Source organism: Ictidomys tridecemlineatus, chromosome 11, assembly GCF_052094955.1.
Source record: "Ictidomys tridecemlineatus isolate mIctTri1 chromosome 11, mIctTri1.hap1, whole genome shotgun sequence".
Taxonomy (NCBI): Eukaryota; Metazoa; Chordata; class Mammalia; order Rodentia; family Sciuridae; genus Ictidomys; species Ictidomys tridecemlineatus.
Window position 1 is genome coordinate 117,670,906 of NC_135487.1, and position 121,896 is coordinate 117,792,801.

The 121,896-nt window shown below is 39.6% G+C and overlaps 2 protein-coding genes, 1 long non-coding RNA gene and 3 pseudogenes across 3 annotated transcripts; 3 read left to right on the top strand and 3 right to left on the bottom strand.

Annotated features, from left to right (window-relative positions):
• Positions 1–53,622: 53,622 nt before the first annotated feature.
• On the bottom strand, positions 53,623–56,482 carry LOC144368685 (autophagy-related protein 16-1-like; annotated as a pseudogene).
• Positions 56,483–56,538: 56 nt separating this feature from the next.
• On the bottom strand, positions 56,539–57,664 carry LOC144367780 (myb/SANT-like DNA-binding domain-containing protein 3 pseudogene; annotated as a pseudogene).
• LOC144368686 (poly [ADP-ribose] polymerase 1-like) lies at positions 57,584–74,787 on the bottom strand (annotated as a pseudogene).
• On the top strand, positions 74,442–87,879 carry LOC144368339 (uncharacterized). The gene is made up of 6 exons (XM_078027162.1): positions 74,442–74,731; positions 80,332–80,518; positions 83,728–83,902; positions 84,984–85,189; positions 86,124–86,208; positions 87,644–87,879. Exons 4-6 carry the CDS (start codon positions 84,992–84,994, stop codon positions 87,844–87,846), a joined length of 486 nt encoding a protein of 161 aa, XP_077883288.1. The 5' UTR covers positions 74,442–74,731; positions 80,332–80,518; positions 83,728–83,902; positions 84,984–84,991; the 3' UTR covers positions 87,847–87,879.
• Positions 87,880–94,980: 7,101 nt separating this feature from the next.
• On the top strand, positions 94,981–106,121 carry LOC144368340 (uncharacterized). The gene is made up of 3 exons (XR_013428130.1): positions 94,981–95,874; positions 102,787–104,792; positions 106,017–106,121. It is a non-coding gene; the product is annotated as an uncharacterized LOC144368340 (long non-coding RNA).
• A 6,305-nt stretch (positions 106,122–112,426) lies between these two features.
• LOC144368341 (myomegalin-like) lies at positions 112,427–118,533 on the top strand. The gene is made up of 4 exons (XM_078027163.1): positions 112,427–113,351; positions 114,310–114,453; positions 115,448–116,004; positions 117,574–118,533. Exons 1-3 carry the CDS (start codon positions 113,082–113,084, stop codon positions 115,598–115,600), a joined length of 567 nt encoding a protein of 188 aa, XP_077883289.1. The 5' UTR covers positions 112,427–113,081; the 3' UTR covers positions 115,601–116,004; positions 117,574–118,533.
• The last annotated feature ends 3,363 nt before the right edge of the window (positions 118,534–121,896 follow it).

Below are 121,896 nucleotides of genomic sequence, written 5' to 3' on the forward strand. Positions count from 1 at the left end.
TGAAGAGCATCTTTCAGACACATGCTACCTTCTCTTAAATTGTATACTTTCTACACTTTTTTGCCTTCCGTACCTGAATTGCTTGACTTCATTACCTCTTTGTGCTGTGAATGAGTCTTTACTAAGTTAGTAGCTCATGGATCTCTGTCTGGGGGTTTTCATAGGGAACAAGTCTAACTCAAACCTGAGTTGTTATCTTTTTTAATATTTGTTTTTTAGTTGTAGTTGGACATAATGCCTCTATTTCACCTATTTATTTTTATGTTGTGCTGAGGATCAAACCCAGGGTCTTGTACATGCGAGGCAATTTCTCTACCATTGAACCACAAACCCAGCCCCCTGGATTGTTAACTTAGACATGCAAATTAAAGTGTCATTTTTATTATGTTTTTTATGACTTCTTTTTAGTTTTTCATGAGAGTAGAGCCCATTTTGAGATCATATAGAAGCATTAAATATATCTTAATCTAATTAGGACCCCAGGCTTTTGATGTACATAAAGGTGACATTCTCTGCATTGTGTTCCTATATGTACATAGCAAAATTATGTCAGGTTCATTCCTTTTCTTACCATTCATTTCCTTTCCTTACCGTACTCTTTTTCCTTCATTTCTCTTTGTCTAATACCTGGAATTTGTATTCTTCCACTCTTCCCTCCTTAGTGTAGATTAGCTTCCAAATGTCAAAGAAAACATTTGATACATTTGATATTTGTATTTGGGGAGACTGACTTAATTCACTTAGCATGGTAGTCTCCAGATTCATCCATATAATGGCAACTATTATAAAGTTATTCATCTTTATGGCTGAGTAATACATGTATGTGTGTGTGTGTGTGTGTGTTGACTCCATAGCTTAGCTATTGTGAATTGTGCTGCTAAAAACATTGATGTGATTATATCACTATAGTGTGCTGAGGATAGCCTCTTCAACAAATGGGGCTGGAAAAACTGGAAATCCATATGTAGCCAAATGAAATTTAGCCCCTCTCTCTTAAAACTGAACTGAAAGCATATCAAAGACCTGAGAAGTAGACCAGAAACCCTGCATCTACCAGAAGAACATGTAGGCCTAACACCCTAACATTGAGGCTCAGGAACTGAATTCCTTAAGTACACTCCTAAAGTTCAAGAAATAAAATGAAACATCCACAAATGGGATGGCATCAATCTGAAAAGTGTTAAAATTGATGAGCAATCATCCTGGATAAAAAGCTGTATTGCAAGACCAGAAGATGGTGAGATAGTGGAAAGCTGCATTACCTTGTATCATGAGCACAGCAGCAGGAATATAGACACCTACTGAGGTTGATGAAAAAGGAATTTCACAAAATATAATAGTGTACATTCAGTTGGACTAGGGAATCAGAAATTTGAGTACAACAACAAAATGTAAGAATATATAAATGCCAACTCACCTGCCACATGGGTACTGAAAGCAGCAAAGAGACCCCACAAAGGGAGGGGAGAACACAGAGAAACACAGATTGAGTACAGAAAAACCTGAAATCAGAGAAGCTGCCTGAACTTGTTTGATTTAGAGGTTGCAGTATTTAAAATCTTAGCAATTAGAGAAATGTAAATCAAAACTACACTGAGAATTCACTAACCCCACTCAGAATGGTAAATATTAAAAATAAAAGCAACAGTAAATGATGCAAGGATGTGGGGAAAGAGATTCACTTAATACATTGCTGGTGGAATTGGAAATTGGTGCAACCATTCTGGAAAGCAGTGTGGAGATTTTTTACAAAACTTGGAATGGAACCGCTATTTGACCCCATTATCCCACTCACTTTGTACCCAAACAACTTAAAATCAGCATACCGCAGTGACATAGACACTTCAATATTTAATATCAGCTCAATTCACAATAGTTAAGCTATAGAACCAACTTAGGTGCCCTACATCAGATGAGTAGATAAAGAATTTGGTATACATACAAAATGGAATACTACTCAGCCATAACGAAGAATGAAATTATATCATTCACCAGTAAATGGATGGAAGTGGAGACTATCATGCTTTGTGAAATAAGGCAGTCCCAAACCCAAAGGCAGAATGTGGATGCTAACTTACAACTAGAGAGTGAAAGATTAGAGGTTCATTGGACTAGACAAAGGAGAATTAAGAGAAGGGGGGAACATGTAATAGGAAAGACAGGAGAATGAATAAGACACATCTTTCCTATCTTCATGTATGAATATACAAACAATGAAGTTCTTCGTCATGTACAACCACAATAATGGGGGATCCTATTTTCAACAAGTTATACTTATTCTATGTATGTATAATATGCCAAAATATGCTATTATGTAAAAATAATAATATTTTTAAAAAGAATTTTCAATAAAAATACTGTATTCCTAGATTTGGTATTGTAGCTCAGTGGCGGAGAACTTGCCTAGCATGTGTGAGGCACTGATTGGATCCTCAGCACTAGGTAAAAATAAATAAAGTAAAAGTATTAAACAAAAATAGCTCTGCCAGAAGAAAAATACTGTATTCCTAAATATATATTGTAATTCCCACCACTTCAAGTTGGGATGTTAATATATTAGCCTACATAGTTGTCTCCTACTATCTAATTTTTGAAGTAGTTTTCTATTTCAGTTTGTTTTTTATTATTGGTACCACTGTTAAATACAAAACTCCAGACAATAAGTAAAGCTGCAGAGCTCTAGTAACAAAACAGCATGATATTGTCACAAAAATAGACCCAAAGACCAATAGGACAGAATAGAAGACAGAGACAAATCCAATCCTTAGAGCCCTCTGATACTTAACAAAGGTGCAAAAATATACATTGGAGGAAAGAGGATTTTTAATAAATGGTTCTGGGACAACTAGATAACTATCTAGAAAAATAACACTAAAACCCTATTTCTCACCCTGCACAAAACTCAAATGATAATGGATCAAACACTTTGGAATTAGACCAGAAACCTTGCAACTGTTAGAAAAGAATGTAGGGCCAACATTCTACATATAATTGCTGGCACAAGCTTCCTCAAAAGTACATGAACTGAAACTATGAATAAATAAGTGGGACACCATCAAATTACAAAACTTCTTCCCAGCAAAAGAAAGAAAGAAGAGTGTGAAGAGAGAGCCTACAGAATGGTAAAAGTATCTTGGCCAGCTACTCATCTGATAAGGGATTAATACTCTTAAATATATAAATAACTCAAAGCACTTCATACAAAAATATCCCAAATAACCCAATCAATAAATGGGCAATAGAAAAAATGAAATTGAAACTTCTTAAGAAAAAAATTACAAATAGCCAAATGAGAAAAGGTTCAATATCACTAGCAATTAGGGAAAGCAAATGAAAGAAATATTAAAATTTTATCTGACTCCAGAATTGCAATGTTCAAGAATATACATAAAAATGCAGGCAAGGTTGTGGGGAAAATATACACTTGTATATTGTTAATGGGACTGCAGACTAGTACAAGTCCAGAAACCACTGTAGAGATTCATCAAAAAACTAGAGATGTAAGCACCCTGTGAGGATCTGCCCACTCCTTGGTATTTTGCCAAAACTTCTAAAATCAGCATACTTCAGTGACAGCCACCTCAATGTTTATAGAAGCACATTTCACTAAATGGTGGAATCACCTTAATAGATAAATAAATTTTATGATTCTGACACATATATATGATATGTATGTAAACACACATGCGCGCGCGCGCACACACACACACACACACACACACACACACTAGGGTTCTTCAAAGGCATAAAAGAAAATGAAATAATGGCATTTACAGGTAAATGGATAGCAATGAGAATATCATGCTATGTGAAATAAGCCAAACACAAAAACTCAAAACTTGAATGTTTACTCTCATGCAGAAACTAGAGTAGAACAAAGGAAATGGGGAGGGCAGGATAGGATATCATACAGATAAAGGAAAGAGCAGTAATGGAGAAGATTGAGAGGCAGAGTGCAGAGATGGGTAAGGGGAGGCAATGCAGATGATTGTTTTTTGTTGTTGTTATAAATGAACACAATATATTTATATATATTTTTAACCTGGTGCTTAGGATTGATCAAAGGGACTCAGGCATTTGAGGCAAGTGTTCTCGACTAAGCCACAACCCCAGCCCCAGAATGAATTCTTAAAAAGTTGTTAGGTGGACATATAAATATACCACAAGGACTCCACCTTTATGCATAGGTAGAAAGAAGCAATCAAATATAAATTAATAGATGAGCAAAAAAGAAGTCTAATAGAGTAGATGAAAGAGATTTGGGAAATGTTAGGGGGAATGGGAGAAAAAAGAGAGAGGGAAGGGGGCAATCATGAACTGAAGTCAAATTGCATGTGTGTATTTTTTTGACCGAATGAACCCACTACTATATATAACTACACAGTTCTAATTTTAAAAAAGAAATATAGGTAAGAAAATCATTATGAAACCTAAAAAGGCAAAAACAAATTTCTATGGAAGTTTGGCTATAGGTGGGAGACACATACTGGCCTGGAGCCTGTGTTTCCCAATGTCATTTATTGTAGGACAGGTTTTACTACATTTTTATATTTTACATGATCCAACTGACAAAGGGGAAACTGAGACATTAATAGACAAGCTGGGTTTACAGGGCTTAGAGACCTAATCAGGTGCTTGGCTTTTTAGTTGGTCTTCCTTCCACCTCACTAGGCTCCGTCTCAGCATCACAGACCTTCCACACTCTCTAGAAGGGCTTCCTTTTCTTCACCTAGGGGGACCTCAGTTTGTGGCACAATGCTCGTGTCCCTAAGGAAATCAGGGCTGTGGAAAAGTGCTGGGTGGAAGGCACACTTATTTCACGTGGTTGACATTCAGTCCTGCCCCAGTCTCTTGCCTGCCTGTTCAGATAAGCATGTTCACCAGATTTCTCTGGCTCTCTTCCATATCCAGCCTGTATCTTGCCTCCCTAGTTTTAATTTGAGTGTTAACAGAGGCCCCACTCCCCAGCCTCTTGACACAACATTCCACTCTGTTTCTTCTGTTTTGTCTTTTGGGGGGCACCAATTAATTCACCCTCTCCAGTAACCTGCATGGCCATATCCTCAATCACTTCTGCTCAGATTCTTCTAAGTCTGAGCCTTGACATTCTCATGCCAGATATTCTTGGGTCATATTAATCCTTATTTTCTCTGGTTGCGCTGAATACTCATTTTTCAGTTAATGTCCTCAAATGTCAGATGAAAGTGGACTATTTCATGGACTTTTTATTGTGGCCTGTAAGTAAGATATATCTGTAAACAGCTAAGCACAGTACCCAGCTGGCAGGAAGTGCTCAGCATACATTAGGTGGCTGCCTTGCCCTTTTGGAGCTGCCATGGTGGGTGTGGTGTTGAGTTTCCTCTTCACTTCCTCCTGACAGGGCTTCCCTGTCACTGTGTTCCCATGTTCCAGCTGAGATGCAGCAGCATGGCTCAGTCCCTGCTCTTCCTCTTGTTCCCAGCTTCCAGAGGCCTGAACTGGAACCTGGCTATGACTCACTCTCCTCTTACCAGGAACTCCTTTTGTTGATAGTTTACATTTTGATCTACTTTTGTAATACAGAGAATTTGAACCCAAGTTCTTCTGTGTGTGCTAGACCTGCCACACTATATAGAGTGGTTTTTTTTCTTCATTCTACCACTGAACTCTGCACCCCAGCCCTTGATAAATATTTTAACATATACATATTTCATATATATTCATACGTATGTGTATTTTATATATGTATGTGATTTTGTGCATATTTAAGTTTCAATACAAGGCATTGTACTAGAAAGCACATAGAAAATTATACTCAAAGTTGGTTTATGAAATTGTACCTAACAAGTTTTTACTGGAAGTTACATTCATGTGGAATATCCATCCATCAAACATTTTTTTTCTAAATAATAGAAACATATCAATCTGTTGACTTTTGCTTTTCTATGTGACATATATAGGCTAATGATATGAGAGGGAAGTCCTGGCACCTTAGATCTTGTGTGGTAAAGGCTAGACTGTGCATGATTTGGGGTGCAGGCTGTTTGTGATGTCCTTGACACTGGTTGTTTTTACTCCCTAGATTCAGGTATTTCCTCGGTGTTTGGGGTGTTGGCATAGATTTTCTAACTCTGGTCCTCCACAGCTCTTCTTTCTCTTCTCCTGGCTCAGATACTGTCATTGTCACCAGGACAAATGGTATAAATATGACAACTAAAGGGCTTGGACACAATGAAGGAAAATTATTAATGCAAATATGTCCTGGTCCTCTGTAAGTGTGTCATGTGAATTTAGAAAATTTTCTGTGTGCGACATCCTTTTTCCTCACAGAGAAAGCATCTTCCATGTTCCTTGAGACTTCTGTGGCTGCCTTTCTTCTCATTCTTCTTCTTGCCACAGTTGTCCTATTGCTGTCTTTTGGTCATTGCCCTGTACACATTCTTATTCAGTTGTCTGTGCCTTTTCTATACAGAAAGATTTCATGTTTATAATATTGTCCTGAATAGCCCACTTGTCAATGAAAACAAAATTTTTCTTCTGGAACGTTTATCATTATGTAATGTTGTAAGAAAGATTATAAAAATAAAGAAAACAAAAGGTGTCTATAGGCTTGAGCCACCCTGCATTTCTGAAGGCTGCCTTTCTTGACCCTGAGCTCTTTCACTGTCTCTGCACTGTGAGAACTGAGGATATTTTCATGAATAACAGCAGATCTTTATTATTGTGGCTTTCTTTTTCAGAGCTGGATTCAAATGATCCTTCAGGAATGAAGAACTCTCTGAAGCTAGAGGGTGATTCTATGGATGGCTCCTTCGCCAACAAGCATGGCCGCCACATCATAGGCCACATTGATGACTATACTGCTCTCAGAGAGCAGATTGGGGAGGGGAAACAGCTGGTTGAACAGATCCAGTCTCTCCTGACACCCACATGCAACTTCCTGGGCCTTGAAGCTCAGGGCTCAGAGGTAGTCACACCTGCAGCTCCTGCCTTCACTCTTTCTTTGTGCCCTTTGTCCTTAATTCTAGTTTCTTCTCCCCTTTTTATTTTTGTGGCCTGCATCTCCCAATGACAGAGGAAGCATCTTCCAATTATTCTAGCCAAGCCCTTGCTTCCCTATCTCCTTATTCATTCTATGTTCTACTCTGTGGTATAGGAAACCAACTAGATATTCTGCCTCAGAGCCACAGAGATGTCTGTGCAGTGTTGCCACCATCCTCAGTAAAGTATTTGTTAAGAGTTGATGCCCATATGATGTTGAAATCAGCACAGCCTCATGGCTCATTATCTGTTACACTCATGCTGACCCATGTGGATTAAAATCTGTCAGGTGGACAGGTACTAAGGGATTCACATCCATAAAGGCCTTGTGTGTGGAAAGAGTAAGAATCTGGCAGTGGGAGGGAGGCAATCTGCAAATGCTTCTCAGAGTGCATCTGTGTTCAGAGACAACAAGGGCCAATGGCTGTGCTGTCTGAGCTACCAGAGACCCATGGATGTATAGACAGAGCCTTGCATCCAGGTAACCCCCACTTGAGGGCAAGATACATACCCCTATTCATAAACCAACTAATGGGCCACAAGCCCAATGTGAGAAGTCACCTCTTGTACCTCAAGTTCACTGGTGCAGAGGGGTCTTTTATTGTATGCAAGGAAGTTAAAAGGTCTGTAGAGGACATGACATGGGAATGAGCTGTGACAGCCTTATATAGGGTGTCCAGGTGAGGAGTCATTCCAGGTAAAAGGAGCCACTATTCAGTCCTGGGACCTCAAAGGGATGAGCTAGGGTTTTGCAGGTTCAAGCAGCCCATGCTTTGTGCCTCATCAACAAAGAAAGCTTGAGTCTTGTGCAGGGCTGCAATGTCGTGAGCCCTGTGATGTCTCAACTTCAGTGATGTCCATGGCTCCCTCCCACCTTTCCACAGGCACCAGGCAGCAAATGTTTCCATGAGCTAAGAAGCAGTGCTCATGCCCTGCAGCGCACCCTAGATGAGTCAGCCTCGCTCCTGACCATGTTCTGGAGAGCAGCTTTACCAAGTATCCATGGCCCTGGGCTGCCTGGCAAAGTGGTAAGAGGCCAGTGTTGTCTTCTGGTATAAGCTTTGTTTTTCTGCCCCATGAGATTCTGTATTCTCAGTTCCAGGGCTTTCTGAGGGTCAGGAGCTACACAGGTTGTTAGAATGTGCTGGATCTTAATGTAGCATCCTGGAGGGAGACCCCTGGTGGATGTTTTCATTGAAGCTCTGATTACCTTACTTTGTCCTCACACCCCAAACCCCAAGATAATAATTCAAAGAGAAGAAAAGGAAATGGAGAAGCACAGACATTGATGCCATGGTAATCTATAAATATCTGCTTCCAATAAATCTGAAGTTTGAACTAAAATTCAGGGGCCTTTGAAGCTTCTCCATTCCTCAGGGCTTCTTGGTCAAAAGATCAAAGGAAGTCACTGTGATCCTGCAGCTTCTTTCAGTCATGCTCCTAGAATCCCAACACACCTTTTATCTCTGTTCCAGTCTGGGGAAAAGGTAGAGCCCCTAAAGAATTGTCCTGCCTTGGTTGGACTAGAATCTGGATCCGCTCACTAGTTTTTATTTCCATATTAATGTAACTGGTATGTTTGGGGAAAAAACTATGCTAATTACAAGGAAGCACTTTACCATCTTCAGATTCGTACAGACATTTTGAAATGTGAACACTGTCATCAGGTAGCCCTGTGTCCCAGACATAGTATCTCTGAAATTCCAAGTCCAGCATGGATGGGAGAAGGGTGAGACAAAATTACTTCAAGGACTGATTTGGAGGTCTTGTTCACAGTTGGGAGTTGCTGTGGGTCTGGAGTCAGGGTCTCCTTGATCCTTGATTGGGGGCTTTCAGGTTCTCAACATTCCTACCTGTGGTCTTTTTCTCAACTGTTCTGAACTGAGGGATTGAGAAGCTATAATGAAGGGAACTCAGTCTGCTGAGAAGATTGGAGTTCTGCTTCTGATTGGTAGGAACCACAAAGAACTGGATACATTCGGTCTCCAAACTGTTGTCTGAGAGCTTGTCCTTCTTCCCCAGGATGAATCAATGGAAAGGGAGCTCCTGGATCTGCGAGCCCAAGTATCGAAACAGGAGAAGCTCCTTGAGAGCACAGCTGAGCGTCTGAAGACTGCTAACCAGCAGAAGGAGAACATGGAGCAGTTCATTGTCAGCCAGCGTAGGTGCCCCTGAGCTGTGGAGCAGCAGAGGAAAGGGCTTGTCTTGCAGATGTCCCACTTGTGCTGCAGATAAACAGTGACCACAGAGGCACTGGGAATGTTGGGAAGGGAGAGTCTGATGCACTGGGCCCAACCCTCCTGTGACATGAGCAGTTGTGGTTGCAGAAGGAGGGGGAGAAAAAGGGGTCAGCAAGAGGCCATGATTGAGGGGTGAGAAGAAAATGCTCTAGAAAATGCATGCCCAGCAAGTAGGGCCCAGCTGGAAATTCCTTCTCTCTGGGGCTCTTTTCTTCTTTCAGTGACCAGGACACATGATATTTTGAAGAAGGCAAGGACTAACTTGGAGCGAAAGCAACGATTCCATCTTACACAGTCACAGAGCCTGCTTCAAATACATCACCATCTGACATCAGCTCTGTAAGTGACCCTGACCTCCTTTACCTTCTAGGAGATATCAGGTTCACCACACAGGTCTTAGCTCCTGGATAGCCTCCTCTTAAGATTCCATCCCTTCACCCTCCTGCCCGCTCCGCTTTCTACCCTGTTATTATTCTCCTCTCCTCACCATCTCTCCCCTTTAGCCCAATTTTCTCTCCTTAATGTCAGTCAAGCTAGGAGCCAGAGAAATGCAGTTCAGTTGGTCCCTGAGGGAAGAAACTTTCAAAGTCTCTGTGTGAATTAGTTGTCTACCAAGAGATCTTGAGGCCATAAGTGCATTCTGGACTTTCCTGAACTACTTTATGAAAAACCAAATAAGGCATAACCTTATAAATTGACTTTAGTGCACAAAATTAGGTTAAGAACAGCATTTTATTTTAACATCTCATTTTCTTTAAAAAACATGAAGGAAGATCCATTTGGTCTCCTGGATATAAAAGAAAAAACTGATAATGAAAAAAAGATGTATGAAAGATGATATGTCATGAGCTTTGTAATGTTTTGAACAACCAATAAAAAAAAGAAAAGAAAAGAAAAAAATACACTTTAAGGGAAAAGTTTTAAAATATATATATATAGCAGATATTCTCTACTTTCACTTAAATGCTGTGCTAATAATTCCCTAGAAATCCTATTAAGAGAAAATTCATGTGTAACTGATTGTTTTAAATATGAGAAATTAAACCTTTAAACTTATATGGTAAACATCAGAGCAGTTGAGCATTCTAGGAATGTTCCTAAGTTGTACCCTGAGAGCCTTGACACCCATAGTGTGATCAAGCATGGGATGTATATTAACTAGCTCTTGTTTTCTAATTCCCTTTGGTTCTTCTCCGAGGATTGCTTTCTTTCCTGAGCCTCTTAACACAACACTTGGAGGATTGGCTCTGTACAGCCTCTTCCTATCCCTGCCAAGTTAACCCACAGCCTCCAGTTCCTGCTGGCTCCCTCCAGTGTGCAGGCCACCCTCTTTTGTTCCAAATTTCTGGTCTCTAACTCCAGGCTAAATGTTAACTGGTTGTATGCCATTGGCTGGCCCCTTTGCCTCTGTGAGCTACTACCCTTCATCTGTTAAAGGTGGACCATCTCTGAGGTCCCTGCCAATTTGACTTCTCCTTATGAAAAATGAGACACACACTTAACAGGGGAACTTGCCCCAATATGTCCTCTTCAGTACAGGCTGTTTCTACATGTGCGTGTTTCATGCTTCCTCCTTCTTTTCCTGGAATATGACAAGGCCTTTATTTTTCTTCAGACCACATAACATGTAGTATGAACTGGGTAATAAAAGGACAGTAGTAGGATCTGACCATATGACATGCAGTAGGGCTATGGCTGGGGCACCAGGGATTTGGGTGCACAGGGAAGCTTATCCTCTAAGCTGGAACCTGGAATCTCCTCCAGATCCAGTGCATCCCCTTGACTCATTCTTTTTACTACCTCCCACCATGTTTATGCCTTCCTGCATGCTTTGCCCTAATTCCAGTGTCTGGGCATCATAAGTGGGGTCTAACAGTTCCATCTGAACAGAATTCTTTTGTTTACTTGCAGGTGAAATCGTTAAGGGTTCTTCTGTGTGCTCCAGCATTGAGACCCTTGCCTTCCAGGAGCCACAAAAGAAGCAAAGCCACCACAGGTCCCTGCATTGACAGGTCACATGATTAGTGTACGCTCATCTTATGAAATGTGGCCTGTGTCACAGAGAGTGGGAGTGGACCTAGAAGAAAAATGCTCCAAAGACCAAACCACACATCAGAGAAAAAAAAAAAAAGTTCTATGGTTGTGGTCAATGTGCCCAGGATCCAGCAGCACAAACAACTAAGAAATAGTCCTTTCCCTTCCTTTCTCTTCCACCCCATCCAGAGACAACAAAGTCAAGATCTTCAGCTGACCTGCACACATCTTCAGGACACCATTCTGCACCTGGCCACTTGCTCATCTGCCTGCTATGGTGCTGCACTCTTTGTGATCCCACGTTAGTATATGCTACATTCATTGGCCCTGGACTCCATGCACATATCTACTCTAAGCAAATTCTTAATTATTATTAGAAATAAATTATTATTAGTGCTTCTCAAGTTGCATGATCAGAGTCAACACTGATTTTATCCTGTGTCTTTTTCTAATGTAAGCAGGTGGAATTATGAACTGCTTCATCAGCCTCCTATTGCTTTGATTTGTTGAATCTTTGTTATCTGTCATCTCAAAAGCATTTCCAATTTTCCTTGTAATGTTTTTCTTTACCCCATATGTATTTTTTATATAAAGTCTTTGCTTTATTTGAAACTTCTGTTGATCTTTCACTTATTTTTTATTGTTGACTCATAATTGAATTCTATGTTCAAATCATCTATTCTCAATAAATCCTTGAGGAAATTTTGAGTCTTGCTTTATGACTGCATTTGTTATCTTGCCTTCACTGCTTCGAAATATCTGAGATAAACTTTTTTTCCCTTGTACTTTTTCTATTTTCTATTATTGTATATTAAACTTATATGTTTCCAACTGTATATATGGCAGTGGATTTCCTTTAGTTATTGTCAACATTTCGCCATATAATGTTCTTTTTTACTAGGTCTATGTTCATTTTTCAAATATATTTTATATGTATTTTCACATGCATATTTTTAAATATTCATGTTATATATATATATATATATATATATATATATATATATATAAATACCCTAACTTTAACCTTTACCCTACACAATATTTATTATTAATCCTAAATTTACCCCATTCCTAATCGAACATTAATATAAAAGCATATATAGCAATATGAATATTCTTGCATACATATTCAAATATCCAATTGATAATTGTATACATAAGTATTTATATATGTTCACATATAATTTATCTGTACATTTGGAAATTAATAAATGTGTATTTATACATATCACACCTTATCCTATCCCAAAACACATATATTTCTATGTATTTTAATGCACATTTTTACATGTACATTCTTATAATTACTCGTTTTTCAATATACTTATTCATTGCCTAATGTTTATGTGTAATTTGACTTGCCTTCATATATCATTGGTATATTTGCATATATACATTTTTATATACATATATATACATATATCTGCTTTCAAAAATTAAAAATGTGTCTTCCTAAATCTCATATTGAACCCTTCAGAATTTCAAAACATCAAAATTGCACATGTACATTCTTAAAATATTCATATTTTTCAATATACTTATTCATTCCCTAACCCTAACTATATACAAAATTTAGTACTAATCATAGTTTTACCCCTATAACTACCCTACCTTCAGATAAAAGCATATATACTTATATGAATACTCATATGTATTTATATTTACATACACATTTATCACTTATATTTGCAGAAGTGTTATTATATATACATATATAAAATTTATCTTTGCATTTGCATATTAAAAATTTGTATTTATATTTCATATTAACCCTTCCCTATTTCAAAACATATTTATGTTAATTTTTATGCAAATGTTACCATGCACATTCTTAGGTGTATTCATTTTTCCAACTAGTATATTTATTCCCTAAAGATAAACATAAATGTAAACCAAAATTTGAAAGTGATAATAACCCTATATTTACTTGTATACTTAAACCTACCTTTAAATAAAAGCATATATAATAATTTTAATATTCATTTGTAAATAACTATGTATACAGGTATCAATGTTATATTAGAATATGTATAAGTATGTACTCATATATATAATAAATCTGTGCAGTCCTATTTTTAAAAATCTGTATTCATATGTGTTATGTTAAAACTTTTCTTAGTTCAGGGCTGGGGCTGGGGCTGGGGCTCAGTGGTAGTGCAATTTACTGGCATGTGTGAGTAACTGGGTTTTTATACTCATCACTGCATATAAATAAATAAAATAAAAGTCAACAACTAAATTTTTTGAAATAATAAATAAAAAATAAAGTCTTCCCTAGTTCAAAACATATGTATTTATTTATATTTTCATACTTATATTCATGAGTTATTCTAATGACTATTCTTGGTTTTTCATATGCATTTTTTTTTACTAACCCTAACCATCACCCTACACAAAATTTAACACTAAACCTAAATATAATCTTATACCTAAATCTACATTAATATAGACGCATACATAAAATTGTGAATATACATGTGTAATGAGACACATATATTTAATTATCAAAAATATATTTGCATATATATTATATATGTATATTTATTTGTGTATTCACAAATTTAAAGATGTGTATGTATATGTCTCACATTAAACTCTTTTCTATTTCAAAAAAATATATTTTTATATATTTTCACATGTACATTCTTAGAAATATTCATGTTTTTTGATATACATATTCATTCCATAGCTATATTGCTAACTCTTGCCATAATTTAATACTAATCCTATGCATACCCCTTTAAGTAAATCTAATTTTACATAAAAGCTTATGTACTTACATAAATGTTTTTTGTGTATTTTGATACATATATTCAATTATCAATGGCATATTTGCATATTTTTGTATGAATATATATTTTTTATTTCTGCATTTGCAAAATAAGAAATATATATTCATACAACTCACATTAAACCTTTCACTGTTTTAAAGCATATGTGTTTATATATATTTTCATAGATATTTTCACAAGTATATGTTCATTAATATTCATGTTTTCTGAAAAATTTATTCATTCCCAAACATCAACCCTAACCCAAGCCATAATTTAATACTAACTCTCACAACACCCTTATACCTAAACCCATTTACATAAGTATATGTGCAGTAATATGAATGTGTATGTGTATTTCAACTTAGATATTCAATTACAAATGGTATATTTACATATATAATTGTATATGCATATATAAAATTTATCTCTACAATTACAATTTTAAAATGTGTATTTATAAGACTCACTTCCCTATTTCAAACATATACCAAGGGCATAGTGACACAAACCTGTAATCCCAGTGGCTCTGGAGTCTCAGGATGATCTGGAGTTCAAAACCAGCCTCAGCAAAACAAAGCAATAAGCAACACAGTAAGACTCTCTAAATAAAAACTGACATAGTGCTAGGGATGTGGCTTGGTGGACAAGGGTGCCCCTGAGTTCAATCCCTGGAAACACCTCCCAAAAAAACAAACCCATATATAGGGATATATATTGCCATACAAATATACTCATGTACATTCTTATGAATATTCATGATTTTCAATATATATATGTTAATTCCTAACCCTACACTAAAAACAATAGTAATCCTAAATGTAATATTATACCTAAAAATATTAATATAGCATCATATATAATAATAAGAATATTTTTGTTAATTAGACACGTCCATTTCATAAGTATTACTACATATTAATATACATTTATCTGAGTTTATAATTTTAAAAAAATGTGTATTTATGTCTCCTATTAAACCCTTCTCCATTTGAAAAATGTACACTTACATATATTTTCATGTGTAATTATATTTTTCTTTTTGATTTACATATTCATTCTCTAACTTTAACCCAAGCTATAATTTAATATTAACTCTCAAAATATCTCTATACTTAATTTTACATGAATGTGTATGTAGTAATATGTTTATGTATATTTTGACTTATATATTCAATTTTCAATGGTATATTTGCATATATATCAATATGTTTTACATAATTTATCACTGCATTTGCAAATTAAAGATGTGTATTATGATTCAAATTAAACCCTTGCCTTTTTCACAACATATATATTTTCATACACATTTTCACGTGTACATTCTTATGAATATTCATGCTTTTGAGATATATATATATATATATATATATATATATATTCATTTCCTAGCCCTATGTCTAACACTACACTATTCCTAAATTTAGTTCTATACATAAAACCACATTAATATAAAGCATATTTAATAATATGAATACTCATGTGTAATTAGACATAAATTTAATATTAATGGAGAAAGAGTGTGGCATAGGGAGGCAACTTACACGATGATCAGAAAGCAGAGAAAGAGAGAAACTCTTTTCTCCAGATTCAAAATGTATACCTCATAGACATGCCTCCAATGAACAACTTCCTCCAGCCACACCCCACCTGCCTTGAGTTTACCACTCAACTAATTCACTGATTAGACCAAGACAAGCATTCAGTCATTTCTCCTCTGAACCTTCTTGCACTGTCTCACATATGAGACAGTGTGAGACAGTGATTTTCTTTGCCTTCAACTTCATTGATTGGCATGAGACAGACAACCTTTTGCAAGGCCTCACTGACAAAATGTAGTTCAACTTCATCTATTTGTGCTTATCTTCCTATGTTAGCTCTCAAAATATTTTGTGAGTGCTACTCAAGAAAATATGAAATGGTGATCAGTTCTGCTAACACTGAGTATTTGTTTCACTAATATCAAATTTCTACCCTGCTGCTCTGTTTCCATGCTTTTCTGCATATATGATAAACTTGAGTCATAGGGTAATATTTTTGAAGCCATTTTACAATGCCAATCAAACCTGGCATTTTTTATATTAATGGTATGCAGGTCAGTCAAGAGGATACCACTAAAAAGCTATAATTCACATGTGCACAATCTGGGATAATTCTGTGACTATCACTGGTTGGTGGTAATGAGATGCATCCCAATTTCAGACAAGCTAAAATGTGAAGAAAAGAATACTCTGGCAGACACCCATAGAATCGCTTCTGATGATTCCTTCTATCTTTCTGAAAGTGACGAGAAATGCAGTGTGGTGAGCATGGACAGCACCCTGGACAATGTCCTGGAGGAGGCCACCTTCCTGTGCACTGGCTGTGCCAAGGATTGAGGGCTCCTCCTTCAAGCACTGGTGCAGTGGGGTCCTCGAAATGAGAAGGTGCAGGGGACCAACTGCAGTGCTTGATGGGCCTTTTTTGTTGTGTGCTTTGTGACACTGTGATAACCTTAGCAGACTGCCCCATAAGCATCAACTGGCAAGGCAACGAGGAGAACATGGCCCTAATCACAGCTGTGCCTGCAGGACACCCCACCATCACCAACTACCTGTTGAACTATTTCTCTGGCCTTGATCTTGAAAGAAGGGAACATGTTCAGCTTCACTGCCATGATGAAGTCACCATGTAGGGCTAAATGGAGTGTGCCAGAGTCCTGATGCAGGGGCAGATATACATGGAAGGAACACCCGCCATGAAATATCCCCTCAGAAGCGAGCCGCTTACATAGGCCGCGCGGAGGCCGCGCCCAACCCTCTCCCGAAGAGTTTGGGGAAAAGTACAGGCTAGAGCTGTTCTGCCTCTGAGGAAGTTCTGAAGCCTACAACCTCCAAAAATGCTTGCAGAGACTCACTGAGTTTGTGTGGTCCATGCTGACCTAGCACTCCAACTGGGGTCTGGAGGATGGGAGCATCCTAGACCATATGATCAGGATGAGCATAAGCTTTTACAGTCCAATTGTGGCCATCATCTGCCAAACTGTGAGCCCTGAGGACCTTTCCTGTGTGGGAAAAAGGCAGAAGGCAGTAAGTAAATCCAAGCAGCTAGCAGGGAACCAGGACACCCTTGCCCAAGAGAGGGCTGAGGAGGAAGGCACTGAACAACAATAGCAGACTTCTGAGGCCCAGAGGGCCTCCAGAGAGGAGGTTCCAAGAGTCAGCACCCCATCTTTTACCTGCCAGGGGCCCAGGGGTCAGCCTCTGCCAGGTGGAAGGCCAGCCTCCTGCCCCACAAACTCCTGCATCAGAGAAGTGAGTGGCCAGGTGTGGTGGTCCTCAGCATCCACATGAGCAAGGTGCAAGCACCCACCTTCCAGAGGGACCAGAAGGGCAACACCAAGATAGCACCCACCTGCAGATCCCCAAGTGGCAGGACAAGAGTCCAAGAAAGAAAAGAGGAAGGCAGAAGGGGCAGAGAGGAAGCACCAGGCAGAAGCACAGAAGGAAAGGCGGGCACCACACTGGAGGAAAAGGACATGAGGGGGTCTGTTGAGCAGAGGACCTGTGTCAGGCTAGCAGCTGTGGACTTGGTGCAGAGCCCCAGGTAGGAGGTGGGTGGGGTCATGCAAGAAGTTGAGACATGCAGGGGAGGGGAGAAACACAGGGAGGGGGACCCCAGGATGGATGCACAGAAGGATGCACAGGGCTCCTACAGTGTGCTCTGCCAGTGCTGCACAGCCTCTAACAGACTTCTTCCCAGAATCTAGGAGGTGATGAACTGTTTCTAACTGGGAACAACACAAACTGATTTGTCTAACACCCATTCTCCTAGCAATCAATACACCTAAAGGACAATTTACCTAAATGTCACCATTTATAGAACATCAATTAAGAAATTAAAAAAAAACCAATTTATCAAAAGGTAGTATTTTTGCATTGTTTTGTATTTTATTCATTATTCACCATTCTGCACCATTTTACAGGTGATGTGGCTCTTTGTATTTAAAGAAGTTTAAGTACATGTGCCCGAATACCCTTGGATTAAAATATTTGTGGTGGCTGTATGAATACACACAGAACTCATGGGTTCTCCATCTTTTTACCATTGGTTTTGGCTTTTACCTTTTCCATCTAATTGTGGGTGCAAATTGGAACTATATTTTCCTATTAATTTGATTAATTGATGCTGTATATTTGTTTTTATTTGATGGAATCTTTGACTTTTACAGCAAAATGATCAAGTGAACTCTTGGCCATACAGTAATAAAAAAAATCATTGTCAAAATTTATGAAATAATGCATAAATAAACTTGCATTTATTGCTAGATTCATTTTAAACAGAGACTTTGGATTGGATACACCACTTAGTAAATCTTTAACTAGTTATAAGAAAAAAATTGAGTTTTAATAAGAGGGGTAAGTTTAAAAAGTGATTAGTAGAAATAGAAAATTAAGTCATATGCCCTTAGATAAGTCAAATCTGTATATCCTTAAAAGGTACAAACTATGCAAAAAGGATGAGAAAACCAGAGTGATGAAGTTGCTGAAGTGGGCAGGAGGTGATTTTTAGAAACAGGTGGTTAGAGTTGAGTATTAAGTTAGATGTTTTAGCAAATTTCAAAGAGTATTCAGCACTTTCAGGACAGCCGTCTCTTCCAGGCTCAAGTGGAGTTTACTTTTATTTTTCCTTTGGTAATTGTCCCTGATGTTCATCCTCATGCCAGCTTTATAAAATTTCCAGGATGTGAGGTCTTTGGCAGAACACATGTGTGATTTGCCTGGGTGCTGAGCTCTCAGTGGAGCTTTCTCTCTATGCTTTTATGTCCAAAGCACTGAGAAGTTTTTAGTGGATTTTAAAGTATCTGTCACATATGCACTTTACTTAAATGTTAATTTAAATACTGGCGACATGAACTGAAACTATTGTACACAGTTTGAAAGCTCTTTACAATAACCCTGGATTCATGCTGACATGTACTTCTCTGTCTCATGATGCAGGCAGGGGCTGGCACTCAGTTCTCCTTGCTGCTTCCTATTGGCACTTCTGGGTGTGGAGCTTATCAAAGATTTCACACTATTCCTTCCCAACTTAACAGATCATAAGGCTGCACCCAGGCTGTTGGAGAGACTGCTGAGATAAATATACCATGTAGCAAAGTCAGATTTTAACACACTTCTCCTAAATCCCAGAAAGGCACCAGGATGAATGCCTCAGAATCCTGGACCCACCTTTAGAACTACCGATGTTTACTGGATTTGGAACACCCCTATGGCTTAGAAGTTGAGGTTGGTCACATCACCTTGGAGAACAGGGCTGCAAATGACCTCATTTATCTTTGGAGTTGTACTGTGTCCCTGGCATTGTGGCATCTTCATACCATGTCTATGGAATCCATAGCTTTACCAGTCTTACCACAAGCCCCTCCCTCATCAGCTGAGGGCCCAGCCAGGCAGGGTCAAATGGCCTCTGTTTTGTACTTCTCAATACTGGATGCCCTGCGGACCACCTGGAAGCTTTGCAACATTTCCCACCCTTACTCCTAATGCAGAGACTGTTGCTGTGTTGCTCTGGGGGAACTGAACATCAGTGTTTGAGTTCCCAGGAGACTACACTGCAGCCTGTGTTGACAACTGCAGATTCTATTCTCACTGATTTAGAGACTGTTCTTCCTGGACACCCATCCTGAGTTCCTACAAGAAGCTCCAACTTTGAAGAATGCCTAATTGTCATTGGAACAGCCAGTGTTAGGCAGATTCTTCTCTGGCTAATTTGGCATCTGGCTGCCAGAAGATTGTCTAATAATCCTGCCTGTTAAGCACCATGGTATATGGGCACTGGGAATGGCATGGAGCCCCACCCTGACAAGCTGTGGCACTTTGTTGCTACCTGGCCAGAAATGCACATTCCTGGTCCCATCCAGCCCTCTACTCCACCACAAGCCATTGTCAGAGTCTCCAGTGATGGGAGGACTGTCAATGGTATGGCAGGTGATTTCTTCAGTTTCTGAGTTATTGTGAGGTGTGTGACCTGGGACTTCTTTTTCATGTTTGTTCTAATTTTGTTCAGATGCACAGAATATGCCTGACCAGCCTGAGGCATAGCCAATAATACTGCTGGTGTCCACAGAATAGCTCAGAAGATACATGCGTTTAGAAAATCCACTAAATCAGCAAACTGATGTCAGCACAACAGTTTTTTTGGCAGACTTGAAGTTGAGCCTGCCATTTTTCCGGTTAGGTGGAAGCAGTCATTATCTGATGAGTATCGTGAAGTGAGGAGAATGATACATGCTTGGGAGAGCTCTGACAGTTCTTAGCTGTGATGTAGATTAGGGGCAGAAGAATGTGACTGTGAATCCCAAAAGAGCCAAGTGCAGGAAGAGTTGGTGCAGAGCCTGGTGCAAACTCTCTCTCCAGTTCTTCTCTCCAGAATCAAGTCACTTCCAGGCTACCTGGGAAGTCCTTCTCTTTGATATCCACAGGTGGGGTCCAAGGGGCTTCTGGATCAGGTGCCCAGCACTTCTCAGTCTGGCTGTGTGGTAGCATATTTGGTAGTAAAGTTGTTACACTTCAAGGACAATGTCTCTTCCCTTTTCTTCTCACTAAGGAGGAGGAGATTCCCCTTATTCTTTAGTCTCTTTGGAAAGGGCTACAGTACAGCAGGTGAACACTCTGCCTAGGCTTGGGGGGTGGGGGGGCAGTGCAAGATGTCAAGAAGCAAAGTTTGGATGTTTTTCAGCAGTTGATCTTTGGACTCATACCTCTCTCAAGTTAGGGATCTGTGGGAGCACAAGGGCAGATATTCTGAAGTGGAATCCTCCTGCCCATGCTTGACAGACTGGTAGTGTCCCTATGATAAAGGTGAGAGAGGCAAGTGGGGGGTCAACTGGGCTTGTGATCAGCCCCTAGGTCACCCTGAGGAGTGTTGGGGCTCAGGTGGGCCAGTCAGTTCTTAGGCGACATTGTTAAGTTGACCTCTTTCTGGGTATGGGATTCACAGAGATGTGATTTTATGATCCCTGAGATGGAGAAAAATAGCCCCTGGTCTCCCTGACAGTCCAGCTGACATTATTTGCTGTGTTTTTATTTCTTTGAACAGCTGCATCTAGTCCCAGGCTGTCTGCCCTCCATTCATCATCTTTCCAGGGGACAGGTGCTGATGAGTGGTGACCAACCACAGTTTCCCTCCAGCTTCCAAGTTCCTTCCCTAAAATCCTCCTCACTTTCTCTTTTCTTCCCCTGTTCCTTTTCTTTCTTGGTCCATTTTCTTCATCCAATTTGGTTAAACTCCTTGCTCATTTGTGGCACCAGCTGTCCTGAGGTCTAAAAAAAGCAGAAAAATAGGGTTCCTAAGAAGCATTATGGTGGCCCTGATACCCCATTAGGTCAAGACCTCTGAGTCTCCAAGTATGAATGAACATCATGCACCTCATGCTCCTGTGCTGGGATTCTGCATCTCAGCACCTCACCATACCCTGCTTTTAGAAAGAGTGGTCTGGTCTACAACTCTCCTGACATGTGACAGCACAGATGGCACAGGCTTGGGGTTTCTGCTTCCATGCAGAAAGTTTATTAACTCTAAAAGCAAATTTCAAGTAGATAAGTATCTTCTCATGGATTTATATATAAAAACAATTAGAGAAAATTTGAAGTACATTTTAATACTTTTCAGAGCATGAGTAAATTATGATCAAATTGGACAGAAGAAATAGTTCTAAAACATGGTTAATGCTACTGATTTTAAAGCGAGATTCCTGAATCTTGCTTGTGTATGAGCAGAGGTTGCTCTTTGACAACACAGATGGGCCCTTTATTGCTTTAAACTCCATAGCTGGTTACTCCAGTTCTAATGCTGAAGGCTACACCATGACACTGATGTAGTTTTTCTACTTGCTATGTGCTTAAAGTGTCCCACAGTCAGCTCAGCATGAATCCAACAAGAAGAGCAGGGAGAGCATGGAGCTGCTCCTTCCTCTGCTTCCTATAGAGAAATGCTCATGAAATATCACTGACATCATGGTAATCATGGTGTAGCTTCTCAGGTTACTCAAGCAGACTCTTGGCAGCACTAAGATACCTCAGATTGTGAAGAATTGCAATGCCATTACCACCTCCACTTTGGGCACTCCTGAGACACCAGGCTCATTCCGTGGTTCAGGAGGGATTGTGACAAAATAGGATTTGTGATGCCTGTGCCTATTCCTTCCCAGCTGTCAGCAGATAACAGGTCTCTGGGGTAGAGGCTGCTGTGGATGAGACAGAGGCCCAGGAGGGGGCCAGATCTCAGGCAAGAAATGATGAAAAACCTGCTGTTCCAGACATTTGGGGAGTATCAAGACTTCCAAGTTCTATGAAGAAATGCCTCATAGAGGCTGGGGAATGAGCCCAAAGCAAGGAGAAGGTAGCCCCTGCATGCTCCCCCTTATAGATGAAAGACCTTTTTGTACAATTTGCCTTCACCTAAGTTTGCTTGAGTTACACCCTGATGCAAGTCTCCTGGGCCTTTCCCCAAGTGCACCTGCAGGGTCATACTGGCTCCTCTGTTAGCACTACAGTTATTTCCCACATGGCTCAGAGTGATTGGGCACTGCTGTAAAATCCAGCCCAGTTGGTTGTTACATGATAAAATGCTTTTAATTTACAGTATTGGAGAGGACTCACACTGTCAGAACCGCTCTCCAACAAAGTTTTGGGGAATGCACGAGACTAGCTGGTGCTTCCCTTATCTGAGCAAGAGGGTGAGTGTCAACCCGTCCCACCACCCAGCCTGGCCAAGAATTACAGGAAGTCCGGAGTTGAGTCAACCATAGAGGTGCAGCAATCTCAACTTTATTGTGTCAGGGACAAGGTTATACAGTGATAGAAAGAGGGAGTAAGAAGAGACAGTATGGAGAACCAATAAGGAGCAGTTACGTCACTATCACTAAGGGCCTAGGCAGATTTCAGGTTAAACCATTAGGCAGGACTAAGGTCAAAAACCTATGAGGCCACCATAGCCAACACCCAATAATGGCCACGGTCCCAAGGGAGGTAAAAGATTCCAACATCACACATCCTGCACTGGTTGGCTTAGGGTCCTAGTCCTCCAAAGAGGGTAGTTGTTTGGATTCTGAACCTGTGCCCAGTTCTTGGTTTCCTGCCAACTAGGTACACATGAGTCTTGCTTTGAGTCAGGCAACCCCCTGGAGGGCCTCAGTGTTCTAAGGAAATAAAGGGTGGAACATTGGTCATGCAATATTCTTATAAAACAGAAAACATCAATCATGATAGATCCTTATATTACAACTAAGTCATGGTCATTGAGACACCAGGAAACTTTGCAGTGGGATGCCATTATCCACAAAGAACTTACAACAAACACAGTTATTTCTAAAATGAGAATTGTCTAATTTGCCACTTCTTCATGCATTTAGAACTTGTTTTATGCATCTGTATAATAACTCTTGAGTCAGCTAGTCATTTCTGTGCCCATGAGTTCACTTGTCTTCATTAAGATTTTAAACAAGTGGCTTAAAAATTGCTTCTGCAATTTTTTTTTTTAATTTAAAGAAATGGGAGACGACAAAAAGACCAAAATCACTCTCTGCACTGATTTGACTTGATTTTCAAGGGACATTGAACGCCAGTGCTACACCACTAAATTCCCTCACTCTGACACGGTTTGCAATAAGACTGTGCAAAGTACAGCCCCTTTTGTGCTTCAATGAGCACAGTGTGTCACTGGGTGATTGTGTGCAGAAGCAACCAGGTTCATACACATGCATGAACACTATGTGCGCACAGATGACCTCAAGGGAGACCAAACTGCCTGCCTGACCATGGCTTCCTAAGGGAGTGTCTCTTGTGACCCACTTAGTCAGAAGAATCACAAGCCTAAGAATTCTCTGGGAGTCCAGGTGACACATGTTGTGGTACATGAAAGAAAAGTGACCACAACACTGGGAGCAACTAAAAGATCTTTATTGCAGCAGTGCAACAAAGAGAAAAGAAAGAAAGAAAGAGAGAGAGAGAGAGAGAGAGAGAGAGAGAGAGAGAGAGAGAGAGAGAGAGAAAGAGATGAAGAGGGAGAGAGCAAGAGAGAGAGAGCGCACGCAAGAAAGATAAAGAGAGCAAGAGAGAGAGAGAGAGCAAGAGAGGGGGGCCTGGCAGGAGGGAGTTTTTATAGCCCAAATCTAATGGAGCCTCTGGGTCTGCAAGCTGCCTTGTTGGCTCAATGGGGGGTTAATTGTTCAGCCTTGAGTGGGGTTGAATGTTCAGACTTGATGCAAACAGGTGATAAAGAACCAGATAGAGGGAGGTTTGAGTGCGTGGACTATCTTGTAGCCAACATCTGTTCAGCTTTCCCTGCAGACAACACAGTTCAGCCTGCTCTGCACCCAACATTTCTCCCTTTTGGTTTTTCTAAGTGACATGGGAAACTGTGTAAAGTCCTCTGGCTACTTCTTGCTTAATGTGGGAGGCATTTGACCTATAAGGGGAAGTGGAGGAATGTTTGGGGGACAGGTCTGAGAACACCAGGGCAGCCAGAAATAACACTCAGTGGCTACAGACAACTACTGTGGTAGGGGTAAAGTCCACAAAAGTTCCTTGAAGCCACAAGTCCTTGATGGCATCAAACCAGTCCTGTATGGAGGAGATTCTGGTATCAGCCACTCTTCCTGTAGCAGGGACTCTAGGAAGTATTGGAGGTGGCTTTGTTGAATCCAGTAATGTTAAGGGTGACAGAACGATTGCAGCCAGTGGAAGGGCAATTGCCTTGACCCATAAATTGAGAGTGGATGGTGTCATCCTGGTGTCATGTCACTTGGATGTAGAAGTGGTATCTGTGGTTTGAGATAAAAACTTGAGAGAGAAAAATGATTAGTAAAAGAAGAAGAGGGTTCGTGAGAAATTTTGAGTTTGGTGGGTGTGGTGGAAGTCCAGGACTGGACATTTGGAACAAGTGCCTTTTTAAGGTGCGAGACATGGTACCGGGGGAGTGGCCCAAAAGCTTGGCCACCATGGGGGTAATAACTATGACTGTATGGGGTCCCATCCATTGAGCTTCCAATGATTGAGAATGCAGTTCCTGAAGTAAGACTGAGTCACCCAGTTGAAGAGGGTCCAATTCAGTTGGTGGTTGTTCGGGGATTGAGGCAATGAATGGAACAGGAAGGCACCGGTCTGCATGTTCCCTTAGGAGTTTGCATAGAAGTGTGAGATTAGGCAGGTAGGACACAAGGGGAGGAGGAGTGATTGAAAAGCTTTGGTTGATTAAGAAAGGGCACCCAGAGAGTAGCTCAAATGGGCTAAGGCCTGAGGGAGCTCTTGGGGCTACCTGAATTCAGGTGAGGGCCAATGGCAGGAGATTGGGCCAGAAGAGCCTGAGTTCAATAGCATGTTTAGTGAGATGATCCTTGAGAATGCCGTTAGGCCTCTCAACCTTACCCAAGGATTGGGGTTGATAGGGGATGTGGAGCCTCCAAGTGATGTTGAGACCTTTGGAGATTAGTTGAACAACCTGAGAAGTGAAGGCCAGACTGTTGTCTGACTGGATGGAGGCAGGAAGTCTGAACCTGGGAATGACCTGCTGGATGAGGATTGAGGTGAGAGTGTCAGCAATTTCCCTGGATGTAGGGAAAGCTTCTATCCAACCTGAAAAAGTATCAACCAATGTAAGTAGGCTTTTTGTGCCTAGGCACATGAGTGAAGTTGATCTACCAGTCTTTGCCTGGCTAGTGGCTCCTCATATGAGGTTTGGGGAGTTTAGGTTTGATGCTTCCTTGTAGGGATACTGTAGAACAGACAGAATAAGCAGAGTGGACCTGCTGGAGAGTAGTTCTCATTCCTAGGAAGTTAAAGAGGGGTTGTGAAAACTGGATTAGGAGAAACCTAGAGAGGACTAATAGGAGTCCTGTGAGGGGGAGGAGCCAAGGCCATACTTGACTGAACATTCCCCATGGAGCCTGTTGGCTTATTTGCTGTCTCCTCTTTTCTAGCTGTTCTTGTCTTTTATTACTCCCAGGAAAGACTGTGTTTTGGCTTAACTGGTTTTGGTAGGTGTTTAAGATCAAGTTGGTCAAAATTGACTTTGTTTCTATCTATTGTTAAGAGTCAGCTGAGTTCCCATAGGGGTCACTCGTGGGGGAACTTGAGAGCAGCTTCTTAGTTCTGCTAATGCCATTTGTGCTAGGATGGGTCCAGGTCTTGCTTGATCATGTGGCTTCCCTTGGAAGCATCAGGGATGTCTCCTGTCTCCAATGACCCTCCTATTCACAGCAAGTGCACTGATTGGCTTTTTATTCTCCAGTGGTCTCAGTAATCTCCCTGACCAGGAGGTTATGTGGCCCAGAGTTGCAAAGCTCTTTATAGAAGTTCCCTGTTCCCTGGATTCAGACTGACTCAGAGGGCCAGAACCAAATATTGGTTTTCTTGGCCATTTTAATTTAACTTTAAGTCTTGATTATAACATCCAGCAAAGTCATTTTCACCCTAAATTAAGAGTATTGGGCTTTAGCTAAATTCTGGCCTACTTTGGAATCATTCTGACATGTAGTAAGATGGGAAGCATAGCCTTATCTCAGGTAAGGCTAAGATTTATAAATCTTAGGTAAAGTGTTCTACTATCAAACTGATCTTTGTTTTTAAATATTATTTTATAAAGTTTATATATGTTGTTGCTTGATGTCACATTAATTCTGGGTAAAACAGTATATTACATTTAAATTGTACCCAGTGTATAGAATTTTATATTAATCTTATTGATAACAGGTTCAGTTTTAGAAGACTAAATGATATAAATAAATCACCAATATGTTATTTTTATAAGCCTAAAATAACCATGCAACCTTCTGTAGAACACTAGCTTGATAAAATTTTTTAAAGCTTCCATCTTAATGACATATACCTGGAAAATATGAACGCATTTAATATACAAAGAAGAGTAATAGTACCACAATTATTATTGATGTTTTTATATTAATCAAGTTTAGCTTTTAAAGAAATAACATATTACAATATTGCAAAATAACAGTTGTTGTTTAACCATAGTTGTATACACAGACCTTCTTTAGCACTTACTTAAACCTATGTAGCCAGCATACACAGACTTTCTTTATCACTTGCTTCAATCCTCTTATTTACTTAATAGACTCTCTTATCCAGAAACACATTTTTCTTCTATTAAATCCATACTTAGAACCTTCTAATTTCTCTCTCCTGTTAACTACTTCTTTATTCACACTTTGAAACAATCCTTGTAAATTTCTGAATTTAGGCAAATTATTCCATTTTAATAAGAGATATTTTGTTGTTTGCAGCACACATTTAATCACATCTGTTGACCATTTCATGAAAACAAAAACAATGTTTAAGTATATAGAATTATACTGTAGTAGGGACAGACAAGGCAAGGCACCTAAGATAGCACTGAAGATAGGGAAATAGTTTTATTTGGTTGCAGCCAGATTCAGAAGGTACAGCTTCTGTTGTAATCAATTAATCCCCTGAACCCCAAGATTAGATTGTTTCAGAATTTTGTACCCAACATGTAAGGGAAGGGGCTCAGAAGTTCACAGTCTGCAGAAGCTCACAAAAAGCAGTTTTTGTGTATTTGTGTGTGTGTGTGTGTGTGTGTGTGTGTGTGTGTGTGTGTGTGTTCTGGGCAAGTTAACCCTTCCAAGGACACACCTGGGAAGGGGAGAGCTTTTTCTTCCTTTTCTCTCCTCCTCACCCCCACCCATCCCCCCCCCCCACAGCTGTTATCATGGAGCCCAGTTTGAAACTTCCTTATCTTAGAAATGTAGCCTTCTCTGTGAAACCCCAGCTCAAGGCCAGAGGCCTTGTTTACATATTTTGGGAAAACTAGTAAGGAGGTGTCCAGGGTCTGGAGTGCTGATTTTTTCCAGACAGTGGCCAAGTAAAACAGGGCAACAGGAAAATAGGAAGTTTATCTACATTAATATTTTTGGAGAGATTCTTTTGCTGAAAGTCCTAAAATCAGCCATGGTGAAGATTTGTGGAGAAGGTCAGTTAAGACTTTTCTGTGGGCCTGGGTAAGGAGGGGAAGATGGGAAGGCAGGGCTGAGAGTAGCTGTGGATCTGAGAATGAGGAAGGAGTGATGTAAAAGAATAGGATTTTCTCTAGCAAGGAAAACTTGAGCAGTAGAACAGGTAGAGCAGAGGGGAGGATGGGAGTGGATATCCCAAAAAGCCTGTAAGGGACAATTCTTAGTAACCTGTTTTCAGTGATGACAAAGAAATTTTAAAGGCCATTTTCACCAGATCTCTGATAGGGTCCAAGGGCTCTCCTCAGCTAGTTTGAGCTTTGGGTTAGCTGGTAAGAGGACCTGGTGGGACCTGGTGTGGTTGCTGACAGAAGAATAGAGGAGTGAGTGGGTGAAGGGATTCCTTCAGTACCTGCTACCTCAGAAAAGAGGCAGTGGTTTGAGGAAGGGTGGTTGTTTAAGTTTTTGATCTAGAGAGTGGAGAGGAGAAGTCAGGTTGTTCAGGTGGGGGAGTCAGTGGAGGGTCTGGGGCAGAAGGTTGAGGGTGAGGACCTATTTGAGCCAGGCGATAGGGTGGAAATTCATCAGTAGGGTCAAAAGTAGTGGATGAGTCCGGAGGAGGAGGAGATTGGGGATCAGTGGTTGCGGGTGTTGGTTTGCAAGCTAGAAAAATTTTCAGAGATCTGCAAGAGATGCAGAGAGCACAAGAAAGAAGAAAGCTTTGATATAGCAGCCTTTTACCCATTTTTTTCGAATGCTCACAGTAATTGTAGAGATCCCTTAGAATGGGGGTATCCAGGGACCCAAAAGTGGAGCCATCTGCTTTGGCTGTCTAAGGGATAAGTGGTCCAGACCTGGATGCTATATTTGATCAATTTTGGGGGTTTGATGTCTGGTGTCAAGGAGAGGGTTTTGAGGTTATCCAAGAGGCATCATAGGGGAGAGTTGACCAGCAGAGAGGACACATTACCCATGTCACAAACATAGTATAAGGAGGAGGGAAGAGGATGCAAGCATAGTATAGGGGAGAAGGAAGGAGATTCAAATATAGTATGAGGAAGAGGTAAAGAAACGCAAAGATAGTATAAGAGAGAAGGAGGAAACTGATTTATTGGCAAAAGGGGCATCCCCACTAGAGCCAAAAATCAGGAGTGCCTTAGTGGCAGGTTCGAGCTGCAGAGATTGGTTGTCACCGAATCCTGACAGTCGAAGCTCTCATCCTAGACAGAGCTGGAGCTGTGGGAGACCTTGGCCAAGGCTTTTCAGGACCCCTCCTGGAGAGGCCGGATACTCCCAGGGCCGGAAAGAGGGGAAAGAGAGAGACAGGGGAAGAGAGAGGAAGGGGAGGGTAAGGTTCTCTCTGGCGGCTGAGTCTTGAAGGTGTGAGGACTAGGATTTTAGGAGAGCCACCAAGATGGTGAAGGTCTGGGTGAGGTGTGATGTTCAGTTCTCTGTTATGTGTCCCTGGAAGTTCCAGAGTCCTTCGAGAAAGACCTACAAAGCCTATGCTGGTAAACTACCAGCTGGGAAGGGAAGGGAATAATTTTGAACCCAGGAGTCTATTCTGCCCTAGGAAGGAGTCCCTGAGGGCCACCGTGGCCTTAAAGGCTTTGGTTGGGTGCTTTCCTCCCTGCAGGGAGGTGAAGAGGTTTGCCGGACAATCAACAGTCAAATCCTCCTGACACCACTGTTGAGTTTAGGACTCCAGGAAGGGGAAACTCACCAATCGAAGGTCGGTGGTGGATGGAGTTCTGGCAATCGAGAAAATGGGTTCAGGCCATCCAGTGAGTGGCACTTCCGAAGGAAGAGGGACCCAAAAGTGGGTTTTAACCCTCTCCTGGGTTTCGGCAGCAATGAAAGAAAAGCGAACACAACACTCAGAGCAACCAAAAGATCTTTATTGCAGCAGTGCAACAAAGAGAACAGAAAGAAGGAAATAATGAGAGACAGAAAAAAAAGAGAGAAAGAGAGAAAAGAGAAGAGGAGAGATGAAGAGGGAGAGAGCAAGAGCAAGAGAGAGACAGAGAGCGTGCACAAGAAAGACAAAGAGAGCAAGAGAGAGAGCAAGAGAGAGGGGGGCCTGGCAGGAGGGAGTTTTTATAGCCCAAATCTAATGGAGCTCTGAGTCTGAAAGCTGCCTTGTTGGCCCAAGGGGGCGTTAAGTGTTCAGCCTTGAGTGGGGTTGAATGGTCAGACTTGACGCAAACAGGTGATAAAGGACTAGACAGAGGGGAGTTTGAGTGCGTGGGCTATCTTGTAGCCAACATCTGTTCAGCCTGCCCTGCAGGCAACACAGTTCAGCCTGCTCTGCACCCAAAAGTATAGGCCTTATTAAAAGATGACCCAGGCAGCTTGAATAGAACTGCATTGGCTGGGTCTGCAATCTCTTCCTTAATCAAGGCACCTTAACACCAGTTTGAAGTTCTGAAAGCTGGTTTAGAGCACACACCTATGGCTATGCTTGGTGGAAACCAAGTGTGTGATACCATACTCACAGAAATGATAGCAGCAAATTCATGAGCCCTTAGTATATTTAGACTCTTAGTTTGAATCAGATGCTTCATTCAAATGAAGGGTTAAAGCTAATCTTTATGAAACTTTCTTAGTTCAGATGATAGATGGCATTTACTGTATGTCCCAGGATCTGTGTTTTTATCAGTGGTGGTCAGCTATGTACTGCTATGCCCTACTTGGTGGTATAAGCCATTATCATCTAGAAAAGGCATCTGAGACACAATTTGGAGAAGCAATCCCCCATAATACATGAGAAAACTTACATATACACAGTGAATAGATTAAAGGAGAATTCAAAATAATACAGTAAGAACAGTCAAGCTGAGAGCCCTTGTTGTCATTGTTTTCAATTTGCCTAAACAAATAAGTACAGTGCTGTCAATACAATATTCTTTGTAAGAAAATTAACTTAAGATTGCCAAAACATAAGATCAAGAGTTAGCGAGAATTCCTGCCACACTCTAGCCCTAAATTGTTGGAAAAAGCATTGAGTGTAAAGGTGAGTACCTCAATTCTTATTTCTGCCATTTGCTAGCTAATATGACATTGACATAACCTTTCTGCATCTGTGACATAAAAAATTTTCCATCTCTAAAAGGCAATAAAATATAACAAGACTAGATTAGTTCATGACACGCCTTAGTTCATCCTAAAGGGAAAATATTAAAATTCTTGAGAATCTGGTCTTTTTCTAGACCCCCTCTTTCCTGTGGTCATGAAGATGTACATGCTGGATACGAGGCTGGTGAACATTAACCAACTATGATTTTCTGATACCCAACTCTCGTTTCTGGGAAAGAATATCACAAGTTCCCTTTGAGTTTAAATCGAATCCTACACGTTAACAAGAACCAATGTCTGCTGAGTCTTTACTATGTGTCAATTCAACACAAGGTACCAGCAGGCAATTATAAAAGAAATGCTCAATGTTGACTCATCCTGTGGATCCAAACAATATAGCTGGACTGCTGAGGTGACGCACACTAATCAACCCGGTAGCAGATTAAGGGGGGCTTGCCAAGTCCTGGAGTGAGATACTAAATGCTGTAGGAATTCAGGAAAGAAAGGATACTGGTGGAGGAGTGGGGTCGAATGAGATGGAACGGGGTGGGGTGTAGAGTTGCAGAGAAAGTAGACCCTGAATTAGAGACTTGTATAAGGAAAACTTGAATCAGTCTCAAGAAATCTCTAAGTTTCTCATTATTCATGTTTTAACCAGTTACTAGCTCAGAGCACTACATGTGAACAATTACCTACCTGGAATGCAGGAATGCCAGCAGCTTATCCAGCTGGTGAAATTTCCCACTTAGCCTCAATCAGGTGGTCTCCAACTACAAAAGGCTTTGGCTCTACACCTGGAAAAAGAGAGCCATTCCTAATCATGTACCCTGAGTCAGGGAAAACTTCTTGAATAGAAAAGCCATTCACTAGGCAATGTGAGAGAGAGAGAGAGAGAGAGAGAGAGAGAGAGAGAGAGTCTGCAAGAGTATTGCAAGTTTTTGGGAACCTTGGGTAACTTAGTGAGAATTTGTGAATGAAACAGGTAGGAGATGTATCTCATTTGTAGACCACCTTAAGGTTCACTTCCGTACACCAAAACTACTACAACAACACCTGAACAACAGAAATCCAACAAATAACATGAAAGAGAACTTCATGAACAAGAGAATACCTTCATTTTCTAAAAAATAGAAGTGTTGGACACCATGTGAAAAATGGGAGGCCTCATGCACTTCTGTTAAATATATAAAATGGTATAGTAGGTATGGAAATAAATTTGATGATTGCTAAAATTTTAAACATAGAATTACCACATGACCTACCAATTTCATTCCTAGCTATATTTCCAAATTCACTGAAAACAGATATTCAAACACTTGAACATGAATATCAATGGCATCGCCATTTCCACCAGGAAATATATGAAAATTCAAATTTCCTTCCAAAATGATAAAAAATGTGTCTATGTATTTATATGTATCCATGTCTAAGTAAGCACATGTACATATAGATATATTCATATAAACAAATATATATCTCTATATAGCATCTATATATATGTATGAATATTATTACTCTTCCATAAAAATAAAGTACTGAAACAGGCAATCATGTAAACAAAATCTCAAAAATATTAAGAAAAGTAAACAAAATCAGACACGAAATTTTACCTGTGCTATAACTACATTTATATTATATATCCCAAACTGGAAATCATAGAGTTAAAAAGGTCTCTCCTTTTTAAAGAGTTGGCCAGGGGCTTTGAAGGCATGTAAGTGAGTGGTTGATTAACAGATTACATAATTTATTTTTTTTCCTTTAATTTTTATTGTTGGTTGTTCAAAACATTACATAGTTCTTGACATATCATATTTCACATTTTGATTCAAGTGGGTTATGAACTCCCATTTTTACCCCGTGTATAGATTGCAGCATCACATCCACTGTTTTACATATTGCTATACTAATGTCTGTTGTATTCTCCTGCCTTTTCTATCCTCTACTATCCCCCATCCCCTCCCCTCCCATCTTCTCTGTCTACCCCATCTACTGTAATTCATTTCTCCCACTTGTTTTTTTCCCCCTTTCCCCTCACTTCCTCTTGTATGTAATTATGTATAACCATGAGTGTCTCCTTCCATTTCCATGCAATTTCCTTTTTCTTTCCTTTTCCCTCCCACCTCTCACCCCTGTTTAATATTAATCTTCTTCTCATGCTCTTCCCCCCAACTCTGTTCTTAGTTACTCTCCTTATATCAAAGAAAACATTTGGCATTTGTTTTTAGGGATTGGCTAGCTTCACTTAGCATAATATGTTCTACTGCCATCCACTTCCCTGCAAATTCTATGATTTTGTCATTTTTTAATGCAGAGTAGTACTCCATTGTGTATAAATGCCACATTTTTTTTTATCCATTTGTCTATTGAAGGGCATCTAGGTTGGTTCCACAGTCTTGCTATTGTGAATTGTGCTGCTATGAACATTGATGTAGCAGTGTCCCTGTAGCATGCTCTCTTTAGGTCTTTAGGGAATAGACCGAGAAGGGAAATAGCTGGGTCAAAAGGTGGTTCCATTTCCAGCTTTCCAAGAAATCTCCATACTGCTTTCCAAATTGGCTGCACCAATCTGCAGTCCCACCAGCAATGTACAAGTGTGCCCTTTTCCCCTCATCCTCGCCAGCACTTGTTGTTGTTTGACTTCATAATGGCTGCCAATCTTACTGGAGTGAGATGGTATCTTAGGGTGGTTTTGATTTGCATTTCTCTGACTGCTAGAGATGGTGAGCATTTTTTCATGTACTTATTGATGTTGGTCGCGTAGAATGAATTTGGAAGTTCTCCCTCTTTTTCTATTTCCTGGAATAGCTTGAAAAGTATTGGTATTAGTTCCTCTTTAAAGGTTTTTTAAAACTCTGCTATATACCCATCCGGTCCTGGGCTTTTCTTAGTTGGTAGTCTTTTGATGGTTTCTTCTATTTCCTCAATTGGCTTTGGTCTGTTTAGGTTGTCTATATCCTCCTGACTCAATCTGGGCAGATCATATGACTTAAGAAATTTATCGATGCCTTCACTATCTTCTATTTTTTTGGAGTATAAGGATTCAAAATAATTTCTGGTTATCTTCTGTGTTTCTGAAATGTCTGTGGTGATATTGCCTTTTTCATCCCATTTGCTAGTAATTTGAGTTCTCTCTCTTCTTCTCTTCGTTAGCATGGCTAAGGGTCTGTCGATTTTATTTATTTTTTCAAAGAACCAACTTTTAGTTTTGTCAATTTTTTCAATTGTTTCTTTTGTTTTGATTTCATTAATTTCAGCTCTGATTTTAATTATTTCTTGTCTTCTACTTCTTCTGCTCTTGTTTTGCTCTTCTTTTTCTAGGATTTTGAGATGAAGTATGAGATCATTTATTTGTTGGTTTTTTCTTTTTTTAAGGAATGAACTCCAAGCAATGAATTTTTCTCTTAGAACTGCTTTCAATGTGTCCCATAGATTCCGATATGTTGTGTCTGTGTTTTCATTTAGCTCTAAGAATTTTTTAATTTCCTCCTTGATGTCTTCTATAACCCATTGATCATTCAGTAACCTATTGTTCATTCTCCAAGTGATGCATGATTTTTCCTTCCTTCTTTTATCCTTGATTTTCAGTTTCATTCCATTATGATTAGATAAGTTGCATGATATTATCTCTACTCCTTTATATTGTCTAAGAGTTGCCCTGTGACATAATATATGATCTATTTTTGAGAAGAATCCATGTGCTGCTGAGAAAAAAGTGAAACTGCTTGAGGTTGGGTGGTATATTCTACAAATGTCAATTAAGTCTAGGTTATTAATTGTGTTATTGAGTTCTATAGTTTCCTTAATCAACTTTTGTTTGGAAGATCTGTCCAGTGGTGAGAGAGGTGTGTTGAAGTCTCCCATGATTATTGTATGGTGGTCTATTAGACTCTTGAACTTGAGAAGAGTTTGTTTGATGAACATAGCTGCACCATTGTTTGAGGCATATATATTTATGATTGTTATGTCTTGTTGGTGTATGGTTCCCTTGAACAGTATGTAGTGTCCCTCTTTATCCCTTTTGATTAACTTTGGCTTGAAATCTATTTTATTTGATATGAGCATAAACACTCCTGCCTGTTTCCGAAGTCCATATGAGTGATATGATTTTTCCCAACCTTTCATCTTCAGTCTATGTATGTCTTTTCCTATCAAATGCATCTCCTGTAGGCAGCATATTGTTGGATCTTGTTTTGTGATCCATTCTACTAGCCTGTGTCTCTTAATTGGTGAGTTTAAGCCATTAACATTTAGGGTTATTATTGAGATTGATGTTACTAAACATGATTTGTTTTCCTCTTTGATTATTTTCCCCCCTTTACTGTACTACCTCCCACTATTGGTTTTCATTGTTATTTTCCATTTCCTTTTCCTGTAATGTTTTGCCAAGGATGTTTTGGAGAGATGGTTTTCTAGCTGCAAATTCTTTTAAGTTTTGTTTATCGTGGAAGGTTTTAATTTCATCTTCCATCCTGAAGCTTAATTTTGCTGGATACACAATTCTTGGTTGGAACCCATTTTCTTTCAGTGTTTGAAATATGTTATTCCAGGATCTTCTAGCTTTCAGAGTCTGTTTTGAAAGATCAGCTGTTATCCTGATTGGTTTACCCCTAAATGTAACTGCTTCCTTTCTCTTGTAGCTTTTAAAATTCTCTCCTTAATCTGTATGTTGAGCAACTTCATTATAATGTGTCTAGGTGTGGATCTCTTATGATTTTGCACATTCGGCATCCTGTAGGCTTCTAGGATTTGGGATTCTGTCTCGTTCTTCAAGTCTGGGAAGTTTTCTCGTATTATTTCATTGAATAGATTGCTCATTCCTTTGGGTTGTGCCTCTATACCTTCCTGTATCCCAATGACTCTTAAGTTTGGTCTCTTTAGGTTAGCCCATATTACTTGGATGTTCTGCTCATGGTTTCTTAACAGTCTTGCTGAGCTGTCTATGTTCTTTTCAAGTTGAAATACTTTGTCTTCATTGTCTGATGTTCTATCTTCTAAGTGTTCTACTCTGCTGGTAGTATTCTCAATTGAGTTTTTAAGTTGGTTTATTGCTTCCTGCATTTCTAGGATTTCTGTTTGTTTGTTTTTTATAACCTCTATCTCCCTGTATAGTTGATCTTTTGCTTCTTGGATTTGTTTATGTAATTCATTGTCAAAGTGATTTTTCATTGTCTGATTTTGCTGTCTAATGTCTTCCTCGAGACTCCAGATCATCTGAAGTATGTATATCCTGAATTCTTTATCTGACATTCCATCTGCTGCAGATATTACCTCTTCTAATATTGAGTTGACCTAAATGGCTTGTGGTCCTTTCTTTTCTTGTCTTTTCATACTGTTCGCGTTTCTTTCTGCTTGGTGAAACTGTTGGTTTATTGAATTTTCCCCCTATATATTTATATTGCTCTTGTATAGTTGCAAAGTCTCCCTCCCAGGTGTGGGCGGCGGCTCTGCCCCTCCTCCAATTGGGGCAATGTTCTGCTGGTTGGTAACAGGTCTGCCTACCTTGCAGGCGTGGGTGGTGGCTCTGCCCCTCCGCAGGCCGCTGGGCCTGTTCTGTGGGTGGTCGCATTTCCGCCTACCTTTGCAGATGGGGGAGGGGTGGCTCTGTCCATTCGCAGGCCGCTGGGCCTGTTCTGCCAGTGGGTCGCCTCTCTGCCTACCTTGCAGGCGCGGGGGGGCGGCTCTGCCCCTCTGCGGGTTTCTGGACCTGTTCTGCTGGTGGGTGGCAGGTCTGCCTACCTTGCAGGCACACAGTGGTTCTGCCCCTCCCCCAATGGGGGCGGTATGTCTACCACACTGGCGGGCCGCTGGTCCTGTTCTGCCGGTGGGTCACAGGTCCACCTACCTTGCAGGTGCGTGGGGTGGCTCTTCATAATTTATTTTCAGTAATTAAAATGTTTAAAAGAAGGTAATTTTGGTAATTAAACCACAACATTATAAATATCACTATTTAATTTATTTTTTGATGGACACTCTTATGAGAATTCCACCTCAATAACACCAATAAGAAAAAAGTCTTGAAAACACTGAAGTCTATACAATTATAGCTAGAGGTGACAGAAGTCAACTATGGAATTGGACATAACTTCCTTATCTTTGTATTTGAACACACAACCAGAGTAACTGCATTATGTAGGACCACAAAAATTGAATCCTAAATACAATGTCATACTCCATGTATGTGTAATATGCTAAGATATATTCTGTCATCATGCATATCTAAAAAGGACAAATAAAATAAAATAAAGAAACTATGAAGTTATAGTCTCCCACATGTACTCTGCATCACCAAACTAAAGCATGAATGGTTGCACTGGAAACCAGAATTCAAGAGCTTTCTCTGTATCAGGCAGTATTGTTGTTTCATTGTTTACTTTGTCCTTATCTTTACAGTATCTTGAGCCCTGATTGGAAGACTTCTGGTCTTACAGATGAGTACACTTAGTTATAGGAATGACTGATTGTTCCAAGGTCACCATCTATGCAGACTAAGGCTCTGACAGTCAATTTGTGTGATTTACAATCTACTGTATCAAATGAGAAAGAGAACAATCCCATTTTTAACAACAAAATCTATGAAACAGATCTTGGCTTCAATTCATTTTTGAAAACAAATTATATAATATTAAATAAAATATAATACTTGTGTATTTATGGGTGTATATATGCTGATTGACTGATTGACAGAGGAAAGATACCATATATTTACTTTTAATATAATAGGAAATTTCCAACAATTTACTATATTTTCCCTGATTCTATAAAGTTTACCAAGTCTTTTTTATGGCTATATCCCATGTTATTCTCTTCAACTTTAAGGTAACACAAATACTAAATTCACTTATTTATTTGACAAGGGTTTCTTTTTGGGAACTGTCCTTTGCTGGGCCTCATGAGGGTAGAAATAATAAACTTTGTTAAAGTTTTTAAACTCAGAATCCATACACTCTTGTATGGAGAAACTCAGGATGAGATGTATATCTGGTTGATGCATGGTTGGCTGTAGCATAATAGCAGGGATTTCATTCCAAGGAACCAGAAAAAAAATATGTATTCACAATATGTAGAGAAATAATCCTAGAATGCCAAACATCTCTTGAATTCTGCAGTGTCTCAAGAGCATTGACTTCCAATGTATGTAAAAATTGATGCAATTTATAGAAAAGTTGGAGGCACTGATGTGTTCTCTGTGTGTGCTGTAGGCCATGCTTATATCAAACAGGGAATGTTGAGAATCCATCATCCTCAGTGTTAGAGTCTGTAAACAAGTCTGAATGGCGCCTGGCAAAATGACAGAGGGAGTGGTTTGTGAAGTAACACCAGCGAGCCATTAAGTGTGGAGATTCCTTGTTGGTTGACTGATGTATTTAGTTTATGTTAATTAGATAAGCTGTGTGGAATGTGTAAATACTGTTCCTGTCTTACAATAAACGGCTTCCAATCCTGCTGTATCAATCTACACAAGTTGTTCATCACCCCCCCCACCCTAGGTTATTTTGCTGCAGCCAGACTGCGGCACCTCAGCACATTTTCAGTCAGCACATCTTCTTTTATGTCCTGCCATGAAAGCAGCAGCACTCTGCCATTATCCTAGGTGAACAAATTTCTTTCTCTTAGAAGGTAGTCCCCCTGACCTACTGTGACCACTCCCTTAGACTTCTTTCAGGACCACCTGGAACTCTTGCATCCAATATTTCTTGGTTTAATCATACACTTCATCACACAAGGCTGAACAAAGGGGGACAGGAGGAAAAGGAAGAAGTAGAAAAAGCCCTGAAGATGAGGGCCATAAGACATCCTCCACTTACTATGAACTGCCTGAAATCCACCAACTACCCTGCTCCAGTGTTGACCTGTTGGGTGAGTATGAAGTCTCTTCTCTGAGTGCAGCTTAGGAGTAGTCCATTAAAAGAGAATTATATTCACATCAGTCATTTTTCTGGGGGGAGGGGGTCAATGAAAATTTAGGATGGTGAACCCAGGAATAAACAGAGTGGGGTGGTTGTGGAAGAAGAGTCTTCTTTCTCATCAGCAATGTTACCTAACCAGTGAACTGAGCACCTGAAGCCCTCTCTCACACTCCACCCTCCTTCTGAAAATCCCAGGAAAGTCAAACTCTATAGTCAGGGGATTTATTTGTTCCCCTGCTTTGAAGGGATAAACACTCTGCTTTCTGGAGCTTTTCCTTGAATGTTTTAACCAAGACCAGGTGAGTCGTTGTACAGTCCAATATTTCAATTAGAGCATTCTGCTCTCCTTATATACCAGGTCTCAGCATGGAGCTGCAAGTAGAGGAGGACATGAATGAAGTGCTGATGAACTCATTGAATGAGGTGCTTTTGCTCATTTCAGTTGCCATGACTTGTCTCACTCATCTGGCCTCCCAAGCAAGAGTTAAGCCTCCCTCTCTGAGGAACATGTGGTGTACTCTTCTCTGCATGTGGCTAGCGAGTACACCATGCTTACAAGAAAAAGGTGGTGGAGTGGGGCTGTAGCTTAGTGGCAGAATGCTTGCATTGCATGTGTAAGGCACTGGGTTCAATCCTTTGCACTGCATAAAAAAAAACTAAACAAATAAAGGTATAAGAAATGAACAAATAAAGCTGTCCATCTACAACTGTTAAAAAATTATAAAGAAAATTGCAGCTCCTGAGGAAATCTCAGGTAGCTTCCCTATTCTTAATTTAAGTCATCTACATGGGTAGAGAGATCTCCCTGCAGGAAGGTTCCATAGTTACTCATTGGTTTAAGTCAAACTCTAGGACATGGTCTGAAGAACAGACATTGGGTGGGTAAGGTAGTTTGCACTCTTCCTACTTTTAGCCCCACCTGTCCCAACTGGCATTCACTGGCAATTGCAAGTTATGGAACATTGCAGGCATGGGTGAGGAGAGTGAATGTATCCAAAGAAACTTAGATAGTTCTTCAACATTCAGATGCCTCATTTATACAGAATTCTTTTCCCATGTTTCCTCTTATAAAGATTCTCAACAGTGCTTTTGAGCATTTGTGGCTATACAAGGATGGCAAAATAGTTTACATTTTTAGATATGGTATGTTTTCTTAGCTCTAAGCTCCAGTTCCAAATTCTCATTGCCCATATATTACATTTTATCTGAAGGGAATGCTTTACCCTGTCACCTGCAAAACCCATGAATGGCCAAGCGTCTTGTGTCCATGGAGCACCAATAATTCTTTCTCATATTCCATCTAAATCTACTTTTATTGTCTTTTCTAATCTGAACCAACATCAAGCAAAGTGTCTGCTGAATCAAGTTACCCATGTGTTTTAGAAGGCAGCTAGGCACTTTTAACAGGATCTCTGGGAGAGAAAAAGTGCATGCTCCACTTTTGCCCTGAGTTCAGACAGTGGATCTGGGTGAATAATTTATCAGAACAAGACTGCATACTCACTTGGTCTCCAAAACAAGGCCATATTTTATCATAAGTTCAGGGTACCTACATTTAACTTCTCCTTCAGTGTTTTCCCCACGATGTCCCATTATATCTAGAGAAACATTTATATGTGTGTGTTTGCAGTGTGTAAAGCAGGGGTGGTATAATGTTGCTGGTCCAGTCTGATTTTATTGGCAAAAAACAAACAAGATAGTAAGGATGAAGAACAAGAGTCAAATTCCACCGGGTAATTCTGATCATTGAGGTCTGCTAAGCTAACTAATGTGATATGTTGATTGTATATCATCTTTCCTCCAATTCCAGGGAAAAATTGGTCTGCTGTATTTATGTACCTATTGTCCACAGTTTTAAAGTGTGTTTTGAAAGGATGTCACTTGATTTCTTCAATATTCCTGTATTAAATGCCCAAACTTATTAGTTTATGAACTTATTGAAATAGAGTTCAAGTAAACTATAAATGCTCATTGACGTCTGGCATTAAATGAGTCTGAATTGCACTGAAGGACTCCCCATGATACCTTCTGAAACACCTCTCTTAAATTCTTATCTCTTCTCAATACTGCATGCATTCTGATGCATTCCCTTCTGCCTGCATCAGGAAATTCTTTGTTCTAAGTCATGTTTGAGCTTGAGAGCTGTCACCTAATTACTTCAGCAGTCACAAGAAGAGAAAGATGCCTAATTTTCTCTCAGTCAGCATCTCAAGGACTTCCTTACCAAGAAAGACACTGACAGTCCCCTGGCACAGGTCCTCAGAGAGCAAATTGCTGATGAAAGCAGGCTGGCACAACACTTTTTTTTTCTACAAGCTTAACCCAGGTGGAAGAACAGAGAGAAACATGACCACACACACACAAGCTGCTGATTTTTACCAATTCCATTCACTCTAACAACAATGCCATTGCCCACATAAGTTTGTATGTCTTTTGTTGTTTTTGTTTTGTTTTGTTTTCTTGTTTTTATTTGTTTGTTTGTTTGTTTGTTTTTTGGTACTTGTAGAGTTACTCTGAATGAACCACTCTCAGGATTTCCTATACATCCAGGTCCCATCCACCTTCTCATATATGGTCTAAAGGAAGAGTTAAATTCAGACCTTCTTCCACATATTTCATCTTTTGTAGTAAGGATCTCACAGTAAAGAATACAGTTAGATATATGTCTGTACTTACATATGTTTTTACCTATACATATGTATACACATACTTACATATGATTAAATGCATAAATGTATTTTTTCATAGTATCCAAAGAATAGGACCAAGAAAGTATACAAATTACCAACATTGGGTGTTTATTAGTCGACAGAAGGTAAACTGGCAAGTGCAAAAATGTTGAACAATTGATCAAAGAGTACCAGGATATTGGTTTGAAAGCTTCAAAGGGATATTGTCACAGAAATCCCTGTCCAAATCCTACTATCTCATCATTCATTGAGTTCTTGTTATAAATTTCCCCTTGTATCTTACCTTAGGTTTTTTTAATTTTCTGACTGAGGTTCAGGCACCAGAATTGGCTCACTGAAGGCAGAAGCTTCAGGAAGGGGAAGATGCTTCTTTCTTCTCAATAGGCATATCAAAAACTCCTCATCCAGCATGACCCTGAGGGCCATTGAGAATAACTGGCTGAGGAGCACAAGCTGGCAGAGCACTTTGTAAGTTGCTCAGAGGCCCTGCTCACAGGAAGCTGCTCCAAGGTGCGCAGCTCATGAGAGATTCCATTAGGCAAGTGATATTTGTATCTGCATTTTGTTTGTAGTCTTGAATGATGGAGACTGTCTCAGTGGGAGGATAGTAGATTCATCCACTAGGTACAGGTCATACTATCCCAACGTGTTCCTACCTGAACCAGGCATGTGTCCTTTAGATGGCAGGCAGCAACTACCTAACTAACTTTCAGGAAGGAGAGAGTTACTGGTGCAAGTGTGTGAGATTGAAAAGAACGTGGCCTAAGAAAGAAAACTTTATGAAATTTGCAGGCTGATTTAATTGTGGGACAAGGGAGATTTATCCTTTCTAGTTTATGTTTTCAAATATTTTCAAAAATATTGCTTAAAATGCACATTGCATGATAGCTGTAGCATTCAAACAGGGATTGTTTATGAGTGTACTTTCTAAAGTCACTCCTAAGGTTTGTTTTAGGGAGTTGAAGTAGTAAAATCTGAGGGTGGGATATAGGGTACACTGGAATACTTAAAAAGTGGCATGGAGAGAATTTTCCCTTATTAAGTGATAGAAGTAGGCCTGTAGGGTTCTGTGTAGTTCCTAGATGTATGGAGTGTCATGGGACAGGGTTGTCTTTCTTCCCTGAAAAGGAATGAGTACATTTTCTATGAAAGTCATATTGGGAGCCTAGGAAGCAGCCATGTGACAGGAGGTAGGTACAACTGGAGCTTTCCAATGTTCACTGTTATCTCCAGTCTCTGTTCATGTGGGAATAAAACGACATTTATCCCTCTACCCAGTTAAGCAACTAGCATGCTGCTAAGGATATGCTTTGGGCAGGGGACACTTGGTTTCATGGATAAGAATACCTAGGTAGGGTATTTGTTTAAAGAAATGCATGAGACCTTTCTAAGTTCATATTAATAATCTCTCTGTGCCATGATAGGTCACTGTGTTTTTAATGGAGGAGGTAAAACTGCCTAAAATCTAAAGGAACTTATATAAATTTGGTTGTAGGAAATAGTAAAGAGCATGATGATGAAGAAAAAGCATAAGTCAGATCACTTGTCCCCAGGGAAACTTTACAGGAGGGTAATTATCAGACAAAAAGAAGCACACAAACAGGCCAAGATAGCTGCAAGGGTAAAAACCATCTGCTGGTGTCTCTGGTTTACTTTGTTTAACCAGTCTGTATTGCCTATTTTCTGTTGGGTATTTTTTTTTTCATCCAAGGAGTCTGGGAGACTTTTTCCCTTAAATAAGTCACTTGTTCCCTTGAAGGAACTAAAATGAGAATGACATGAATAGCTCTTTTCTTCAGTGTTATCCCAATATCATGGATAGTTCTGCCATAGAAAAAAACAGCAGCTACACAAACAACAACATGTCAAAATGTTGTAGAGAAAGAGGCATAGAAGGCACAAGCTCTCTAGAACTTTCCACATGCAGGAAGCTATATTCACTGGATAGAAGAGTATAAAACTCAACTTTGGTTATGCATAAGGTTGACCCTCTCTTATGTTTTTCACTCTGAAATTTTCTTTTCCCAAAGCTGCTGTCCTGCTCTTCTATGTAACTGCCACATTGAAGCAGAGCCAACTCAGTGTCCAAATATTATGAAAATTGTCTTTTAAACACAAGATACTGTCCCTGAAATCCCACACTTTGTAGGCTGTTTTGCCTTTTCTCCCCAGCATCCTCAGCTCCACTGCCTGTTTTTACTAGGAGGCATGATGTTTATAAATCATTGGCAAATGGATGCTTTTCAAATACCTAGCTTTTAAAACAATAGTAAGTAAACATGAAGGCCTTTTTTTTCAGTCAATATTTAACTTTTATACAAATTAAAAAGTTTAAATTGACCAGAGCCCCAATTACAAACCCTAAAGTGCAAGGTGGATTATAGGTAGAAAACAAATTGTTCTTAAGACAGTTGTCTCTTTATCACATCTGCAGAGTTATGTGCAGGACTCTGTATGTGGTACTCATGGACTCATTGAAGGGGACACTAACTAAAAGACATTAGATAATTCGGTAAAGGGACTTCATTCTTCATTCTTTTTTTTTAATATTTATTTTTCATTTCTCGGCGGTCACAACATCTTTGTTGGTATGTGGTGCTGAGGATCGAACCCGGGTCGCACGCATGCCAGACGAGTGCACTACTGCTTGAGCCACATCTCCAGCCCAACATTCTTCATTCTTATAACAGTGGTATGAAACAACTTTTATGCATCCATTGAGTCTACCTTGCCGGGTGCCTAAGTTCTTGGACCTCACTGGAAACTATGAAGACAGAGATGGGTAGAACATTATTTTAGATTTCACAGGACTGTCAATCTGGTGAACAGCAAGCCAAAGAATTGGTAGTGGGATAATTGATGGGAGTAGCTAGTGCTCTATCAACTAATGTTGGTAGTCAGGTTGATCCCCCTACTGGTTGTTTCCAACAGATCCCCGAATCATGATGAATGAATTCTCAGATTACTGTCAACACATGCTCTCCAGGTTGACTCATAGAAATTCATACTCTCAAGGTCTAAAGGGGATTCTGATGACAGCAGTAGCTACTAAGTATTTTCTGGCCAACTGGAGAAAGAGGAAAATTAAGTAACACACATAAGTTCATCCTTGCAAAAATTATTGAGATGTTTTCTCTAGATGTCAGCATTCTCTATCCACTTAAAAACAAACTAATATTGGTCACTCCTCAAAGTGTAACTCTTGTTTTTACTCAAACTTCTTTTCAAATGCAGAGAAAGAATTGAAGTAATTTTCAGGTTTGCAGTCCAAAGGGAGGAAGGTGGAAACAAAAGCCTGGCTTTCTGAAGTTCAAGTGGATGAGAGTCAACGACTCGTGTCCAAAGAAGCAGAATAAAATAAAATTTTCAGTTTTGTTACTCAATTTACCCTATTATATTTATAAAATGTAAAATCAACCTGTATCTAGAGAACTTGCATTATAAATGAGTTAAGCTCAATGAATGCATTTGCTGAGTTCCTACAGGTGCTTGTTCCTACATTGTGCTTGTTTCACTGGGGGCATGCTAGGAAGGGTATCCAAACCTTACTGAAAGGAGCTTAAAATATCTGCTCCAAATGCAGCCATGGTTCCCAGTAGGTGAGAACATCCATAGCAGACACCAGTAGACCGACCTGCTGAAGGAAGGATTGCCATGAAGAGCAGAGTCAGCACTGGACTTTATCTGCTGGGGACATAGTAAGAGGGATCTGGAAACCTCCTCCAGTGAGTGTCCCACAGTTGAAGGTTCACAAATACTTAGCATGGTTTCCCTCCATGTTTCTATTAACTGATCATATTTAGATAGTAGCAAAATCAAGAGAATCCTCACAGAGAGGAAGTGGATAAGCCTGATATATATGACTTTGTGATTCTCCAACAAGGTCAAGATTGTGCCCAGAAAGTGAAGCCAGAGGAATTCAATGCATTAGGGGGGTTACTGTCCTTTTGGGAGAGAATATTCACTGCACTTAGGACTCTTAATGACTTCAGGAGAAAATACATTTCCATGTAATATAATTGGTGGCCCTACGCCAAATGGCAAAGACTTCCCTTGACCTCACAGTAACCTGACACCCCTCTTGCACTTAAACAAGCTGGAAAAATAATTGTGACTCTAGGGCCAAGAAAGGAAAGGCATCCCAAGGGCTTTGAAAAGAGCACATTAGCTGGCTCAGATTAGCACTATTTCTTAGAAAAGTACAGCAAAACGTTGGACCCAGTGGATGCTAAATATGTAGTCTATGATCTGCAGCCACTCTCTACCAATTTCATCATGTATTTGTCTGAGCCAATAGGAACTTTTGTAATGGAAGTGAGGAATTCCTTCAGAGTCCTATACACCAACAGATGTCCCAGTGAGAGAAAAGAGGCCACAATAAAAATGGAGTATGACAAAAAAAAAATTGAGAAAGGGCAGAAAGCAATTTCAAACATGGTTTACTTTTTAGTGTTATAGGATTCTAGTTGTTCAGGATTTTTAATGGATTTGGAAATAATGGCTGGATAGTCAGAGAAGAACATTATGACTGTTTTAGATTGTCAGTTTTGCATTTTAAGAAAAAGTCTTATGACCACTTTAATATTACGGAAATAATGAAGTGATTACTGGGAATTCCTGCAGATAATTTTACCTTGGTGGGAAACCATTTTTACTTTGAGGATTCTCAACATCCACCCATAGGAGAAAAGTGAAATATGGTAAATTTGGAGAAGGGAACAAAGAGAAGTTGGTAATATTGGCATGAGGGTATACAACTACTGACACTGCCCAATGAGTGGTGGTCTACGTCTGTGGTGACCTTCTGAAAAAAACAGTGGATCAGGCAGCATGAGGCCATTGGATGGCAGGGGCTCTCCACATTCCATGACATCTCCTACTTTCTAATTCTGTTAGACTGTTACCTAGCACACTCATCCCTACCTCCTCACTCCTGTTTTGTGTCTGAGCTATAGATTCACATATCTGAATCTTTGTTTGGAAGGTGAAGGAATTTGAAGTGCTGAGTACTCATTTCTCAACAGTAAGTTAATCATGACAGCTGTTGTCATCCATTAGTCCTGATGACTTCTACTTGGGTTAATTTGTGTGTGTGTGTGGGGGGGGGTCAGGGGCACTCAACCACTGAGCCACATTCCCAGCCTTTTTTGTATTTTATTAAGAGACAGGGTTTCACTGAGTGGCTTAGCATCTTGCAGTTGCTCAAGCTGACTTTGAACTCCAGATCCTCTTGTCTCAGTCTCCTGAGCCTCTGGCATTACAGGTGTGCACCACTGAAGCCCGCTCTCAGGTTCACTTGTTTTTAACCCATAACATGTTTGGGTTCCTTCTTTGCAGGCCCTAGATGTTGTGTACTGCTACAAACACCATAATGGCAGTATCTTTCGGGGCTGAAATGAACCATGAAGGAGGGCCTGGAATGAATCAAAGAAATCATATGGGAATTACAATATGAATTAGAAGAACACAAACAGAGTTTCTGAGATTTGGAAAAAAAAATTCTTATGTAAATGTACCACCTATACCCTGGCTAAGAAGAACTGTGCTGTCAGTCTTGAACATTTCTTGCTTTTAAAGAAATCACTTATTAACTTTTAAGTTATAAAATCAGGATTTTATAACTGTCTTTCTATACTAATGGTCTGAGAGTATGGACAGGTGTGCAATGGCAAGAAAAGCAGAAAGACACCCCCTATGCCCCCCCCAAAAAGTATTATGTCAAAAATGGATAGATAAATTAACAGAAGGCCCAAGTTCTCTGGCACTCTGTTATATACCAGGCTGTATTTGCTGGCCATCTATATGTAAGTGTCAATATAGTCATGCAGGAGGTTCAACCAGAGCTTTGTTTCTCATTGTGTGCTCCTTCTGAGGCCATATACCTTAGAGATGGAGTCGAGCCTTCTTCCTCATTAGCTTGTTCTCTGGCTAGTACACTGGGCACTGGTGGCTCTCCCACTCTCATACAGTGATAACTATGTCCATAAAATTTAAAAAAAATGGTTTCCTAGATCATATTTGAAGGGAGGGACTTTCTGGGGACTCCAACCTTCAGCTTTGAAGCAGGACCAGCTGGGAGGCTCTAGCTTCTAAACAACCTTGATTTCATCTGTTATTCTTTACTGTCTCAAAAGTCTCAATGGTGAATTGCAGGAAGAGAAAGAAAATGACCTCTTGCTGATCAAAAAGTATTTTGTACCCTCTGGTCAACTTGATTCACCTGACTCACAAGAACTTCTCAGAAGCTCTGTCTTCCCATCAATGAGCCTAAAGTCAGCTCTGCTGTGGATGAAGCCAGTGAGTACTCCTATCATAATTCAGATGAGTCCAACTTGTCTCCTTAGTGAAGCACAAATTCTCTGCCCTCAACTCCACTGTGTAGGCTAAGATATATGCATACAAAGGAAGGAGACCCATTTTGTTTCCGAGTAGGTACAGAGGTCAGGTGGATCTTAAGCTTTGCTATTTTCCTATATCCTGGTCAGTTTTCTTTCATTGTGCCTTTGCTATGCCAGCCATATATTTGCATATTGTTTGCACTTAGGAGGTAGGGGCATCTTATAGTTGCTGAGTCTGGATTTGAATTCATGATTCTCCTGTCTTAGCCTCCTGAGCCAATGGGATTATAGTCCTGAGCACTGTGCCCAGTACAGTGGACATTTTTAAGGGTAGAATCAGTCAGAGTCTGTGTAGTTCTCTACACATAAAAGTAAGCATAAGAGTAAAAGAAAGGAAAAATAAAATATCAGAGTCATTATAAGCTGCATATCAACTCATGGGCTTCCTTGTCCAAAGCTGCTTTCTTCATTTGGCGACCCTCTTAGTGGAAGAGTGTGTCACAGTGAGATCATAGATAATAAAGGATTCTGTTGTCTCTGGTTTTATTTTCAGAGCTGAATTTAGATGCTTCCATTCCAATAAAAAATCATGCCAAGATAGAGGATGATGCTCTTAAAGGATCATCTGACAACACACGTGGTTTTCAAGAGCATGTCCTTAATGTTGCCAGAGGTGTCTGCAAACAGAAGATAATCAGAAGAAAAATTCTGTTGAGAATGTGCATGTAGATTCCCTGACCTTCAAGCTTCAGGTATGTTGGCTCTGGAATGCACTTGACTCCTTTTAACTCTATATTATGTTGTAGCTCCAGACAATAAATAATGCCGCCGAGCTGTAATAACAAAAACAGCATGATATTGGCACCAACATAGACCCAAAGACCAATAGGACAGAGTAAAAGACAGAGACAAATCCACATACTTAGAGCCATCTGATACTTAACAAAGGTGCAAAAGAATATACATTGGAGGAAAAACATTTTAAATAAATGGTGCTAAGACAACTGGATAGTGATATGTAGAAAAATAACACTAAAACCCTATTTTGCACCCTGCACAAAACTCAAATCAAAATGGATCAAACACTTAAGAATTAGACCAGAAACATTACAACTGCTAGAAGAGAATATAGGGCTAATATTCCATCATAAAATTACTGGCACCAACCTCCTTAACAGGATACTCAAAAGTGCATGAAATACCCTCATTTTTATACAAAATTACACATAAGAGGAAGTGAGGGGAAAGGGAAAAAAACAAGAGAGAGAAATAAATTACAGTAGATGGGGTAGAGAGAGAAGATGAGAGGGGAGGGGAGGGGGGATAGTAGAGGATAGGAAAGGCAGCAGAATACAACAGACACTAGTATGACAGTATGTAAAAACGTGGATGTGTAACCGATGAGATTCTGCAATCTGTATATAGGGTAAAAATGGGAGTTCATAACCCTCTTGAATCAAATGTATGAAATATGATATGTCAAGAGCTTTGTAATGTTTTGAACAACTAATAAAAAAGAAAAAAAGTGCATGAATTGAAATTAAGAATAAATAAGTGGAATGCCATCAAACTAGAAAGCTTCTTTCCAGCAAAGGAAAGAAATAAGTGTGTGAACAGAGAGCCTACAGAATGGGAAAAAATCTTGACCAGCTACTCATCTGATAAGGAATTAATATCCAGAATATACAAATAACTCAAAACACTTCACACAAAAATATTCCAAATAACCCAATCAATAAATGGGCAATATAACTAAATGGAAACTTAACAAAAGAAATACAAATAGTCAAATATATGAGATAATGTTCAACCTCACAAGCAATCAGAAAAACACAAAATGAAAACAAAACTGAAATTTCACCTCACCCGGAAATGGCAATTGTCAAGGATACACAAACAAAAAATGTGGGCAAGGTTGTGGGGGAAAGGTGCACTTGTACATTGTAACTGCAGACTAGTACCATTCCATAAGCAGAATTGAGATTCATCAAAAAACTAGAGATGTAACCATCCTATGAGCATCTTCCCATTCCTAGGTATTTTCCCAAAACTTCTAAAATAAATATACTACAGTGACAGCTTCCTCAATATTTACAGCAGCACATTTTGCAATAGCTAAATTATGAAATCAACCTCAATATTCCCCACAATAGATAAATGAATTTTAAAATTCTGATCATATATATATATATATATATATACATTATATATATATAAAATGTTTGTGTGTATGTGTGTGTGTGAGACAGAGAGAGGGGGGTGGGGAGAGATGCACTGGAGTTCTACAAAACCATAAAAGAGGATGAAATTATGGTGTTTGCGAATAAATGGATAGAAATGAGAATATCATGCTACATGAACTAAGGCAAACACAAAAACTTGAAGCTTGGATGTTTATTCTCATGCTGAAACTAGAGTAAAACAAAGGAAATGGGGAGGGCAGAAAAGGATATTTTACACATAAAGGAAAGAACAGTAATGAAGAAGATTGTGAGGCAGAGTGCAGGGATGGGTAAGGGGAGGCAGTGAAGAATGATTTTTTTTTTAGTTGTAGATGGACACAATATCTTTATTTATTTTTACTGGGTGCTGAGGATAATACCCAGGGACTTGGGCATGAGAGGCAAGTGCTCTTCACTGAGCCACAACCCCAGCCCCAAAAGGAATTCTGAAAAAGTTGTTATATGCACATATAAATATACCACAGGGAACTCCACCTTTATACATAGGTAGAAAGAACCAATCAAATATAAATTATTATATTAGGAAAAGGAAGTCTAGTAGAGTAGATGAAGGATATTTGGGAGAAGGAGGATGGGAGGAAAAAGAGAGAGGGAGAGGGGAAAATCATGAACTGAAATTGCATAGATGTATGAATCCACTGCTACATATGACTGTAAACTTCTAAAGTTAAAAAAAAATGTAATTATTGTAAAATATAAAAAGGCAAAAACAAAAAATTCTATGGAAGTTTGGCTATAGGTGGGAGACATATATTCTCCTGGAGCCTGTTTTTTCCAATTTCATTTATAGTAGGACAGGTTTTACTATATTTTTATAGTTTACACGACCCAACTGGCAAAGTGTGGCACTGAGACTTTAATAGACAAGCTGGGGTTTACACGGCTTAGAGACCTAATAAAGTGCTTCGCTTTTTAGTTGGTCTTCCTTCCACCTCACTAGGCTCTGTCTCATTATTATAGACCTTCCACACTCTCTAGAGTGGCTTCCTTTTCTTCACCTAGGGGGACCTCAGTATGTGGCAAAATGTTCCTGATTCTAAGGAAACGAGGACTGTGAAGAAAGCACTGGGTGGAAGGCACATTTATTTCACATGGTTGACTTTCAGTCCTGCCCCAATCTCTTGCCTGCCTCTTCAGATAAGTATGTTCACCAAATTTCTCTGGCTCTCTTCAATATTCCTAGGTTAATTTGAGTGTTAACAGAGGCCCCACTCCTCAAACTATTGACACATCATTCCACTCTGTGTCTTCTGTTTTGCCTTTTGGGAGCACCAATTGATTCTCCGTCTCCAATCACCTGCATGGCCATATCCTCAATCACTTCTGCTCAGGTTTCTCTAAGTCTGAACCTTGAAATTCTCATGCCAGATATTCTTGGGTCATGTTAGTCCTTATTTTCTCTGGTTGCCCTGAATACTTATTTCTCAGATGATGACCTCGATTGTCAAATAAAAATGGACAATTTCATGGATTTTTAATTGTGGCCTTTAAGTAAGAAACATCTGTGAAGTGCTAAGCACAGTACCCAGCTGGCAGGAACTGCTAAGCATACATCAGGTTGTTGCCTTCCCCTTTTGGAGCTGCCATGGTGGGTGTGGTGTTGAGCCACATCTTCATTTCCTTCTAACACAGTCTTCCCCATCACTGTTTTCCCATGTACCAGCTAAGGTGTAACACCATGGCTCATCCCAGCTCTTCTTGTTCATAGACCCCAGATTCCTGAACTAGAGCCTGGCTCTGACCCGCTCTCCTCTTACCACACTACTTTTTTTGTGATACATAACATTTTGATCAACTTTCATAATACAGGAAGTTTGAGCTCAAGTCCTTCTGTGTGCTAAGTAAGCATTCTACCACTGAACTGCACCCCAGCCTTTGATCAATATTTTAACATATACATATATCACATATATTCATATGTGTATTATATATGTGTGATTCTGTACATATTTAAGTTTCATTGCAAAGCATTGTACTAGACAGCACATAAAAAATTATACTCACAATTGGTTTATAAATTTATACCTAACAAGTTTTAAACTGGAAGTTAAGTTCATTTGGAATACTTGTCCATCAAATTTTTTTTGTTGTTGTTCTAAATAATAGAGACATATCTATCTGACGACTTTTGGTTTTTTATGTGGCATATGCATGCTAATGAGAGGGAAGTCCTGGAACCTTGTGTGGTGAAGGCTAAACTGTGTATGATTTGGGGTGCAGGCTGTTTGTGGTGTCCTACACACTGGTTGTTTTTACTCCCTAGATTCAGTTATTTTCTCTGTAGTTTGGGGTGTTGGCTGGGTTCTCTAACTCTGGTCTTCGACATCTCTTCTTTTTCTTCTCCTGGCTCAGGTACTGTCATTGTCACCAGGACAAACTAAAGGACTTGGACACAATGAAGGAAAATTATTAATGCAAGTAACTGTTGGTCCTCTGTGTGTCATGTGAATTTATAAAATTTTCTGTGCACAACAAAACCTTCAGTCCTGTTCATTGAATCTTCTGTGGCTTCTTCTCATTCTTCTTCTTGCCACAGTTGTCATATTGCTCTGTCTGGGTCATTACCCTGTACACATTCTTTTACTTGTCTGTGCCTTTTCTATCCAGAAAACTTTTCATGTTTATACTATTTGTCCTGAATAGCTCACTTACCAGTGAAGACAAAGTTTGTCTTCTGGCAAGTTTATCATTATGCAGTGATGTAAGAAAGATTATAAAAATAAAGAAATCAAAATGTCTCTATGGGCTTGACCCACCCTGTAATTTGAAGACTGCCTTTCTTGATTCTTGAAAGAAGGTTTGGTTCATAAGTAATTGCTAGGGAGTTTAAAATTAAAGAGACAAGACTCTCATTACCTTTAATACCAGCTCTGAGATGGCTTCTCCTAGCTCCTGCCACCAGCCACCTAAAGTGGTGGCGAGGTTTACAGAAGAGGTGAGAGAGAAAGAGAGAGAGAGAGAGAGAGAGAGAGAAGAGAGAGAGAGAGAGAGAGAGAGAGAGAGAGAGAGAGAGAGAGCGCATGTCAGGAAGTGGGCTTTTATTGGGGAACAAAAACTTCCAGGGAAAGTATCATCCAATGAAGATGAAGGGGGGCAGCATCCCAAGGTCAGGGGTGATGCTTGGGTCTTCAGGGCAGTGGCCAGACATGCCTCTGCAAGGACAAGCCCTCAGACCTGGAAAAGGGTGGGGAAGGCTCTACACAGTTGTTTCTAAGCGTCTCTCACCCAGCCAGGGAGGTAACTCAAATCACGTGCAAGGATGGCCTCCCATAGCTGTGCATCTGGTAGAACTGGATGGGAGCAGCACAGCTGCGAACAAACCTGGACATGTGGGTGTCACTGGCACTGTCATCCAGTGAGAAGAGCTAGAGGGGACCCTGTGGCTCCCCAATGAGGTATGGAAGATCAGAATTACTAGTGTTTCCCACACCAACTGAGACAAGAGCCTGATCCTTGGCCAGGTGACTTGCAGGGTCAGGCTGTTTCAGTATTTTTTCCTCCAAGCCATTAGAGAGCTTAGTCAAAATTCTCAGAAATCCTGTACAAAGGAAGGCCACCATGTTGCATGACATGGGCTCTTCTCTGGAAGGACCTGTGCCCACAGGACAGGACTGTGTGCATCCCTGCTACTCTCCTGAAGGTCATCAATTCTGTGCCCTTAGCATAGATTTGCTGCTTTTGTTCACACTGACAACATGCACACTGGAGAGACACCACACCACAGTGTTGACAGAAGAGCTTCTGGGAGAGACCAGAAGAGCACTGGAGTCAAGACTGTAAACCATACCCAGTGCATTCCAAATCCAGCTGTACCTGCCCAGGCAGAGACTCGTTGACAGCAAAAGAATTCTAGAGAAATTCCCCATGCACTGTAAGTCTGGCTCACTTAGCAGTCGGGCCTCACTGAATCCAGCCTAAGGGAGCAGCTGTGCTGTTTTGAAAGAACCTTCTCCTCTTTCCCTGTGAGCACTATCCAGACATAGAGAGAGAACAGAGAGAGCCCTTGGCCAAGACTGCTACCACATAACTGCAATCAGGCCTGAAGACTCTGGTACAGAGCTGCACTTGAATCCAGGTGCACTGAACCTCTGCTTGAGAGCATTTGTCTGAAAACCAATGATTTTCAGCAAGTCATCATGGGAAGAGCTCAGAAGTTCAGTCCTTTCTGGGTTTAGATCCAAAGCAAAAATCTTCCCCAACAGCTCCATTTCTCACACCACACTCTGACCAGATGTCCCTGAAATGACTTTTCTTGTCAAAAAGTCCACTCATCACACATTGCTCTGTGCAAACAACATCATTGTAACTGAATCCTGCAAATGCTCTCTTTATGCTTTCTTGCATAGATCCCAGAGTTCAAGAGTCAGGTCATGACTTCCTGAGACATCCATGCATTGTCCAGCAGGAAATCAGCAGGGAACACTTTCCCACTATGTCCTGTGAGCATGTGCTATAATCAATAATCATCCACAGTCCAGCTTCAAAATTATTTGAAGTTGTAAGCCCTAGTACTATCAAATGAATCCTAATGTTATATATAACCAACAAGAACCAATAAAAAATAGAAAAAGAAAAAATGAAAATTCAATGCTTGGGGCTGGGGATGTGGCTCAAGTGGTAACATGCTTGCCTGGCATGCATGGGGCACTGGGTTCGATCCTCAGCACCACATAAAAATAAAATAAAGATGTTGTGTCCACCAAAACCTAAAAAATATTTAAAATCTCTCTCTCAAAAAAAAAAAATTCAATGCTTGTAATTCCAGCATTACTACCAGATAGGGAGCCTTTGAACTCATATTTGTCTCCAAATGCTTCCCATAACTTAACATTTCCATTCACCTGTGGCCAGTAATAGGGAACCTGCCCTGAGCTGCACAGGATTAACTTCCCCATCATGTGCATCAAAGACACATAAGGCAGTAGTAGTTGGTACCCTCATATGTTTACCAGAGCCAGGATGAGTGCTCACATTGTCTTGGGGGAGTGGAAACAGAGAGACAGAGCATCTCCTAAAGGTATTAGTGATAGAATCCTGAAGACCTCCAGGGGGCTGTGAGGGTCACTTAGCAGCTGCTCTGCTGATAGCTTGCACAGGGGAGATCTCCTCTGTGTGCTCTGTCCCACCCACAATGATTTCAGTGTCATCATCCTGTTCAATGGGCAGTGGTTCCTTTGTGGCTTCGGCAAGCTCTTTCTGCAGCCAGGCCTGCTGTCTCCTGGAGTCGCTTTCCTTCTCTGCATTGAGGCGGCTGGCTTCCTGGGCCTTGTTGGCCAACTGCCTAGTGACTGGCTCCTGGTTCTCTGCAGTAGTTTTCCTCAGGTTCTCCTCAAAGACAGTAAAATGACCTTCATGGCATCATATTTGTCCTTCAAGGTCTGGTTGGATATGTCAACATTCCATGTGCCACTGTGTCCAGGAACTGCAGGATTATCTCCCCAAAGACTCTCTCTGCATCCAGTTACAGCACCTCAGCTCCTCTGCAAGGTGGCATGTCAGCTGGAGATGCCAGCAACACTGAAGCCTGAAGAAGTGGCATGTTGCCACAGCACCTAAGGGACTCCTATCCTAGTGGAGGCCTGCGACCACAGCATAAGGGGACCAAAGGAGACAGGAAGGAGAGCAGCCCCAGAGATCAGCTCCAGACACAGTTGCTCCCAATGCCATGTCCATTTTGTAATTTTTTGAGATTTACTTTTTTTTTCTTTTTTTTTTTAATTCCAAGTCTTTTTTAAATAAAACAAACATAACAGTGTAGAAACCTAAATAATCATTTCTCCCTCAAAGTTGTTACATCCTTAGTTCCCAACAAAACTCTCTACTATTGGAGACAGTATTTGGAATTCCTCTTTGGGGAAGAGCCTTAAAAGGCAGTTTATGAGCCACATTAGAAACTATCCTTTCAAATGCTGGGCTTTTTGGAAACAGAAAATCCACAGTCAGAGGATGACACTAGAAAAAATGAAAGAGGTGCTGCAGCTTTTGCAGAAATTCCTTAAAGACCTCTAGCAAGTTCTGAGTAATAACACAGCCACTGGAGAAACGGGTGGGCACCCTGCCTGGACAGCCACTTTCAATGGGGAGAGCATTCATTTGATAGAAAAATTCTGTTGTCTGCTTAAAAAAAGAAAAAAATCAGCCACACTCCTTTATAGTCACACTTGCATTTGATTAGAAAAAGATACAACACTCACACATGGTTCTTATATGAATTCTAATTAAGAGACAATACATTCAGAATTATAGCACTCAGATAATTTTCAGAAACTATAACAGCTTCGTTGCCACTTAAGGGGTACATAGGGTGCAGCTGTTTACCTGAATGTATTCTTAAATAAGTGACTACTACCACTCTAATTTTCCTAGTTGTAGCTCTGTTACAGGTTACTGACCGCAAGTTCATGTTCCAGATTTCCTTTGCCAACACAGATTAATTACAAGGGAGCCAACCCCAAAGTCTTAGGGTGAATTGGGAAAGGGCCGGTTAAATGAAGAAACAGGCCATTCCTTGGTAAAAGTTTGTAGTTTTCTTTCCCAATACATCTTCTTTTTATTGAGAACTTCCATTTTTATCCTGTGTTCCTCCTCTGCCATCTCACACTCTCCCTCTATCTGCTGGATTTTGGCCACATGCACCTCATTCATTTGTATCAGCTGCAGTTGTAAGATGGACATTTGTTGATGGTGCATCTTTTTTAAAGCACCTTCCTGAGAGATTTTGCTCCTGTAGTTTTTATTGGCTGTTATTCTGACAGCTGAACACGAGGGTTCAGGTTGAGAGGTCCCCTCACATACCGGAAAATGTATGAACTTTTTCTCATCATCGCACAGTTCTCTATTTGAAACAACAAATGATTCTGGGGCTGCGGCATCACGATGGTACTCGGGCTCCTCCTCGGGCGGGCTCTGCAGAAAGTACAGCTGCCCGGGCAGCATGCTGGCCATCTTCTCCTTCCCCAGGACGTGGGTGCTCAGCAGTGGGCTGACACTTCGCTTCACTTTCTCCTTTCGTGGGCCATAATTTTTTTGGTCCGAGCCTTGGTGTTCTCCCAGCACTTCTTGAGCTGTTTGAAATCCCGCAGCGACACGCTGGGCTGAGAGTTGTATTCGTGGGCAAGCGCTTGCCAGGTCCGCTGCTTGAGGGCGATAGTTCGGGCATCGCTTTTCTTGCACTCCAGCACATATTTGTGCTTTTCTACCAAAGCAAGCAAGATGCTCTTTTCCCACTCTGAGAAGTAGTTGGCAGGTTTTATAATTTCGTTGTTTTGCATTTTCCACTCTGTTTCTCTGGGCAGTTAGCTATCCTGAGGGGGTGGCGCGGTGGCCGCGGAGACCCGGGGAGGGGCCGGCGAGGCGCGAGCGCGGCGGCCTCGACTCCTCTCGCGGGCTGAGTGGCCGGGAGGGCCGCGGGCTCCGGAGCGCCTGGCGGCGGCAGCGCGCCCCCTGCCGGCCGGGCCCCGCCGCGCGCGCCGTGGCCACAAAGCCCGAAGCCGCCGCCCCGTCGCGGGCCACCGCCGCCTGCCGGTCGGTGGACGCCCTTGGGATGACTGAGGTGCTTGCTCAGCAGTAGAATCCTTGACTAGGGTTCACAAGGCCCTGGGTTTGATCACCAGCACTGAAAAAAGTGATACTAGTTATAAGTTTTAATAAAACATTTAAGTGTTGTTTGGGCATTTTGTGACCAGGATCCTTCTGACCTCATATTATGGGTTTGGCTGTATCGTATATCCAGGGAATGCTATCAGAAAACTTTGGATAAGGTTAGTCTTATTTCTTTCTTAAATATTTGACATAATCACCAATGAAGTCATAGTTTTAGAGTACATTTGATATGTTTTTATAAATTTGGTTACTATCACATGTATATATACTTATTCAGATTTTTCACTTTTTTCTGTTTTTTTTTAAAAAATATGTTGTCATTGAATTAAATGTTTTTTTTTACAATAGAACCTTACAGGAAGATACACAATACTACATTATTGTAGTACATTAGGATCTATTGAGATGGTTTTTGTATTTGGTATTGATTATTGCGCTTCTCTCTCTTGCTTGGTCTTGCTCTTTAGCTTTTTGAAGAATCATTTTCCATTTTATTGTTCTTCTTTATGGTGTCATCATTTTCTATTTTATTTTTCCTCCTATCTTTATTATTTCCCTTCATCCATTTACTTTGGCTTATTTCTTTTCTTTATTTGTAGCTTCCAAGGTGGGAGCTCAAGACATCCTTGATTTTATGTGTCTTTTTCTAATGTAAGCAGGTGGACGTAGAAATGCTCTTTTAAGATCTTCTTCATCTACCTACTACTGCTGTTGCTTGGTTGAATCTCAGTTATCCTTCAGCTCAAAATAATTTCCAATTTCCCTTGTAATTTTTTTAACACACATGTATTTTAAAAAGTAATATGCTACTCAATTCCAAAAGGTTTGGTTATCTTTCAGATACTTACAATGTTGACACATAATTTAATTCTGTTGTCAAATAATATACACTGAAAAAAATTCTTAAGAAAATCTTGAGACTCACTTTATATTGTATGAGTTAACTTGCCAACACTGTGACAAAATACCTAAGATAAACAACTTAAAAGAAAGAAAAATATATTTAAGCAAATGTTTTAAAAGGTTAAATCCATGGATTCTTTGCCCCTTTTCTTTGACCTGTGGTGAAGCCAAACACTTTGGTTGGGGTCATGTGGTGGAGCAAAGGTGTTCACATCACAGTGTGTGGGAAGTGAGAGAGCAGAAGAGGTCCAAGTACTTATGGCCTCCTTCCAGGACATGCCTCCAATGACTTTACTTTCTCAAAATAGGTCCCAGTTCCCAAAGTTTCCACCACTCCTAATAGTGCCATCGGTGAGGGACCCCACATTCAGCACTTAAGTATGTGTGGAAAATACAAGATTAAATCTATAACCAAGATGTACCTTACAGTTTACTTTGGTGAATGTTCCATGTAATCCTGAAATGAATGTTTCTTCTCTATCTGCTAGATATAATAATCTAAATACCCTTGTAGTATTTAAATCTTTTATAGCCATACACACTTTTTTCTTTTCTTGTACTTGTTCTACCTTTTACAGACAAATGTTTATAACTCTATATGTGATGGTAGATTTCCTTTAATTCTTGTCATTTTTCTCTACACGTATTTTGAAACCTATATTAGGTGCACACACATTTATGAATTGCATGTTTTCTTAAAATATCAATTATAATTTTAGTCTAGATTATAAATTTAGGACTCTTCTGGTTTAATGTGGTGATGAACAGATGGAGAGGAATTGGTGGGTTCCAGCTTTCCCTTGCTCTCCTCCATTTGCACAGAGCTCTCCTTCGTGACTGCTGCCAGCATAGACCCACAGTGGCATGAAGCCCATACCCAGATATCTGGGTGCAGAACCACAAAGGAATAACTCCCTATGTGAGTCCAGCACTTCTTTCCTTGGGGTCACACTTGAGTTAATGGACATATCAGCTCTATGCATTATCTTCATTACCTTCTCAGTGGTTCTTCTGACTCTCCAACTCCACTGTTCAGTTCCTCTCTCCCACAATTCTTCCTCTAATTTTTGAAAATGTTATTTTCTGAGAAAGTAAAAAATGTAATATTCTAACTGGTATTTATGAAAAAAGAAGGAAAACACACATTAGTATTATCAAGAATGGCATGGAATATCATTAAAGATCCTAAAAATATCAAGAGCATAATATGGAAATTTTATAACATTATGAACTACCCTATCATATAAATTCAAGTGTGGATTCATTTCTTGAAAACCCCAAGCTACTAAACTAACTAAAAATGAAACCATATTAATAATAAAAAATAATCTCTATGTCCATATTAGTTAACAGGGTAATTTTGTTAACAACTAAAAAAGAAACATTATAAAAGTTACAGAATTTTTTTTTCAGAAAATGGAAAAGGAGGAAATATTTCATGATTTATTTTGTGAAGTCAGCATGACCTTAATACAATACTAAAGAGATCCCTGCTTTCTAAAAGAAACTTAACCAAAGAACCCCAGAACCTACATATCAATAACCCTCATGAACATACATGCAAGTTTGTAATAAAGTATTAAAAATTAATTCCAGCAATGTACAAAATGACCAATACAATAAGTGGGTGTAGTTTTTTTTTCTAATGTGAATTCAACTGCATTAAAGTACACACCAATAACTGGTGAGACATTTTTTTTCTGCCTGTGTAAAGATTAGTATTTGGGCCAGGACTGGGAAAAAAGATCCATCCTCACTGAAGTGGGTACATATTATTCAATTCATCCACAGTCCCATAAAAAATAAAGATAGAGAGCTGAGCATGATGGCTCACACCTGTACTCCCACTTCTTGAGAAGCTAAGGCAAGAAGATCTCAAGTTCAAGGCCAGCCTGGAAAACTCAGTGAGACCCTGTCACAAAATAAAATAAAAATGGTTGGAATGTACCTCGGTGGCAGATTGCTTGCCTAGTGTGTAGAAGGCTCTGGGGTCATTCTCCAATACTGCAAAGGATAATAACAACAATAATAATCAAGATGGAGGAATAACTAATTCACTTTGTCTTCTCGACAGTCATCACTTCAACTCTGCAGTGAAAGCTCCCCTGCTTCTTAAGCCTGTGGACTCAGACTGAATTACATCTGGTTCTCCAGCTTTGATGGCATATCATGGGACTTCCTGGCCTTCACAATTGTGGGACAAATCTCATAATGCATCCTTTTATATCTATATATCTTATTAGTTCTCTTTTTGGGGGGAGAAACTCCCTAATTGCTGGGTTAAACCCAGGGATGCCTGACTGGCTCTCTGTAAAATAATCAGTTGTTGTAATTCACTATGTTGATAGTTAAATACTAAGAATACATAATAATATCAGTTGAAATAGAAACTGTATTTGACAATATGTATTGCACTACCCAATTTTAAGACTCACTATAAAGCCACAGTTAACAAGATATTGTACTATGGGCAAAGGGATAAACACATAAATGAAAATAACAAAAAGATTAACCTACACAAAGAGGGCCCCATCAGTATGGTCAATTGATTATTGACAAAGGGGCAAAGGCAATTCATTGAGAACATCTATTGGTGATAAAAAAATAGCATATTAGGAATAGAAGAAAAACTTATCAAATTGATAAAGGATATCTATGAAATGGAATAGCTAACATCACAGTCATCATATTTCCTGGGGAAAACCAAATGCCCTCCCCTCACACTGGTAAAAAGGCAAAGTGGCCACCCTCACCAGTCACATCAGCATTCTATGTCAGTCCTAACCAACGAGATAGTGCAGAAGAAGAAAGGCATCCATTCTGGGAAAGGCAGAGATAAAACTATTTCTATTACAGATGATATGATTGTCCATATAAAATATCCCAAAGTTTCTGGGTAAAAAAACTCCCCAAATATTAAAACTAATGAGCGGGATTAGCTAAATTGTAGGGTGCAATGTACACAAACAAAATTCAAATGTATTTCTATTAATAGAAATATATATAACTAGAAAGCAAACTTTTGAAATCAATACCATTTAAAATGGTTTTCCCAAAATGAAATACTTCAAAAAAAAACATATAAGAGTGTATAAGTGGCAAAGAATTTTAAAAGGATAAACGAACACCTAAATTAGGAGATATAATGTGTTTATGGGTTAGAAGACCCACAGAGTAATAGCTGAGTGATATCTGTACTCACCAGAGGAAGAAAAGCTGGGGCATGATGGAGCCTGAGAAAGGGCTTGCAAATCTAGGGTGACTTGGGACTTGTTCATTACTGTGGTTCCATGCAGTAATGGTGAGCACTCTGGACACTTTAAGTCCAACAATCAGAGTTTAATTCTAGGTGGAACCTTTTGTCTAGTTGGGGTAAAGCCCATTTTCTCTCACTCCTTAAGTGAGACTTGGTTTCCCCTCTGAGTTCTACTTGAAGGGACAGGCAGGATTCAGAACAGGGAAAGAGGCTGCTCAAGACAGTGGCTGCTCCCTGAGTCCTCCATGGTACCCTGCTGCTTGTCCATTCAGCCCTGTCCCCCAGTGATGTCCCCTGGCTCCTCATTAATTCAGGTGCCCGAGGCCACAACCACTGGAAAAATGGATACATCAAATCTGGGTGTCCAAGCTTGGGACATCCTATCCCCAGTGACACTGAGGGCTCCATGCTTGCTGGCACTGGAGGTCTCCACCCCGTGGCCAATGGGCCCTATGACCCTGCAAGACCCCCTCTGTCCTGAGGTGACCCTAAGCCGCTGACCACCAAATCCTTCGCCAGGACACCTGCTTCTATTTAGACCTATTGTCCTATTTCCGTACAAGTAGAAAATACTTGAAATAGGAAAAGGTGTTCCTAGGCTCAGAGGTGGGATGATCAGACTCAGTTTCCAGTCCTGGGTTCAAGCGGTTGGGAGCAGTTCAGTCAGTTACTTAGATTCTTAACTGTCACCCACTTTTGACCTGAAGAACCGCGCGCTGCCGAGTGTCTATTGAGGCCAGTAGGGGGCGCAGGTGCCAGGGTCTTGCGCCTCAGTGTAGGGCATCCCAGCGGAGTTCGTCCTGGGAGAAGGCGAGAGGAGCCTGAGCAGCTCAGGGGCGCCCCCAGCATCGCAGGGTTGCTCCTCGCTTCTGCCAGGCTCTGCTCTGTGGAGGTGCCTTGGAGACCATGAAAAGTTATGGCGATTTCCTCCTCTTCACGGAGAAAGTTAGAAGAGGATTTGAAAAGACCTTCCTGTCTAGTTAAAATGTTCCCCACTTGGCGCTTGACAGGCTTTTCTTTGATTTTTTTTTTTTTTTAAGTTTCCGTAGAAAATGGTTGCTTTTTGGAGGGACGCACTTGGGAGCATCTGAAAAGAAAGAGTTGGGAGCCTTGGATGGTCGTGTAGGGAGGGGATAGCAACAGAAAGGAGAAAGAAGAGGGTCTACCAGCAAGGAGCCAAAATGGTAGTTTTCAGTTGCTGGGTTTGGTTTTTCTTTTTTTTTGGGGGGGGGCGGGGTGGGTGTAGGGGGTGAGTATCAGGGATTGAATTCAGGGGCACTCGACCACCAAGCCATGTCCTCAGCCCCATTTTGTATTTTATTTAGAGACAGGGTCTCACTCAGTTGCTGAGGCTGGCTTTGAACTCCTGATCCTTCTGCCTCAGCCTCCCCAGTTGCTGGGATTATAGGCAGGAGCCACCACTACTGGCAGTTGCTGGGTTTGAAACACCAGATTTGCCCAATATATATGTTTGTCTTGTTTATGGAACATCAAAAAGCTTAAACTGAGCCATAAATGGAAAATGTACCCCCTCACAAAACTGTGAAGGTAGGAAGCCTGCAGTGTCCTATTCTGCCAACCCAGAGGGTCTCTCCTCTCCATATTGCATCTATTAGTATCCTGTGAAGACAGTACCCTTTGGTTTCATTGTCCAGCTGCCTCCACTATCCACTACCAGCTGCAGTTCCAGGGCTAGAGATTGATCCACAGTTGTCCACCCAGTTGTCTTGCTTGGCTAGGCTAAGTGGACACCCTTCCTGGAATCACATATGAAGTGTACTCCTTTGGGGGTAGTGAGCCAACCTCAGGAATACTGATTGATCATGACTTTTATAAAAGAACAGGCAGTAATTAGCAGGCTCTTAAGCTTTTTACAAGAGTGGGACGATGCTGGCAAAGTCACAAGGAATCACATCCTCAACAATTTCATTCAAACCGACCAAGGCATGACTTCCCCTGAATTGAAGCAGGAGTTTTCCCAAGGATCCAGCTTGTTCCTTGTAAGCTTGATCCTGCCTTAGAAGCAGGTAGCCTTTGCTGAGTGGTGGAAACAATAGAAAATTTCAAAAGAAAAAGAACAGTTTTAAGGGAGCTTTTCTCTTGATATTCTCTAATATTTTAGAACAGAACATTTGATGATTAAAAAAAAAAAGCCATGTCCTCAGCCCCATTTTGCATTTTATTTAGAGACAGGGTCTCACTCAGTTGCTGAGGCTGGCTTTGAACTCCTGATCCTTCTGCCTCAGCTTCCCCAGTTGCTGGGATTACAGGCATATCCCCAAAATCAAGGATTCCATCGACTTCCATATTCCCAACTTGTAAATGTGTCCCCAGTCTGACCTCTAACTCTTTTTTCTCCTTTCAGAGTGGAAGTTGGTATTCTTTCTTAGGAATAATTCTCATTTGTTAAACAGTTAAATCCCTTCCCATCTCCTCAAGGACTTTATTTTTTCTCTCCTGTAGTGTTCCCCTTTGCCTCATTACCAGCTTTTTTCATCAGTATTTTGTATGCTGGAATCTCTTTTGTCTTAAAAATAAAATTAAATCCATGCCTCAAACGTAAGTTGCACCCAGATTCTGCCCTTCATAGTGAAGCTTGTTGAAAAGGCTAGTTACTCTCCCTGTCTCCACATGCTCTCCTGGTTCCTCCTCTGCCTACTGCAGTCTAATAATCCCTGTTGCCAGGACTCCACTGATGCTGGTCTGGTCAAGATTACCAATGGTTTTCTAATTGTGGAGCCCAGTGACTACATCCTCATTCCTTATACATGACCTGTGTGGCATTTTTCAATCAAACTTTCCCACTTCTCAAAACACTCTTCCCTGGGTTTCTGTGATGCCAAGACTCTTTGTTTCTCCCTTTTTTTCTTCTTTAAGGGAATACTTTCCCTTAAATGTAGTTGTTCCTTGAGACTCCGTCTATTTTACCTCTTCTCTGCTCACACTATCAAATTCTCCCTAAGTGGTCTCATGCGTTTTCATGATAATTTCCTTCTGAAATCTGGGCTCCATATTTATATACCCAGCTACTCTCTCCACTCATGCCTCAGGGTGATTCTCATATTTCTGGCTTGGGAAACGAGGTGAATGGGAAGATAACATAAAAAAGAAGCAAGTTTAGGTGTAGTTAAGTTTGATTTGGGACATGCTGAGTTTGAGGTTCCTGTGTTCAGGAGCCGTGTAGGCAGAGCAAGACTGAAAGCAGATTTGGACATCTTTGAGGTGGTTTGTATTATGGAAAGATTTGGGGGTATTCTTGGTCTGTCTGCCTGTGGATTCATCTCAGACCATTTCATTTATTTTGTTTTGTTTGGCAGGACAAAGGATTGAACCCAGGGTTACCGTATTACTGAGATATAACCCGAGTCCTTTGTATTTTTTGTTTTGAAAAAGGATCTCATTAAATTGCCAGAGCTTGCCCTTGGACTGTAATCCTCCTTTCTCAGTCTTTCTGGTAACTGGCTTATAGGTGTACACCACTATACCCAACTCAGACCCTTTTATTATAGGGTTTTCCCCTAGCCTGAACCCCCTTTTCTTCTGAAACCCCCCTCCTTATTTAACTAATTCATACTCCTATATTCAGACCTCAATTTAAACATCAGTTTTTAGAAAGCCCTTCACTGAGGCCCAGACTACTTGAGAACCTGAGGTTCCCATTACCTGTACTCACAGTCCCTCCCTCTGTCCTGATAGTCATAACATTTGATTGTTACTACCTGGTCAATATCTCTTTCACCCACACTGAGAGACCAGGAGCTGCATCTGTCTCCTTCATTGTTCAGCTCTGCATTTCTCTTATCTAGGAGGGCTGGCACTTGTTTGCTGAATAAAGGAAAGAATGAACCAAAGAGTCTGCAGCTGGGCAGGACTAAAGACTTAATTAAACAGAGCTGTTTTTTCCTTCCATTTAAGTTACTGATAAAATTATTAAACAGCCTGGTGTGGTGGCACATGACTGTAAACCCAGCTATGGGTGTGCTGGGGTGGAAAGATCACAAATTCTGGGCCACCTGGGTGGCTTGGTGTGACCTTTTCTCAAAATGGAAAGTAGGGGTGTCTGGAGATGTGGGGATGGAGCTCCGTGGTAGAATGCTTGCCTGGCATGCATGAGGCCCTGGATTTGATACCACCAAAATAAACTTTTTAAAAAGTAAAAAGGGCTGAGGATATAACTCAGTGAGAAAGGGCACCTACTTTTTTTTTTTTTTAATCCACTCAAGCAGGAACAAACTTTATTTCCAAAACTCCTTTGAACACCACACATGTAGCCTTCTCCTGGGATACACCACACCAACAGGAAAATCCCTCCTCCTGAAATCCCTCCTACCACACTTTCCCAAACAATGGGAACTCTCCAGGAGTCCTGCAAGAGCTCCAAAATAACAGGCTTAGGAGGACAGCAGGGGTCCAATGTCCAATTGAATGCACATCTTAACATAATCATTATCTCAATGGCTTGCTGGCATCACCTTTCAACCAAAAATGCTACTTCATTCCTACTTGGCTATGGCTCTTAGCAAAGAGGTTTAAAATAAAGGTTAAGGCTGGGGACATAGCTCCATGGTAGAGTGCTTACCTAACATCAGGAAACCCTGGGTTTTAATCCAGCTCAGCAAAAAATTAAAAATAACACGTACAAATTACTAGTCTACCTCCCTATGCCCACCCCACCCCTAGGGTTCTGATTTAACAGATTAAGTATAGGGCCCTGACCTTTTTTCCTAACAAGTGCTCCCAATAACTCTGATGCTATGGTTCACAGATCATGCTTTGAGAAATGTCAGTACCTGTAATCTGGCTTCTCAACCCTCAAGTCATGAAACTAAGCTCACCTTGGTTACCAGCAACCTCTGTGCAGCCAAAACTGCAAAACATTTCCAGTTTTCTTTCCTTGTCTTACTTAACATTTTCCACTTGAACACAGGGTGAGGTAAGTGAGGCAGGATCTCAGGTGCAGAGACAGATCCTGTTTTTATGTAAAATGTTGATATTTGATTTATCATGAATTTTATATTAATTTGATTATTTTAAATATTGCACTGAAATATGATTTTATTGCTGAGGTGTTTTTTTTTTTATTTTGGTGCCCATAACAGAGATGATTTACCACTGAGCTATATCCCCACCCTTTTTGGGGGCATGGGGGGGGGGGTCTTGCTGTGTTGCAAGGACAAGCCTCAGGTTTACAGTTCTCCTGTCTCAACTGCCCAAGTCACTGGGATCATAGGTGTCTGCCATTGCACACAACTTTGGTGCCCCTTTAAATTCGAGATCCAAGGCAAGTGCTGTGCCTCCTTCACCTCATCTAGTCCAGCCTGATGGCCTCTGCCCCTTCTCAGCTCTCTTCTTCTTGTCCTTCTTCTATTGCTATTTCTCTGTCTCAGCTGTAGAATTTCCTCCCACTCCTAAATGTTAGTGTTTCCAAGGATTCTGTGTCCAGCCCACTTCCTTTCTTACTCAGTCATTGCACTTGTGCTAGGCATCCTCATTCTTCCCCATACCTCAGGTGCTAGTAATAGTGCCTTACATTTAGTGGACATTCAGCTAATGCTTATGCAATGACTGGATGAACCAGGCCTTAAAGGTACAGCTGTAGATTCACTTTCTATAGCCAGAATTATGTATTATTTCCTAACTTTGGGAGGTAGGGGGAGTACTGAGGACTGACATTTATTATAGGTAAGAAAAAATGAACTTGGAAAGATTGAATAATTTACTAGTAAATAGGAATGGATCTGTCTGACCCAAAGCCCATAGGCCATCTATTGTACTCCAGGATCTCCCACTAGGTAGGCAGTGCAAACCCACAACTCCACCTGCAACACCATACAGGGAGACCACCCACATCAGCAGCCTCGCCCACTCCCTATGTCTACAGGTAGAAAGGCCTGGCAGGAAGAACCTGGGCTAGCCTGCTCAGGTTCAAATCCCAGATCCACCAGTTACCTTTGGTAACTTCATGTTATACTCATGGAGTAAATGGAAATACTGACAGTGAGCACCAGAGAGCTGCAGTGAGGATTATATGAGACAATTCAAGCAAAGCAGTTAGCACACTGCCTAGTACTTGTTATCTACTGCTGATACTATGGCAACCTTCTAGAACTAAATAATGAAAATAATAGACCCAAAATATGTATAGCAAGTGACTATGAAAAGAAGACCAGTCTAGTACAGAGAGAAAAGATGGTGACAAAAGTTGGTTGGCCTAGCTGGTCACTGAAGAAAAGGAGAATGCACTGAGTCAGGAACAGGGCAGAGGATGGGGGAACAGGGAAGGGATAAGGTAGGGATAAAGAGACTTCCATGTGGCTGATAACCTGGCCCCCAGCTATGGTGGCAACATGCAGGGGAGCCTAGCTCTAGAGCAAATGATGCTTTTGCAGTAAAGAGCCTTTCCTAATGAACCAATCTGTATTTACTTCTATTGGCATCCTGGGAACCAGGGTGCAGCAGAGACAATTTGACTCATTTCCCCACCCTTCCCCCAACAAAGCATTATTACATCCAACCCATTACATTAGCTCTTATCAGTCTTGGAAGCTCTCAGTCATCCTCCATGAGCTGTAATAATTTCAGCTAATATCTTAAAGTGTTCAAAGAGCCTGTGATATGTTATGAGCCTAGTAATTGTTGACTGGTTCCCTTTCTATTGTGGCTTGATTTTATACCTTGTATCCAAGCTGACACGTGCTCTGGGTGCTATATTATGATGAGACTTTTTGCAAAGGCTGATTTTTAAAAATAAACATTAAATATTGAGGCTGTTTTAAATCAAAGTTTAATTTTTCTACCATCTCTTGTTATTCTTATTAGGAAGCCATGCAGTTCTTCATAAGGATAGTAACCTCTAGTGTAAAACTTTGAGCAAGTACACAATTGAGAATTAATTAGGAAGTTAAAATCTAGGATTGGGCCCAAAATAATGAACTATACTGAGACGCAAGAGTGCAATGATCATGGCTTAGAGAGACTTGAGAAATGGACCCTCAGCTTTTTCCATGCACCTTTGATTGATGCAAGCATCCTTGCTCCCAAGGGAACCTGTCAGATCCAAGTGGCTAAACTATCATGGAGGAACTTCCTGGATAACAAGGAATGACCCAGCACCTATCCTCTGTGTGTTGCCCCTTCCCCTTTAGCTCCTCTCAGAGTAAAGGGTGCACTCCAGCTGCTTTGTTATCCAGGACCTGAAGGGTTACCCAGAACCAGGCACAGGATCTATTTCTCTAGGGAAAACTACCCTGAAAAGCATTCTTTGACTTGTGGTTCAGCTATATCACTTTACCTATGTTTAGAAAAGCTTTTCAGGTCAATTGGCATCTTCTTATCAGCTGTGGGCAGGTAAGATCCACTCTAGAGAAATTCCAGTCTCTCGTGGTATCCTGGGCATTCATACCACATGGGATTCTAGGTATCTGTAGGTGCACCCTAACCTTCCAGATGGGCCCAGATGTAGTGTCCCCTGGAAGTCTGCTCCAATAACTCCTCCATCCCATGTTCCTCATTGGCCCTTTACTAGTTAGTATCCTTTTGATTGAGAATTACAGAAAAGTAATTCCTGCTACACTCAGGAAGAAGAGATTTATTGGATTGCTTAACTGAACCACCCAGAGGTGGAAATACATATTTCAGACCTGACTAGACCCAGGGGTTCAAACACTATCATCAGTATTTGGTCCCACCCTCCCTCTTTCCCCTTAAGGTCTCCATCTGACCTCTATATTTCAGAGGCTCTGTGAGCTGGGGTTCCCAGGAGCTCCAGACATGCACCTTATAACCCAGCTATGCTGAAAAGAAACCAATCTTTTACAGGGGTCCCAAGAACATTCTGGCTTTTGAGCCTCATTGGATCAGCTTAGGTCACATGCCTGGTTCCAGACCAATTTCTATAGCCAGAAGGATGACGTACCTGTCACCTGTTTACCCCACTAAAATCACATGACCAAGAATGGAGTAAGCATGAGTCCCCAAGGGACAATCAAGGTGCTATTACCAGCAGAAGGGGAACAGAGGCTGGAAAGCCCCAAATAAAGAGATGTCCACTTCCTGCTAGAAGGAAGAACATCCAAAGTATCATAACACTTTACCTATAAACGTTTCTGGGATAGGTGGCAAAATATGTGAGGAAAGGCACTTAGACTCCCTTAGGAGGTCAGTGTCAAGGAATTTGTCAAATGTTTTGTTTCAACTCTTCTACTCCCTGGACAGTAATTGGATAGAATTTCTTGAGGTCAGAGGTGTCCTAAAATTCTTAGAAATACTTGGACTGGAGAAAATCAAGGAAGAGGGCAAGAAAGAATCCACCAGCTTCTTCAGCTTATTTCAAACTCAGGAAGTTTGGAAAGCTATGGTGGGTACTGTGTGTGATGAGGTGTCCAGGGCTCCCTAGGAGCCTGGGTTAAATGCTGGCAGTACCTGCCACTCTATTTTGTGATTTCCAGCCTCTGTTTTTCCTTCTGCTGGTAATAGCACATTGATTGTCCCTTGGGGATTCATGCATCCTCCACTCTTGGTCATGTGAATTTAGTGGGGTAAACAGGTGACAGGTTCATCATAGGACTGATGCACAAGCAAGCATTTCATACATGGCTCAATTAGCTTCTGTCCATATCACCACCAGAAGACCAGACAAGATTTTTTTTCTAGCTGGGCACAGTGGTGCACATCTGCAATCCCAGCAGCTCAGGAGGCTAAGACAGGAGGATCACAAGTTCAAAGTCAGCCTCAGCAACTAAGCAACACCCTGTCTCTAAATAAAAATACAAAAAAGGAAAAGAGAAAGAAAATGTATGTAACCACCAAAAACTATTTGTGTTTTTAGAGTTCTGGTTTTGAGAAACATAATAGGCAAATGATCACTGATGATGTTGACAAATATTATTAATGGTAGCATTTTTAGTATGAAATTAGTTTTTATATTTAGCTCAAAATGAATGCATCACACATTGCCAGAATTAAAACTAAAGATGAACACTTAGAGAAAAGGGTGGAAACACATTGTTGAGCAAATTACAGGCAAGTGCTGTAATTTGGCTTGTTTTTTTTTTTTTTTTTTTTTTTTTTTTTTAAACAGGACTAGTCTAAGCAAACAAAACAAACCAAAAACCTCTCCCCCACTTTCCCTCTACTGTCAGATGTATCTGTCAGGACTGTGTCTGGCTAGATAGAACCCTCAAACCCTCCAATGCAACATTAAACATAAAAGAGATTTGAAAAATTGAGAAAAACCTTTTAACCTGTTCATGTAAAAACCCTTTCTAAGGAGATTTGGTAAAGGTAACATCCATTGGCAGCTTAGTTGAGGTTTCTGCTGGGTGTGTTTGTGCATGAGCACACAGTTAATTCAAATTAGAGTCACCAGGGTGCAACTCACATCTCTGTTTCCCACAGAGATGTGTTTAAGTTGAATTTCAGTTTCAGTACATATTTCTTATTTACCTAAGCAATATCAAAGACAATGTATTCATTGTACAGTAGGCAGGTGTGGATAACACCTTATGAGATCCCAGTCCTTTATACTCTCCCGAGTATTACTAGCCGAAAGATCAGGGATAGTTTTGCCCAAATCTTTTGACACTCTGCTTTCCCTGCGGTAATTGGGTGATATGTGAAGCATGCTTCAGTTCATCCATGTTCCCCAGGACAACTTCTCCCAACAAGATTTAGCCTATCTGGTCTCCCTGAGATGTGCGGAAGTAGTAGGTACTCTTTGAGACAATATCAGCAAAAAATATCCCTTTGCCAAACATGTAGCCTGTCACAGGTGCTTCAGGCAGGGCTATGCCTAGAAGGGGACCAGGATCCCAGCAAAGTTGGTGGTCCTGCACCTGTGCCACGCAAACATCGATTGTGAAGCTACTTAAAGGGTTTGTAGTGTTGGCTCTCCCCTTTGCACTCTACCTTAGAGATATCCAAACTTCCACGTCATAGGCATTGTGCCTGTGTGTTCCTAACATACTTCCTGATGATCTCTGCTTCTTCAGAGTCTTTGTCAACTACCTTAATGTCACTTTTGAGCTTCTTGTAGTTGAGATCAATGGGGTCCTTGCTACTGTCATCAGATCCACGCCTAAGCCAACTGCAGGCCATCCCAATGTCCAGGAAATTGTCTGGCATTTGTACTTTGGCCTGCACACTGTCTGCATTGTTCAGGAGCAGGACTTTCTCATCCCAAAGTCAAGGGGCATCAGGGTGTAGAAGCAATTTGGTGGGGGTTGGGGAGGTGTATCTGGGATTGAATTCAGGGGCATTTGACCACTAAGCCACATCTTCAGCCCTATTTTGTATTTTATTTAGAGAAGGGTCTTACTGAGTTGCATAGCACCTTGCCCTTGCTGAGGCTGGCTGGAACTCCCCATCCTCCTGCTTCAGCCTCTTGCACTGCTGGGATTACAGACATGTACCACCACACCCAGCCTGCACATATAAGCCAAAGAGTTTTAAATTTTCTTTTAAGTAGAGTTCTGTTTGGTGACAAGTTAACACTCCCACTAAATGAAATGAATAGATTTTAAATGGATATTAAAGAAAAGGCTATCCTGTCTTCAAGAAAGTATATAAACTTCTCCAAAAAACATACAATTTAAGACATGTCAAGTACAACCCACTGACAGTAAAATCTGATACTCTGTACACCTGCAGAGTTACACATCTGAATGACAATAAGCCTCCAAAATTAAAAGGCTGATGCTTGCTGAGTATCCAAGAAGCCTTCCAACAACACAAAACAATTCCCACTAATACTGCACAACAGTGCTTGTGAGCTGGGGCAGGATGTGGAGCAAGGTGCTGCAGACTGGATGCCAAGATTGGCATGCCCATGATCTCATCATGCATTTGCTGGAGAGACATCACTGATCATCTGGAGTGCAAGAGAGTGTGCAACAGAACTGAGCCCAGGAGAGGAAAGCATATACTTTTTTGCATGAATCCCTCTGCTTGGTCATAGCTCTGAGTATCTAGTCCCCCAAGTTCACACTATCAGATTCACTGAATTTTTTTTCATGTTTTATATGAACGATAGCAATCTTTTAATAAAAATTAGTAACATTTCCATAGGAAAGGTCTCTAATTGAATACAAACTATACAGATGATAAAACTGTCATAGATTGCATCATACACAAGTCTTTCTACATACCCACATTTTGGCAAAGAAGATCAAAGACATAGATAGAAAACCAAAGAAGGCAAGTTCTCTTTGTGCCTAATTCATGCAAAATAGGGGTACCATCTTGTGGGCTTTGCAAAAGACCAGGAAAGTGATGCCTCTGACACCCATCCCAACTCAATCTTTAAGAGGTTAGGGAGAGGCCTGTGTAATCATGTAATGTTCCTTATTTTTCTAAAAAGTGAAAAAGATAATCCATGAAACATAAAAATATCTGATTTTGTGTTCTTTGTTTTTCCAAGATAAGTATATATCGTTGAGTACCTTCAGGGAAGTCTCATCATGTTTGACATGACATATAAAAACACTGTTTTTCTCCCGCATAAAAGAAGTGAATTTTGTAATCTTGACAGTACACTGAGATACAATACTTTGGACGTAACTTACATGTCCATTTAATATCTATTTAATAAAATTGCAAACTGTTCAGTAGAAAGTTTTCTGACTATATGATTGGCACTTCAATTTTGTCTTTTTTGTATAAATACTCAGTTTACCCTGATTTGGTTAATTTCTCTTCCACTGCTAAGCTGCTAGCCAAAAATTCTTGTCACTTGAAAAAAAGAACTCTCTTAATACTTCATTTACCTTTCATTCTTTTATTATTTATTTAGAACTTACTATATCCCTGGCTACATATATGTAAATATGTATAAGGTATGTTTTCTCTTGCAAGAGATAAACCAGCAGTGGTGGTGGTGTGTGCAAAAGTTGAGAGAGAGAGAGAGAGAGAGAGAGAGAGAGAGAGAGAGAGAGAGAGAGAAAGGGAGGACAGATGCAAACCCCAGCTCTCTGCCCCATGACAGCTCCTTTCTGTGACAAGAGGCGGTCCTTAGGCCTCAGAAGAAACATGATAAGTGAGAAATAGGAAAAGAAATTACTTTGCACCGAGTGGCCAGTGGAACCAAAGCAGAAGAGCGGAGCGCCCTTTTCATCTGCCTGACCTGCAGGACGTGGGAACCTGCAGAGCTCTAGAGCCTTGGTCAGTAAGGACGTCTGGGCATGTGTCTTCCAAGGCACAGAGTTGGCATGGCATACCCCCTTCTCCTCGCTGACTCTCACTGGCCTCCACCGCCCAGAGCTCCAGAGAGCTGAGTGCAGACAGTGAACTGCGTCCAACCAGCGCAAAGCCAGGCTGGACTCCCCAGCTGCCCCTACCTGCGCTGCGTCCCTAAGGCGGGGGAAGGCGTAGGCGGGGCGCCAGCTGCGCTCTTGGACTAGGGCGGAGCACACAGCGTGGTCCCCTCCGGGATTCTGCTTTCCCCACTTTCACTTCTGGACCCGCAGGGGGCGGGACTCCTTGTTAGACTCCCTTGCCACTTCCTCCCCTTCGCGCTGTCGGTCCCCCTTCCCCAGTGAACCGCTCCTCCGCCTGCAGCAGGCGGGCAGGCGGGCAGCACGGCGGCGGTGGACAAGCGGGTGTGCGAGATGGAGGGCTGCAGCAGCAAGACCAAGCTCCAGCGTCCCACGTGCATCAAGCTGGGCGTCCAGGGCAGGGACTTCTGCTCACAGGTAGACCCCGCTCCCCAGGAGCGCTGCCGCCTCTGCTGACCCTTCCTCCTCTTCATTGCGATATTTATACCTGCACATAACACATTTTGGTCAATTTCATCCCCCAGTACTTGTGCTCTCTCTCCCATCCTCCCGCCCCTTGACCCCATCCTTTACACTACTGTTCTCTCTTCTGTCTTTATGAGATGTTGCATTCCCCCCTCCTCCCTTTTCTCTCTACCTTCCACATATAATGGATTCAGATGACCCTCACTCTCTGAGTCTGGCTTATTTCACGTTACACCATATTCTCTAGATTCATTTTCCTACTAATGACATAATTTTGTTTTGTTTTCCAGGGCTCAGTAAAACTCTGTTTTGTCTATATGTATCACATTTTCTTTTGTCTTTTCATCTGGTGACAGACACCTAGGCTGCTTGTATGACTTGGCTATAGTTAATTGTTTTATTATAAACATGAATTGTGCATGTTCTGCATGTTTATAAACATGATTATGTTTGCTCTATATGTGCTAACTAAGAGTTCTTCTGGATAAATACTGTGGAGTGGTATAGCTGGGGCATATGGTGGTAATATGACTACACCATTGAAGAACCTTCATATTGATTTCCATAGTGGTTGATCAATTTAGGATTCCACTGAGGATCCCTGTTCCCTTTTCCCTGCATCCTTGTCAGCATTTCTTACTATTTGTACTCTTGATGGTTGGCATTCAAACTGGAGCGAGATACAACTCAGTGTAGTTTTGATAAATTATTTTTTAAAAGGAGAAAAAATCCTGAAAATTAAGAAAGGAACTTTCGGCCAGGCATGGGGGCGCCCTCCTGTAATCCCAGTGGCTCTGGAGGTGGAGGCAGGAGGATCTGGTATTCAAAGCCAGCCTCAGCAATTTAGAGAGGCGCTAAGCAACTCAGTGAGACCCTGTGTCTAGTAAAATACAAAATAGGGCTGTGGATGTGGTTCACTGGTTGAGTGCCCCTGAGTTAAGTCCATTGGACACCCTTCTCCCTGCCAAAAAAAAAAAAAAAAAAAAAAAAGAAAGGCATTTTGCATGACCATGTGATCCTAATATCATTCTGCATTGTTATATGCAAATTTATGTCAAGAAATTGTTATTCCATAGTGAATTTTCTTCAGTTAATAAGCTTATGCTTTACATTAATACTTAAGCAAACCAGAAAAAGTTTAAAATAATAATCTTTGTGATAGAACCACATTATTGAGAACAAAGCAATAACAGTTTTTTTCCCTTGTTTTAATTTGTCAAATGATGTTAAGTTTGGAATCTCATGATAGGTATTTCTATTGAAAAAGTGTCCTGTGTAACAAGGTTATTTTCATATTAATCATATGAGTCTGTAGTAAACGGTCTTTGCTTGGATAGTTATATTGAATATTGAACATCATCAATTTCATTTTTGATATTTTTTTGTGCTGATTTATGCTTAAATAATCTTTGTGTTCTTTTAGCTGTTAAATAATCACACCCTTTATCTATGCTCTTCTGCAGTCAAGCAGCCACTGAAATTCCATTCAACATTTAGCAACCTTAAAAATCTCTAACTGGACACACACAAGCTGCACAAAATGGTCATGAAGCAAGACCCACAGAAAATAGACCCACACAGTAAGAAACTGTGTATCTTGGAGCACATTTTCTTAAAAATAGTGATTCACTGTTTTGGGTTTTGTTTTTAAATTGCTACAGGGACCTATGTATCTAATCTTGTTCTTATAGGTATAAAATGATCTCCACTAATATACTCATTTTTGAAAGAATTACAAACTAACAAAATAATTTATTGTACTATAGCATAAATATAATAGTTTGTGTACTGTTATAAAACTGGTGACACTCTTATAGGTAACTGATTCACTGTTGACTAATTGTTGCCCTTATTAGCCACACAGTGAAAATAGCATATTGATTTGTGCCTAGAATTGGAGGATAATTAATATGAGCTATATTATCCTATATTGTATCTAAATGAACATCTTAATGTTAAAGATAATGATTTTGTGATTCCTTATAGTATACTTTGAACATATTTTCAAGATCTAAAAATTGGAGAATTAGAATTTCATCAAAATGAAATTAAGTATGTGTGAACATTTAGCATTTAAAATAAATATAAAATTATTTCAATTTCTAGTTTGTTATCATTAAATGTAATTTTACTTTTTTCCTAATTTACATGGCTATGATATGAAGCTAATACCTAAAAACAGTAGATCTTAAATTACTTTTTTCCTGTGCAGATTAGACATAAATTTTCAAACACCAGACTAGGTACATACTTTCCTCCTTCACCCTCTAGAGACATAGAGTGTTAGTTGTTGCAGCAGTTTAGACCTTGTGACATAATTGAAGGCTTCTGAGTTCTTATGGTCCATCAGGCCATTGTGATGTAGCTGATTAATAACTTCCACAGGATGGTAGTAATCCTGAAATTCCAACTTCAACTTAACAGTCTTTGGCTCTCCATTGAATAATAACACAAATGATTGCAATTAACTTAAATAATGTGCTTTTATCCTTAATCTTAATTCTACCTATAGGCAACCAAGCAAAGGCATCATTAACCAAAAGGTGGGAAATATAATAATTGATGAAAAGATGAGATAATTACTTGGGAGTGAAGTAATTATCAAGAAAGAAGGGAGAAATGGAAGCAGTTGTATTTTTGCAAAATACTGCTTAGAGAGAAAACATACTGGGTTAGAACTAAAAGCTTTTTCTGAACAAAAGCAACATTTTCCATGCAGTACTATGTTCTAAAACAGAAGATGCAGTTTTATTTTGGAATATTTTGTTTTCCATTAATTTGTTTTGTGCACATTCTTTATTTTAATATATTTAGTCTCTTTTCTAGACATTATTGGATTACATCAATTCAGATATGTAAATAATTTTCCATTTTCATATTCCCTAAATTAAGGTGCATTTTTAAATTGGTAAATGTTTAATGTAGTTTTTCTTTTTTGAAAAAGTTTTGTCGACTTGAAAGACAGTATTACAATAGATAGCGCCTTAGAAATGAAGATAGATAGATCTTTCAATAAACTCATTCATTTAACAAGTATTTACTGATGTTTCTCTTCTGTGAGAGATAAGAGTAGGCTGTAGGAAATCCAGTGCAAGGAGACAAGGTCTTAATCTTATTTTAAGAGTTCTTGAAAGTAAAATAAATATGTAAAATCAAAACCTTAATCTATAATCTAATAAATTATCACTGCAGAATAATGTGGATACTTTTAAAATGCTGTAGGGTGGGCTGGGGTTGTGGCTTAGCTGGGTTTGATACTCAGTACCATATACAAATAAAATAAAGGTATTATGTCCAACTACAACTAAAACAAAATATTTGAAAGAGAAAGTACTATGGGGTATCCAAAGAGAGTGAGAATAATTCTGAATGTGGTTTTCAGAGGAGAAAGAGCTCATCAAGTGGAAGGACACCTGGCAGGGGAAGAACCTATGCAAAGGCAGGGAGGTGTGACATGTCAGGGTGAACTGGAATGAGGAGTGCTCTAGCAGAACACTAGTAAAGGGCAGGTTCTCTGAAACATGAATAATAAACAAAACATTTTAAAAAGAAAAATCAATTTGAAAGATACATAAAAAGTTTATTTCACAATAAATTCCAGAAAATATTAAAAAAACTCAAGTTGTTACATTGAATGACAGAAATGAGGTAACTCAAATTTATTTCTTCCTGTTTATAATAATATAATGTCTGTGCTTATATTTAATCTATTGTGACTTTTAAATTTTACTTTATTGTGGTAAGAACACTTAACATAAGATGTATCCCCTAACAAACATTTAGGTATAGACGACAGTGTGGTTAAGAAGAACAAATTTGTCCAGCAGATGTCAAGAATTTATTCAGCTTGCATTATTGACACTGTATGCCCAGTGAGGAATAGCTCATGTAATCTGTAGTTTTATTGCAGGGATAGGTAGTATCACAGGGTCTGTGGATATGAACTCTGCCTGAAGTGAGTGCAGAGGATATCAAAACTTCATGACCACACTCTTGACTGTGTAATGAAGGTGGCTCAATTAACACCCATATTCCATACAGTTTTATTTTCCTCCTCAATTTAAGGATCACTAGTGACAACATGATAATCTGAAAATTTCAAGTATACTATTAAAATTCAACAATAGCCAAAGCAATTGTTTAGAGCTTTGACAAAGAATTTTTTTAAAGAGAGAAAGAGAGAGAGAGAGAGAGAGAGAGAGAGAGAGAGAGAGAGAGAGAGAGAGAGAGAGAGAATTTTTTAATATTTATTTTTTAGTTTTAGGTGGACACAACATATTTATTTTATTTTTATGTGATGCTGAGGATCGAACCCAGTGCCCTGTGCATGCCAGGTGAATGCGCTACCACTTGAGCCACATCCCCAGCCCCAACAAAGAATTTTTGAGAGGCAATATGATTTTCACTGACCTAGGTTAGAATTACCTGCATGTTGGTAGAGTATTTCCATTATTCAACCATTTGTAGGCCACTTAATTATGAGATAATAATAACAAATCTGAGGTAAATATACTTTATGTCCTAGAAATTTTTTGTAGTTACTTGTATTAGTCATGGTTTGCTTTACTGCACGTTCTTTTATGTATTATTTCCCAGTTTTTTAATACATGACAGGGATAAAAAAAAGTGGGCCCACAGTTCAAATCTGACCTGTTATGAGTGTTTTTGTAAATAAACTTTTGTTAGAATAACCATGATCATTCATGTACATATTGCCTGCTTTTAAGCTTCAAAGTAAGAAAGTAGTAATTAATACAGATTAAGTGGACTGAAAAACCTAAAATTTAAGCTACTTTTTCCCTCAAAAACAAGTTTACAAATACTGTATCTGTTACATGTACAAAATTTTGGATATGTTAAAGTTTACTTCATATTGAATTAATATATTGTACTGTGTTAAAGAGAAACAGGAAAGCGGATAAAATTAATCTAGCTTGGCTAGGATGTACGTGCTGTCTGAGAAAAGCATTGCTAAGGCAGCAGTTGTTTTAACATGCCTGAGAGGTCAACAGAGGAAATAGGTTTATATTTATTAATATTGGAACCAAAATAGCATTTGTAGAAGAAAAATGATTGATGCTTTAGCATCCATACAAGGTAGAGTTACAGGAAATAATTTTTCCCCAGATGATTTATAACTTTGTTATGCAGAGACAGATGTCTTTGTAGTAAAAATATTTCATATCTGGAAATGAGTGTTACAAATGCTATTTTTCCCCTTCAGCACAAGCTGCATGAACTGCTTCACAAGTTTGGTGGTACAAATACCGTTGAATATTGTACTTGCCCAATTAATGGCATGAGTTCTCTCCTTTTTGCCAAGAAGTCTAATATCAACTGTTTTGGACCTCACAAATTCCAGAATTCTATTAGTTTGGAGGTTTTTCCATTCTAAAGAATACACAAATGTAAGTTGATGAGCTCAAAGTATGCTGCACACAAGTTTCCATGTTCAAATGCTTCTGGGCCCTATTGCTGGAAGTAGCTCTGAAATTTAGAGTCTCTGTGGGCTCTGGATGTTGACTCCTGAACTCTGTTCCTTTTCTTCCCAGCAGGCTCCTTGTGCTTTTTCTACAATCATTTCTGCACAGAAAGGGACTAGTGGTCAGGGAAGCTTCAGTCAGAACACTGAAGGTCAAGTATCTCTGTCCCCATTCACAGAAGCGTGATTTTTCGTCACACTGTTGCATAATTGAGAGGACCACTCAGTTGACGTCCTAAAATAATACAATTTCTAAGGTAAAACTGGGCCCAGCTGGAGAAAGATGTGGGCAACAACTTTTTGTTTCTAATATAATACGTACTAACAACTTTACAAGTCATACATTTAAGTGTGGGATTAGTAAGAATTATAAGTAGTGTATGCTTTTAACTGTTTAATATCTTCCAAAGTGTTTTAAAGTTATTTTCAGTAATTTGGAGGGAAATACTGACATTGAGCTAAATTACCAAAATAAAGGAAACCATGTAAAGCTGAATAAGATGTATTTAATAATTAAGTCACAAATACCTTGTGTAGTCATGATTTTAAATTGCTTCTTCTGTCTGTTATGCTTGATATTCTATTTAATCTCTCATCCTTATGCTATATAAACTGTAGTATTTTCATATCATAAATGAGCATAAAGACTATTTTGTCTCCATCTTATCATCATAATATTAGATGTCACTCACTACTATTGGCTATTCGTCCTTTTCTCTTCCCCTTGACTTCTGTGTTTTGTTGAAATGATATCCTTTTGGACATTCCTTTTTAAAAGTTTCTCAACATCCAGAATTGCTATGTATTTGGGAGCTTTGTTTGATCTATAGAACACAGAGATATATTCTGGAAGTCCAGTAGGTAGAGAAAAGTTCCTGTATTAAGTGTCCCTGGCTTTTGTTGTTGCCTCATGTTCCAAGAGCTCTGATATCCAGTTTAGAATCCAGTTAGTCAAATAGAAAGACTCTAAAAGGGAAACTTTGTCCTAACATCAATATTCATATTTTCAAATTTAAGTTTAAAATTCCATATATGAAATTTTTAATATTTTAGTATCTGGAGTTTATGGCACGCAATTGGCAAACATTTTTTGTGCACTTACTGTGACAAAGTGCTTGGAATTCAAACATACAAGATATAAGACCCTCAGGTGGTGTGTGGTATAGTTGCATAAAGTGGCAAGCAGAAAAAGAATTTGTGCACGTTCTGTATCTGTTGGATGGGAATTAACAGAGTGCCATAGAATCACCTAGAAAGAGCAACTGAGCGAATTGTAAGCACCAGTTATCAGAACATCCCACTGATAGACTCACTTTAGAAAGCTAGGTAGGAATCAGTCAGGCAATGACATGGTATGAGGCAGGAGTTATAAGTCATTGGAAATGCCATATTAAGGAGTAAGTGACTGAAGGTGCACAGAAATACTCAAGCTTGACCATCTAGAGAACCCAAAGTGGTTTGCAACACTAGAATTAGCATTTTTGTTTTAAAGTGCAAAGAAGCAGGTCCAATTAGTGAAAAGGATCCAAGTCATGAAACACCAATCCCCCCAAATAGAATTTTTCTAAAAACAAAGAGTGATATTGAATGATTTTAATGACAATAATGCAATCGGGTATACTTTCTGTGAAAATTGCATTGATAGAGTTATTAGAGTCCTTTATTGTATGTGTGTATATGTAGTTAAGTGAATTGAGGAGGAAATGAATAATAAGTATACTATTATAATAATTGTTGAAGATCTGAGCTCTGGAAAGACAAATATGAATATAAAGGAAGAATACTATTTCAGAATTGTGATTAGAAGCATTTATTAATTTATGAGGGTTCTAAGCCTTTCATCTCTTCCTCACCATGAAAAAGGTTTTGAATTTGCCTTTACACAGTCCTCTGTGATGACTGGGGTAGTTTTATAGCTCCCACCTGGGTAGAAGCTGATTCAAAGCCAGTGAAGTCTCTAAGATGTCAAAAGAAAGGAGGAAGACTGCTCATGGTCAATGGGAGATGAACTGAAAAAGAATGGACAGAAGATAAAGGTTGTTGCCTAGAGTAATTTCTGGAGCCAAGCATTTTGTTATTTTAGTGCTTCCTTTTGGCACTGAAGGCTGGGGGATGTTAAATGAGAATAGAAAGTCAATAAGAATGGACAAATCTGTGAATATATTTCGTGGGAAAATCTGTTAATATATTTAATCTGTTAATGTATTTAAAGGAAGGTAGAAAGCAGAAGGGAATGCAGAAAGTGAATCAATTATATTAAATGAAGGAAAAGAGCAATTTCAGTATCTTCTAAGAAATTCCTATTATCAGAGTTAGTCTTCAATTTTTTTTTTTTTACAATGAGCTGTCATTGATGTCATAAAATCAGTCTCTGAACTGAGAAATAAGTAGTCTTGCAGCACTTGTAGATTTATTTACATTTTTTTGGTCTTTATTAGAACATTTGAACATTTTATCCAACATTATGCTCTTAACCCCCATCCTCACTATTTGTGAAAGTTTGAAATACAGTAAGCAAATAGCAATTTGTGTCTTCCCACTTTTAAAGAAAAAAAAAATAACCTTTTTACAAACAAAACACTTGTAGAAGTCACTCAACAATTAGGCAATAGTATTTAACTTAGAGATATACACAATCAACTCCTTTTTAGTCTAACGTTGACACTTGCCAAACACTACATTATTGTATAATATCAAGTCTGTCTTTTCATATTCAATATCATTTTCTAGGGTTGAATTGCATAACAACCATTATTCATAATTCTATTAATTACTCCCTTTGACTAAAACAACCTCATTGTAGTTACTAATGGATTTCTTCAGTGCTTATTAACACACTACCTTAAATACAACTCTCATGTCTGTTAGCACAATGCACTTTGACCTTCCTAGTACCTGATGTGCTCATCAATAGTACCTTTAGCTAAGAAAGTAAGAGGTGCTTGAACTGTTGTCTGTTTTATCATCAAAGTTTCCACAGAGCTCAATAATTTTTGTTCTTGTCCTTATCTCAATGAAACTTTCCTTTCCCAATATGTTTTTTTATGAAAAATATACCAAGTATTGAAGAATCAAAATGATGGGCTATATTGAAAATCAGTAGTAAGATATGAGAATTATTTTTAATCTTAAATTATATTGACAAATATGATTACATTTTAACCAATTAATCAGTCATATTTTGCAGGTGTTCAACTATTGAACCTCAGTACTGTGTTACAATGTACTTCATTGTGATTTGGGAGCTCTGAAGGAAGGCAAAGACAGCCACAAGACATGTTCAGGGTCTAACTTTGTACTCCTGTGAATTGAGAGATTGCAAAACACATGCTCACTTATCAAAAGGAAAAAACAAAACAAAACTACTTTTCTCGATTTGAGATTTGATGTGATTTTTTTTTAAAAAAAAAAGAGAGCAGAGAATCTTTTTAATATTTATTTATTTATTTATTTATTTATTTTTTAGTTTTTCGGCGAACACAACATCTTGCTTGTATGTGGTGCTGAGGATCGAACCCGGGCCGCACACATGCCAGGCGAGCACGCTACCACTTGAGCCACATCCCCAGCCCTTGATGTGATTTTAGTTTCTTTTGTACCAAATTCAGGACTACATGAGACAAGTATAAATTTATCATCATGTATGTAATACTTAAAACTACTTCTTATAAAACTGAAATATGAAAGCAGATTTTCAAAATGTTGCAAACGGCTGCTTTTCAGTGTCTTTTCCAGTGGCAGTGTTTATTCTAGAATCTTTTTTCGGATCTTTTATTTCATGACATCTAGCAAACTTTACTGATAATCAGGGGTGAATAACTTATAAATATCTGCAATAAGTATGTAATCAAATCTGATGAAAAAACATTTATGCATGCTTATTACATTTCTCTATATATTTTCAAATGAACTATTTTAAGGATTGCTATTTAAAACTTTATTCTGAAGATCTTAAACTAGAAATGTTCTTTTTGTAATGAATACTCCAGTACAAATAGGAATATTCAAAATTAATGTGGTATTAGTAGTGGCATTTAAAATCCAGTCTTTATATTTGATTTTGTTTTGTCCTTGTCTTCAGTCTGGTGCTAATTTGTATGTTAGTATGAACATTTTCAGGAAATAATTTTGTTCTTCAGAGTCACTTCTAAATACTTGGCATCTAAAATGTTATTAGATGAAAATGGATTGCATTTCATAAAAAGGACATTTTACAAGACTGTATAATCATAATAAAATAATGACTGGACTACTAATGGGAATTAAATGTGATGTTGGGTATTCTGACCTGTGGCCTGGAAGCTAGATCTGCATATAAAAATGTTTCTATCCCTGCCTGTGAATGTTGAAACTCAAAATAATTAATTCCATCAAATAATTAATTTTGTTGATAGGACTAAGTTCAGAACATACAACCTCACACACATATATTACAATTATTCAGAATAACAAGATGATATAAGACAATAATCTTCGATTCTGGCTGTCAAACTTGCTCAGATCATTTCTTTTAGTACTTTTGCGTTTCATGTTACTAACTTTGAATGTAGCATATAAATCATTATCACTACTGCCATTCACGTAGAGTATATTTATTGTCATTGAAGGTTGCTTTTTGTGTGTAAGTATAGGAAAAACTAGTGTTTGTACAAAACACTGCAGTGATATACTCTTCTGAAACTAAGAAAATGCAGCCATGTAATTGTTTTGTATATCATACAGGTCTCTGCATGGAGCTGCAAGTGGAGGAGGATATGAATGAAGTGCTGATGGACTCATTGAAAGAGGTGCTTTGGGCTCATTCCAGCTGTCATGACTTGTCTCACTTTTCTGGCCTCCCAAGCAAGAGTCCAGCCTCCCTCTCTGAGGAACATGTGGTTTACTCTACTCTGGATGGGGCCAGTGAATACACTGCTTCCATGAAAAAGGTGGTGGAATGGGGCTGTAGCTTGGTGGCAGAGTGCTTGGCTATGTGTGTGAGGCACTGAGTTTGATCCTTAGCACTGCATAAAAAACTAAAGAGATTAGAGCATAAAAACAAAACAAATAAAACTGTCCATCTACAATTATTAAAAAAATTAAAAAGAAAAAGGTGGCTCCTGGGGGGTTCCCAGGTAGCCTCCCTATTCTTCAATTTCAACCCTCTATGTGGGTAGAGAGATCTCCCTGCAGGCAGGTCCCATAGTTACTCATTGGTATGAGTCAAACACTAGGACAAGGTCTGAAGTACAGGCATTGGGTGGGTCAGGTAGCTTGCACTCTTCCAACTTTTAGCCCCACCTGTCCCTCCTGGCACTCACTGGCAAATGCAAGTTATGGAACTTTGCAGGCAGGGATGAGGAGAGTGAATGTATTCAAAGAATCTCATTTAGTTCTTTAGCATGCAGATGCCTAATCATCTATCCAAAAGACTCTTTTGCAGTGGGTCCTCTTATCTCTCCTCTACTTGTCCTGTTAAAATATCAATTCTCCGCAGTGTTTTTTGAACATTTGTGGCTATCCAAGAAGGACAGCAAAATCGCTTATATGTTTCAAGATGGTACCATGTTTGCTTGGCTCTAAGCTCCAGTCCCAAATTCTCATTGCCTATGTATGGCATTTTCCCTGAAGATAAGGCTTTACCCTGTCACCTGCAAAATCCATTAATAGCCAAGGATACTGTGTCAATGGCACACCAATAAATGTTTCCTTTGTGAGAGTTTGCATATTCCATCTAAATCTATTTTCAGTGACTTTTCTAATCTGAACCAACATGAAACAAAGTGTCTGCTGAGGGAACTTACCCATGTGTTTTAGAAGGCAGCTAGGCACTTTTACCAGAATCTCTTGGGGGGAAAAAAGTGCATGCTTGATTTTTTCCAGAGTTCAGAGACAGGATCTGGGTCAATAATTTATCAGAACAGGACTGCCTACTCACCTGGTCTCCAAAACAAGGCCAGTTTTTATGGTAAGTGCAGGGTACCTTCTTTTAAGTTCTCCTTCAGTATTCTTCTCAGGACATCCCAGTGTACCCAGAGAACATTTCTATGCTCGTGTTTGCAATGTGTAAAGCAGGAGTAGTTTAATGTGGCTGGCCCAGTCTGGTTTTATTGGCAGGAAATAAATAACATGGTAAGGATGAAGGACAGGAGCCAATGCCCCCAGGTAATTCTGATCATCCAGGGGTGCTGAGCTAACCAATGTGATATGTTGATTGTATAGATTCTTCCCTCCAGATCCAGGGAAAAATTGGTCTTCTGTATGTTTGTACGTATTGCACAGAGTTTCAAAGTGTGTTTTTAAAGGATATTGCTTGCTTTCTTCAATATTCCTGTATTAAAGGTCAAAACTTATTATTTCTGAACTTACTGAAATAGAGTTCAAGTAAACTATGAATGCTCATGGACTTCTGGCATTAAATGAGTCAGAATTGCACTGAAGGACTCCTCATGATGTCTTCAGAAACACCTCTCTCAAATCCTTATTGCTTCTCAATGCTGCATGCATTCTGATGCATTCCTTTCTACCTGCGTCAGGAAATTCTTTGTTCTAAGTCATGCTCAGGCTTGAGAGCTGTCACCCAGTTACCCCAGCAGTCCCCGGAAGGGAGAGATGCCTAATTCTTCCTCAGTCAGCATCTCAAGGACTTCCTCACATGGAAGACTCTGACAGTCCCCTGGGGAAGGTCCTCTGAGAGCAAATTGCTGATAGGAACAGGCTGGCACAGCACTTTGTCTCCAAGCTCAACCCAGGTGGAAGGACAGAGAGAAACACGACCATGTACACACAAGCTGCTGATTACTACCAATTCCATTCACCCAAACAGCAATGTCATTCCCCACATAAGTTTGTTTTCCTTTTGGTACTTGTAGAGTCACTCTGAATGAATCAGTCTCGGGATTTCCTGTACCCAGGTCCCATCCACCTTCTCATGTAGAGTCTAAATGCAGGGTTAAATTCAGACTTCCTTCCACATACTTCATCTTTTGTAGTAGGGCTCTCAAAGCAAGGAATGCAGTTAGATATATATCTGTACTTATGTATGTTTTTATCTATACATATGTACGTGTACATGTGTATACATATACATTTATATGCCTAAATGTATAAATATATACACATGTACAAATGTATTTTTTAATAGTATCAAAAGAAAAGTACCAAGAAAGTAGATGAAGTACCAACATTGGGTGTGTAGTAGTCTGCAGGAGGTAAACTGGCAAGTGCAAGAATGTGTGAACAATTGCTCCAAAAGTACCAGAATATTGGTTTGAAGGCTTCAAAGGGATATTGTCATAGAAATCTGTGTCCAAATCCTACTATCCCATCATTCATTGAGTTCTAGTTATAAATTTCCCCTTGTATCCTACCTTAGGGATTTTAATTTGCTGATTGAATTTCAGGCACCAGAATTGGCCCCCTGAAGCTGCAGGAAGATGAAGATGCTTCTTTCTTCCTCAGTAGGCATATCAAGGACCTCCTTATCCAGCATGACCCTGAGGGCCATCCAGAGGAACTGGCTGAAGAGCACAAGTTGGCAGAGCATTTTGTAAGGTGCCCAGAGGCCCTGCTCACAGAAAGATGTTCCAAGGTGCCCAGCTCATGAGAGATTCCATTAGGCAAGTGATATTTGTACCTGCTCTCCTGGTATCTGCATCTTGTGTGTGGTCTTGAATGATGGAGACTGCCTAAGTGGGAGGACAGTAGATTCACCCACTAGGCAGAGGTCATACTATCCCATATGTTCCTTCCTGAACCAGGCATGTGCCTTTAAGATGGCAGGCAGCAAATACCTAACATACTTTCAGGAAGGAGAGTGTGACAGGTGCAAGTTTGTGAAATTGAAAAGAGCATGGCTTAAGAAAGAAAACTTTTAAGGAATTTGCAGGCTGATTTAATTGTGGGCCAAGGGAGATTTATCTTTTCTGGTTATGTTTTCTCTTCTCAAAAATATTGCTTAAAATGCACATGGCATGATAGCTGTAGCATCTAAACAGGGAATGTTTATGAGTGTACTTTCAAAAGTCACTCTCAGGGTTTGTTTTAGGGAGTTGAAGTAGTAAAATCTGAGGGTGGGATGTAGGGTACACTTTAATACTTAAGAAGTGACATGGAGAGAATTTTCCCTGGTTAAGTGATAGGAGCAGGCATGGAGGGTCCTGTGTAGTTCCTAGATGTATGGAGTTCCAAGATGTATGACAGGGTTGTCTTTCTTCCCTGAAGAGGAATGAATATGTTTTCTATGAAAGGCGTATTTGGAAGTAAATCACTGTGCCTGGGAAGCAGCCATGTAATGGGAGGTAGGTATACCTGAAATTTACCAGCACTCACCAGTTGTTTCCAGTTTCTGTTCATGTGGGGAAGAAAGGACATTTTACCCTCTGCCCAGTTAAACAACTAGCATGCTCCTTGTGAGATCTACTTTATGGGGGCCACTTTGTTTCATGGATAAGAATACCTGGGCAGGCCATTTCTTTAAAGAAATGCATGAGATCTTTCTAAATTCATACCGATATTTTCTCTGTGCCATGATAGGCTACAGTTTTTAATGGATGAGATAGAACTGCCTAATATCTAAAGGGGGGTTAATAAATTCAGTTGTAGGAAATAGTGAAGAGCATCATGATGAAGAAAAGCATCACTTGAATCACTGGCCCCCAGGGAATCATCATGGGAGGGTAATTATCAGACAAAAAGAGCACATAAACAGGCCAAAATAGCTGCAAAGGTAAAAACCATCTGCTGGTGTCACTGGTTTCCCTTGCTAAACCACTCTGAATTGCCTGTTTTCTGTTGAGCATTTTTATCATCTGTCTGAGAAGACTTGGGGACTTTCTCCTTTAAAAGAGTCACTTGTTCCTTTGAAAGAACTAAAATGAGAATGACATGAGTAACTTCTTTCTGAAGTGTTATTCCAAGATCCTGGACAGTTCTGCTATAGCAAAAACAGCAGCTACACACACAGAAACAACATATCAAAATATTGTGTAGGTAGAAGGCACAAGTTCTCTGGGACCTTCCACATGCAGGAAGCTATATTCACTTGATAGGAGAGTGTAAAATTCAACTTTGGTTATGCATAAGGTTGACTCACTCCTGTGGTTTTCACTCTGAACACTTTTCTGTATCCAAAGCTGCTGTCCTGCTCTTCTCTGTAACTGCCACACTGACGCAGAGCCAACTCAGTGTCCAAATACTATAAAAATTATCCTTTAAACACATGGCGCTGTCCCTGAAATCACACTTTGTCGGCTGTTTTGCCTTCTCCTCCCAGCTCCCTCAGCTCCACTGCCTCTTTCTCCTGGGAGGCATGGTCTTCCTAAATCACTGGCACATGGATGCTTTTCTAACACCTATCTTTTAGAATAAGAGTAAGTCAACTGTAAGCCTTTTCTTCAGTCAACCTTTAACTTTCATACAAATTAAAAATTTAATAAAAAAATTTAAAACTGGCAAGAGCCCCAATTACAAACCCTAGAGTGCAATGTGGATTATAGGTGGGAAACAAAGTGTTCTTAGGGTAGTTTTCTCTTCTTCACATGCAGAGTTATGTGCAAGACTCTGTATGTGGCACTTGTGGATTCATTGAAGGGGACACTAACTAGAAGGCTTTAGATGACACTGTAAAGGGACTTCATTGTAAAGACAGTGGTAGGCAACCACTTTTATGCATTCATTCAGTGTATCCTGCCAGGTGCCTCAGTGCTTGGTCTTCACTGGAAACTGTGAACACAGAGATGGGTAGAACATTATCTTAGCTTTTACAGAACTGTCAGTCTGGTGAACAGCAAGTGAAAGAATTGATAGTGGGCTAATTGATGAGTGTAGCCAGTGCTGTATCAAAAAATGTTGATAGTCAGGTTGATCCCCCTACTGGTTGTTTCCAACAGGTCCCAGCATAATGATGTATGACTTCTCAGACCAACACTTGCTCTCCAGTTTGGCTCATAGAAATCCATATTCTCAAGATCTGAAGATGATTTTGATGCCATCAACAGATACTGAGTATATTCTGGCCAGCTGGAGAAAGAGGCAGGATAAGTAAGACACATAAGTTCTTCCTTACGAAGATTATCATGATGTTTTCTCTAGACCTCTGCATTTTCTATCCACTTCAAAACAAACTAATATTGTCATTCCTCAAAGTTCAACTCTTGTTTTTACTCGAACTTCATTTCAAATGCAGGTAAATAATTGAAGTAATGTTCAGGTTTGCAGTCCAAAGGGAGGAAGGTGGGGCTAAAAGCCAGGCTTTCTGACATTCAAGTGGATGAGAGTCCATGACTCTTGTGTTCATAGAAGCAGAATAAACTAATTCCCCTGCTTTGCTCCTCAGTTTACCCTGTGACGTGTGTAAAATGTAAAATCTCCATGTATCTAGAGAACTTACATTATAAGTGGGTTAAAGCAAATGAATGCATTTGCTGAGGTCCTACAGATAAAGCACTGGGCTCATTTCCCTGCAGCATGCTAGGAAGGGTATCCAATCCTTACTGAAAAGAGCTTAATGTATCTGCTTCAGATTCAGCCATGGTTCTCAGTAGGTGAGAACATTGATTGCAGACACCAGTAGCCTGACCTAGTGAAGGGAAGATTGCCAGGAAGAGCAGAGTCAGCACTGGACATTATCTGCTTTGGACTTAGTAAGAGGGATCTGGAAATTTTCTTTCCAATGAGCGTCCCACAGTTGAGGGTTCACAAAGACTTAGCATGGCTCCCCTCCATGTTTCTATTCTCCTTTCCACGTTGCTATTGCCTAAGGCAATTGGAACTTTTGTAATAAGTGAGGAATTCCTTCAGAGTCCTATACACCAACAGATATCCCAGTGAGAGAAAAGAGGCCACAATAAAAATGGAGTATAACAAAATAATATTAAGAGAGTGCAGAACACAATTTCAAACACTCATGGTTTACTCTTTGTTCTGTATTTTTAGTGGATTTTGAAATAATGGCTGCATATTCAGAGAAGAACATTATGACTATGTTACATTGACAGTTTTGCATTGTTCCCTTGAGGAAAAGCCTTATGATCCACCTTATTATTAAGCAAATAATGAGGTGACCACTGGGTAGTCCTGTAGATAATTTTAACTTGTTGGGAAACCATTTTTACTTTGAGGATTCTCAAGATATACCTGTAGGAGTAATGTGAAATATGGTGTTTGGAGAAGGGAACAAAGAAAAGTTGGTAACGTTGCCCTGAGGGTACACAAGTACTGAGACTGCCCAATGAGTGGTGGTCTACATCTGTAGTGACCTTCTGAGGAAACCAGTGGGTCAGCCATCATGAGGCCATTGGAAGGCAGAGGCTCCCACATTCCGTGACATCTCCCACCTTCTGATTCTGTTAGACTGTTACCTAGCGCACTCAGCCCTACCTCCTCATTTCTCTCTTGAGTCCATGCTATAGACTCAGGTGTGTGAATCCTTGTTTGAAAGGTGAAGGAGTTTGAAGTGTTGTGGACTGCTGAGTACTTAGTTCTCAACAGTAAGTGAATCGTGACAGCTGCTGTCTTCCCTTAATCCCAATGAATTCTATTTGGGTTATTTTATTTTTTTTTAAATATTTGGGTCAGAAGCACTCAAACACTGAGCCACATATGCAGCCCTTTTTTGTATTTTATTAAGAGACAGGGTCTCACTGAGTGGCTTAGCACCTTGTCATTGCTCAAGCTGACTTCTAACTCTAGATCCTTCTGTCTCACCTTCTGAGCCTCTGAGATTATATGCGTTTGCCACTGCATCCAGCTCTTGGATTCACTTGTGTTTAACCCATAACATGCTTGGGTTTCCTCTTTGCAGGTCCTGGCTGTACATTTACTGTACAAACATGGCAGTATTCTTCAGCCCTTCCCCTGATGGAGGGGCTGAAATGAACCTTGACGGAGAGCCTCAGATGAAATTGAAAGAAATCATACGGGGACTACAAGCCGAATTACAAGAACACAAACTGAATTTCCGTGATCTGGAAGAAAAATTCATCTTATGTCAATCTACCGTGTATACCCTGGCCAACGAGTTCCAGAAATATCGTAAGTTGCAGATAGGTTTATGGTCACTAAAGTGAGGTATGATTGTCTGTTTCCCCTCTGAGAAAAAGATCTTCTCCAAAACTTTTTCTCCTCTTTTCTTTCATCAAAAGGAAATCCATCATTTCTAGAAGTAAAGATATTGTTATTTTGCCTTCAGTTTACTAACAGTGGAATAATGAAACACAAAGACTATAGCAACTTTTAGTTTACAGGGAAGTGTAGGGTGGGCATAGGTTAATTCCCAGTTACTGATTTCTACTGGAGACATGAAAATGCCTTTTCATCCTCAAGAATAGCTCAAATCTTTTGTATTAGGATCCATTGTGTACCATATCAGTTCCACACACATATAACGGCCGTGTTGGTAAAGGTCTGGGACTAATGATTCTCCATTGAGTTCAGGCTTCCCCTGTGTTTGTAGTGAGTGATGTAGAAACTACTCATTGACTGACTGGACATTTCTGAATTTGATTTCAGGGAGTGGTGCAGAGGAGGAGAGTGGAAAAGAACAGGAATTACTGGCTCCCAGGTAACAATGAGTGTTAAGAGCCTGGAAGAGGATGGGTTAAATATGAGGAGGGTCCCCAGATGAGCAAACCAAGAGGTACAAAGTGTCCACACTATTCACATGCAAAGGCAAACACAAGCTGCTGGTATGACTGCATTGCTCAACCATGGAAGAAGTCCATCTTTTAAGGAGGTGTTTTTCTTTTCTCTGTGGTTCTTGTCTGTATCCAACTAGAAATAATCAAACTAACTAATTTTTTTTTAACCTGACAGAATCTACATCTCCTGTCTTGTATGGGTCCATTTAATATGAGATATAAATCGATTTCTTTCTGGTTGATAAGACTTTTTGGCAGGGATGTCATAGCTGGGTGGGGGGAATACACATACACACACACACACACACACACATATACAAATATACGCACAAACACACACATAAAGTTCATTTTCTGTGTATGCTGTGGCTCATGGTTGTATCACACAGGGAGAGTGGAGTGTCTGTCCTCAGCTCTTTTCTAGTCAGTAGATTGAGCCCCTCTTCCTATCTCCTGTCATAAAGACATGTGTACCCTGCCCACATCCTAGGAGGATCATTTTCTTTCTCTTTGAAAGGAGTACCCTCTTGCCCTTCTGTGACCACTCCCTTAGGCCTCTATTTAGACCAACTGGGACTCATATTTAATCCTCTCATTTAATTGTACTCTTTATCCCTCCAGTCTGAGACAAGCCCCACAGGAGGAGAAAGAAATCCTGCAGGACATATTGAATGAGGGCTGTAACACTTGCCCCAGTCACTCTGAATCATCAGATATCCACCAGCCCACCTGCTTCAGTGATGATCTCTTGGGTGAGCATGAAGTTTCCCTTTGTCTAGCTGCAGCTCATGACTACCCCATTAAAACACAAATGCACTTCTATTAATAATACTTCTGATGGTCCAGTGACAAATTCAGGATGGTAAACCTAGAACTAACAAGAGCAGGGAAGTTATAGAGACTGTAACCTACTCACAGGTACCATTTATGTGTGTGCATATCAGGGCTGTGTATGACCTTATTCTTACAACCTAGGAAAACTTATCTCTCCTAAGTGTTCTTGCTCATGTTTAATTCTTTGATTACAAGCACAAGCCTATAATTCCAGCTGCTCAGGAGGTTAAGGCAGGAGGATCTTGAGTTTAAAGCCAACTCAGAGGGCATGGGATGTGGCTCAAGTGGTAGGACAGTCACCTAGCATGCATGAGGCACTGAGTTCAACTCTCGGCACCATAAAAAAATAAAAAATAAAGATATTGTGTGTCTACCTAACACTAAAAAAATTTTTTTAAAAATTTAAAAAGCCAGCCTCAGGAAAAAGTAAGGCAGTAAACAACTCAGACCCATCACTAAATAAAATACAAAATAGGCCTGGGGATGTAGTGCAGTGGTCATGTGCCGCTAAGTTCAATGGCCGGTACCAAAAACATAAAAGAGAGAGAACATTGAAATGGTTAATTTTGCTTCCATTGAAATGCTAGAATAAGGTGGCAGTAATATTTATACCAGAACAGTTCTGAAAGGAATTTCCTTCTAGTACACTGCCAAAGTTAACTTTGCGATCTTTAAAAAAAAAAAAAAAAATCCCTAGTATTGAGAAAAATGAGGCTCAGGGCTTTTAATCCTCTTTATAGAGAATGAAACTGGTTCTATTTGAGAATTGTGAGGGGGCCTAGAGCCACTAAGTGTTGGAATGAGTTTTGTGGAAGGAAGGAAGCTGCAGTTAATGAAATCCAGAAGAACCTGGATGAGTATCCAGGGATCAGGAGACCAAAATGCATTTTGACTTTGTCCAATTACATGAAGAGCATTCCATAATGATCCCCCCAGTCAGAGACGTTGTGCATGATGGATCAGCATAGCATTTCTGACCATTTCTTTAAACTCAACATGTGAGCTCTCCCAGGTTAAGTCCCTTAGTTGCTCCCTGAATTATATATACATAAATTATGTCTTCTTCTGAGGGAAGTGTCTGTATTGGAATGAGTGAAGGGGAGTTATTTAATGACTTCTGCATTTCTGAATATGTTTACAGAACACCATGACAATGAGGACAATGATAAAGAAGAGTCACTTTATTTCAGGTAACAATGAATGACCAGGGGCAAGAAAAAAAATGGATAAAATAAAAGGGGTGCAGGAATCCTGAAAGTACAGAGCATGAGGTCAAATGTAGTCAAGTTTCTTAAAGGCACAGTAGGAGTGCTGATTGCAGTGAAGTTGTTGATTCAACCCAAGATGATGGAACCCATTAGCAAAATTCTTTGTCTTCTTTATAGTATTGTAAGAGTAAGTCTTCTCAAGAATAACTGAGCAGCCTTGGGCACTTCTAGATCTTAAATAAATCATATGTTCCCTTTGTAAATGTCAAACTCAGGATGAGACTCAAAAATCATTTCTGTACTGTTAGCCTGAGCTCATCAACAGGTATTCCATAGCAAGAAAAATAGATAGAATAAAAATGATATCATGTCATAACATGGATGTGCAAAGAAGGCAAAATGTCTCTGAGACTCTTCAATTAAGGAGACTATTGATCAGACACTTGTGTCTAAAATTCACCATGCTTTATGCACAAGGTTGGCCCCTGCTATGCTTCTCATTGTGTGATTCTTCTGTGACTGTGTCTTATAGGTGAGTTAAGCCTCCTTCCTCATTAGCTTGTTATCTTGTTATCACTACACTGAGCACTGGTGGCCCTTGGTCTCTCTCATACCGTGGCACCTAAACTATGTCCTTGAGATGAAAGTGGTTTTCTGGATCATTTTTGAAGGGAGGCACCTGTTTTGGACTCCACCCTTCAGCTTTGAATCGGGAACAACTGGGAGACTGTAACTTCTAAATCACCATGATTTCATCTTTTGTTCCTCCCTGCCTCAGCTGTCTCAGCAGTATCAACAGTGAATTTCAGGAAGAGGAAGAGAATGACCTCCAGCTGGATGAAAAATATTTTGAGTACTCTGGTCATCCTAATTCATGTGACACACAAGAACTTGTCATAAGCTCTGTGTTCCCATCACATGAGCCTAAATTCAGCTCTACTGTGGATGGAACCAGTGAGTACTCTTATCCTAATTCACATGAATGCAACTTGTCTCCCTGGTAATCACAAATTCTCTGCACTCAACTCCACTATCTAGGCTGAGACATATGCCTGAAGAGCCAGGAGACCATTTTGTTTCTCAGCAGGTGCAGAGGTCAGGTGGATCTGAAGCTTTGTTATTTTTCTTGCCAGGTCAGTTGTTTTTAATCCTGGTCTGCAATGTGCCAGCCACAGTTGCAGGTAGACTGGAGTTAGGAGGAGGGGATTAGAAGCATCTCACAGACATCACTACAACTTTTTCCAGGAGGGATTGGTCAGACCTCAGTCTTTAAAGGGGTTAAATCATTCCTTCTGCAGTGTCCTTGGAAATTGCATTTATTTTCTAATGATTTCCTCTCTTCTTTTCATGAGATAGAATATTCAAAAATCATTGTGGAGATCTTTTATGGTTCTTGAGTGTTAACGCACTTTTTCAACTTCCTCTGAGAAGGCTATCCTTCAATTAATCATTCCTGTTTCTGTTCCACCATACATTGCTGTAGTTTTCAACCCAACGGAGCACAAATGATTCTTTCCTCCATAGATTACATGTTGAATCATCTGTTCCATCTGAGAGTTATGTTCTCATGTAAATTGTCAGTGGCCAGTGTACATGATGGGGAACTGACCCAGTTATTCAGACAGCAGAGAGCATTTCTCTCCACAATTCCCAGGAATGTCACTCTTGTTGAACAAGAGCCATGAGTGGTAGAAGCTTTATAGAGTATGTAGAGAAAAAATATATTCTTCTTGCCTCTCACTCAAGGTAGGGTTCAACTTTTCCTCAGATAAACTTTTGAAATTCTTGAGTCTTTACTCATTAAATCAGTTTTTAGGAAGAGCAGAAGTCTGATGTCTCACTGTATCAGAATGTTTTATAGTAAAATTAACTGACTAAATTTATTTTCCAACCCTTGCTTTAGTCAGTGCCTTTTCAGGTGTGACCATCTTTTTCTTTTTCCCATTTCCACTGAGGTGCAGTGATGCAAAAGTTTAATCTCAGTGTCACAACATTTCAGAAAAAGAAATAAAATACATGTGTGAACTGTAACCACTGCCAAGGGATCTCTGTATACAGACTACTCCATTAAATCCTCAAGAGACACTATTCACAGTTGGTGGTGTCTCTACAGTAGTGCTGAGGACACTGAGATTCAGCATGGTCACTGCCCCCAAATCTCCACTAGTGTGTGGTGGGAACACAGGGCCCATGTCTGCCTGGCTCCTCAGCCAACATATTTTTACTGCTGTGCAGCCTGATCTTTCAAAGAGGAGGCTGGGTTGGGTGTTCACCCATTTCTAATTCTGTATGTTACAAATGTTTTTGAGACAATTTCAAAGAGAAACAGACATTGCTTCTCTGGAACAAAGAATTCATAAAGCCTCTCACATGGGTTTTTGAGCTATTAATCAGTATACTTTGTCCCTGGGAAGAGCCAGTGCCTCATCCATTCCCTCCAAATAGAGATGGACACATTCACCTTTATACATGAATCTGAAATGAAGAAAAAGAGCATTCTAATTGTACTAATATTCATCCTGTGTGGGTTCACTGACCCTAATGTGTATATTGTGAACAGGACACAGCTGTAACTACAGTAGTGGTGCTGACCTCTCTGCTCGGACCTATCCTCTGTGTACATAGAAAGCCCTGCAGAAATAACATGAATATATCTAAGCTACAACTTGATATTTTGTTGAGGACTTTTGCATCTTGCCCACTAATGGCATGCAACAATACTTTTAGAGTTTGATAAATGGCTCCAATAGTTGCAGAGGATCTTCTACTGTGAGCCTTGAAAAATGTCAGCAAGGTTCCTCCCTGATAAAAGCAGGCAACCGAAAACAGGACAAAATTCTAACCCAATTTAAAATATTTATTGCAGATGACCTAGAGGGTAGTAGTAGCTCTGTAGTCATTCACGGAAGTGGTAGAGAGAGTGAGTCTACATTGAATTACAGCCACTTTGAGACCAAACTACCCCAAAGCCCTTCAGTCTGAGTTCAAGGTAGTTTAAAAGTAATATCCTTGAGGGAAGGTGAGACTTTCCCAAGGGACTTCACAGATTTGGCCACTTTTCATAATAGATACTATATGTAGGAGGGGCTGGAGGTTTAGACACAGTGGAAATAAATATTGTACCCAATGATTGAGGGATCCAGCCTCAAGGAACTGAAAGAAGTAGATTGAAGGGGAGGAAATTTGATTTGATATAATGATACTAAATAGGTTTTCATGAAAAGGAATGGGCCAGGATTTCAGGGGTTGGACATATAAAAGGAGTTCTCCTTCCCACCAAAATTATGTAACGACAGAGTGGCTGGTAGAAAGCATGCTGTACAAGACCTTTGTGAAGAAACTGTCCACGTTGCCAAGAGTCCATGAAGAGATTCTTGTGTCAGTGGCCATTTTCAATCCTTCAGGGTCTAATCTCCTTTTTTTCTCTGTTTCACCATTGCTTTCACAAACAGGTATATTGGTTTAAGATACTTTCTCCTTCAGGTCAAGAGGATCTCTCATGCATGTTACTGAGTGTCTTCAATGACAGATGATTAATAATGGATGAACTGAGACTTGGGGACACACAGTACATGACAGGCAGGGAGCAGCACCTGTAGACAAAGACCTGAATGCTGGAAGACAGAGAAGCAGAGTGAGAGTCAGGGAGGAGACAGCCTGACAAGGAAGGATGGTGTATTGGAGTGTTGGGATGTGATGTTGGATAACCTTGTGGGGCCAGGAATGAGGACTTCAAATGCAGGATAGGGAGTTAGAATTATTCAGGGGGATGTAGGAATGCAGTTTTCCCAAGCAGAGTGGGAACATGGTAAGAGCAGGACATTGAGTGAGAGGTTAGTGAGGCTGGGCTCAGTGGTCCCAGCAGGAGGTTCTCTCATGGCCAGGAGCATGAGGCCAGCATGGGTAACACTGTGCAGCTGTATCTTAACAAACGTTAACCTGATGAGACAGTTGATCTTTGGGGAAGTTCACAAGAAGAGAAGATAGTGAGGAGGAGAGTGGAAGAATCTAGACACCAGTGATGAGAGTATGATGAGGTGTGCTCTCAGGGTGATGGAGCCAAACAGTCAGATTGAAGAAATTTTGAGAAAACTGAAGCAGATCATGGTGAGAATGAGGGATTTTCAAGGAGAGTGTGTGGAGAACACAGTAGTGGGCAGCAGGCCCTATTGTACCCAGTTCTTCCTGAGTCTGACCTGGATAGACATGAGGCTGCTGGAAACCTCCAGTCAGCTCAATTTCTGAGGACATTATTCATTTCCCTAGGGACATAGAACTCAATTATATCAGGAGGAATGTCCAATTTGCCTCTGTAGTATGTGGAAAATATAAGGATTATGGACCCGATATCTCTTCACAGTTTCATACAGTTGATTTACAATAAGGAGCCAGCTCCTCTGCTGCATTGCTTATAGCTGCTAACAGCCTCCAGGTGGCAACAGACTGTATATGTGTATGGATTGTAGGTGGTATATAGGCCACAAGGAGTCATAGGCTTCTGAAATGCAGAGAGGGTCCCATAACTAGGAATGTTATACAACCACTGGACACCCCTCTCCATGGTATCCTAGATTCTTTCCATGATCTTTCCTCCCTCGGGGGAGAGATCAATAAACCTTTTAATTTCAATCAGGTCACTGAGTCTCAATAGAATGTCCTCTCTACAAACAGTGATGGAGTTTAATAATCCTGGGAAAATAGCCTTAAACTCATTTTTTTCTTCAAAGCCATCTTAAGTGGATGATTTTTCTTCAGGGACACTCTTTTCTGGACACCTGCCTTTGTTGTTGTTGTTCTTGTTTAGTAACATATGACAGTAGAATGTATTTTGCCAATTACACATTAGTAGAGTATAACTTATCCTGTGGATGATCCCGCTCTTTTTGTTTATGATGTGAATTTACCCTGGTTATGTATTCAAATACAAGGCTAGTTAAGGCTAGTTAAGTCCAGTTAATTCTATTGTCTTTCCTGTTTCTCCCTCTCCTCCCATCCTTTTATTTTCCTTTGTCCAATACAGTAGATTTCTATTATTCCCTTCCTCAACCTCCCTTTTTTCCGGTTATCATCTAGAAGTCAGAACACATAGCCTTTGGTGTTTGGGATTGGCTTATTTCACTTAGCATGATATCTCCAGTTCCATCCATTTTCTGCAAATGCCATTGTTTTATTTTTCTTTATGGCTGAGTAATATACCATTCTCTATATACATTACATTTTCTTTATCCATTCATCTGTTGATGATGTCAAATGGTGGTTTCATTCCAAGTTTTCTAAGGAATCTTCATACTGCTTTCCATAGTGGCTGCTCTAATTTTCAGTCCTACTCAAATTTTTGAGAGTACCTTTCTCACCCCATTCTCCACCAACATTTATTGTTACTTGAATTCTTTATAATTGCCATTCTAATTCAAGTGAGATGGAATCTCTGCATAGTTTTAATTTGCATTTCTCTAATTGCTAGAGATAATAAAGAGTTGTTCATGTATCTTTTGGCCATTAGTATTTTTTCGGCTGTGAGGTGCATGTTCAGTGCTTTGCCCATTTATTTATTGGGTTATTTAATGTTTTTTTTTTCTTTTGGGTTTTTTGTTTTTTGAGTTCTTAATACATCCTGAGGATTGAATGCTCTTGTCTAATGTGCATGTGGTAAAAATCTTTTCCCATTCTGTAGGCGCTCTCATCACGTTATTAATTGTTTCCTTTACTCTGAAGACGCTTTGCAGTTTGCCATCCCATTTATTGATTCTGGCCTTCTTAGCATCCAGGCACAGAAACCAAAGGTGACATATCCATCACACTCATGATCTCTGTCACTGTACCTGAGACACAAGCTGGTTTCCCCAACAGACAGGGACATAAGAAATGGGCATTCTGGGTGGGGGTACTAAAGAAAGAAAGAACTGGGATAGTTACCCTGTTCTCCTTTTAGGTGTCACTAAGGAGGCCTGCCTCCAATGGCCTTTGAGTGGGCATGTGAGCCCCAGTGTGTCAGAGATGCAAGCCTCAGATGCACACCTGGATGTAAATACCCAAATGAGTAGTTGTCAGGGGACAATGTTGGATCACCAGTTAATCTGTGGTGATGGTGGAGCCAGGCTGAGTCTTTCCTCTGCTATCAATAGCTGTGTAGCCAACACTGACCCTGGAAAACAGTGGATGCTCTTCCCAGATAGGAAAGGCAAGGGAATTTGTAAGCTCTGATCCACATGTTGGTTGTCAGAATATTGTGGGTGGCAGAGATGGTGGGTCTCTACATGTTCTCTCGGTCAGACTTAAAGCTGCGATTCTCTGACATAGTGATGTGAGCTGGAGCCTGGGGCCTAGGGTTAAATACACTATCAGGTCCTGGGCTGGCCTTTACCAAGTGCATATCTTAGGTGCTTTCATCTCTTTCATGGTTTATTAAAATAATTTCCATAGTACCAGTTCAATAAAAATAAAAATTTTTTAATGAAAGATTTGACTCTGTAATCTCAAATCATCAGATAACTTCTGGTTATTTGATAAATATAATTTCACAAAAGATATTTTCATTGGATATAGAGCAATTTTTCAGTAATAGTATAAATCCTGGGCTTACAATTCTGTGTCCTGACATATCCAGCTCACTTTTCACCTTTCCTCATCTCTTTAAATTAATGTGACACCTTCACACAGAAAGTGCACAAATTGTCTCCTTGCTGATTCCACACTGAGTCCATCCTCTCCATTCGTCTGTCTTCATAGCCATGTTGCCAGTGTCCTCACAAGGACTCAATTCTGCTCAGATGTGAAGACTGAGTTTTAGTCCCTCCTTGTCCCCTTAATCTGGGTTGTGTTCATCTTGATTCTCTGTCTCCCTCAATATCAGCTTCTGGAGCCTCTGGTTCTCATGTCAGGTGCCACACTCATCTGACAGATGTGGGCACCCTTGCACTCATTACAAACATCTGAGGGCCATGCAAGAGAAGAAACACCTGTGCCTCATGTAGAGCACTCCCTGGCATGGGCTCTGTGTGTGTCACTGGTGTGTAGTTCTTGAAGCACGTGTGAAAACTTGCGGAGGTTCACCATCTTTTCTTCCTGCTGGACTCTACTGGGTGCTCCCACAATCCCAGTCAAGACTAAGCCTACAGGCTCAGTTGAGTGATTGTGTTCTGGTGTCTCACAGGGAATTTTTGAGCATCTGCTTTTCAAACATCTCTTTTTTTCCCTCAGGTTTCTAAATTATTTCTGACTTCTTGTGGCCAGAATATTGATATTATACAATCCCACATGTGAATGTTCATAATTTTCTGTTCATCAGATATATCCATTATATGTTAGGCATATACAGTAGTTCTATTAGTAATAATGCCTGTATATAAAATAAGTTAGTCAGAGTAAGATTTAAAATATTCCAGGGATGATTCTTCCCCAGTTCTCTACTTTCATATAGTTTTCCTTCTACTATGATTTTGCTTAACTTTGATGATCACTTCCTGACTAAAAGCTCTGCCTAGATCTCTAGTGGTATTATTGCCTTTTATATTGGGGAGCTATAGGTGTCTATAACTTCCATATTTCTTGAATATTTTCAAGAATTGTAAGCACACTTGCCTCCTGTCAAGTTTATCATACTGGATATGCCAGAATCATCAACAAAATGAAAGTATCAGTCTCAATGTCTTTATATTTATGTGGTAGTGAGGATAGAACCCAGGGCCTCATGCATTTGAGGCAAGTGCTCTAACTCCAAGCTACAACCCCAGCCCTGAAAGTATCAGTCTCTATAAGCTACACATAAATCCTTAGACTTTTTTGTGCAAGGCTGCTTTCTTCATTAGGTGACCCTTTGGGGTCAATAGTTGTGTCACAGGATAATAGTTCCTGTTTTATTTTCAGAACTGAATTTGGATACTTGCATTGAACTGCAGAACCTTCCCAAGCTTGAGGGTGATGCCCTTGGAGGCTTGGCTGTCAAAACACCTGGATGTGAGCTGCATGTCCTCACTGATACCATGAGTGTCATGAAGCAGAAGATCATGAAAAGAAAACAACTCTTCTGCAAGTGGAGAATGGCATGCAGATTCCCAGGACTTCAAGCTTCGGGTAGAGTGGTGACAGCTTCTGTGGCTCTGGGATGCACTTACCTCTTTTAGCTCTCTCTATGAGGAGGTAGCTCCTTCTGCTGTGATTTCTCTTCACCATTGGTTCTTTCCAACAGCAGATGGAGACTGTCTGGTCTTATGTCTCTATTTTATGGTCTCCCACCCTGAGAGGCTGTTCCATCTCCACCTCCTGTTTGCATTCAGAAATCTGCTCTGTTCCTACATCTGCTGTCCTGATATTCCCTGTAACTGACACAGGAAAGCCCAGCTTAATGGGGGGTCCTAATCCCATGAAGAGCATCTTTCAGACACATGCCACCTTCCCTGGAATCACACACTGTCTAGGCTTTTGATCTACCCTGCTTCCTTGACTCTGCTGCCTCTTTATTCTGGGAACATGGCCTTCATAAGTCACTAGCACATGGCTCCTTCTTGGACCCTCCTTGGCAAACAGGACTAAGTCAACACACAAAGAAAAATTGTGAAAACTGATGGGAAAGATTATGACAACTGAACTTTATCTGGGCTATACGTGGCAGAAGTCATTTTGTCTTCACCCCTTAGCCCACTCCATTTTCCATGACTCTTTTTTCTGCTCATTCCTGATCGAAATTGTAATAACTTTCAAGATTTCCTGCAGATTCTTATTCCTGTCTAGCCAAGGTGACTGAAGAACCCACTTGGGCTCTGTGTTGAAATGGGTGAAATAGCACTATGTAATGACTCCTGGATGTTTTTGAATTGTTTGTAGAAAACCATGAAAATGATGATGAAAAAGACCAAAATTCACTGAATTCCAGGTAACAACAAATAATCTGGAGATTGTAAGAAAAGGCAAAATAAGGGGTTAAGGATAACCTGAAAGATTAGACCATGAGGTCAAAAGTAGACACATTTGATCACCAAATGTAAAAAAGACTATTGTTGGCAGGGGTGATGTTGACTAAGCCCAGTGTGATGGAGCCCTTTAGCAAGGTTATCTTTTATCTTCCTGGTGCTGGTACACTGAGCGTGACTGAGAAGAACTGCACAGTCAGTCTTGGGCATTTCTTCCTTTTAACAAAATCACTTGTTTATTTTAAGTTGAATAATCAGAATTAGAGGCATACTATCTTTCTATACTATGGCCTGATAATCCCGGACAGGTATGTCATAGCAAGAAAAACAGAAATACGCTCCCTTTCTACCCCTTCCCCCCCCCCAAAAGTATTATATCAAAAAAATGGATAGAAAAAGTTCTAAAAGGCACACATTTTGGGGGCACTGTATCATGTATCAGGCTGTATTTGCTGGCCATCTATATGCAAGTGTCAGCATCAGTCATGCCCTAGGTTCAACTACAGCTTTGCTTCTCATTGTATGATCCTTCTGTAGTTGTACTTTATAGATGAAGTTGAGCCTCCTTTCTCATCAGCTTGTTATCTGGCCAGTACACTGGACACTGGTGGCTCTCACTCTCTCTCTCATACTATGGCACCTAAATTATGTCCATGAGTTGAAAATGGTTTTCTAGATTATTTTTGAAGGCAGGCACCTGTTAGGGGACTCCACTCTTCAACTTTGAATCATAACCAACTGGGAGGCTGTAGCTTCTAAACCACCTTGATTTTTTGGTTATTCTTCCTTGTCTCAGCATTCCCAATGGTGAACTGCAGGAGGAGAAAGAGGATGACCTCCTGCTGGGGAAAACTTATTTTCTACCCTTGGATCATCCTAATTCATCTAACACACAAGAACTTGTCAGAAGCTCTGTCTTCCCATCAGCTGAGCCTACAGTCAGTTCTGCTATGGATGAAGCCAGTGAGTATTCCTATCATAATTCAAATGAATCTAACTTTTCTCCCTAGGAAAGCAAAAATTCTCTGCACTCAACTCTACTGTGTAGGCTGAATATATGCATGCAGAGGCAGGAGACCCATCTTGTTTCAGAGTAGGTACAGAGGTCAGGTGGATCTGACTGATTTTGTCTTTAAACTATGTCTGCTGTGCTTGGCATGGGGGCTCAGGCCTATAATCCCAGTGGCTTAGGAGGCTGAGACAGAAGAATGATGAATTCAAAGCCAGCCTCAGCAAAAAGTATTATTCAAATTCAAAGCCTCGGGGTGCTGAGAAACTCAGTGAAACCCAATTTGTAAATTAAACACAAAATAGGGCTGGGATGTAGCTCAGTGATGAAGTCCCCTGAGTTAAATCCCTGTTGTCCCCCCCCCCAAAGAAAAATATGATGTCCATCATTTCTATTCATGATCTTTTCTGCCTGTGGATCAAGATCAATAAATTCCTTTTTTTGTCCCATGCCCTGGTGTCTCTGTAGAATGTTCTCTCCAGAAATAGTGACTAAGATTAATTATATTTGGATAATAAACATGAATTCATTGTTACTTTAAAGCCCTTTTTGTCAATTGTATTACTTTATTTTAGGAACTTTTGCATGGGCACCACCCACCCAAGAATACCTAGGCACATGTACAAAAGATGACATGTCCATTGGACACGTGATTTCTGTCACTGTGCCTGGGTTGATAGGTTGGGTCAATTGGCAGGGACATAAGAAATGGGTTTTCTAGGTGTAGTTAGCAAAGGGAGAATTGGGATTGTTACTGAACCCTCTTCTCCTTTCAATTTCCTCTGAGAAGGCCCAAGGGCCTTTGAGTGGACATGTGAGCCCATACATATCATAGATGCAAGTTTCCCATGCACAGGTGGAGTCAAGAGCCCAAAGGAGCAGTTGTCCATCAGATAAATATAGAGATCCCTCTTGTGTGTATTACACATTTTTTATATGTGCTTTTTCATATATAATGGGTATACGTGCAGTGTATTATTATTATGCATATTTTTAAATTCCTTAGGATGAGTTTTCCTTTCTTTAATAATGTGTTTCTCCTTTGATTTTGCTTGATTTTTATTATCTCTTCCTTCCCCAAAGCACAACCTACCTCCACTCTGATTTTCTAGTGTTTGGAAATATATCTGGGTGCTATTGCATTTTACAAATCCTGTCTTATTTGCACATACTTACAGAGCATGTCCTCGATGATGCCACAGGTGTCAGCAAAGAGAAGATGATTACAAGAAAAATTCTGATGAGCAAGAGGAAACTAGCATGCAGATTCCCTGGCCTTCAGGCTTCAGGTATGTTGGCTCTGGAATGGACTTGACTCCTTTTAACTCTGTAAGATTGTAGCTCCTCCTTCTGCAGTGATTTCTCTTCATCTGTGCTTGTCTCCAACAGGAGATGGAGCCTCTGTTTGGTCTTATCTGTACTTCCCATGGCCTTGTAGCCCTGACCTGCCCTTCCATCTACATTTCCTATTTACATTCTGAAATCTGCTCTGTTCTCATGCCTGCTGTCCTAATATTCTTGATAACTGCTGCAGGGAAGCCCAGTCCCAACCCTATGAAGAGCATCTTTCAGACACATGCTCCCTTCTCTTAAATTGTATACTTTCTACACTTTTTTGCCTTCTGTACCTGAATTGCTTGACTTCATTACCTCTTTGTGCTGTGAATGAGTCTTTACTAAGTTAGTAGCTCATGGATCTCTCTCTGGGGGTTTTCATAGGGAACAAGTCTAACTCAAACCTGGGTTGTTATCTTTTTTTAATATTTGTTTTTTAGTTGTAGTTGGACATAATGCCTCTATTTCACCTATTTTTTTTTATGTTGTGCTGAGGATCAAACCCAGGGTCTTGTACATGCGAGGCAATTTCTCTACCATTGAACCACAAACCCAGCCCCCTGGATTGTTAACTTAGACATGCAAATTAAAGTGTCATTTTTATTATGTTTTTTATGACTTCTTTTTAGTTTTTCATGAGAGTAGAGCCCATTTTGAGATCATATAGAAGCATGGAATATATCTTAATCTAATTAGGACCCCAGGCTTTTGATGTACATAAAGGTGACATTCTCTGCATTGTGTTCCTATATGTACATAGCAAATGTACATATAGGAACACAATGTCAGGTTCATTCCTTTTCTTACCATTCATTTCCTTTCCTTACCGTACTCTTTTTCCTTCATTTCTCTTTGTCTAATACCTGGAATTTGTATTCTTCCACTCTTCCCTCCTTAGTGTAGATTAGCTTCCAAATGTCAAAGAAAACATTTGATACATTTGATATTTGTATTTGGGGAGACTGACTTAATTCACTTAGCATGGTAGTCTCCAGATTCATCCATATAATGGCAACTATTATAAAGTTATTCATCTTTATGGCTGAGTAATACATGTATGTGTGTGTGTGTGTGTGTGTGTGTTGACTCCATAGCTTAGCTATTGTGAATTGTGCTGCTAAAAACATTGATGTGATTATATCACTATAGTGTGCTGAGGATAGCCTCTTCAACAAATGGGGCTGGAAAAACTGGAAATCCATATGTAGCCAAATGAAATTTAGCCCCTCTCTCTTAAAACTGAACTGAAAGCATATCAAAGACCTGAGAAGTAGACCAGAAACCCTGCATCTACCAGAAGAACATGTAGGCCTAACACCCTAACATTGAGGCTCAGGAACTGAATTCCTTAAGTACACTCCTAAAGTTCAAGAAATAAAATGAAACATCCACAAATGGGATGGCATCAATCTGAAAAGTGTTAAAATTGATGAGCAATCATCCTGGATAAAAAGCTGTATTGCAAGACCAGAAGATGGTGAGATAGTGGAAAGCTGCATTACCTTGTATCATGAGCACAGCAGCAGGAATATAGACACCTACTGAGGTTGATGAAAAAGGAATTTCACAAAATATAATAGTGTACATTCAGTTGGACTAGGGAATCAGAAATTTGAGTACAACAACAAAATATAAGAATATATAGATGCCAACTCACCTGCCACATGGGTACTGAAAGCAGCAAAGAGACCCCACAAAGGGAGGGGAGAACACAGAAAAACACAGATTGAGTACAGAAAAACCTGAAATCAGAGAAGCTGCCTGAACTTGTTTGATTTAGAGGTTGCAGTATTTAAAATCTTAGCAATTAGAGAAATGTAAATCAAAACTACACTGAGAATTCACTAACCCCACTCAGAATGGTAAATATTAAAAATAAAAGCAACAGTAAATGATGGCAAGGATGTGGGGAAAGAGATTCACTTAATACATTGCTGGTGGAATTGGAAATTGGTGCAACCATTCTGGAAAGCAGTGTGGAGCTTTTTTACAAAACTTGGAATGGAACCGCTATTTGACCCCATTATCCCACTCACTTTGTACCCAAACAACTTAAAATCAGCATACCGCAGTGACATAGACACTTCAATATTTAATATCAGCTCAATTCACAATAGTTAAGCTATAGAACCAACTTAGGTGCCCTACATCAGATGAGTAGATAAAGAATTTGGTATACATACAAATGGAATACTACTCAGCCATAACGAAGAATGAAATTATATCATTCACCAGTAAATGGATGGAAGTGGAGACTATCATGCTTTGTGAAATAAGACAGTCCCAAACCCAAAGGCAGAATGTGGATGCTAACTTACAACTAGTGAGTGAAAGATTAGAGGTTCATTGGACTAGACAAAGGGGAATTAAGAGAAGGGGGGAACATGTAATAGGAAAGACAGGAGAATGAATAAGACACATCTTTCCTATCTTCATGTATGAATATACAAACAATGAAGTTCTTCGTCATGTACAACCACAATAATGGGGGATCCTATTTTCAACAAGTTATACTTATTCTATGTATGTATAATATGCCAAAATATGCTATTATGTAAAAATAATAATATTTTTAAAAAGAATTTTAAATAAAAATACTGTATTCCTAGATTTGGTATTGTAGCTCAGTGGCGGAGAACTTGCCTAGCATGTGTGAGGCACTGATTGGATCCTCAGCACTAGGTAAAAATAAATAAAGTAAAAGTATTAAACAAAAATAGCTCTGCCAGAAGAAAAATACTGTATTCCTAAATATATATTGTAATTCCCACCACTTCAAGTTGGGATGTTAATATATTAGCCTACATAGTTGTCTCCTACTATCTAATTCTTGAAGTAGTTTTCTATTTCAGTTTGTTTTTTATTATTGGTACAAAACTCCAGACAATAAGTAATGCTGCAGAGCTCTAGTAACAAAACAGCATGATATTGTCACAAAAATAGACCCAAAGACCAATAGGACAGAATAGAAGACAGAGACAAATCCAATCCTTAGAGCCCTCTGATACTTAACAAAGGTGCAAAAATATACATTGGAGGAAAGAGGATTTTTAATAAATGGTTCTGGGACAACTAGATAACTATCTAGAAAAATAACACTAAAACCCTATTTCTCACCCTGCACAAAACTCAAATGATAATGGATCAAACACTTTGGAATTAGACCAGAAACCTTGCAACTGTTAGAAAAGAATGTAGGGCCAACATTCTACATATAATTGCTGGCACAAGCTTCCTCAAAAGTACATGAACTGAAACTATGAATAAATAAGTGGGACACCATCAAATTACAAAACTTCTTCCCAGCAAAAGAAAGAAAGAAGAGTGTGAAGAGAGAGCCTACAGAATGGTAAAAGTATCTTGGCCAGCTACTCATCTGATAAGGGATTAATACTCTTAAATATATAAATAACTCAAAGCACTTCATACAAAAATATCCCAAATAACCCAATCAATAAATGGGCAATAGAAAAAATGAAATTGAAACTTCTTAAGAAAAAAATTACAAATATCCAAATGAGAAAAGGTTCAATATCACTAGCAATTAGGGAAAGCAAATGAAAGAAATATTAAAATTTTATCTGACTCCAGAATTGCAATGTTCAAGAATATACATAAAAATGCAGGCAAGGTTGTGGGGAAAATATACACTTGTATATTGTTAATGGGACTGCAGACTAGTACAAGTCCAGAAACCACTGTAGAGATTCATCAAAAAACTAGAGATGTAAGCACCCTGTGAGGATCTGCCCACTCCTTGGTATTTTGCCAAAACTTCTAAAATCAGCATACTTCAGTGACAGCCACCTCAATGTTTATAGAAGCACATTTCACTAAATGGTGGAATCACCTTAATAGATAAATAAATTTTATGATTCTGACACATATATATGATATGTATGTAAACACACATGCACGCGCGCGCGCACACACACACACACACACACACACACACACACTAGGGTTCTTCAAAGGCATAAAAGAAAATGAAATAATGGCATTTACAGGTAAATGGATAGCAATGAGAATATCATGCTATGTGAAATAAGCCAAACACAAAAACTCAAAACTTGAATGTTTACTCTCATGCAGAAACTAGAGTAGAACAAAGGAAATGGGGAGGGCAGGATAGGATATCATACAGATAAAGGAAAGAGCAGTAATGGAGAAGATTGAGAGGCAGAGTGCAGAGATGGGTAAGGGGAGGCAATGCAGATGATTGTTTTTTGTTGTTGTTATAGATGAACACAATATATTTATATATATTTTTAACCTGGTGCTTAGGATTGATCAAAGGGACTCAGGCATTTGAGGCAAGTGTTCTCGACTAAGCCACAACCCCAGCCCCAGAATGAATTCTTAAAAAGTTGTTAGGTGGACATATAAATATACCACAAGGACTCCACCTTTATGCATAGGTAGAAAGAAGCAATCAAATATAAATTAATAGATGAGCAAAAAAGAAGTCTAATAGAGTAGATGAAAGAGATTTGGGAAATGTTAGGGGGAATGGGAGAAAAAAGAGAGAGGGAAGGGGGCAATCATGAACTGAAGTCAAATTGCATGTGTGTATTTTTTTGACCGAATGAACCCACTACTATATATAACTACACAGTTCTAATTTTAAAAAAGAAATATAGGTAAGAAAATCATTATGAAACCTAAAAAGGCAAAAACAAATTTCTATGGAAGTTTGGCTATAGGTGGGAGACACATACTGGCCTGGAGCCTGTGTTTCCCAATGTCATTTATTGTAGGACAGGTTTTACTACATTTTTATATTTTACATGATCCAACTGACAAAGGGGAAACTGAGACATTAATAGACAAGCTGGGTTTACAGGGCTTAGAGACCTAATCAGGTGCTTGGCTTTTTAGTTGGTCTTCCTTCCACCTCACTAGGCTCCGTCTCAGCATCACAGACCTTCCACACTCTCTAGAAGGGCTTCCTTTTCTTCACCTAGGGGGACCTCAGTTTGTGGCACAATGCTCGTGTCCCTAAGGAAATCAGGGCTGTGGAAAAGTGCTGGGTGGAAGGCACACTTATTTCACGTGGTTGACATTCAGTCCTGCCCCAGTCTCTTGCCTGCCTGTTCAGATAAGCATGTTCACCAGATTTCTCTGGCTCTCTTCCATATCCAGCCTGTATCTTGCCTCCCTAGTTTTAATTTGAGTGTTAACAGAGGCCCCACTCCCCAGCCTCTTGACACAACATTCCACTCTGTGTCTTCTGTTTTGTCTTTTGGGGGGCACCAATTAATTCACCCTCTCCAATAACCTGCATGGCCATATCCTCAATCACTTCTGCTCAGATTCCTCTAAGTCTGAGCCTTGACATTCTCATGCCAGATATTCTTGGGTCATATTAATCCTTATTTTCTCTGGTTGCACTGAATACTCATTTTTCAGTTAATGTCCTCAAATGTCAGATGAAAGTGGACTATTTCATGGACTTTTTATTGTGGCCTGTAAGTAAGATATATCTGTAAACTGCTAAGCACAGTACCCAGCTGGCAGGAAGTGCTCAGCATACATTAGGTTGCTGCCTTGCCCTTTTGGAGCTGCCATGGTGGGTGTGGTGTTGAGTTTCCTCTTCACTTCCTCCTGACAGGGCTTCCCTGTCACTGTGTTCCCATGTACCAGCTGAGATGCAGCAGCATGGCTCAGTCCCTGCTCTTCCTCTTGTTCTCAGCTTCCAGAGGCCTGAACTGGAACCTGGCTATGACTCACTCTCCTCTTACCAGGAACTCCTTTTGTTGATAGTTTACATTTTGATCTACTTTTATAATACAGAGAATTTGAACCCAAGTTCTTCTGTGTATGCTAGACCTGCCACACTATATAGAGTGGTTTCTTTTTCTTCATTCTACCACTGAACTCTGCACCCCAGCCCTTGATAAATATTTTAACATATACATATTTCATATATATGCATATGTATGTGTATTTTATATATGTATGTGATTTTGTGCATATTTAAGTTTCAATACAAGGCATTGTACTAGAAAGCACATAGAAAATTATACTCAAAGTTGGTTTATGAAATTGTACCTAACAAGTTTTTACTGGAAGTTACATTCATGTGGAATATCCATCCATCAAACATTTTTTTTCTAAATAATAGAAACATATCAATCTGTTGACTTTTGCTTTTCTATGTGACATATATCGGCTAATGATATGAGAGGGAAGTCCTGGCACCTTAGATCTTGTGTGGTGAAGGCCAGACTGTGCATGATTTGGGGTGCAGGCTGTTTGTGATGTCCTTGACACTGGTTGTTTTTACTCCCTAGATTCAGGTATTTCCTCTGTATTTGGGGTGTTGGCATAGATTTTCTAACTCTGGTCCTCCACAGCTCTTCTTTCTCTTCTCCTGGCTCAGATACTGTCATTGTCACCAGGACAAATGGTATAAATATGACAACTAAAGGGCTTGGACACAATGAAGGAAAATTATTAATGCAAATATCTCCTGGTCCTCTGTAAGTGTGTCATGTGAATTTAGAAAATTTTCTGTGTGCGACATCCTTTTTCCTCACAGAGAAAGCATCTTCCATGTTCCTTGAGACTTCTGTGGCTGCCTTTCTTCTCATTCTTCTTCTTGCCACAGTTGTCCTATTGCTGTCTTTTGGTCATTGCCCTGTACACATTCTTATTCAGTTGTCTGTGCCTTTTCTATACAGAAAGCTTTCATGTTTATAATATTGTCCTGAATAGCCCACTTGTCAATGAAAACAAAATTTTTCTTCTGGAAAGTTTATCATTATGTAATGTTGTAAGAAAGATTATAAAAATAAAGAAACCAAAATGTGTCTATAGGCTTGAGCCACCCTGCATTTCTGAAGGCTGCCTTTCTTGACCCTGAGCTCTTTCACTGTCTCTGCACTGTGAGAACTGAGGATATTTTCATGAATAACAGCAGATCTTTATTATTGTGGCTTTCTTTTTCAGAGCTGGATTCAAATGATCCTTCAGGAATGAAGAACTCTCTGAAGCTAGAGGGTGATTCTATGGATGGCTCCTTCGCCAACAAGCATGGCCGCCACATAATAGGCCACATTGATGACTATACTGCTCTCAGAGATCAGATTGCGAAGGGGAAACAGCTGGTTGAACAGATCCAGTCTCTCCTGACACCCACATGCAACTTCCTGGGCCTTGATGCTCAGGGCTCAGAGGTAGTCACACCTGCAGCTCCTGCCTTCACTCTTTCTTTGTGCCCTTTGTCCTTAATTCTAGTTTCTTCTCCCCTATTTATTTTTGTGGCCTGCATCTCCCAATGACAGAGGAAGCATCTTCCAATTATTCTAGCCAAGCCCTTGCTTCCCTATCTCCTTATTCATTCTATGTTCTACTCTGTGGTATAGGAAACCAACTAGATATTCTGCCTCAGAGCCACAGAGATGTCTGTGCAGTGTTGCCACCATCCTCAGTAAAGTATTTGTTAAGAGTTGATGCCCATATGATGTTGAAATCAGCACAGTCTCATGGCTCATTATCTGTTACACTCATGCTGACCCATGTGGATTAAAATCTGTCAGGAGGACAGGTACTAAGGGATTCACATCCATAAAGGCCTTGTGTGTGGAAAGAGTAAGAATCTGGCAGTGGGAGGGAGGCAATCTGCAAATGCTTCTCAGAGTGCATCTGTGTTCAGAGACAACAAGGGCCAATGGCTGTGCTGTCTGAGCTACCAGAGACCCATGGATGTATAGACAGAGCCTTGCATCCAGGTAACCCCCACTTCAGGGCAAGATACATACCCCTATTCATAAACCAACTAATGGGCCACAAGCCCAATGTGAGAAGTCACCTCTTGTACCTCAAGTTCACTGGTGCAGAGGGGTCTTTTATTGTATGCAAGGAAGTTAAAAGGTCTGTAGAGGACATGACATGGGAATGAGCTGTGACAGCCTTATATAGGGTGTCCAGGTGAGGAGTCATTCCAGGTAAAAGGAGCCACACTTCAGTCCTGGGACCTCAAAGGGATGAGCTAGGGTTTTGCAGGTTCAAGCAGCCCATGCTTTGTGCCTCATCAACAAAGAAAGCTTGAGTCTTGTGCAGGGCTGCAATGTCGTGAGCCCTGTGATGTCTCAACTTCAGTGATGTCCATGGCTCCCTCCCACCTTTCCACAGGCACCAGGCAGCAAATGTTTCCATGAGCTAAGAAGCAGTGCTCATGCCCTGCAGCGCACCCTAGATGAGTCAGCCTCGCTCCTGACCATGTTCTGGAGAGCAGCTTTACCAAGTATCCATGGCCCTGGGCTGCCTGGCAAAGTGGTAAGAGGCCAGTGTTGTCTTCTGGTATAAGCCCTGCTCTTCTGCCCCATGAGATTCTGTATTCTCAGTTCCAGGGCTTTCTGAGGGTCAGGAGCTACACAGGTTGTTAGAATGTGCTGGATCTTAATGTAGCATCCTGGAGGGAGACCCCTGGTGGATGTTTTCATTGAAGCTCTGATTACCTTACTTTGTCCTCACACCCCAAACCCCAAGATAATAATTCAAAGAGAAGAAAAGGAAATGGAGAAGCACAGACATAGATGCCATGGTAATCTATAAATATCTGCTTCCAATAAATCTGAAGTTTGAACTAAAATTCAGGGGCCTTTGAAGCTTCTCCATTCCTCAGGGCTTCTTGGTCAAAAGATCAAAGGAAGTCACTGTGATCCTGCAGCTTCTTTCAGTCATGCTCCTAGAATCCCAACACACCTTTTATCTCTGTTTCAGTCTGGGGAAAAGGTAGAGCCCCTAAAGAATTGTCCTGCCTTGGTTGGACTAGAATCTGGATCCGCTCACTAGTTTTTAGTTCCATATTAATGTAACTGGTATGTTTGGGGAAAAAACTATGCTAATTACAAGGAAGCACTTTACCATCTTCAGATTCGTACAGACATTTTGAAATGTGAACACTGTCATCAGGTAGCCCTGTGTCCCAGACATAGTATCTCTGAAATTCCAAGTCCAGCATGGATGGGAGAAGGGTGAGACAAAATTACTTCAAGGACTGATTTGGAGGTCTTGTTCACAGTTGGGAGTTGCTGTGGGTCTGGAGTCAGGGTCTCCTTGATCCTTGATTGGGGGCTTTCAGGTTCTCAACATTCCTACCTGTGGTCTTTTTCTCAACTGTTCTGAACTGAGGGATTGAGAAGCTATAATGAAGGGAACTCAGTCTGCTGAGAAGATTGGAGTTCTGCTTCTGATTGGTAGGAACCACAAAGAACTGGATACATTCGGTCTCCAAACTGTTGTCTGAGAGCTTGTCCTTCTTCCCCAGGATGAATCAATGGAAAGGGAGCTCCTGGATCTGCGAGCCCAAGTATCGAAACAGGAGAAGCTCCTTGAGAGCACAGCTGAGCGTCTGAAGACTGCTAACCAGCAGAAGGAGAACATGGAGCAGTTCATTGTCAGCCAGCGTAGGTGCCCCTGAGCTGTGGAGCAGCAGAGGAAAGGGCTTGTCTTGCAGATGTCCCACTTGTGCTGCAGATAAACAGTGACCACAGAGGCACTGGGAATGTTGGGAAGGGAGAGTCTGATGCACTGGGCCCAACCCTCCTGTGACATGAGCAGTTGTGGTTGCAGAAGGAGGGGGAGAAAAAGGGGTCAGCAAGAGGCCATGATTGAGGGGTGAGAAGAAAATGCTCTAGAAAATGCATGCCCAGCAAGTAGGGCCCAGCTGGAAATTCCTTCTCTCTGGGGCTCTTTTCTTCTTTCAGTGACCAGGACACATGATGTTTTGAAGAAGGCAAGGACTAACTTGGAGCGAAAGCAACGATTCCATCTTACACAGTCACAGAGCCTGCTTCAAATACATCACCATCTGACATCAGCTCTGTAAGTGACCCTGACCTCCTTTACCTTCTAGGAGATATCAGGTTCACCACACAGGTCTTAGCTCCTGGATAGCCTCCTCTTAAGATTCCATCCCTTCACCCTCCTGCCCCCTCCGCTTTCTACCCTGTTATTATTCTCCTCTCCTCACCATCTCTCCCCTTTAGCCCAATTTTCTCTCCTTGATGTCAGTCAAGCAAGGAGCCAGAGAAATGCAGTTCAGTTGGTCCCTGAGGGAAGAAACTTTCAAAGTCTCTCTGTGAATTAGTTGTCTACCAAGAGATCTTGAGGCCATAAGTGCATTCTGGACTTTCCTGAACTACTTTATGAAAAACCAAATAAGGCATAACCTTATAAATTGACTTTAGTGCACAAAATTAGGTTAAGAACAGCATTTTATTTTAACATCTCATTTTCTTTAAAAAACATGAAGGAAGATCCATTTGGTCTCCTGGATATAAAAGAAAAAACTGATAATGAAAAAAAGATGTATGAAAGATGATATGTCATGAGCTTTGTAATGTTTTGAACAACCAATAAAAAAAAGAAAAGAAAAGAAAAAAATACACTTTAAGGGAAAAGTTTTAAAATATATATATATAGCAGATATTCTCTACTTTCACTTAAATGCTGTGCTAATAATTCCCTAGAAATCCTATTAAGAGAAAATTCATGTGTAACTGATTGTTTTAAATATGAGAAATTAAACCTTTAAACTTATATGGTAAACATCAGAGCAGTTGAGCATTCTAGGAATGTTCCTAAGTTGTACCCTGAGAGCCTTGACACCCATAGTGTGATCAAGCATGGGATGTATATTAACTAGCTCTTGTTTTCTAATTCCCTTTGGTTCTCCGAGAATTGCTTTCTTTCCTGAGCCTCTTAACACAACACTTAGAGGATTGGCTCTGTACAGCCTCTTCCTATCCCTGCCAAGTTAACCCACAGCCTCCAGTTCCTGCTGGCTCCCTCCAGTGTGCAGGCCACCCTCTTTTGTTCCAAATTTCTGGTCTCTAACTCCAGGCTAAATGTTAACTGGTTGTATGCCATTGGCTGGCCCCTTTGCCTCTGTGAGCTACTACCCTTCATCTGTTAAAGGTGGACCATCTCTGAGGTCCCTGCCAATTTGACTTCTCCTTATGAAAAATGAGACACACAATTAACAGGGGAACTTGCCCCAATATGTCCTCTTCAGTACAGGCTGTTTCTACATGTGCGTGTTTCATGCTTCATCCTTCTTTTCCTGGAATATGACAAGGCCTTTATTTTTCTTCAGACCACATAACATGTAGTATGAACTGGGTAATAAAAGGACAGTAGTAGGATCTGACCATATGACATGCAGTAGGGCTATGGCTGGGGCACCAGGGATTTGGGTGCACAGGGAAGCTTATCCTCTAAGCTGGAACCTGGAATCTCCTCCAGATCCAGTGCATCCCCTTGACTCATTCTTTTTACTACCTCCCACCATGTTTATGCCTTCCTGCATGCTTTGCCCTAATTCCAGTGTCTGGGCATCATAAGTGGGGTCTAACAGTTCCATCTGAACAGAATTCTTTTGTTTACTTGCAGGTGAAATCGTTAAGGGTCCTTCTGTGTGCTCCAGCATTGAGACCCTTGCCTTCCAGGAGCCACAAAAGAAGCAAAGCCACCACAGGTCCCTGCATTGACAGGTCACATGATTAGTGTACGCTCATCTTATGAAATGTGGCCTGTGTCACAGAGAGTGGGAGTGGACCTAGAAGAAAAATGCTCCAAAGACCAAACCACACATCAGAGAAAAAAAAAAAAAAGTTCTATGGTTGTGGTCAATGTGCCCAGGATCCAGCAGCACAAACAACTAAGAAATAGTCCTTTCCCTTCCTTTCTCTTCCACCCCATCCAGAGACAACAAAGTCAAGATCTTCAGCTGACCTGCACACATCTTCAGGACACCATTCTGCACCTGGCCACTTGCTCATCTGCCTGCTATGGTGCTGCACTCTTTGTGATCCCACGTTAGTATATGCTACATTCATTGGCCCTGAACTCCATGTACATATCTACTCTAAGCAAATTCTTAATTATTATTAGAAATAAATTATTATTAGTGCTTCTCAAGTTGCATGATCAGAGTCAACACTGATTTTATCCTGTGTCTTTTTCTAATGTAAGCAGGTGGAATTATGAACTGCTTCATCAGCCTCCTATTGCTTTGATTTGTTGAATCTTTGTTATCTGTCATCTCAAAAGCATTTCCAATTTTCCTTGTAATGTTTTTCTTTACCCCATATGTATTTTTTATATAAAGTCTTTGCTTTATTTGAAACTTCTGTTGATCTTTCACTTATTTTTTATTGTTGACTCATAATTGAATTCTATGTTCAAATCATCTATTCTCAATAAATCCTTGAGGAAATTTTGAGTCTTGCTTTATGACTGCATTTGTTATCTTGCCTTCACTGCTTCGAAATATCTGAGATAAACTTTTTTTCCCTTGTACTTTTTCTATTTTCTATTATTGTATATTAAACTTATATGTTTCCAACTGTATATATGGCAGTGGATTTCCTTTAGTTATTGTCAACATTTCGCCATATAATGTTCTTTTTTACTAGGTCTATGTTCATTTTTCAAATATATTTTATATGTATTTTCACATGCATATTTTTAAATATTCATGTTATATATATATATATATATATATATATATATATATATAAATACCCTAACTTTAACCTTTACCCTACACAATATTTATTATTAATCCTAAATTTACCCCATTCCTAATCGAACATTAATATAAAAGCATATATAGCAATATGAATATTCTTGCATACATATTCAAATATCCAATTGATAATTGTATACATAAGTATTTATATATGTTCACATATAATTTATCTGTACATTTGGAAATTAATAAATGTGTATTTATACATATCATACCTTATCCTATCCCAAAACACATATATTTCTATGTATTTTAATGCACATTTTTACATGTACATTCTTATAATTACTCGTTTTTCAATATACTTATTCATTGCCTAATGTTTATGTGTAATTTGACTTGCCTTCATATATCATTGGTATATTTGCATATATACATGTTTATATACATATATATACATATATCTGCTTTCAAAAATTAAAAATGTGTCTTCCTAAATCTCATATTGAACCCTTCAGAATTTCAAAACATCAAAATTGCACATGTACATTCTTAAAATATTCATATTTTTCAATATACTTATTCATTCCCTAACCCTAACTATATACAAAATTTAGTACTAATCATAGTTTTACCCCTATAACTACCCTACCTTCAGATAAAAGCATATATACTTATATGAATACTCATATGTATTTATATTTACATACACATTTATCACTTATATTTGCAGAAGTGTTATTATATATACATATATAAAATTTATCTTTGCATTTGCATATTAAAAATTTGTATTTATATTTCATATTAACCCTTCCCTATTTCAAAACATATTTATGTTAATTTTTATGCAAATGTTACCATGCACATTCTTAGGTGTATTCATTTTTCCAACTAGTATATTTATTCCCTAAAGATAAACATAAATGTAAACCAAAATTTGAAAGTGATAATAACCCTATATTTACTTGTATACTTAAACCTACCTTTAAATAAAAGCATATATAATAATTTTAATATTCATTTGTAAATAACTATGTATACAGGTATCAATGTTATATTAGAATATGTATAAGTATGTACTCATATATATAATAAATCTGTGCAGTCCTATTTTTAAAAATCTGTATTCATATGTGTTATGTTAAAACTTTTCTTAGTTCAGGGCTGGGGCTGGGGCTGGGGCTCAGTGGTAGTGCAATTTACTGGCATGTGTGAGTAACTGGGTTTTTATACTCATCACTGCATATAAATAAATAAAATAAAACTCAACAACTAAATTTTTTGAAATAATAAATAAAAAATAAAGTCTTCCCTAGTTCAAAACATATGTATTTATTTATATTTTCATACTTATATTCATGAGTTATTCTAATGACTATTCTTGGTTTTTCATATGCATTTTTTTTTACTAACCCTAACCATCACCCTACACAAAATTTAACACTAAACCTAAATATAATCTTATACCTAAATCTACATTAATATAGACGCATACATAAAATTGTGAATATACATGTGTAATGAGACACATATATTTAATTATCAAAAATATATTTGCATATATATTATATATGTATATTTATTTGTGTATTCACAAATTTAAAGATGTGTATGTATATGTCTCACATTAAACTCTTTTCTATTTCAAAAAAATATATTTTTATATATTTTCACATGTACATTCTTAGAAATATTCATGTTTTTTGATATACATATTCATTCCATAGCTATATTGCTAACTCTTGCCATAATTTAATACTAATCCTATGCATACCCCTTTAAGTAAATCTAATTTTACATAAAAGCTTATGTACTTACATAAATGTTTTTTGTGTATTTTGATACATATATTCAATTATCAATGGCATATTTGCATATTTTTGTATGAATATATATTTTTTATTTCTGCATTTGCAAAATAAGAAATATATATTCATACAACTCACATTAAACCTTTCACTGTTTTAAAGCATATGTGTTTATATATATTTTCATAGATATTTTCACAAGTATATGTTCATTAATATTCATGTTTTCTGAAAAATTTATTCATTCCCAAACATCAACCCTAACCCAAGCCATAATTTAATACTAACTCTCACAACACCCTTATACCTAAACCCATTTACATAAGTATATGTGCAGTAATATGAATGTGTATGTGTATTTCAACTTAGATATTCAATTACAAATGGTATATTTACATATATAATTGTATATGCATATATAAAATTTATCTCTACAATTACAATTTTAAAATGTGTATTTATAAGACTCACTTCCCTATTTCAAACATATACCAAGGGCATAGTGACACAAACCTGTAATCCCAGTGGCTCTGGAGTCTCAGGATGATCTGGAGTTCAAAACCAGCCTCAGCAAAACAAAGCAATAAGCAACACAGTAAGACTCTCTAAATAAAAACTGACATAGTGCTAGGGATGTGGCTTGGTGGACAAGGGTGCCCCTGAGTTCAATCCCTGGAAACACCTCCCAAAAAAACAAACCCATATATAGGGATATATATTGCCATACAAATATACTCATGTACATTCTTATGAATATTCATGATTTTCAATATATATATGTTAATTCCTAACCCTACACTAAAAACAATAGTAATCCTAAATGTAATATTATACCTAAAAATATTAATATAGCATCATATATAATAATAAGAATATTTTTGTTAATTAGACACGTCCATTTCATAAGTATTACTACATATTAATATACATTTATCTGAGTTTATAATTTTAAAAAAATGTGTATTTATGTCTCCTATTAAACCCTTCTCCATTTGAAAAATGTACACTTACATATATTTTCATGTGTAATTATATTTTTCTTTTTGATTTACATATTCATTCTCTAACTTTAACCCAAGCTATAATTTAATATTAACTCTCAAAATATCTCTATACTTAATTTTACATGAATGTGTATGTAGTAATATGTTTATGTATATTTTGACTTATATATTCAATTTTCAATGGTATATTTGCATATATATCAATATGTTTTACATAATTTATCACTGCATTTGCAAATTAAAGATGTGTATTATGATTCAAATTAAACCCTTGCCTTTTTCACAACATATATATTTTCATACACATTTTCACGTGTACATTCTTATGAATATTCATGCTTTTGAGATATATATATATATATATATATATATATATATATATATATATATATTCATTCCCTAGCCCTATGTCTAACCCTACACTATT

Bases quoted from the DNA above. Each gene is read 5' to 3' on its own strand.
- LOC144368339 (XM_078027162.1), top strand. From the start codon at position 84,992: ATGGAGCTGCAAGTGGAGGAGGATATGAATGAAGTGCTGATGGACTCA. The intron at 85,190-86,123 runs GTGGTGGAATGG...GATTTTTTCCAG, and splicing joins ACACTGCTTCCATGAAAAAG to AGTTCAGAGACAGGATCTGG. The intron at 86,209-87,643 runs GTAAGTGCAGGG...ATTGAATTTCAG, and splicing joins AAACAAGGCCAGTTTTTATG to GCACCAGAATTGGCCCCCTG.
- LOC144368341 (XM_078027163.1), top strand. From the start codon at position 113,082: ATGAATAACAGCAGATCTTTATTATTGTGGCTTTCTTTTTCAGAGCTG. The intron at 113,352-114,309 runs GTAGTCACACCT...ACCTTTCCACAG, and splicing joins TTGATGCTCAGGGCTCAGAG to GCACCAGGCAGCAAATGTTT. The intron at 114,454-115,447 runs GTAAGAGGCCAG...CTTCTTCCCCAG, and splicing joins CTGGGCTGCCTGGCAAAGTG to GATGAATCAATGGAAAGGGA.